This window comes from Castor canadensis, chromosome 12, assembly GCF_047511655.1.
Source record: "Castor canadensis chromosome 12, mCasCan1.hap1v2, whole genome shotgun sequence".
Taxonomy (NCBI): domain Eukaryota; kingdom Metazoa; phylum Chordata; class Mammalia; order Rodentia; family Castoridae; genus Castor; species Castor canadensis.
In genome coordinates, this window is record NC_133397.1 from 79,593,282 (window position 1) to 79,737,460 (window position 144,179).

Here is a 144,179-nt window from a genome sequence, read left to right on the forward strand (position 1 = left end):
GGGAAAGACAACCATAACAAATACTATAGGACAGTAACAAGGATAAGGACTAAGAAGAAGTCATTGAATTTGGCACTGATGACCTTCAGGGGAATCATGGGAATAGTAAGATGTGAAAAGACACCAATTACAAAAAGTTGATGAATGAGTAGACAGTAAGGACATTTAGGAAACCTTATGGAGTGAATTGTGTTCCCCCAAAAGATATATTGAAGTTCTAATCCCAGTACCTGAGAATTATTTAGTGACCTTATTTAGAAATAGGGTCTTTGCAAATATAATCAAGTTACATGAGTTCATTAGGATAGGTCCTTGATCCCATATGGTATGTGCCCTTGTAAAAGAGGGGAAACTACTATGTGAAGACACACAGAGAGGGCAGTCGTGTAAATACCAAGGCAGAATCTCCAAGAAGGCTGCCAGAGTCAAGGAGCTCCTAAAGCCACCAGAATCTGGAAGAGACAGAAAAGATTCATCTTCTAAAGCCTTCAGAGGAAACAAGTCCCTGTCAACACATTTATTTTGTACTTCAGGTCTCCAGAACTGTGAGAGAACAAATTTCTGTTGTTTCAAGCTACCTAACTTGTCATACATTGTAATGGCAGCCCTAGAAAACTAATAGAAGCAGTCAGTGTAACTCTATAAGAAATTTGTTCATGAGAAGATGCAATTAAGTGTTTTTACTAAAAGGGATATATGGTATTTGTTGAATAACTTGAGCATGTTCATAAATTGAAAGAATCCATAGAGAGAAGTTGAAAATTCAAAAACAGTACAAGAATGGTTAATGAAGCATGAAGAAGGCAGAAAGGGAATGGAATGAGAACCCAAGTGACACAATAGGCATTAAAACAGGTGGAAACTTTGTCATCTGAAGTCATGTGTCTTAGTCTAGATCCTATAGAAATCAAAGACTGAAGCAAGGATTTTCAATGCTGGTACTTTATATGGAGGGAGGATACAAGCCCAAAACAGTGAGGGTGAAAAACACATGGACGGGAAGATGAAAAGTCCCATGTGGCAATGCACTTTTGTGCTAATAGCAACATCACAACAGGCATGAAGATGTTGTTTTAAGAGTTCACTGTAGAAACAGAGCCAATACTACATAGATAGGTAGATGGTTGGAAAGGTAGAAGATAGACAGATAGATAGATAGATAGATAGATAGATAGATAGATAGATAGATACAAAGACACAGAGAGAAATAAGAGTGTTTGCTCATAAGGAATTGGTTTATGTGATTATAAAAACTGAAAAGTCCCACCTTCTGCTATTTGAAACTGAAGTACCAGGAAATCTGGTACAAGTCTAAGAGCCTGAGAACCAGGAACATCAAAGGTGTAAGCTGCAGTTCAAGGGCAGGAGAAGGATAATGTCCCAGCTCAGACAGTAAGGCAGAGAAAAAAATTCTCCCTTCTTCCACCTTTTTTCTTCTACTCAAGCCTTCAGTGGTTTGGAATTCCCAAATTGGGAGGGCTAGCTGTCTTATTCATCCACCAATTCAAATGTGAATCTCATCCAGAAAAAAAAAAATCACAGACATGGGGATAAATGTTTAGCTAGGTATCTGGGCATCCCATGGTCTAGTCAAGTTGACATATAATAACCATCACAGACACTGAACAGATCATGCATAAAACATGACTGTTTGCCATTCTGGGATTCTCTGTGAGATTTTTGAGGAGAAATAAAACCTGGAAGTACCCACCAGAAGGAGGGGAATTTATGTGATAGTTCCCCTCCAGTCTCCCATTTCTCAACAACCAAGATTTACCCAACAGTGAACAAATACCTTGGAAGCTCTGAGTTGTACTATCCAGTCTTCCTTCAGTCACCAAAAACCTCATGGTATCATGGAATCTGCAAGTGGCAGAATAACCCAGCACAGTCTGGGCACCAGATGAGAGAGAGAATAGATGTAGTTAAGAAAATCCAAGAAAGCACACAAAGTTTGTGTCCAAAATACCAGGCAAAAAGGGAAAATGAATGAGGGAAGATATAGAGACATTTTTAAAAGAGAGGAAATAAGTTTAAGAGATGGCTTTCAATGATTTTTGATGTTGAAGGAGAAAGATCTCAAGTAAATTGTGGTAAAGGAAGGGATGGGGAGTGTGGTGGTGAGCTCAAAGCCGTTAGGAGATGTAGTAAACAAAAACTAAGTAAAATCAGCCTGTGACAAATGTTATTCTATGAAGTCCTAAAAATTCAGAGATGGACATTAGAAATAACTTTCCTCAATCCTTTCACTTTAAAGATGAAGCTACAAAGGCCTAGAGAGGATTAGTGATAAGTCTTATATAAATTCACAATACTTACTTGTAAATCAGCCCTTTCTCAGTAATTAACAGTGTGTGTGTGTGTGTGTGTGTTTAGGATGGTTGAACTTGAACGGTTGAACTCTATCTATGCCAGGTGAGTCTTGAGGTTGTAATCCAGACATTTCTCCACCTGGTGGCACCTGCCTGAATTACAGGCAGAGTCCAGCCAGTACAAAGAAACATCCCAGGGACACTGTCTTGGAATCCCAAAAGGAAATTTGAAGTGTGGAGACCCTCTTCACAGACCAGGCCAGCTTCTCAAGGACTTGTCTTAGCCTTCAGAGACTCAGCACATTTTTTGCATCCTCTCCCCACACTGTGTTCCTCTCTTTGCAGTTCCCTTTTCTGGAAATAAAATAGAAACTAGGGAAAAGAAAGAAAATTGTGAAGTTTAACCAGTATTGGAAGTGGCTTCTAATTCTTTGAAGAATTCCAAGATGGTGCATGGGAAGAACACCCCCACTCGCTTACACACCTAAGGACTAAGAAAGACTCAATTGGCCTTTTCTCTCTCCTTTCCTTTTACTCCTAAAGGTAAGTCTCACTAAACTCAACTGCTATCTCCGCACTGCCACTTCTTCTGACTTATCTCTAGGAAAGACTATGTGACCTCTCCTTCAGGATGACCATTGTCTTAGTCAAACTGTTTGACCAAAGAAGGAAAAAGGTATCTATTGGACCCAAAGGAGCACCTCTGATGTCTCCCTAATGGCTTCTGGAAGGATCCCTTCTGGGAATTTGATCACCATTTTGATGTGTACAGTCATCAAATCTGTTACTAGGCATAGGTTTAAGGCTCAAAAGAAGACATTTTTGTACAAAAACAACACAAAGAAAAAATTCTATTTTCTTCTCTAACCATGGAAATATTTTCCAAGCAGTCCACTGACAGAATACTCCTATGCCAAGAATATAATGTCTCAGTAAAGATAGGAAAATATGAATTTAGTATTAGTTACCTGTTGCTGTGTAACAAATTACCCCAAATTTAACAGCTTAGAACAAAAAACATTTATCAGCTCAAACATTTATTCCTGAGTGTCAAGAATCAGAGAACTGCATAGCTGTGTGAATCTGGCTAAAGATTTTTCATGAGGTTGCAGTCAAGCTATCAAACAGACCTATAGTCATTTGAAAGCTTGACTGGCACTGAGTGAAGATCTACATCCAGGATATCTTCCTCACACAGTTTTAGATTGGGAACACTGAGTTCTTGATGGCTATCATCAGGAGGCCTCGGTTCGTCACCACATGGTCTTCTCCATAAAAATGGCAGCAAGCTTCCCCCAGGATAAGGGGGAAGTCTTGTCTTTCATGATACAGACTCAGAAGTGATACACCAACACATATGCCATCTTCTAGTGATCATATAGGTGGATCCTGATAACATGAGAGAGTCTACAGCCATACCACCCTGAATGTGCCCTATCTTGTCTGATAACACGAGAGAAAGAGCTGCATGAATAGCAAGAGGCAAAGATCTTATGCATTTGGATCCTTTGGGGGCCATCTTTGAATCTGGCTACAACTTATTAAGAAATAAACTCAGTGGAACTCATCACTCCAACATAAACTAAAATAAAAATAAAAATTGGCTTTAGTATAAAACTAATACATACTGAAGATCAATGATTCTCGGGTTTGAGCAGGCATCAGAATCACCTGTGTTTTAATACACAGATTGCTTAAATCTACATCTATAATTTCTGATTCATATCCCCTTGGGTGGGCCCAAGAATTTGCATTTCAAATAAGTTTCCTGATGAGAGTGGTTTGGGGACCACACTTGGTATAGACAGATATTATAAAATTTAGAATTCAAGTTTCCTTACTTTTTCTTTTAAGAGACAGGGTCTCACTTTGTTGCCCAGACTGGTCTTGAACTCCTGGGTTCAAAGCAATCCTCCTGCCTCAGCCTCCCAAGTATCTGAACTATAGATACACACACTGTATCCAGCTTGAAGGTTTCTTAAAGGTCTTCTGATCCAGTGATTCCCAAATCCACTTGATCATCAGAAACACCAAGGGGTTATAGAAACTAGGGACCTACTCTCTCACCCCAACTGAAGATTCTGCTTCAGGAGATCGTAGATGGGGTCTGTGATTTCTTAACTCCCCCAAGTGAACACAGATCAATCAGGTTTGGGAATCCCTAATCCCAAAGGTCTTTCTTCTTCTTAGTTTCCCCAGCATCTAGTCTTCGCTAAGAAAGACTCTCAGCTGAAAGACATTAACTCCTTCCCACTCCAGTGCCAGGAAGATCAACTGTCCTACACTTGATGCTCAGTCTCCTTTTTAGGTAGTACTGAACTCACAACCTAGATGTGCTCATAAGGAGCAAAAAGAAAAAAATATCACCATCTTTTCTTGGAGCTGCTGTCACTATTAATACCACCTAAGATGATAACAAGCTCTCAGTCAGCCTCAGCACACTGCATAGATGGATTATGACAAATGGGTATTTAGGAAAATCCCAAAGCTTCTGAATAAGCATCTGTGATGAGTATTTTTGAAGTATCTAAGCAGTCCAAATTTTTTTACCTCTTTTTCTCTGAGAACTGTAATCTCCATTTACAAAAATGAATCCTCCATAGCCTTAATGAGAGCTGAGTGAACGAGGATGGCAAGCAACACAGGCTGGGTAAGCAGGTTCTCTCTGATGAAGAGAATGGTTCCCCATTCACAAGACTCTAATGAGTAATCTCAGGAGGCAGCTATAAGTGCCCCCACCTTGTGCAAGTTGAAAAAGAGAACTTTCCTGCAGAGATACAGGAAGAGAAGACAACACTCATAGAAAAATGAAAGCAGAGATAGCAGGCAGCCCAATGGCCTTCCAGGTCCTGGTTCTGGTCATTTTTGAAGCTCAGTTGCATCTTGACTTTGGGCTCCATGTCCCATCCCCATTTCTCTATAACCCATTCTCTATTGTTTGGCCCAATTGATTGCCTTTTTTGCAACTGAAGAATTTCAATGAAAGTGTATCTAGAAGACCTTTGGTCCCCTCATGCTACTGCCTACACTGGGTAAGGACAAGCTTCCTTCCTACAAGGCAGATGTTTCTTGGGCCTGAGACCTGTCCAGACCTTACCTTTCACCTCAACAAGCAAGAACTTGTCTACATTCTATGAAGCTGGGATCTTCACCCACCTCCAACATAAGTTACCCCAGGGGAAGCCCAATTGGAACTTCATTATTAAAATCAATTAAACCTTTTAGGCCAGGAAAGCCTACAATCTTAGAAAGTTATTAGGAGATGGAGACAAGGAGAATCATGGTTTGAGGCCAGACTGGCGGAGGGGGAGGAGTTCTTGAGAACCAATCTCAACCAAAGGCCAGAACTGATGCACACCTGTTGTTCAGTTAGCCAAAAAAGCACAAATAGGAGAACTGAAGTTCAGGCTGGCAAAACCTTATCTCAAAAATAAAGCAAAAATAGCTGGTAGAGTAGCTCAAGTGGTAGAGCTTCTGCCTAACCAAACTCAAGGCCCTGAGTTCAATCTCCCAGTACCACCAATATCTACCTATCTTATCTATCTGTCTGTCTGTCTGTCTTTTAGACCCTTTTAGAAGAAGTCCTTTTTTTTCTTTTCAGGCCAAGAAGGCACTATGACTAAATTAGGGCTGTAGGTCATCTTGACATATATACACTACACTCCTTTTCTCACAGTGATCCAATACTAAAAAGGACTTTACCTTCACAAATCTGCCTTCCAGGCCTTTTCTTGATCCTATACCCTTTACCTCAATTATTTCTTCTTTGAACATTCAAGTAACACCACTTCTCAATAGTTATTGAGAACTTATATGGGCCAAAAACAGTACCAGACAGTCCCAGGCTCTGGCCTTGAAGAGACTGCAAGGATACTTGACCTGTAGCCCTCAAAGCCCCTCCACTCATACAGCTACCTGCTCAGACTCTGGTTCCTTCCCATCCTGGTTCTCCTGTACCTTCATCAAATTATACCTGTCCTAAAGGTCCTTCCTAAGGGTTATGATCTCTGCTTTCTGAGTAACAAAACGTTCATTCAGCAATTCACTGTCTGCTAATAATCTATTGAGAGTTTAGATTGGTATTGTCACACTATTCTCAATAAAAAGTGTAGGCAAATGTAGGCCCCAAAGTGACTATGCAGAGAGGAGTGATCTGCTGGCCAAGAGATTCTTTATTGCTGGGTGGGAGAAGGAGAGAGCAGAGAGAGAAAGAGAGGAGAGAGGGGGGGGCGGGGCGGGGGGGGGGCAAGGGCTTAAATACTCCTCAGTGAGACTTGGCATGATCTGATTGCTTAGGATCTTATAGTTCATGCTGATTGGAGGTTGGGGCAGAAGGAGAATTCAAGCTAGACTTGAGGCAGGACCTTGACCCTGGGAAACAGAAGCTTAAGGGTGCAGTAAGAACTGAAACCTATCAGTGCCATTGTTGCCAACAAAAAGTACTTGTGTTTTGATATATCTCTGAAGTCACTGTGCCTGAATTAGAGAAGAAGCCTTATTGGGTATCATTCCAAAGGTGATTGCCTTGATCTTATAAGTATCCTGTTTGGAACATTCAATTTTCCTGGTCAAGGTCAGGGAATTTAATGATCTTGTTTAGAATCCAGTTCCCTTCCAGAAGTTTTTCTCCATTCCCAGCCCCCTAGCCTCTGGGGGGTATGGTCCCTGGATCTAAGTCCTGATTCTAACACTCAGTAGTTCAGTGACCTCAGGTACATACATTATTTAGCCCCATCAGAGTCCCACTTTGCTCATCTGTAAAGCACTAACCTTATCAATTGCGCAGTTGCTTGTGAGGATGATCTGAAACCATGTTCTGAGGATATTGCCACTATTATTCGAAGCAATCTCCCTACTTTCCCCAACTCAGCAGACCACCAATGGTAAAGGAGCTGTGACAGAAGAAAGCTCATCCTACTCTAGGATGCATGGCTGAGAAAGGACTAACAAAAGGCTTTTGTTTTTCATATGCTTCACCAGCTAGCAGGGAAGGAGAACAAGCTGCTGAAAACACACATCTAAAACAAATCCTGAGCTCATCCTGCTCAATCTTGTCCCCAAGACCATGCTTTCTGTCTTTCTTAATGGTATATGATGGGACTGGAGACAAGCTGGCCTAGGTTTAAACCTCATGCCTGCTGGAGGCCATGACCTTGGTGAACTTCCCTGAGTTTTCTAAGCATCAGAATCTTAACCACAAATAAATAAATAAATAAATGGACTGTAGCTGTAGCTCAGTGGTAGAAAACTTGCCTAGCATGCCCAAGGTCCTGGGTTAAATCCCCAGCAAAAAGGAGAGAGAGAGAGGAGAGGAGGAACTGTGGGACAGAGAGATAGAGGAAGGAGGGAAGGAGGGAAGGAGGGATGGAGGAAGGAAGGAAGGAAGGAAGGAAGGAAGGAAGGAAGGAAGGAAGGAAGGAAGGAAGGAAGGAAGGAAGGAAGGAAAAATTTGGTACTGACAGTACAAGCCCTGTTTTCCTATGAATTCCAGTTTTACTCTGTATCATAGTTTTTGTGTAATCACAAAGGAAAATTTCTCCGGACTCCCTGTTAGTTCCTTCCTGACTGGAGTTGTGCCTTGTCCTTCCCTGAAATGCCCACCAGAACGCAGTGCAGTCCATTGTTTGGCGCACACAGATGATTGGAAAATACCTGCCTTCATTCATTCGGACACCTGTGGAGGAGCAGCCAGGCTTTCAAGTACTCTGTAAACACTCTTCGCTGCGAGAGGCTGGAGGCCACGCCCCCGCGCCGGGCAGAGGAGCCAGGCTGAGAAGGACTGGAAACCCACAATTCCCGGTGGTGACAGCCTTGCTCTCTGAGTTCTAGGGGACTCAACACAGGAGAACCTGTATGCGCTTTGATAGCCCAGTATCCCTGGATGCAGCCAGAGGACCCAGCGCGTTAACCTCATAGCTCCTTCTGATACTGAGGCTACATGAGGATACTGAGCCCATGCAAATGAAGGCCAGTGTAGGGGAAGGCTAAATACTTTTAACTAAAGGAAGACGCCTAGAAACCCAGCCTGTGGGAGGAGAAAACTGGAGCAAGTGCGCTGTTCTTCTAGACCAGGAGGAGAGAGGCTCTAGTTCTCTGGAGGCTTGCTGTTTCCTCATGGGTCTGTCTTCCATACCCCCTCTTCCTTCCCATTCAGCCCACCTTCAGCAGGTGGAGGGGGGTGGGAGGTGGCTGACCCAGAGGAGTTAGGAACCAGATTTGGGGATCTGGAGGAAAGGGGCCCTTGGTCCTTTGGAACAGGATAGAAAGGAAGAGGTCTCCCACCACAGCCAGCATCCAGGCCTTTCTGCTCCAGGTCTGAAAATTTTAAGCAGTAAAACCAAGGATATCAATGGTTATCACCATTGGGAGAATGGGTGAGAGGGGGTTGACGTCTCGCTATTTCTTCATCATCGTCACTATTCTTTCTAAAATTTTCAGAGCCTGTACACGCAAGCCCTGTGCCATGTAACTTATCATTTCATTTAATCCTCACAGCCCTGGAAATGTGGATATCCTAATCTCTATCTCACAGGTGAGGCAACTGGCCTCCAAGAAGGCCAGACCACTTGTTGAGGTCCTACAGTGAGTGGCATAGAGTCTCCAAGACTCTCTCTTTGAAGATGATTCTAGAGAGACAAAACATGGAACACAGGTATTATCTGCTGGATCTCAAGAGCCAGGACCACGAGCATGGCCAGCTTAGGTGTTTGAGTCCTGGCGTCTTGACCAATGTCTTCACATCAAGGGAAGATGCAAAAGGAGGATGCTGTTACTGTCTTTCCTTTCTTTATGTGGAAATGTGTGCTGAGGATTGGGGGCAAAGAATAACTGAGATCTCTGAACCCGTAATGAGTATCTGGGACCCAAAGTGGCCCTGATTGACCTTAAACTCCTCAATTCAGATTCACCCCTTTTAGGACTCACTGTATATTAGGCACTCAAGAACCTTGTGATGTACCAAGAAAAGAAATATTCCTTATTCACATGTCTGGTAGAATGAAGGTTGCTGTGGCCATGCTGAATGCTAGCTCATCATGCCATCTCTCTTAGGGTCACCTACAGTAGAAAAAAAATGACTACCAGAGTGGGACTTTCTTACAGTTACTGAACGGTCCTGTGGAGAGAAACCTACCGGTGAGCTTTGCCTATGTGTCAACAGGGTGCAAAACTCTATAGGACTCCTCACTTCTAGGAGGACAGGAACAGATGCACTTCTCTTGTGAAAGCCAGTATTTTATGCATATCCATTTAAGATCATCTACATCACGATCCCCATTTTATGGAATGACAAACCTAAGGCTAGAAGAGGTTAGGTGGCTTGCCCAAGGCCACTCAGCTTTAAAATAGAAAAGTAAGATAGGCTCTCTCCCCCCTCAATCTTCCTTTCCCAGAAACTTACCCCACCATGCTCTTCTCCAAGTTTGGTCATAGTTACCCAGAGTTTAATAGCTCCAAATCTGTGTCTAGTGGCCCACTGAGGAAGCTACCCTCCCAGAATAGATAGTGACCTGATGGGACTGTCTGGACCTAGCCACAACAGTAGGAAAACGTTTGGACTTCTAAAAACATGTTAGCGCTCAGTAGTCTTTGCCACCCAAAGCAAATGTTAGAGGACAATAGTCAATGCCAAAGAGCCACCAGGACTCAAACAGAAATGGTCCTATCAGTGTCTGCCACAACTCATAGGGCCTGAAGCCAGGCTGGGCTTATGCCTTCCTTTTCTTGTCTACTTCTCCCTAGATCTCATAACAAGGCAGAATAAATGAGTGTCTTAGAAGAGACCCATCCTCCCCTAGGGTCATTTGGACAACATCCCCCCTCCCTGTAAATCAGGGTCCCAAAAGGCCTGGTAGTACTGGAATGGGGTGTGGCTTGGCACAGAGACCTGTATGTTTAGCACAATGACCTGATTGTGCAGGTTGTTCCAACCCAGCAGAGCTCCAGTGGTCACATGTTCCCTGGGCAGCAGGTGCTATAACCCTTGCCCAAAGGTTTGGAGTCCTTTGTGGCAGGACTAAGTGCCAAAGAGGAGGAGGTAGGTCTGGCTATCTCCCACTGGTGGCCCTGGAATCTGGGGAAGGTCACTAACTGACCCTGCCCATGGCCTATGCCCAATCCTATCCAGTGTCTACCCAGAGGACCCTCAACTTCTTAGAGAAAGATTAAGAGACAAGCAGATAGCATCCCCAGGAGAAAAATTAAGGACTATAGTAAGCCCACCTTTTTTTGTGAATTTATTACATGTGGTTTTGACCAAGTGCAATAAAAAATAAGTAAATAAAAATTTTTAAAAAGAAAATTCAAAAACACAAATTTTAAATTCTTGCATGTGTATTATACAGATCAACTGATGTGGAAAAACTGTTAGTCAAACGTTATCATCAGATGTGTTTAAATCATTGTGTGGTCTGCTGGGAGTTTCTGTGCTCCTTATTTTGTGAAAATCTGCTCCCAGAAAGCAGACGGTATCCAAGAAAAGCAAAGTAAAAATTAGCATGCTTGATTTAAGTGATAAGTGAAAATTTTAGATTTCTTGAAAGATGATCTGTCTTTAAGCAAAAGTTGGGTGGTGTTACAAGAAAAATGAATCAAGCATCCACAGTATAACTGAACATTCACAGTTTTTCCTCAACAGTGGTCTCCTTGGAACCATAGACCTGGAAATATCAAGGTTCTACTGTACTTAGTTTCTGCCACTAGCTGCCAAGAACCAGTGTGGGCCATGCACAGCTGAGACTTCAATACAGTGATTGCCTCTTAACTGCTGGGTACCCAGCACCTAGCATCACAACATCACAATGAGGTCACTGTGTTACCTTTGGCATTCACATTCATTCCATGAAACATTCACACAAGCACCTATGTTATTGAGCATGACCTGTATTCCAGACACTGTTCCAGGCACTGGAGATTCAGAAGTAGACAAAACTGACATGAAACCCTTGCCATCATGAAACTCACCAACTGGGGGAGTCAGAAGGTAAAGAAATAAATACATGAAATATGTCAGATGCGAAAAGGAGAAAAAGTAGAGTGACAGAAAGTGAGGAAAAGGTTTGCAATGGGGTGGAGGGGTGCTGGAGAAGAGTTCACTAAAGTGAAATTTGACTCCAGACTTGGAGATGACTGAGTTTATATCCATCCAGGTGGGGAGGGGTCAGCAACAAACAGGTCCAGAGAGAGAGCAAGCCTGGCTTGTTGGAAGAAAGCAAAGAGATCAGCATACTGGAGCAGAATAAAAGAAGCACAGTACAGAAGGAAATGTAGGAAGGAGGAGGAAGGGTGGGAGGCTCTGAACATGCGCTGACAGAATAAGACTTCAGAGGCCATTGAAAGAATTTTATCATTTTCCTAAGTGAGCTAGGGAGCCAATGAATTGGATATGGAATATATTTTAGAATTTCATGCCTGCTGTTCTATATGTTATATGTATGCATACATACATGTCATATATGTCATATGTGGTATGATACATTATACTATACAGCAATACATAGTAATATACATATGTCTGATTAATGTGTTAAATATGATCATGGACACACAATGGTACTTATTTCCCTTATAGTGTTCTATCACTCAACAGCAATATTACAACTATCAGTTTCAAAGTGCTTTCACACACACACTGGTTCACAAAAACCAACCCAATTAAATAATAAAGGAAGATGTCCTTAAGCACTTTTCACTAAAACTGAGAAAACATGGTATAGAGATGCTGAGGAATTTTCTCAAGATGGATCTAGTAAATATTTTTCATACTCCTTCTTTATAGAGATGAGGAAACTGAGGCTCAGCCACCATTCAAGCCTGGAAACCTACCTTCCTGATCTTTACCAATGCTTTTTATCATCATCATCATTATTATTATTGCCCTATACCTATACCAAAAGCAAAAAACCCTTTGTATACAACATTCTACCTCCCCCACCCAGTGTAGGTTGTCTCTGTTGCTCAGTCACACTTGTAGGATTAGGATGCAGATTAGGGTAGAACTTGAAATCCAAGACCCTGAGCAAGTTCAGGCTAATGGCTCCTCCCCATCCTATCAGCCTATCTGTGGCCATCTGGGTTCTACCCCAGTGTCTTCCTCCTTGCTTGTCTGATCCGACCATGAGACAGAAACTTCACCTTGGCCACTGGAAGGTTTTGAAGTGGGAAGTGGTGACCCAAAGCTCTGCATCTTCTAGTCACATTTCCATGACACAGAGAACAATGTATTTCGCTGTCTAATTGCAGTCAGGAAATATTTCCTATAGAAAACATGCTTACAGATCTCAGTTTGCATGGACATTTTGAGCACCCCCTGACAGACTGAGCAGTAAAGATTCTCTTCTTTACTGTAAGATGTGGCTACCAAGAGCTCCTGGACCACTGGAGAGTGGTAGAGAGAAAGTGATGGTGGCCACAGCAGCCAAGGTGGCTGTGGTGCAAGGGGCAACTCAAGTCTGTTTCTTCTCTTTCCCCTTCTAAAACCTCTTTGCTTCTCAGTATAAAGTCCAAAGTCCAGTATAAAGTTTAACATGCTACAGGGACTTTGTAATCTAACCCTGTACTCTTTTCCAGACCCATCTCTCTGTCCTCCCCACAGTGCACACTCACACACACAAACACACAACACACACACACAACACCATGTCACACATATCACACAACCCCCTACACCACAGAACCCCACACACCACAAACACACCCCATACCATACAACATATATCATACCACAGCACACACACCACATACCACACACATCATACCACACAACCCCTACACACACCAGACACACCACACACTATGCACACCAACCACACACACCACAAACCTCATTACACACAGTACACCACAGCACATAGGCCACACCACACTATACAACCCCACATATACCACATATACAACACATACCATACCACACAACCCCACACACACTCACACTACAGCACACCACACTCACACACACACACACACACACACACACACACACACACATACACCCTACTTTATCCCCCACCATACTGAACTCAGCTACCTAAATGTGTCTGGCTTCCTGCTCAGACTGGGAACCTTCCCGTGTGGTATTTTTCTGCCCACACCAGAACATTCCACCTGAACCCCTCCATTCTTATATTTTCCCAGTTAATTCCTTCTTGTCTGTGCCAAGGGCCCCTCCTTCAAAACAGCAAGGACTCTAGGGGCACCCTCTCCTTATTCCCCAAGTCTCCCTTCCCCACTTGCCCCCACATGGCAGGCAGACCCCTCCCTACAGAAGCCTATCAATTGGATCACCTGGTTGCATAAAGACATCCTTCTTGTTTTGGCTGGCACTGTGTTTGTTTGCAGGTTCCAGCAGAATGCCCAGCACTTAGTAAATGCTAAGCTATGATTTGCACAACTGAACACATGAAGATGGAGGGAAGGAAAAGAGAAGGCTGTGCTAAAGCAATAATCCCAGCCACCTATTCATCATAATGGCTTCAAATTCAATATACCTCACTTTTCTCCACAATGTAGTACTTTACAATTCCCTTTATCACTGCCCTGCTAATAAAATGTGAATATTATATGCATTCATTTTTTACCAAGTATGGGGAATCTGAGAATCAGAGTAGGTGAGTTACTTTATCAAGGTCACACAGCTCAGGTAGGGCTAAATCACAAACCCAGGTCTCTCTGACTTTTAAGTTCAGGGTGCTTTCCATAATTCACAATTCCTCAGGCTCTGGAATGGAGAGTCTGAGTCCCATGCCCAGCTGGGGGTCTAGCTATCTCTCGAATCCTAGACTAAACTCCGTTTGGCCTGTAAAGGCAATTAGCCCAGTTTGGCCTGTGAAGGCAGCTCTGAGGTTCTCAGGGAACAGAGGTGTGCCCTCTCTTTTTTTCTGTTTACCTATAGAATATAAATAGCATTTTCCATGCATGATGCCCACCCTGACCTTCTATACCCTTTAATCACTGCCTGGAAGCTTGCTACAGACCCAGAATAGGAAACCTCTCCAAGGATCCTTTCATACAATGCCTTATTGCTTACCTCCACTCTTTAAAGAAATCAAGAGTGATGAAAAGAGAAAACCCATCAGGCTTGTGGAAAGTCCATTCACCCACACCCATTCCACCATTTCATTTCTTATTTCCTTTTTCTCCTGATAATATTCATAAAGAGTTCACTACAGAACAATGTAGATTAAAAAAATGGAGACATAAATATCTATTGGAACTGGGAAGTTTCTTAGACTATTTTATATCCATATTTTGAACTAGAATGGAATAGTTCAAAACAAACTAGGTAAAGCTCTATTTCCTGACCTGGAAAGATGGCCAAGCTATTGCCAAGCAAGAACCACACACAGTATGCTTTTATTTGTGATAAAACACACACCACTAAATCAACAATCATCATTTCAATGGTAAACAGAAAAGGTCTAGAAGAGTAAATATCAAATAGATAACAAGATTACCTCAGGCTAAGGGTTGGAAGAAGGGGAACATTAATCATGATTGTTTGAGTTATTTATGACATATTATGTGTGTATGTTAAATTAAAATGAAAACAGAAAGAAAACTGGAGAAGACTCTGGCTTCTCAATGAATGTTGAATTCAGCTAGGTCAGACATTGCCCATTACAAAACTGAGTTTAGACAGTCTCAGGCTTGGGAGCCACATGTCTGCCCTCCCTGGAGTGGTATCTTATATTCTGGACTCCACTCTCTGGTGCTATGTGTCCCTGGCAGCACAAAGCACTCTCCAAGAGGAGAGTTCTCAGGTAGAACTTGGCAGGTGAGGTGATGGAGCAGATTCTATCCATGAGTGTGGCCTTGGGCGCTTGAAGGACATAGGTCTCAAAGTAAGGAAGCCCGGACTAAGTACCTACTCTGAGGTCCTGGTGGAGGGAATGATGCAGCTCAGAAACACCTGGACATCTTTGTTCACAAGTTGTCCACTGTTCTCCTTCTAGCCAGCCTTTTCACCTCATTGCCACTTGTGGGACCTCTCAGTGTCTCCTGGTGTCCTCAGTATAGTAACAGTGACATCACACTAATGTCTATGAGCAATGCTTCTCTATCACCTTTATCATGGCTAGCTTTACTCAGACATTAACATTTACTGAGCACTCACTGTGCTCTAAGACTTTGTCTGACTAAATGATTGCAGTATTATGCCAGAGAAGTGCATTATTAGTCTCACTCTTCAGACTCAAAAACTTCAGCTCAGAAATGTCACACAAGGTCATACAGCCAGTATGGAACGGGCCAGGATTCCAGCTTCAGCCATAGTTTTCTGCCTCACAGTCCTGACCCCCTACCTCATCTCTGCATTATGCAAAGGCAAGTGGCATGATGCAATGGGAAAAGACCCTTTCCCAGAACTCTGAGCTCTTTCCGCTGGAATGCACCTGAGGAAAGTGATTTTACATGGAAAAATGAAATCTCAGAGCCAACATGATCAAAATCTATAAAGTGATGGGGATGGTGGGCAAAACAAAGAGAAATACTCAAAGCCACAGCACACTGTAAGGTTCAAAGGAGGTGAGGAATTTGAGAACAAGAGAAATGTTACCTTTCACAAAGATGCCTAAAAATGGGAAGAGTTTTAAAACAGTTTAGAAGAAAGCACAGGCAGATGACTCACTTACTCTCACACAGTGTATTCTGGGTCTATGCTTCACAAGGGTTGCCAGAGATAAGGTGGAAAGAGGTAGAAAAGACCCTGTGCCATAACCCTCAATTTGCTTTAAATTCTTTCATTTACCCTTCTCTGAGGGCCTAAGAAGAACATTTCTTTATTTTTTACTTTATTTTTTTTGCTGTAAGCCATGCTTCTTCACAACACCACTAGGGGCCCTGAAGCTAAAAGAGACTCTTTTACTAGTTTATTTTCTAATTCATTCCAATAGCTTTCTTGGAGTTACCATGGTTGTCCATGTCCTGAAACATGCCATGGGGTAGTGGAAACAAGGCTGATTCGGGTACTAGATGGGTCTGAAATGATGTCCTGATTCTACCACTCAGCAACTTGGTGACCCAGAGCAGCCTCCATGCCTCAAGTGCTTCAAAACCCTGGCTTTATTGGGTACTATGAAAAATAAATGAGGCTCTTCAAAAGGCACTCAGTAGCTCCTGGCATGTAGTAGTAGCTATTGCTATTAGAAGGAAATGCCCTGGTTAGCATTTCCCCAGGACAGTGGTATGTCCACCCTAGTATAGGAGCCCTAGAAGAGCAAGATGGCCACTGTAACAGAGAAGAAAATGGTATCAAGCTCTAAGCCCAGGGTTGCTCTTCCAGACACAGGGAGGGCAGGGGCAGTACACTTTGCAACCTAACGCAATGTGTGTCTGCAAAGAGACAGTCTCAAAGCAAGTATAGGCCCAGAGGGATATGGAAAAAACATCTAAGACTGCTCTGTTCCGAATGTTCCAGAAGCCTTCCAGTGGAGCAAGCAGAAAAGGATGGGGGCAAAAGGCAAGTTAGATCTCCTGAATCTTCTCTATCCTTCAAGCTCTTCCCCATCCCCTCTGCTCATCCCCTCTCCCCCCACACACAGCTACCAAGGTCTCTAGTTCTTTAGTCAGGCCAGGACCTGGGGGGAGCAGATCCTACTCTGCAGTCTATGCCAACAGCAGGAAACTTTTGCATTCCAGGCCCACAGAGAACAGAGTCAGCCCTGAGCCTGGGTTTTTTCCTTGGCACTTCTCCAAGAATTGCTGTCAGGAAGGCAGCCCACTCGGTGCCTTGGCATGGCTGTCAAGATTCCTGTATCCTGACTCCTGCCACTCTGGGCTGGACCACAGGGACCTGGCTGAGAGGAGGGCATTCCTGTTTGGTGAGCTGCTCTCCTCTTCTGTGGCAGGGAAGTTTTCTGGCAGTGGGGGGTCTGACCTCACCCTGGCCACTCCCTGGGTTCCAGAACCTTCCTTCTTGATGGAGAAGGGGGTTAGGAGCTGTGGACTGGGAGCAACTAGGCTGGGGTGAGCAGAATTTCCAGCACTTAAGGCAAGACCTGAGTCACTAGTGCTTATTTGGCCTCTAAGTGGGCCACCTACCAGCTAGGTGACCCTGGATATGAAAATCAATTTCCTCATCTACAAAACAAATTGCAAAAAGAGTCTACTCATTATTTGTAACTTTAAAAACTATTGTTACTAGAGAAACAAATTGATATTCCCTGAACATATTGGTCTAGTCCTTCTGTCCTGCCTTCCCTTTTGCTTCCCCAAATAAGGCTTTTTCCTACTTAACCCAGAAACACCAAGCTTTCCTCTAACAGCCTAGATGGACCCTGCCAAGGGCCTTGGGTATAGGCAAAAAGCTCTAGAGACACATGTCCTGGTCACATCCCTAACCCTATCCCACTGGACAAATGCCACAGGTGGCTTTTTCCAAACTGCCTTCCCCAGCCAGTGACCCCTTTTCTTTTCACCTGCCAGGACCTGTATTTCTATTTCTGTATTTTGAAAGCTGGTTGGTGGGGCACACAGAGTAATTAATGATTGATTCTCAGGCACAGCCACCAGGAGGTTTCAGAGCAGACTGCTGGCCATTTCCTGAGCGTCAGGACTAGTAGAAATCCCATGTGGCTGTGGCAAGATTGGGCAAGTCCAGGAGGAGACAGAATAGTGTGAAGGCTCTAAGTGTCCTGAGCACTTCTGCCATCTGAAAACGTAAAGCACACTGGGGAAGTATGGGCTGGACTCATCCACATCACCAGTCCTCCCCTTCCGCCCCTAACTCTGCTCCCCTCTTTTCAGGCCAAAGGACATTCACTACTCCCCTTAACAGTCACTCCTGTCCCCCTACAGCCACAAGCATGCTCTCCCTGGTTTCCTCTCCAAGAATTTCACCCAATGGCTCAAGGCTGCTTTTCAAAAACTCACTGTGCTTTGGGGGAAAGATTAAAGGAACTGACTTCTACAGCAAAATGTTAGAGGAGATTTAACTGTGGCTTTCTTGGGCGTATTGCTACTGCCTTTGTTGTCTAATAATAATTAACTTTTGTACAGAGCTGTAGTTTTCAAAGGGCTTTCACATACATAATTCTATTCAACCTCACAACAAAGCTACAAGGTAGGTCTTACCCTCCTCATCTCCACCTGCACCCACATCCTGCTGAAGAGGAAACTGAGGTTCAGAGAAAAGAAAATGGTCCTACTTCATGCAGTCAGGGCAGGAGCACCTACCTCTGACTCAAAGTAGAGAACTGCTATTTTCTTCCTAAAGGCTGCACTTTAGGCTGAAAATGGTTCAACAAGTATGGGAAGGGTGGGCTCAGTAAGTAAGAAGGAGGATTGTTGGGGTGGGGGCAGGGGTCTTCTGCCATGGCTGGCCTCCAGGAAGCCTGAACAGGGTATCTTCTGAAACTTCAGAAGGTGAAGAGGTGGTCCCAGGTTTTCTCTGCTGTGGTACCTGGGGCTGAGGTGCAGAGTCCCATAGAGACAAGGGGCAGGTCACCTGAGCCAGAAATTGGTAGGATTCCACCTGTGCAATCACTCACTCACCCAGTAGTCAGTTGAAACTCTGGATCACTTACAAAATACCCCAAATCATGCCCCTCTAATTAGCTAGTAAAACTAAGTCAATTCATTTACCCAAGACAGTCTCATATGGAAATCTCACACCTAAGGAAGGTCTTTGGTCTCATCTGGGGCAAACCAGACAATTCATCTCACTACCACCAGCACAAGAGATTTCAGCTGAAACTCAGAAAGACTGTCTTTTTGAAAGCTTAACAGATCTATATAGAATTAAAAAGTCACAGAACATTATAAAACCTCAAAAATTTAGAGGAGATAGACAGTTACCTAGAATGGCTGGAAAGCTAAACGTAAAAGAAAATTATTTCCCCAAAGAAACACTCAGATCTATGACCTAATTTCTCAACTTTTTAAAGGCAAGCTAGAGTTACTCATTTCTCTTTATTTTTGCATTTTAATATTGGCAACAAACTATATAATTTGGAAAAACATTGAGTTAAAAAATGTTAAGGGGATTTACACCACAAATTGCCAATCGATAGTCTTGGCAAGAAAACATTTTGAGAAGAGTCTGAGGAGAGGTGGAAAAAGAGGTGTTGGTTTTAAAAAGTGAGTTCTCAATTTCCCCTTGAACTGACAGTCAAGGTGCAAATGTATTTTGAAATTTCAAGTAAAGTCTAAGGAAGGATTTAAATCTTAAAACTTGAAGAAAAACTTCTATTAAAGATATTTTAAAATATTCATATTTCAAGCCCTTCATTTTCCAAAGAAGGAGACTGACACCAGCTAGGCAGAGACGGGGAACAGGTTAAAGACATTTCTTTGGCCTTGGTCTCAGGGAATCAGGAAGTATCAAGGAACCCAGACCTGATTTCCAATTGTAATTAGAAAGCAGAGCCAGTTTTGTTTATCTCTGCAGCAAGAGCTCACCGTGTTCTTACTGCTTGTTGGTTCTAGATTTTCTGTGCTGAATGTCCTCCTGGTCATTTGCTATATCACCTGCAGCCTGCAGGAGGGGTGTTCTAAAGGGTTGTGGGTGTTGTTTCTTTGAGAAGTAGCTTGCACAATTGCATATTAAGTTTTCATATTCAAGTTTTTTTTTTTTAATGAGTTCACAAGCAGGCCAGGAATGCTTTAATAACTTGCTGGTTTTGCCCTTTGAGAACTTTTGCCCCAAAAGGGGAGGGAAGATTGGCCAGAAAGAACACATTAGTTTTAATGATTATTGACATCTATCAGACCCTTGGATTCAGTAGAACTTCTGAAGTTCTCCGAACCAGGATGAGGACTTGTCAGACAGCCTGGACCATTGCCTCCTGGAAAGAAGAAACAGAGTCTTGGTCAGGCCTCCTCACTCCCTCACTCCACCCTCTCTACTACAGTGTCAGGGCAGGGGCCAGAGCTCCAAAACACCTGTGGGTCCTTTGGACCTATGATAAAAATCCGCTTCCATCCTGATACCCTTCTATGTTCTCTCCCCAGAGTGTGACCAGAAAAGTTAAGGATCTGGACCTTTTAAAAACCACAGAGCAATTTTAAATAACAATTTTGGAGCAACATTAAAAACAATAAAGCACCATGTGCTTTTATTTAGAGCCCTTTACAAATGTGTAGGATGCATTTAGAGACACACACATTCTTTTCTCTTTTCACAAAACAACCAATTGTCTCCTAAATCAAGAGATGAGGAAGGCTAGGTGGAAGGAGGTAGTGAATTCACTTTTTTAAAATTATTAAGAAAAGCCATTTGTGAATTTTCACATATGTGTACACGCACACTCCCCCGGACAATCTTTCCTCCACCCTTTCACTTGCTTCTTTCTATGTCTAGCACCTTAGCCCCCCATCAGTGAGCAGCCACTCGGGGCAACAATAGCTCTTCCAAGCCAGTAGGACTGTCCTCTCAATTGTAATCCTGAGTCCAGAGACCTGGCCTGAGGTTAGGGGAGTGTCCAGGCCTTGCCCCCCTGACCTACAGAACATTGCTTCCACATGCTCCCAATCTTCCCTATATCCTGATTTCCCAGCAGAGAGGACAGTGAAGAAGGAAGGGGCAACTGTTACCACCACTAAGGGCCTCTCACCCCTACCCAAAGGACACCTCCTTACCCACACCTAGGCCCCACACTGCAGAGGGTTTTGATTTCAGCAGCCAAGGCCATCGGTCATTGCAGTCCTGTCAATTCCAATGCTCTTTCAGGATGGGGTGAAATCTAAGCTCTTCCCTGCTCTTTCCTCAAACTCTTCTCCCAAATTCAAAATTCTCAAGGAACAATAAAGAGGGCCTGGTTGGGAAAAGAGAGGAGTCCCTGTGGCATAGGTAATGTGAGCACTATTTTCCTTAACCTAATAGTGGGTGAGTATGCATCCTGTCTAGGCGGCCCAGAGGAAATGGTTTCAGGACTATTCGGGAGTCTGCCCCAGAAGCGGTCTCCTCCGTGGTGAGAAGGTGGGATCATCTTGCCTGTAGCCTTGTGAACAAGCTTCTAGACATCAAAACAAAAGTTCCTTCCTGGAAAATAAAGAGCTGCTTCCCAGTGAACAGACCAGAATGGAGACAAGGGCTGCTGGGTGTCACACAGGGACTGTGCCTCCCACTCTGGTGGTCAGCGACCCCAAGAAGTTCCTGCGAATCTCATCCGCAGGCCCTGAGGCCTCCATCTCCCACTCCTCCAATACTCCCAGGCCTGCTGAGTTAGGGCTCAGCTGCCTTCCTCTCTTTCCTCCGCTGGAAACAGAAGCTCCAGCGAATGTTTCTAACTCCTGAGTCCACTCAGCCATGTCCCCCTTGCAAAATCCTCCCCTTCCCTCACCCTCCCTGCACCCAGCCAGCCAATCGGCGGCCTGTGAGCCGCGCCAGACCCATCTCCCATGGCCTCGGCGGGATAAAACCGGTCGGAGATGCCGGGTGGATGGGAACAAACTTCAGAAGGAGAAGAAACACAGGGCCCAGGGCACCCTCTCCGGCGGACCCAGGCAGTGAGGGCCTGTGGCCAGCCGGCCAGGTATGCGGCCCAAGGGTTAGCAGGGAGCTGGCTGGGAAAGAGTGGGATTCGAGAAAGGAGAGGGTCCCAGGAAGACTGGCAGCCTTTTCACTCCCAAGCTAAATCAGGGCAGTGGAGAGAAAAGATACCAGGTCCAGAGTTTGGGGCTTTCTCCTTGTACCCGCAATCCCGGATCCTCCGGACCAACACGTGAGCTAGGCCCAGCTAAGGTTGACCTCCTGTCCGCTCCAACTCCCCGACTCTTGGCACGCAATAAAAGTAAGGGACAGAGCTCGGGGAGACCGTCTAAGGCTGAGGGCTTCAAATCTCACGTCCCTTCCCCTGGATCTGTGTAGGGTAGCGGCTTGGCGCCCGGCGCGGCAGGGACCTACATAAGGAAGCCCCGAGTATTCCGCAGGCTGCAAGCGACTCCCCAGCGATGCCTCACAACTCCATCAGATCGGGTAAGGACGCGGCGTGGCCAGGACCCCCGAGTCCCCGCACTGCGTGCGTCCGTGCGTGCGCTCGGGTGGGTGAGACTCCGGAGCTTACGCTGGGGCTTGCGGGACCCACCTGCGTGAGGACGCAGGTGGGGGCGCCTCGGGCCTGGCTCTCCGCTAGGGCCGCCTCGCCATTCTCCGGTGCCCCACTCCGCCCGCTAAGGCTCCCTCTCCAGGTCTTGGTTTCTGCGGACCACACTGAGCGGTGAGGGGTTCTCTGTGGGGTCACAAGGATTGTCCTTTGCGCCCTACAACCATTTTACATGGCTCATTAGAGTGGACATCCTGCGCCTTCTCAGGCCATGGGCCGCATGGGTGCTGGTCTTGCAGCTCCCTTGCCCCGACCTCTAAACCCTGGTCTCCAGATGCGCGCAGTCCTTCCTGTGACTTCCCAGGCAGGACCATGAGTCCCCCGCATTTCTCAAGCCCTAGGAGAAGGAGCCTGTGGTCTGGGGGTTTGGCAACCGGTGGCACACTTTAGTGCTCTCGGGTTCCCTTGCCTGGCCAGTGGCAGACTGGCAGCAGCGCACAGAGTCCACGGGCGAGGACTAAGCTACCAACGGATCCAAATCCGTCTCCCACCTGCGCCCGGGCCTTGGGCCTTCAAAAGCGCTTGTGCTTCCTGACTGCGGTGCCTGCTTTTCCTACTCCCGGCCGGGGCCGGGCGGGCTCTGTACCGGGAAGGAACCCCGGGGTCGGGTCTGGTGGACGCGGTGGGTACGGCCATCCGGACGCTCAGCCAGTGCGGACAGCGGGAGGAGGTGCGACTCGGACAGCGGGAGGAGGTGCGACTCGGCCCGCAGTGATGGATGGAGCCCGGCCCGACGCGAGGAAGGCGATTTATGGGGCCAGGGCGCATCGCTATCGATTTGGGCCGGCGAAGTGAGAGGAAATCAATATTTCAGATGAATTCTTGGCGAATATGAAGTCCCGCTCGACAAACGGGACATTTGTTATAATAAGGAGGGTCAGATCCCGCGCGGCGCGCGGCTGAGGTCTCTATTTAGCTAACCGCCGTGGGATCCGGCTGCGCCGCGCAATGTGGGTCCCTGGGCCGAGGCTCCACTAGGAGGGGCACCGGGAACCCCCTAGGGCGCAGAAAGGTTTCTCGCCCTAGATTGTCAGAGCGAGTCAGCAGGATGTTCTCTCCTCGCCCCCCAGCTCCCTTCTGGGAATGTGCCAACTACCCGCTGCGGTCCCGGGCGGCTTCTGGGACCGCGGACTAGACAGACCTTGAAGCCCTTCCCGGAGCTGCGGGGTTGGTGAAGCCGGGGACCAGGCGAAGATACCTGGCACTCTTTATCCGACTGTTTTCGGGAGCCAGGAGCGCCCCCAGGCCACTTTTTAAGGCCAGAAGGAGGTTTGGGTCCTTTAACCTTTAGCCAAACCGGGTATGATACCAAGTGTCGCCCCTGCTTCGGGATCCGGACCCCAGCACGCGGTGCCGGGTGCCCCATTCCTCGCCAGGTTTCTCTTGGCCACTTCCGCTAGGCCTCCTGGAGTTTCAGTCTTTCTTCCACGACTTTCCCTTGACCTTTCAGGGCGATGGTTAGGAAGAGTGGGTGCTGTAAGACCTCGGTTTTTCCGGACTGATGCGGGACCTTTCCCTTCTGATCCGGGTCCCTCAGTTTGGCTTGTTCTTTTCGCTACTTATTTTCATTCTAAAAACATTTATTAGAGTAAATGGAATAAAAGAAGTAAAGACAAACGGCACAATTACTTTATTCTTAACCAGCGACAATTCCAAAAGATGAGACTCCGCTTTCCCTTTAGCTCAGATGCAAATCACTCTTGGGCTTGAGGAGGGAGCCATGTACCCTAGGTATTTTTCTGTTTGGGGAAGCCAAAGGGACATCTACTTGCTCCCCAAAACAAAGAAATAAAGCCGCGAGGGAGGGAGAAAGGGATTCCTCTACTAGTTTAATGTAGTGCTTTAAAAAGAGTAAGAAAATTGCCAAAAATATCTCCAACGGTTTAAGGCTATTCCTCATTTCTTTCCCGAATCCTCCCTCTCAGAAATGCCAAGCAGGAGACCCTCTGTATTTCTAATCAGTTGACTTGACACTGTTACCTACATTTAGAGCTTAAATTCATAAGATGACCCCTCCTGTTATTAAAAACCCACTCTCTCAGGTTTTAGCGGCTTCCCACTTTTCCCCAGTTCTGAGTTCGGCTGTACGTGGATATGTCCGATTTAAGTTTTCTCTGGAGCGGACTCCAGGGCGCTAGCTTCCGCTCGGTTTTTCGCGGGAGCGAGGCCGAACGCACCATTTCCAATAATCGGAGACCAGGCGCCCCTGGAAAAGTTTTCAACGCGCTTCCGCCACTCAGGTTGCCGCGGTTCACCCTTGGTTCCTTCTCTGATAATCTTGCTTTGCAGAAAGAATTTTCTTTTCTACACCTTTATTATTCAGGAATGGTACGAGTGAATTATTCTGATGCTCTGAAGCCAGCGATGGGTTGAACGTTGCGTCAAATCCTCAGCAATTTTGGTTGCATCAGAAAAAACAAAATCTGCAGCTGAGTTTTTGTAAAAATATTCAAAAATGCATGTGAAATGATAAATGCCACATAAATATTAAAATGAAAATAATATTGCGCCCGTGAGGAAAGAAGTTTAGTAAAATCAAGCAGATTGTCACTAAAAGTTATGTGAAATAACTTGCAAACCTCTCCCTCTGGTCCTGAAAATAGATCACTCAACCGGTAAAATGAGATGTAAGATCCAGGAGAAAGAATGTCTCTAAGTTCCTGATCAGAAATCTAAAGCCCTGTCTCTCCCCCTTGGTTTTAGACTTGGAAGGAAGGAGAATGAATACATCAGGAAAGGATGTATTTTCTTTCCAGGTTTCTTGCCCGGGTTAAAAATAAGGTCTTGGGAGGAGAAGCAGTGTTGAGGAACATAAAGAGGTATTGGGGTTCCTCAATTCATCTTTGTTTCAAGATGTTCTATCCTCCTACCCTCCTCAATGCAAGTTAATTAGGAGATAATTTAGCTACCTTGTGAGTTAGTTTAAAGATAAGTATCTTTTCAAGCTTTGTCACTTTAATTGCCCCACTGATTGATAAGAAGTAATTATTTCTAATTGACACTTTTTTGATGTCTATTGGAAGCATTTATTTAGGACCTTTTTGGGGTGGAAGGAAAGTTAATTAATTTTATCAGCCTACATTCAAAAGGACTCTAATTTTGCTGAAGAAGACAAAGGAAGTGAAACAAAACAAAAATCGACGCTATGGAATTTTAATTATTAAGAAACATTTTAATTCAAAGAAGACTTCTCCTAATATAATATGTCAAAACTTTCTATGGCCTTACCTTTCCAATTTTAATGAGGTGCACGTTTTATGCGTGTACATTTTCTCATGCAAATATTCACAAGCTCTTTATATGCGGACTGCCTGTGGAAGTGGGTCCCTCTGCTTTGTAATTATTCTTTGTGAAAAGTAAAGGCAAAAGAACTTAGCATGCTCATAATAAATGAAATTATTTTTGTAAAAGCTAACTGTAGGAAAGATTTGCTAGTAGTCATCCTCATTTTGTAATTATTGACGGAGTTGGGTATAAAGGTGAAACTTTACTTATGGTGACATGCGATCTCACAACTAAACCTTGGAGTAAACAGTTTAATAATTTACATCCTCCAGAACATTTTTTTTCTGTGTGAGAGAAAGACAGAAAGAATAAAGAGAAAACAAAAGACAATTAAAGGAGGCATGGGGAAGTGAGAAGACAAAGAGGGAGGTGGCTGCAAAGAATGAAAGGAAGGCACTTATTTCAAAACTGAAGGTATCCAGGTACATGAAATCTTTGCTGTTCAATGTAAGAAATTGAAGCCTGCTTTCAAAGTACATTCTTTTGAACACAAAATCTCTACCACAGCCCCTATGCCATCCCTAACCACCATCCCAAACCAACCCCCACTTTTCTATTTGTTAAAAAAGGCAGAATCTTTGGGAGTCAGCTGATCAGGATATTGGGTATCTGGGTATCACAGTTTTGATCTGGAGTCCATGGAAAGAAAGCAAGAAAATACACATTTTGCTCTGGGAACTTATAAAAAGACTACAGTGCTATTTTTTTATTATGAAAAGCCCCTGTGATCCTCATCTCTAGCTGTCTATGCAATCTTTTCATAGCTAGACTCGTGACTTACTAGTATAAGAAAATATTCCTAAACTAACCCAAAGTGGACACACACACACACTGCTGCACGCCTGGCATGAGAGGAACATAATCACACAAGATTTGTTCCTGTTACGTTACTTTCAGCCTGTGCCTTTTCAATAATTTTTGTATAAAATCTTGTCTGCCGTTAATGATGTTTCTCCCAGATTACGCGGGGCTGCAAGAATGAGGAAACGTTTTCAATGAAAAATAAATTTAAGACGTACAAACAGCAGATAATATCACATACCAACCTCACTATTAGTGAAAATGAAAAAAATATATAAATAATGCAAAAAATCAGCAAGGGAGAGTCTAGTAATGGAAAATTCCCCTGCAATTAAATGAAACAGTAATTTAGTAGAGATATGCCTGAATGAATTAGCATGTATTAATTGGTGCTCATAAAAACAATGTGTGTGTGTGTGTGTGAGAGAGAGAGAGAGAGAGAGAGAGATGGAGAGGGTAGTATGGAAATTATGTATTTTCCATAGGAAAGGTCCCTCAAATGTTCATATCAAATTATGTCATTGTCACATTCTGTCTTGTGAAAAGTTCCAATTCTTTCGTTGGCAAATTTCACCCACACACCCACAGTTTGGAGGCAAGAAGAAGAGCCTATCCCGCCCCGCACCCCCCCCCAGCAGAGAGAATGGACCCCTCCCCCCCCCTTCTTTTGGTACATTTCCAAAGGTGAAACCAATGGGGGACACACAGGCAAAATCACTGTGCTTAGGAATATCCAAGCGGTCCCATAAAGGCTCCCAGGTGACCTAACTCCTCCTGCGGTGGGGTGCACAACTAACTGTCACAGAGAAGGTTGCTTTGTGGTTCTGGTCACCACCATCCTGCTGGAGCATCCTCCTCAGTGCAGCAGGAACTACAGTTTGTAATCTCAGCGAGGAGCTTGCTAGGGTTGACTGGTGCATGGATGTGTTTACTTTCTCTCGCCACAGTTGGTCTGTCTTCAGTACTAAGCATTTTAAAACTGCTCTATTTATCAATCCAAGAGGTGCTGAGTTCTCAGTTGAGCTGAGAAGCTTTGAGTTCTGTGAATCTGAGTACAGAAGGAGCCGAAAGATAAAAGCAGCAGCTTTGTTGAGACAGAGACAGAGAGAGAGAGAGAGGTGATTTTAAAAGGAGAGAGAAAAGAATAAGCTCTTCCCCACTTCAAGACTGCAGATTGTTTCTGCTTTTTGGTTTAGGTATAGGCAGAGACACAGACTCCCAATGGCCCCCACTTCCTTCAGAAGTAGAAATTGAGGGTGAAAAACCCACCCTAAAAGGAGAATGTGCCCCACACTTGGTGTTCTTTGAAAGGATGATTTGTTCTAAGTTTGGACTGGAGCACCTTAGCCCAGGTTCCTTTGGAGAGGGAACCTAAAGACATTCTGCCTAGGAAACATGTGTGATCCCTGTGTCTAACAGGGGAGCTAGATAGCTCCTTCTGAGGAAGAGGCCCAGAGAACAGCAATCCAGAGGTCTCCTGGTTCCTGAAAGCTGTACTCTCCCAGGCCAATCTCAGTTCACCCATCCACAATGAGTGGCCCTGGAATGATGTCTTTGGATCAGGGCCAGTAGGCAGAGATTGTCACCCTACTTTATTTACCTGCAGTAATGACACTTTTAAGTAGATCTTGAGGGTTGATGATTATTCTTTTATGTCTAGAATTAGACTGATGGGCTCATTTAGGTTGCCAAATCCTCTCCAGATCTCTCCCACTCCCCAGTGGGGACATGATGAGCAAACCTCTCATTCAAGCCACTGGCCAGAAAAATTGCCATGGGAAAGTTTCTGTTTTAAACTGTAATTTGTGTCACTGAGTTTGTGCTTTACCTTGACTGAATTGGTCTAGGTAGAAATCTGTATCTCTTTACTGAGACATGTCCAAGGTTAATGGTAGGGATGTTCAGTGGTCTTCTAGGTCTTTTTTTCTGTATTTATTCCTGAGGATCCCCACCCCCCCCCATAGTCTCAAATGTCATATAAGATGCCAAGTATTTATTGGGCTCCCCACAGTCAGCCTTGCAGCCCTTCCTGCTCTGCCAATGCCACTTTTATATCCAAAGATAGAGAACACATCCACAAAAAACAACCTTACCCTGTCACTTAGTGACCTTTCAGTAAATGGAAGCTGTGATGATCCTCTCTGAGGACTGTTACAGATGTGGCATTTTGCTTAAAGCAGTCACCTCAACCATCTCATTTAATTCTTACAACTCTGCCCCCAAAGTATTGCTCTTGGTGCTTTAATAGAAAAGGAAACTAATGCTCAGAGAGGTCGGCCTGACTCTACTTCCCTGTCCACTGATCCAGCCACCTGGAATCCAAGTCATTATAACTAACTCCCTGCAGCGGGAGATGCACAATTCACACTTGCACACTTGATGGAAACTCAGCCAGAACCCTTGGTAAGAAGGTTTGAGTACTTGTACTGGCAGCAACCATCAGGGCCTTCTGTCTATTGGCTTGTGTTCCTCATCCATGTTCTCAATTCCTTAGCAATTAATTAAAATGCATCATGTTTCAATATGGTTCTTAGTCTTCCCATCTGTGAAATGGAAGAAATGGCCACTGTCTCAATGCCCCTCCTGGAAGTTGCTGTGAGGAGACAGAAAGGAGATCATCAGCCACTCAGAAAGGCAGAGGGAGGGGCCCTTTCTCCCCCAAGGCTGCCATGTCTCCACCTGCACCAGGAAGCAGTCACCTTTGGGCACTCTAACAAGTTGAAAGTCCTTGGGAACTTAGTTCTCTCCCTTGGCATCTCAAAATCACAGTCAGCCTACCTTCCCAGGGCCATTTCAGGGACTGATGACTGACTGCAGTGAAAACAGATTCATGGTTACCAGGAAGATCTGCCCATAATGCCAGGGACCAGTGCTGGGTGATGTGTCCCCAAGCAGCACAGCCAGCAATGGTGGAGGAGCCGCATGGCCTTTCCTAAAGTTTAGCCTCATTCCCTTTACAGCTTCCTGAGGGTCCCTCTAATGCAGTGATCCAAAATCAAGGCCTCTGCCCCTTTGGAGCCTTTTCAGAGGTTCAGTTTGTAACATCAACTTGAAAGGGTGTCCACTTTAATATGTTCACTTTTTCCTGCAGAGAGTAGCTACCTGTGGGGGTTGGGGGTGGAAGAGAGAAAGAGGGAGGGTGGAAGAAAAAAATTTTCTTTCCTTTTTTCTTTTAAGTCTTTTTCTTTCTTTTCCTTGTCTTCAGCCACAGTGGTCATCGGTTTTGTCTTTTTCACTTGTTTTCCTAAGTGGCCTTGGAGTGACCTAGCCAGTTAGTGCTAATTAGTGCACTGGGACATATTGTCTCTGTCAGGCTAGCACAGCAGAAAGGTCCAGGAACTAGCTGGGTGACATGTCTAAGAGGAAAATGGCTTAATTTACCATCATGTGAGCTGTGTGTTTGCACATACCCGGGTTCCTCTGTGTGTGTGTGTGTTGTGTTTTTTGATTCTTCAGTATTTCCAGAAGGACAGAAGAACTATTATTCCTGGGATACACTCAGGGGCTATGAAGTGTCAAGAGGATGAGGGACTTTTGAAATGACCATGAAGCCAGGGCATGTTGAAGCCTCCCACCTCCAAAGTGCCTTTTTTGGAGGCAGCAGGAGAGGGCTAAGCCCTGGAGGCTTTGTTCTTGACCTAGACCTTGCTATTTTCTCCCTGCATGACCTTAGGTAACTCAGTTGCCTCTGGGTTTGATTTCTTTATCTGTATAAAATATGGGGATGTTGCAGGACTTCTAGGAAGCAATGTAAACAAAATCAGTGTCTTCACCTGGCACATGGTGGCTGGTCAAGAAATTTTTTCCTGTTCCATACACTGGTAACCAGGGAGGGGAGTATCCAGGGCATATTTCCAAATGTTCCACTGTCTTAATATTTCTGTGAAACTTCAAAGGGATAACTTGAAGCCCAGCACTGAAACTTTGTTCCTTTAAAAATTTGGGAGAGACCTTTTAATATTTCACATAGACAAAATAACGAACCCATCATAGAGGGATGCTGAGGTTAAATGAAGGGATACACAGGAAGTGCTGACAAGTCCCCCATAGACATCGTTAGCTATTATGTAGCCCCATCTAGAAAAGGAATTACTATTTCATTTTTCCAGAAAACCCAGTCATAGGGGGAACACTAGGCATTAGATAGAAATGTCTATGGACTTTATGTTGGAATTTTAGGAGTTCAGTAGAATTGGTCTGGGAGCAAATAAGAGTTCACGGGTCTGCAGTTATTCTGTGTATGCAGCTAAGACAGGACAACAGGAATACTTGCCTTAAGAACTTGTTTTTAAATGACACAGTACCATACATTTACTTAAAACATTAAAATCCACCAGTCTTCTACTTTAATCTCTTTTTCTCCTCCCTTCTTTTCCACCCACCTCTATCTTATGTTTTCCTATTTGTGTAATAATAATCCAACTTTGGCATGAGAGCAACCCTATTAACGTTTAAAAGTCTTGGTGAGAAGCTGAGCATCAGCCCTTGACTTGAGCTCTGCTGTGCTTGTCCATTATAACACTGAGACTAGTTCTTGTTCTTGAGCAGCATCAAATGGAGGTGGTAGCAGTGGGCTGACCTCCCAACACTTATGGCGTCCCATCCTGTGAGGCATCAGGCTGTGACTCTGAAGTGGGAGCAAGGAGGAGGAATGATGTTGGGAGTCAGGCACTGAGGCAGGAAATGGTACTTGGGTCAAGCAAGGAAGCAGCTGGAATCTGAGGGTCAGTGGCTTAATTCAACTTAACAAGCCCACATGGAGTGCCATCCACTGCATACAGGGCACAAATGCCAGCAATGGTGGCATTTGTGGCCAGGGTAGAGGAGGTAAATGACTGGGCTACTGTCAAGGAAAGCGGAAAAGCACCTCCTCAGGGCAGAGAGAAAGAATCTTGCAATTCCCTTAAAAGAGGACAGACTCATGGGCTGCGAAGGAGAATAAGCAGACTAAACAATTCAGGGGCAGGACAAGGAGGAATACTGACAACCCAGCCTGTGGGTAGGGGCACCAGGGAGTGTTGGAGGCTATTTATCTTGAACAGCCACTCAGCACAACTACATCGTCACCACTGACAGGTACCCCTCATCTGGCCTTCTGGAGTCCTCTCAGTCCATGGAGCACTGTTCCAGAAAGGCAGTCTTTGAAGCTATATAGGATCAGTAAGCTCCATAGTGGCCCATGCTGAGGCTCCATCCCCATGCCACCGGCCAGATCAAAGCAAAAGGTAAAAGAGCTGTAGGTGCCATTGCCATGGAGATATATTTACTCCTGCCAAACCAAAATGCTTGCCAGATACTTCCAATGCTTAACTCCTCTGCCTGCATAGTTGGCAAACTTTGTAGGACTTCTGCTCTCGAGGCCTCCCACCTCCTTGACAGTGGTGTGGCTGTTGTTCTGAGACTGCCTTCCTCAAGGAAGGCATTAGCTGGAACGTATCCATTGCCTAAGGAAATATGAGGCCCAGGAGTACACCGTGCCCCTGCCTACACCACTCTTCATCCCCACCTCCCTGGAAGCCTCTCCTTGTACCACAGTGTAGACACAACCATGCACAGCCTCCTATCATTTGCAGATTATTTTGCCTGTGTTCCTCAATCTGCCCAAAAAGATGGTACCCATCCTGAAGGCAGGGAATCTATTTTCCCCCTTTGGTGGAGGATAAAAGGGAGTGCTTAAAAGACTGGTCATTAAGATCATACACACCTGCCTTTGAATCCCATTCAACCACTTACACCTGTGTGACCTCAGGACCCTTTACTTTGTCAATGAAATGGGACTTATCAGTTCTGCTTCAAAGTACTGCTGCAAGTTGGGCATATTTGTGAAGTACTTGCTCCCCACATCTGATCCAGTTCCTATACCACCTCCTTGTAAGACTTTCAGGATTCCTTTTCATCCTCCTAATTCCCCAAGGCCTCCTAGCCCTTTGTATAACTGTTTTGCTGTCTACTTTGCATAGGGGCATTTATCTCTGTGGCTCTCACCTTCTAGACTTGAGCTACTTCAGTGCCTGGTAGGATGTATACTGCACACATTCCAAGAGTTTCATAGGTTTTTGCTACACCAAATAGTCCACCTAGACCCAGAATTGTTCAAGGCTGGGGGACTCACAGATGAGGCCCTGTCATCACATTGTACTGAAGAAACTGAGGGCCAGAGAGGTATGCTTCAATTCAGATCCCATAGCCATTTCAGAAGAGCATGACCTTCTCAAAACCAGGCTGTCTCCATGACCCTGTGATGCCTCCCAGGGTGTAGCAAGAGTAGAGTAAGGACTCAGCTGAGGGAGTGAACACTGGCTGTGGCCTGTTCTGAATGAGCAGTACTCTGGTGAAATTAGAAGTAGCCTCCCTCACCTGCTGATGGGACTGGGCATCCCAGTGAGAACTACTGAGACACACAAAAATATAAATAGATGCATATGTACACATACCCAATACGCATACCCAAATATACAGACACACAGTTACACATCACCAGGCCTGGGACTAGAGAAAAGTGCAAAGGTACCCAAGGCACAAAATTTAAGGAGGTTCTCTTTCTCATGCAAGATCAGAGTGAGCCCCAAGAATGAGTACCTCCTTAGATTTTGTAGCTAGGATGCCTGTCTTCACTCCAGTCCCCCATATATGATACACTCATCTTCCATACTACATGTACTCACAGACATACACAGATATACAATACTTACCCTCTCACAACATAAACATACTAGGAGCAAGCCTTTACAATGTACATGTGTACATGTTGAACACTGTCCTAGGTCTACAGGTGATTTTAGAAAAAGGAATGCCAGAGAAGCCCCTGTTCTCAGAGATCCGGGCAAACGCAGTTACGAGGTTGCAGGTGCAATTGATGAATCCTGGTTGAATCATACGAAGGAAGTGATGATAGATGTGGTAGGGATAGTAGAGTTCAAATTGTCCAGGGAATTTGCTCTGTTTTGCGGGTTCATTTAGGCATGGGGCCCCTGATCCATGACCTCCCTGTTCTTGCAGCTTATGGTTTGAGATCTGAATAGTGTCTAGCCATGTTCTCCCTCTCCGCTTCCCCCCAACCATTCCCTCACTGAAGTTATGGGACATGAGTAGTTATGGAAGTCCAGTGGAGACTTTTGGGGTTCAGCATGCTTATTTGCAAATGAGACCTAGGGATGGTCAATCACTTGCCAGTGGCAGCCCCTAGCACAGTTTGGTTTCTGGGGTTCATGGTGGTTTTTCCTAGTTAGGAACAAAGCTTACAAGTGAGCAGCAACAGTAGAACAGTATTCATTCTATCCAGAATCTACCCTCTCGTTCCCGAGGGTGAAGCAGTGAGGAGCAGGTAACTGAGGAATGTCACTAGCGAGATTTTCTGCTCAGATCATGAGAATGGCTTCTTTAACATTCTACCTTCACTCAGAAATCTTGAGCAACTCTGCCCCACAATATAACAAATAGTTGTGTCTCAGCTTACATATACCTCTCCTCACTATGTCCTGAAAAGGAACTGTGAAAGGAACAGCAGTGGTCTCATGGACACACAACACCAAGCTTGTCACAGCACCCACATGGGCTTCATTTATGATTATTTCAAACAGTATGGTCTCATGATAAGTATTTTGTACATTTGATCTACCAAGATTTGTATAACATTCATAAATCAGTAATTCCTAAATAATGTTTTCATGCAGGTGAGCAGAGGTGCTTATTGAAATAATAAATCAATAAGACTAGTAAGAGAAAGTACATTTATGGGTAAAATATATTCAAGTTTAAGGTTTAAATTTTTCTATTTAAGAGCCATTTCCTCATCTTTTCCTTAGGATCTGATTTAGTAACACATCATGATTTTTGATGTATCAAGCTCACTATTTTGTGGTGATTTTTGCAGAATACTGTGACCTTTCAGATGCCTCATGTCCTCACAAGTGTTATAATAGCTGGTGTTGGTATGAAGCTGGAATTCCCTGATGTTCACATAGTAGCCATAGCTCCTCAGTAACATAAAATGATAAGATCAATATGCCTCTGTCAGAAAGCATCTCTGGGACTCCCTCACTCATCTTTATTTTTCCTAGCAAACCCCTCTTCTTTCCAGGCATACTGTATGGCTCATGTGTGTTAGTCATTTAAGAAACCCAAGTGCTTTGCAGCAGAATATAGTAGGCTACCCACATCCCATTACTCAACTCCCCATGCATGTTCCCTCTCATCCATCACACCTTTGGAGCTGCTCTTCTGTCTCATTCTCAGCTTACCTGGTGCTCACCTTCAATGGAAGATGAGGAAATCATGACTTTTTTTTTTGTCTCCTTCTGGGGTGCACAGACTTTTTGTTCTACTCTGTGGGAAGGCTCCTATTCCCATCCCTCCACTCTTCTATGGAGAACCTCTCTCCTCCTGGCAAATTTCTCTGCTAGGTAAGTGCTTAGTCTGCACCCTATGCCCAGATCTCTTCAGGTTTTTCCCGTTTTGCTCTCTGACCCTGACTCCCCAGTCCTCCTGCCTTGGTCCCTCTGACACTCAGAGGGACCCTGTGCAAATCCATTACCATGACTTGATGGCAAGTGATTCAGTTGTCCCCAGGTTTTATGATGAGCCCCCAGCCAATCATGCCTCTTCTGGCCATGCAGCCCTCAAGTTTTACCTCCAAATTATTTCAAGTAGTGTTATTACTCAACTATTTAGTTCAATAAGTAAATGTCTACAGAACCCTTCAGTGTGGCATCGTGGAGTTAGGCTTTGGGGGTTCAGGACTCAAGATTTAGTACCTCTGCCTTCATGGTGACATTAAAGAGAGAGAAAAGAAAACTGAACTTTCACCCGCAACCAAAGAGGAAAAAAGGAAGGCTTCAGACTACACTGACACAGAATGCTTTTGTGTCAGTCAGAAATGGAAGAGAAAGGCAGGCTCACTGTGACCCAGTGGACATGGCCCAAGGCAGGGTCCAGATCCTACAAGGTGGTTCAGAGAGGGACCAATCCCAGCAGAGACATGGAGTCCAAGGAGTGTGTGTCCTATGAGGGAGACAGCAATGGAAAGATAAGTGGGATTCAGACCAGCTCAGGGGCATGGCAAGAGAAGCCAGGCTGGAGCATTACTTATGTTCTGCTTTCAGCAAGTCAGTTTAGGACATTTGACTGACCAGTGCAAGAAACTTCCATCCTTGCCTGGCTTGATCTTGCACTTCTGTGGTTGGCAGCTTTCGTGTCCTTTTTGGTCTCTTGCCAGAGCCACCTACCTCCTGACTCTGTCCACTTTGGCCTTTGTGTTTTTTTATTAAGAGGAACAGCTGTGACAATAATCTGTGATAGCTAGATTATTCACCTTATCAAAATGTTTTGATTTCTCTCCTTCCCTGGCCCTATTCCAGAGAAGCTTAGGCTGGTGATTTTCCAAAATAATCTTAGATTCCTGTTTGTACTTCCTTTTAATCCAATCATTAACAAGCCTATTGGGGCTAACCACTGGTGTTCAATCTGAGAAGACTGTATCCCGCCTCACTGACTCTATTTCCCACTATTTCTGTGTGCAAACCAGTGTTCCAGCCAACTAATCATTGTTTCCCAAACATACCATGTACATACCCAAACTTCTGGGCTTTTGCCTATCCAATTTCAGGTGCTTGGGACACTATCCCCACTCCCACCCCTTTGACAAGGCACTGCTCAAATTCCACTTCTTTTGACAAGACCTTCTTAGACAACCTCAAACTTCAGTGAGTGCTCTGTCTGACTTCCCACTGTCCCTACTTTGCTCTCTTCTGCTGGCTCTCACTACCTGTTTTCAACACAGTACCTGTCGCTTGGCTTTTCCATTGACACCCTGCTTTTGAGCTACACAAAAGTAAGACCTCTTTCAGAGGTAGAAAGCTACAGCCCCAGTACCTCACACAAACTCCTGTGTGGAGTGAGGACTCCACAAATGTCTTGATTGGTAATTTTTACCTAATTTTCCATTAACATGTTGTTTTACTAGTTGAATTAATTTGCACATTAAGTTTTGTATGTAAAATTTTCCCAAAGTAAAGTGCACCTGATTCTTTCCCAGGATATTTCTATAATTACTTTTCCATTTTCTTTATAAGTAGCACCTAGTAGGCTGAAGAAATAAGAATGCAGCCCTTCAGAGAACCCAATGCAGTCATCAAGGCTGGAGCTTCCCTACTAGGACACCTGCCTAGTCCTGGGAACATCTTTCTGGCACACTAGCTCAAATGCAGGGTAGTCAGGTTGGACAGCAGAGGCCACTGAGAGTTGCGAACACAGACAGATGTAGGCAGTTCTGACCCAACAAGGGTCCTGCCTGGTGGACACGGGTATTGGTTTGGCAGGGTGGTTGGTTAGATTTAAAGTCAGAGCACCTGTGAGGACTAAGCATTTCAAGATTCATGTAGGATGGGACTAAAACTTCCAACAATATCTAACACATAGTAGACAGATATTTGTTAAGTGAAAGAATCTCTCCCTTCCTCCCTCTTCCCCCCCCTTCCTCCCTCCCTTTCTCCCTCCCCTGCTCCTCTCTGTCTCTTTCCCTCCCTCTCCCTCTCCTCTCCCACACCTTTTTCTTTCTTTTTTCTTGCCTTTAGAGATGCCTTTCTCAAATGAGTCTTTAGTCTAGCATCAGGAGTCTCTGGTATTCTGTTAACAAATATAGAACCCTGGAATCTGTATCCTTCACAAGCTCCAAGGCATTATTTTTTAGATCATTGCTAGGGTCTAGATATGATTTGTCTCCCTAAAGGCTTACATATTGGAGGCTTGTCCCTAATGTAATGGTATTGAGAGGAGGTGGGGCCTAATGAGAGGTAATTAGCTCATGAGAGCCCATCATACCTGTCTCATGGGAGTGGTTAACTCTCATATGACTGGATTAGTTCCCATGAGAGTGGGTTTTGTGCTATAAAGTGAGGCCACCCCACGTGTTTGGTATCTTCCATACTCCTGCCATGTGATGTCATGTTATGAGGCAACAGGGTCCTCACCAGATGTAGCTACCTGAACTTGGATTTTTCAGTCTTCAAAACCATGAGCAAAAATAAATTTCCTTTCCTTATAAAGTACTAAAGTACCCAGTTTCACGTATTTTGTTAGAGCACACAAAATGGATTAAGGCAATCAGCATTTGAGAAACACTGGCCTACAGTCAGACCACCAGAGGCCTGTCATGTATGGAGTCACTCATGCCAGCCTTCTGGGGATACTGCCCTTCTTGTAATGTCCCTTCTTCCCAGAGATTTTCCCCCTGCCTGTGGGCAGGGAAAGATCAGACTCAGACACAGTCTCACATCTGCTTATAACTGGCTATGCACAATCCACTTACTGATCCAATATAGGGCCTTGATCTATAAAATGAAGATCAAGGCATCAACCTACCTCCTTTGTAGAGCCATTGTGAAAACCCATCTCTGATGCAAACAGTGACCCATGGATGTTTGTAGAAATGAATTAAATTTAGGAATCATTTATGTGACAACACTTTGAAAGGCTCCTGGAAAGAGCATAACCAACCTGTAGACTGGACCCTTGCTCACAAAGTTCTTGAAAGGAGGAAAAGCCTGAAATCCTGGTAGATTGGGGAAAGCCCATCAGGGCAAGACTAATAGATACCCACATGGAGGCTTTGCTGTGCTGGTTCATTGACACCCTTCTGTTAAAGAAAAACTTTGCCAAGTGATTAGAAGGATCAAGAATGGATAGCAGGAATGGTGGCTTTGCAGGGAGGACAGCGACATCAAGAAACACAGGTACACTTGAGAGGGTAAGATATTAGGAAATGTTGTTCCCCTGCTGCCTGACTGAATCTGTCTTGTACTGGAGAGCCTTTGGAGGGAGACTAAAGAGGTAGCTAAATATCTTAGGACAGGAGCTTCTCCATGCTTGCTGTGTCCAGAGCAGTTAAAGTCCTGTTGAGCTGGGTATGATGGTACACATCGATAATCTCAGTGCTTAAGAGACTGAGGCAGGAGGATCACAAGTTCAATGCCAGCCTTGGCTACATAATAAAACTCTGTCTCTCTCCATTATCCCCCCACCAAAAAAAAAATTGATCTTATTCATTGGTTTTCTAGGGCTGCTGTGATAAAGTACCACAAACTAGGTAGCTTAAACAATAGAAATTTGTTGTCTCACATTTTTGGAGGCCAAAGTGTCAAATCAAGGTGTCAGCAGGGCTAGATTCTTCTAGGTAGTGGGACAGGGGTGGTGCAATCTGTTCCATGCCTCTCCTAGTTTCCGGTATTGTGCTTACAGCCCATCCTAATGATCTCATTTTAACTTAATCACTTGAAAAGACCCTGTTTCCAAGTAAGGTTGCATTCTGAAGTATGGGTGGGTGAGGGGGCTAGGACTTCAACATATGAATTTAGAGGAAGCATAATTCATCTCCTAACAATCTGAGTGTTGCATGTCCTTAGTCTAGCTCAGATACTAATGACCCTAACCACAGAAATCCTGGTTTGAGACTGACAGAGAGGGAAGGGAAACTAACCTCTAGAACCTTCAGTATTGCTCCACCAGAGGAGGAAACTCTACCTTCCAAACCCAGAATCCCTAAAGGAGAATCTCAAGTTTAGGTTCAATATTTAAGAAGATAAAAATGACAAGCAAATAAGCTGATAAGAGAACCCACAATCTTTCAGGATGTTCCTTGATCAAGAACACATCCCTCCCAATCTGTGCATCTCTTCCTCTACTCTACCCAGATGGCCAGAGCCAAAACAGTGCCAAGATCCCAAAGGGCCTCTAAGGATGGAGGAAGGAACACATACCTAGGTCAGAAAATTTAAGTTCTGTCCTGGTTCTACAGGAAGGAAGTCTAAACATAAGAAAGTCATCTCCACTTCCTGGCCAGTGACTCTCTAAGAAATGTCCTGCAAAGATCCTGCACATATCCCCCTCAATAGTCTGTTGGCTATAGGTGCCCTCTCATCCATGATACAGGTCATGCCACAGCCCATAGCACCCTCTGTGAGCAGCTACCTCTCATCTTCTACAGCAGCCTAGGGGCCATCCTGCTAGTTTGCAACATGGGGAGTCAGCACAACATTCTCCACAGAGCTCTCTCTGCACCTCCTTCTGGGGTCTTCTGGCCTTTGGCCCTGAGCCTGGATTGTCAGGCTCAAGATTATCTGCTCCACAGAAACTGAGGTGCAGATCTGTGTGGTCACAAACCACAGGGCAGGTGGACCCCAGGCCTAATTCTCAGCACTGTGGTTTCCTCCTCCCCTGAAACCACAGCCTGCAGCTTGTGTCTGTCCCCCTGTCAGCCCCCTCCCTTACCCCTGTCATTTCCGCTTCTTTCTGCAGCAGTGAGTTTAGCTTTAGAGCAGATAATCCCCTTGCTATGGTACCAGGTTCTAGGGAAGCCGCTGTCTACAGTTATGGAAACCACAGATGTGCAGTTTTGTGTGTTGTGCTTGAAAAAGCAGCTCTTCTTCATTCGTTTCTACAAGTTTTGCTCCTCAGGATGGCCAGTCCCTCTGGTCCTGATGAGGGATCCAAATGTCACATACATAGTTCCACAGAGACACACAGATCTCTCTCTCTCTCTCTCTCTCTCTCTCTCTCTCTCTCTCTCTCTCTCTCTCTCTCTCTCATGCAATCTTGCTGACCATACTTCTAATTCTTGCCAAAGCCCACCCTTTCCCTGAGTTGTCCATCACATCTTAGTCATCTTAACTAAGATCTCAAAAGTAAAGAACTCCCAGAGTTAGAACCTTGGAGGTCATTTAGTTCAACCCTCTTGGTAAGGAAGAGTCCCCTTTCCTCTATTTTATGTGACTTTATTATATTTAAGACCCCCTAATTCCTCTGGCCACTCAGTCATTGTAGCTACCCTAACTCCAATTGTGTTTCCTTCTATTCCTCTTCTTCCATTCTTTCTTCCTCCTTTCCCTCTTCTCACTCTCTAATGTTTTCATGTCCCCATTAGAGGCTCTTCTAACCACCTCTCTACTTCCCTCCTTAACCATCTCTGAGTTATTTATAACACTGTAACTCTGAGCTATAGAAACTAGCATTACATTGTTACATACGTCATGGAGACCCAGTTTATTTATTCTGCACCTGCATCTCCATCACACATCTCCATCACACGTATAGAAACTCTCTCTCTCTCTCTCTCTCTCTCTCTCTCTCTCTCTCTCTCTCTCCTCTCTCTGTCTCTCTCTCTCTCTCTCTCTCTCTCTCTCACACACACACACACACACACACACACTTCCCCTCCCTCCACAGGGCTGCTTATAGAAAGGAGATAGTATATGTTCATGGATAGAAAAACTTTAAGGTTTTATATCATGTTAAAGATTATTAACTTGTAAGTTTCTCAAGAGCAAGAACTGCCTTCTACTCAGAAACCATTTCACCATATTCATGCTTCCTGGAATACTATTAGACAGAGAGTGAGCACTCATTGAACTGAAATCTAGTAAGCTGAAAATTATTTTAACCTATTTTTAAAAAGCAGTATTAACAGCCATAGGCCTGTAACCCCAGGACGAGTCGAGAGTACAGCATAGTGATTTGTGCACTAGGTGTCCAAGTGTGTGTTCAGCAGATGTCCCCACCAGCTCCCAGATGCACAGCTTTGGCCCTAGCTATACAGTGTAGTGGGCCCTCCCACGGTTGGAGTGTGCAATGCTGGAAGTCTGCAGGTCTCTGAAAGCTCTGGAGAAGGAGTCAGACCTCTCCTAAACCTTCAAGGAGCATTGGGAAGCTCCATATGCATTCTCTGACTGGATTTTCATGTTCAGTCAATTAATTAATGTTTTCCATGCATAGTTACTGCCATCTATTGAATGGATATAAACTCTGGGAGTCTTTTTAAAATTCAGGCTTGAGGACACCATGCCAAAAGCTTGTGGATGATCTAACCAATGTAGAAAGTTTCTGAACTCTCTAAGTGATTCTAGTGTTGTGTGCATCTGGGAAGGAAGCAGTGCTCTGCTCCCAGCTAGGCTGGCCAGTATAAGTCAGATGAGGTGCTGCACAGCCCTACGGAGACTGGCATCCAGGATGAAGGTCTGAATAATAAGGGTCAGATAAAGGACTCAGGTGAGGGGGTGTAGGAAGAAGAAGATTCTTGAGCTTTGCTCCTGGGAGACTTCCCTCCTTGGGTGCATAGAGGCCAGAGTGCTGGGTGTGAATTAGTCATGCCCAAGGCCACATCCACAGAGGCCTTCAGGAAGGGGAGGTCCTATATCTCCTATTTGGGAAATAGTACCCAAACTTAGCCATAGGGAGAAGGTATCCCATTCACCTCTTTGGCCCACTGATACAATTTATAGGATCTAAGAAAGCCAGCAGAGGCCTCCAGAAATCTTTGAGAGAGCTCCAAAGGCCACTCTACACAGGCTAGTCTACACAAAACTTGGACTTTGTGACCTTCAGACTCAAAGCAACACTTTTATATTCCATGTACCTCCAGCCTTCTGGTCCCTGTGTGCCTGAGACCTCCAGACTGGCTGCATGAAAAGGCAGGTCCTCAGGTGAAGTTGTACTTTTCCTAGAAAGCTTAGAAGGTTATTGACATGCAGCAGTTCCATCCCAGGAAATCCACACACTGGGTCCTTTCTTGGAAGGGAGGTGACAGGGTTAATGTACTGGCTGGGGGAGGCAGAGAGAAAGGCCTTGAAACCACACAGTGAAGCCAACCAGATTAATAGAGGAAGAGAGAGGGGGGTAGACCATTAAGAAGACAAAGAGAAAATCATGCTGGAGCAATAGAAAAGGAAATCTAATATCAACTAGGGAAAAATAAATGGAGATTAGGGCAAACAAATTAGCTTTAATGGGTTCAATGCTAATACAAGAATAACAGCAGAGCTGCAATGCCTTTGAGGAGAAGATGGGATAAAGAACCTGAGCAGTCATGCAGGCAATAAAGATTATGCAGGGAAGGGGGATTGGTCAGGGGAGGGAGAGAGAGGGAAGACTGGGGTGAATGGGTAGGGGAGAAGGAGCATGGGAGGGGCCAGCTATCTTTGACAGAAAAGGAACTAGAGCAGAGAAGGGGCTGAGAGCTGGTAACAGTGGGGAAGGAGGCACTCAGCATGGGGAAAAAATAAAACAAAGTAACTGGAAGAGACTGAGGACAGGGACATAAAAAAACAGAGCATGAAAGACTAGGAAGAGAGGAGGTGGAGATGGGTGTAAACATAGAGAGCAGAAGAGAATAAACCAACATGGAAGTGCAGAGAAAAACATAAAGGTTGTTCTCTGATTAAAGAAATTCAAACAGGGAGAAATTAGACCCCAACAAAATGAAAACCTGGAGAGGGTTTTTCAAGTGTGTTTTGGAAAATACCCAGGCTTGGTGGGTGGTATTGAAGGCATATTTGCTCTTGGGGAAAGTTCTGGCTGTACCCCTGCTGCCAGGGGTAGTGCAGGAAGTGGGTGAGCATTAACCATGCAGAGCAGAGGCTTCACTTTGCCACTGAAAACCCTCAGCTTTGAGGCTAAGCTCTGGTCCTTTGTAGGGCCAAAACTTGCAGTTTTGGGCAAATAACATGCCCTGTAAAATAAGGATGACATGCTTCCTAACTCAAAGAAAACTAAATGGAAAGATAAATCTACAGTGCTTAGCTTAGTGCTGGGCAGGTAGCTAAGTCATAGAACACTTGCCTAGCATGCACCAGGCTCTGGTTTCAATCTCCAGTAATGCAAAAAAAATGTTCTTTAATATAGAAGTTCTTATGTTACCATATGCTGAGCCAGGAGAATTGTCAAGTTAATGCCAACCTGGATTATATAGCAAGGCCCTGTATCAAACATACAAGGTATAGTGTTCAACTTAGCTCAAGAATAAGCAAGCACATCCTATAATGCTGCCTATAATTATTAGTCCTAAGCACTGACTATCTGGAGAAGGAGAGCAGCTAAATACTGAAGAAAGCCCTTCCTTCTCTTTCCCCTCCTTCCTTTTTTTGAGACAGTGTTTTTCTGTGTAGCCCAGGTTGGCTTTGAATTTACAATCTTCTTGCTTCAGCCTCCCAAGTACTGGGATTATAGGCAAAAGCCACCACACCCCTGACTCCTCCCTTTTCTTTTAAGTTCAACATAGGTGAAGTCCCAGCCGAATTTGGTTCTTTTTTAGCTATGGTCTAACTCAAAGGGAAATTCTTTACCCATCCTTTGCCTCCCTCCATTTGCTCAACTCTCTCTCATAGTTGCAGATGAAAGAGTAGTGCTATGCCCTCCAGTCACAGTCACCCTCTGGCTGATCCAAGGTAAGGGCACCCCAAGAAGCCAAACTTCTTATCCTATTGGGAGACTCTCTTAGATTTGCCTGAGCTTCAGACTGAATGAGACTGGGAACTGGAGTTGCTCCTCCCATCTGCATTAAAGAGTATGGAAGTTCTGCTATATGAACAGAGTCCAACAGACAAAGAGAAAGCATCCACAAAATGCCCAGGAGTCAATGAATAACCACCCAGTCATGCGCTCCAGAAGGGGAAAAGAGAAGCTAGCATTATTTCCTGTCCCTCAAGGCATTCAGAACCATTCTTTTCTCATTGCTAAGGATATTGGAAGAGTGAGAAAAGAAAACATTCCAGGCAGGAAGAGGGGCAAGCAGGTGGGGTGAGGGAGTTATGTCACTTGCTAAGATATGAAAATTAAATTGAAACCATTGCAAAAAGAACCTTCTATAAAACTATAGCCTCCAAGAGATTGGACACCCATCTGTCTTGGTCTCCCTGTGTTTCTGGAAGTGGTTATGGTAATGGTGAATATTTGTAGAATGTCTACTGAGGCCCCACCCTGTGCTAAAGGGTGTACATGAATTGTGTTCACACAACACACCTAGGAGGAAAAGCAGAGGAAGGTGAAGTTCATGCCAAGGTCATAAATTAAAGGTGAAGGAGAAATTTCCTAATCTCTACCCTATATAACTTCCAAAAATGAAAAAAATAAAGATATAAACCATGCAATATCATCTACACACAGTACATGAGGAGAGGTTTGAAGCTGCCTGTAACTTTGGACTTCTATGAAGGACTGATCAAATGACCACCTGGCAGGTAGTAGAAGGCTAGAGACTGATAAAGGGGACTTCTTTCTTTTTCCAAGTGGTCCTGGTCAGCATTGCCTCAGCAAGAGCTGTGATTCATCTGATTCCAGCTTTCCTAGAGCCAGCCTCACATGTCTCCCAGCTGAATCATCACCTTACAGGTCCAAGACCTGGCTCATGAACTCTTCCTCCAACCATTTAGATTCTGAGAACAACACTGAGGCAGTGGTTGCTTCCTACACATTGTGCATCCCTTATTCAAGATGCCTAGTATCAGAAGTGCTTCAGATTTCAGACTTTTTGCATTTTGGAATATTTACATATACATCATGAGCTCTCTTGGGCAGGTGACCCAAGTCTAAACATGATATTTATTTATGTTTCATATATACCTTACATTTCAACCTAAAGGTAATTTTATATGATATTTCTATGCACCCGTGTTTTTACTGCCACCCACCACAGTGGTCAGGTATAGAAACTTTCATTTGTGGTCTTATGTTGATACTCAGAAAGTTTCAGATTTTTTAACATTTCACATTTTGGAATTTTGGATTAGGGTTAATTCAACCTCTGTCTCACAATTTCTTCAGTTTTTCCATCATGTCCTTAAAGTCCCCCAACATTCAGGTAAGCAATTTCTTGTGTTAAAGCTCCCTGATGAAATACCTAGGAATAGGTTTCTGTCTTCTAACTGCACCATGACTGATACTTCTGGTTTTATACCAGAAGTCTAAAGAAACAGGATTTCAGCACTGGATCAATCTTGTCTTTGGCAAAGAACTCATAAGCTGAGTTCTTTGGCAATGAGAAATAGGAACCACTTTCTTTTTTATTTACTGGGTCATGACAGACATAGAGGAGCAGGATTGCCCACAGGTTACCTATTTCTCCTCAAGTGGGGTGTCTGATTTCTCACTAACCCATTGTCCTCCATATCCTGGGCTGTCTTTCATAGTTCTTTCCTTGACTGCATGTCAAAATCTCCAACAGAGCTGTAAACCCCATGTGGGCAGTCTGTGTAGGTCACCCCCATCATTTCTCATAAAGCCTCCTCAGCAAGAGTTAGAAGGAAAAGGCTTCTCAGCTCAGAATTTAAAGATCCACATTAGTGACAGCTTCCTCACTAATACAAAATTGTGACAATAGTACTTATTCTACAGAGCGCTCCTGAAGAACATGCTGTCACATTCAGCCTTAAAGCTCCTCATGAAAGTGTGAGCCCACAGGTGCTCACACACTGAACATTACAGTACAAGCTTGATGTAAAAGCCAGCAGGAAGGCCTCTGCATTCATTCTCTGTCTCCTGAGGAGCACAGCTTTGATATACAGACCTCCTCCTTTAAAAACTATGTGTGAGAATACAGGTATGTGAAAAACAGAATTCTGTTTAAGGCAAAGGATGTTTGGCCTTCACTAAACTGTGGACCTATCTACCTTCTTCCCTTCCTGTTTCCATTCTTCCTTTTTTTCTTCCTTTCATCCTTCCTTTTTCTTCCCTTTTAATAATTAACTCAATCAGCATTTATTAGGAACCTACTGCAAACCAAGCATTACTCTAGCTATTAGTATGTCCGAGATAAGTAATCTACGTCATCCCTCAAGGAGCAAAACCCAAAATCTGCACAGCAGTAGACACACAGCCCAATGCAGAGAAGCTTATATTCTGCTAAAGGTAGTAACAGAAATTAGGCCTCAGCTTGTTTAAAAGAAAGAATCAGAGAGAGCAGATTAGAAAAGCTGGAAATGACTTCCTTTAGGAGGTAGACTTCTAAACTGACTCTTAAGGTATGAGTAGAAGTTGACCAAAGGGCACTCCAGGCATGGGGGACAGCACAAACAAGGCCCCAGGGCAGGACTAGGGTGCTGTGAAAGAATAGTAAGCAATTCTGTGTTACAAGAGCACAAGGTTCAAGGAACAGCCAGGTGAGAAGTGAGGCTAGAGAGCAAAGCCAAGGTAGGGTCAAGGTGGGCCTTACCTGCCAGATTTAGGAGCTTGGATTTATCATGAAGGAAATGGTGCCATGCCTTGTAAGGATCCTTAAACATGGGAGTGGCATGGCCAGACTTGGGTTTGAATGTGTTGCTGTCCAGTTGCATAGCAAAGGATCACATGGGCAAGGTTGGAAGGAGATCAATGAGTCAGGTGACGAGTTAAGTCTGCTCACTTTCCACTCAGATTATATCACTTAGATTTACCTTGATCACCTTGAGCTAATTCCATCCCTTGCTACTAATTCATTATTCTTTACACTACATTGTTGTGTTCTCAATACTTATCCCAAGTAGTAATTAAACATTTATTTGTACATTTATTTGTCAAATGTATACCTGTTCCTAAGCTACCTATCACTACTAGAAGCTCCATGAAGGTAAGAAGCAATTCTACAAAATCAGTTCAGCTAAAGTGCTTAGTACATCATAGATACATGAGGTACATGTTGAATGGATATAGAAATGCATAAATGTTTGAATGCTGAGGACAGCTAGAAAGGTCCTGGCATAAATGTCTAGAGGTAAAAATGACATGATCTGGTGAGTATTCCACATAGAGCGATTGGAAGACTTTTTAGTTAGTTCATATGACATATATTTATTGAACACCTTTGTAATAAACAAAACAGAAGCAATCTTGCCATCTGCAGTTTTCAATATAGTGGGAGAAGACAGTCATTATTCATGTATATAACCACACAGAGAAATTTGGACTTACAAATGCAATTAAACTCACTGGTGATGCCTTTCCAGCCACCATTCTTCCTACCCAATTTTCCCTTGATTAAGAAACTCTTCCTCTCATTTTCAACCAAATTTCTTAAAATTCAGTCATAAATTATGCTGCATTTTGATGAATGCTGTGCAAGAAAGGTAAAGGATGTATGAAAACATCTAAACAGAGGCCCAACTTACTCTGTAGGATAAAACAAAGCCACCCAAGAGAGTGACTTAGTGCTGAGCTATACAGGATAAGTAGAAGTTAACTAGACCAGAGGGGAAGAAAAAAGTTCTAGAAGGAGGGAACAGCATGGGCAAATATCCCAAGGGGACCCATAGTCCCATCTGATAGTTTCAAGAACATGCTGAAGGCCAGTGATGGAGCGTGTAGTGGAAGGTGGCACAAGATGAGGTTGAAGGGGCAGCTCTATGCTTGCATGGTGCTGGGGTTGCACTAGCCAAGCCAACACTGGAGGAAGAGCCTCTTTATCACCTAAGATTTCTGGTAGGAAGTTAAATATATAAGTGGAGAGAAGACTCATCTAGAGATTCCTGGGGTACTCAGGTTTCCATAAGAAGGTGAATAGTTGGTAAAGCAATGAGAATGGGGTTGCCAAGGACAATGATGTAGCATGAGCGCAGCACTGAGATTTGAAAGAAACAGATATAATGGAGCAGATGATGGAGAAGAACCTCATTAAAGAGAAACAAAAAGCCTAGACTGAACATACAAAGAACTAGGAAATTACATCATCATGGAACCCTCTTTGAGAGGGAGAACATGGGGCTGGGCACAGAGGCTCATACCTGTATCTACTTGAGATACAGGTATCCCTTGGGAGGTAAATATCAGTGGGACCAAGTTCAAGGTTAGCCCAGCAACAAGCTGGGCATGGTGGTGCACATCTGTCATCCCAGCTACACAGGAGGCCTAGGTAGGAGTGTGGTCCTGAGGCTGGCTCCAGACAAAACAATGAGACTCTATCAAAAAAATAACTTAAGTAAAAAGGGCTAGGGACATGGCTTAAAGTGGTAGAGCACTGCCTAGCTAGGGGGAGGCCCTGAGTACAAACCCCAGTACCTCTCTCTCCCGACAAAAGAGGGAACCCTCCACCCATTCATCATCCATCCATCACCACCCATCACCAAGTGTTCAAGCATATACCAAGCATGGGAATTAAGAGTGAGCTGACCACTGAATGGGAAGGCAGGAAATGAAAGAGACAGGAGCACCAAGTATGACCATGTCTTAAGACGTTTCATTTAAAACAATAGGAAGAAAGAGTTTCACAGTCAAGAAAAGGATTTTTGTTTCCAGGCAAGGGCAACACAGGTTAATTGCATTTGTAGATCCAGAAGAAAGACCTCATAAAAGGAAGTGGTAAACAAAACAAAAGAAAAGTGAGGATAATTTATAGAATAGGCTTCCAGAGCAGATAGAAGGATAAGGGAACCAATGGGAAGTGAATAAGAACATAAGTGGCAGCCTGACCAAGCAACTGTCTCTTCTCTCCAGTCTCCCTGAACAGGACAATTGGAAGCACAGAGGTACCAAGGGTCACATAGCAAGCTGGGGTAGAGCATAGGCATGATGTTGCTTTTAGCATAGCAGCCCCACTTTGTTCTGGTCTGAGGGTCTGAAGTGCCTAAGCAACCCATGACCTCATGGAAGTGGAGTAATTGGGTGTGCAGAGTTGGGACACTAGGATTCCATGGTTCTGCGACATTTTATTCAGGAGCAGTTTAAGCAGAAAAACATCAAGCCAAGGGAGCAGCTGTGAGGTTGCAAAGAGGATTACAGATTTGCAAGCAAGCAACAGAATAACAATGTAGGGCTGCAAACATCAGAGAATGACCAGCATTGGCAAAGGGGACCCCAAAGCAGCCACTGCACCTCTCACCACAGCACTGCCAAGGCTCAAGCTCCTACACACCCTGACTCTTTTCAGAGCTAAAGCAAAAGACCCCAGAGTGTTAAATAGATTTTTTTTTTCAGAACAACACACTGAACCACTATCACTTTAGGGCTGCAAGGGACCAAGCAGATTAAAAAAAAGAGGAAAGTCCTGTAGTGTGAAATTTGAGGGTCAACAGTGGGGAATTCTGGGAACCCCTGCAACAGCCATCACATATAAAACATTTTTCTGACACATGTATACACTAAAACACTAATTAAACTTTGTGTCCCATGTTGCATAGACAACGACAGGGCCCTTGCCCTTGAGGAATTCATAAAGGAATCTAAACAGGTAAAGTCACTCTCAGTCAGTGCATGATAGGGCTTTGTGCAAAGGACTTTGGGGAACAGGAAAAGTAACCTCACATCTTCAAGGTTTGATATCAGTGCACATAATGAAATTTTAGGCAATGAGCCTCCTTTTCTTTCTATAATCCCTACTTTGCAGAGCCTTCTAAGAGGTAATGAAATTACCAAAGGAAGTCTTTGAATCTCAATTAAATGATCACTTTTCCAAAGGATACGTTGCTGTACAGCAAGCTTCACCTAGAGATGTACACAACCCCAGATACCTTTACTTTAAGTCCTCTCTCACCCAGGAAAGCTTGCATTTCTTTGACTGAGGACTTATATACTTGGGAACCTGCTTGCATTCTGCAAGGCAGTCTTTTGTCTTCTTCCTACACATCCACCTTTCCCTACCCAATATCCTCCAGAAATGCAAAGGACCTTTGCTTATGAACCTTCAAACCTCTTCCTGATTCATACCTTCCTCCCACCCCATCTCTTGCCCAACCAGGGGGCTCCTACTCATTGTTGGCTTCCAGACTCAAGGCCCTCCCCTCATCCTCTCAGGAGCATGGAAAGGGGGTCAGTACAGTGGATCCCAGGCCCTCCACCCCCTCCCCAGGGCAGGAAGGAAGCCTGCACCCACATCTGGGCAGTTGGTGGTGACTCACCTAGAAGAGTCCACTCCCCCACACCGGACACAGGAAAGACAAAAGTCCTTCCATTACAGGACTCAGTTCGAAACCTCAGACCATAAGGGCCACCTTCATATGCAGTCAGATGGCCCTTTCCAAACTCTCCTTCCTGCCTGTCCTACAGCCACAATAAATGTAGTTCAACTTCTTCAAAGCACTAACATCTTATGCATGGATTTTTTTTTCTTCTTTTCTATGGAAACTTCTTCACTTGGTTACCTCCTAGACATTCCACCCTGGACCTTCCTTCTGGCCATTTGTGGGCTCCCCAAGCACCTAGACTTACCAAAGGAAAACAGAGCGATTCTTGATTTATCTGAACACATTCCCTAAAAGGGGTTAAGTACCTTTAAGGCCAGAATTTTTGCCTTGTTCATGGCTATCTACCCAGCATTTTATATCTGAGTCATTGTTGGCATTTGGTTAATGTGTTAAGTTGAAAAGAAATGAAACCATAATATACAAATATTAATTCTTAGAAGATTAGAGGAGTGGAGAATATGAGAAATGGTTATCTTAAATTTTCTTTATCAGCCATTGCCCTTTGCCTAGCCTAAACCAGTGATCCTCAATGTGTGGTTCCCAGACTAGCAGAATTCATACCCTCTAGAAACTTCTTAGAAACACAAATTCCTAGTTCCATCCCAGACCTACTGATTCAGCAACTCAGGGCATTGTGTTCAGCAGTTTGAGTTTTAACAAACTCTCCAAGTGACTGCTGCACTCTCAAGTTTGAGAACTACTACCCAAGTCCTAGGGTCAAGCTTGGGTCATAGTACTCAACAATGTGAATATTAAAAATTAGAAAACTTTACATTGATATCAAGATTTTCAGCCAACCAAACACTTCTCCATTCTCAATTTCCTGTCTTCCTATAATAGTTATTGTAGGACCACAGCAAGGGTAACACGAGGTTTTGTTAAGCTCCATTTAATACTACAGTCAAGAACAAACAAACAAAATAACCTTATTTTCTCAAATGATAAGACTAAAACAGGTAAAGTAGGCCAGTTGTGATGGTACATGTCTATAATTCCAATACTAGGGGCACTGAAACAGAAAGTGAATTCTAGGCCAGCCTGAGCTACACAGGAAGACCCTGTCTCAATGAATGAACGAATGATGAATAAACAGACAAACAAATAAATAAATAACAAGCACAGTCAACTCAGGAATCTAGCCCTAGGCTCTTTCCACAGCAATACAAAATCATTCAGAAACCAGGAAAATAGAACAAAGCCCCAGAGAATTCACAGTTCCGAGGACAGAGATGTGACTACAGCTCTCCCTGCACGATGCTGGTTGATATGGTGAATAACCTTCAGTAAGGTTCCTGAGGATTTAGATTTCTAAGGGTGCTGAGTCAGCTGTTCAGGATAATTTAGGATTTTAACCTGCACAGTTTACATTGGAGAATTACATTGGTCAATTTTTTTTTAAAGACAAAATGCCCGATCATGCCATCCAAAATGGCTTTCTATTTTCTTTTTGGAATACTTGCTGTTTGCTAGGGGTGAAGAACTCCCACTTGTAAGAAATCTCTCTTCCAGATAGAGGTTCTAGCAATAACACAAGCCTCAATGGACAAGCAGTGAAAGTTCTGGAAAATGGGGACAAAACAACAGGTGCAAGGTCTTGTTTGGGTGGCTGTCTGGCGCCCCCTTGTGTTCAGTGTCTAGATCCAAAATAGCCCAATGGCAATAATGATGGCAGGAGAGGCCAAATTCTCTATAAATGGCAGTATGACCAGTGAGCGGGCAGTGGAATGGGCTAAGGAGTGAGTAAGGGCCACTTTGCCCACCATCTATGCTCTGATAAAAGCCCTTCATACTTTGTCCCAGCTCTGGTGGAAAAGCACTCACTGGGACAAGTGGCCTAGAACAGGACAGGTAGAAGCTATTCCCAGGTTCACCTAGTTGCTTCCACCAGGAAAATGGATCATCATGTCCCTCATACTGGGTGTTTGACCAGAGGGCTTGTCCTCCTGACTTACTGCCCAGGGCAGAGGCTTATAGCATTTTTGTTTGTTTGTTTTAAGGGAAATTGACTATTCTGCTTAAGACAGCTTGGGCCCCTGAGGAGACATTGAAAGGCAGTTCTGAATGTGCTAAGTCAGTGGGTGATAATGGGCACTGTGTGCCCAGCAAAGGTACTTCCCACCAATGGTCATAAATAGTCTTAACTGGCTCACACAGAACACCTGGTGTTGGTTCTTACCTGCCGTCTTCCTCTGACTTCCACCTCTCAGGATTCTGATCACCTCAGGCCAGATCACCAAATCATACCCCGGTGTGAAAAAATGCACTGTCAGCAGAAGACTTCAGGGCTGACCCCTGCAGGGAGGTACCAGGGTCAACTGTGGCCATAGAAGAAGGGCTTATACAGGAAGCCCTAAAGTTTGGTTGGATTCTGGCTCTTCCTCATATAAGCTGAGTCATTCAAGTCATATAAATCAAGTCACTGAAACTCCCCAGTTTCCTGGTTAATAAAATGGAGGGACTTTTGGATCTTGCCCCTGAAATTATACCAGCATGGATGTAGTGATTTTACAGTTGATTATGTTGGTAAATCTAACAGACACAAGCCCACTTAACCTTGAAACCTGAAGCCTTCACTCATGCTTTTCCCACTGCCTGGAATTTTTCTCTCTCTCTCTCTCTCTCTCATCTCTCCCTTAGCTAGCACCTCTTGACTTTCAGTTTCAGCTTAACTTGTCCAGGAATCCTTCTGTAGTCCCCTCCACTGATTCCCATATCCCTATTTAGGTCCCTGGTTGCAGGGATTGTCACAAGGGAAGTTAATTAGCTATTTACTGGTCTAGGCTCCTGTTGGGCAAGAGCAGGTATTGAGTGTGCCTTATTCACTTTTGCACCTGCACTACCTGGCACAGAGTAAGCACTCAGGAGATACAGTTTTGACTAGATGAATGGGATCAGAATGAAATATAGGCTCAGGTCAGGGGGCAGAGATCAAGTCAAGCTAAGGCTTGGCTTAAGCTGTGTAATGTACAAGCCACCTGCAGGCCAGTACAGCAGTCCTAGACCCATGGGATGTGGCCTGGTGAGGTCTCAGCCCTGGTTTTTAGTGCTTTGCTCTTTTAGAGAGAAAAGAAACCTCAGGGGTCATTCAGGCAGGACACCCACAGACAAGACCGTCTCATTTCAACAAGAAAAGCTCTGATTTTTTGTCTTTTGTATTTGTGCTTAAAAATCAGGTTCTGTGGCTTAATGGGGAAAAAAATGATTTCATCTGTGCCCAGATTTTACAGAAAAGGAAAGGAAACCCAGGGAGGAAAGGGAACTTTTCCTCAAGGTCACTCACCTTAGTGTCATCATCAGAAAAACCCTGAATCATCTACTCCTTACATGCTTTTCAGATGGAGGGAAGCAAATAGGGATATTTGGAGTGAAGGACCGAGGGTCTGAAGAAGAGTCCCCAGGTGTTGTGATGGGCCCCTCTTGAGCTATCACATAGGTGGTATAAGCATCACATACCACCCTTGCCAGCCTCCCTGGAAGCAAAGCCAGAGGGGATAAAGGTGGGGGAGTGCTGGATGACCTGACCATGGAGTTCACAGTCTCAGTCACCCACACTTACAACTCAGACTCTTGGCTTATTCTTACCCAGCCTCACTGCCTAGCCCTGACACCTGTTCCTGGGAATATTGTCTTTTTAGGCCATGGAGGGCTAAACCAGCTGGGAGGGGCCTTTGTGAATGGCAGACCCCTGCCAGAAGTGGTTCGCCAACGAATAGTAGACCTGGCCCACCAGGGTGTGAGGCCTTGTGACATCTCTCGCCAGCTCCGAGTCAGCCATGGCTGTGTCAGCAAGATCCTTGGCAGGTAAGCACGAAATTCACCACACACTGCCTTCCCTGTAGGGCTTGCCTCTGTAGCCAACCTCATGGCTACAAGCCTGCCTACCCAATGTCTGTTCTCAATGTCCAGGTTTAGTCCTGGCTCTGAACAAGGTATGGCAGTGTTTCCCGGCCTATGCCATCATTACTCTTTTATTGTTTTCCTATCCTTCCTTCCTTCTTTGTCCATTTCTGCCTTTCTTTTTCTCCCTCAGCCTAAGCCTCATTTTCTATAGCTATCTCTGCTCCTGAAGCAGGACAAACATCCCCAAAGGTCCTTCCCCTGATGAGACCTAGGGAAATAGAGACATTAGGGAGGGGACACACTGTCAGAGGTGACTTCTAATCTGCAAAGGGACATCTGAGTTTGTGCTTCTCAAACCATAACTCCCAGAGCACCTGAAACAGGAGCAGTGGGGGGATGGTGGTGGAATACAGAATCCTAGGCCCCAACCCAGCCTTACTGAATCAACCTCTCTGGAAGTTGGACCTAGATACTGTGACTCTTGTGATATAAGCATGTGACACTCAAGAACATAAAAGATTGAGAACCACTGATCTGTAAGACCTGTGTTGTGGTTCATAGCCTTGACTGCACCTGAAAATCTTAATTTAATAAAAATCAGTGTCGGGGCTCCAGCCCCAACAAATTCAGAGGAGTGGACTCAAGTTTAGGTATATTGTTAGCCCCCTAACTCCCAAGTAAAGCTAATTTTCTTCAGCCAGGGTTGAGAACCACTGGCCCACAGGTTCAGGAGAGCCGGGAACAGCAAAGGCTTCCATGAATAATTCTAGTTGGAAGAGCCTCTTCCACCAGAAACATCCTGTGTCAGAGCATTCAGGGCATTGAGTCAGAGCTGAGTACCCATCCCCCTTCTCCAACCCATATGTGAACTCAAGGGGACTTGTGGTCAGAGGAGGCAAAGAGTCCTTGACTGTAATGAACCCTGGAAAGCTTTGGCTCCCAACCTGAAATCATCATTGAAAAAGTAGCCTTTTGCTAGCATCAAGGATTGGGGATCCCTGACATGGCTGTGGACTCCTAGAGAGAAAATAGGCTCTGGATGGAGGTGACAAATTAATGGAATTTTAAAGAGCCAAATATGTTTTTATTCATGGCAAAAGAGATCAGAGGATTTCTACAAGGAGAAGAGGGTAGACTAACCAAAGAAGCTAGTTGGGAGGTAGAGACAGGACAGAAGCCAAGGCCCTGGAGGAAGAGGCTTAGCTGGAGGAGCCAGACCTAGCCAGGAATCCAAGTAAGGTTGGGACTCCAGAGGCCAAAAGGAGTAGCTTCAACTTGAGCAGGAAACCTGACAGAAAACCAGCAAGCAGGGGGGTAAGGGATATGGCTCAGACATGAACAGAAGGAGCAAAGGTGAACCATCAAGGCAGGGCAAAGGACCCAGTGAACTCAGCTGGCTCCCTGAGGAGGGGTAAAGAGAGAAGCCAGGGTAAGGCTTTGGTGGAGGGTTCTGGCTCGGCAGCAGCATAAACTACCCAAGCAAGGGAAACAGGCCGTTCTGAGAACACTAAGTGTTTAAGGTCAGCCTGGGGGGCAGGACTTACTCCCACACCCCTCCCCAGAAGTCTCACAGTGGGGAGAGGTTCTGGCTAAGTCCCTGCCTAAAGGCCCTACCAGCCTATTGGGTAATTCTTTGGGGTTCTCTATTGGAGTAGGTACTACGAGACTGGCAGCATCCGGCCTGGAGTGATAGGGGGCTCCAAGCCCAAGGTGGCCACCCCTAAGGTGGTGGAGAAGATTGGTGACTACAAAAGGCAAAACCCCACGATGTTTGCCTGGGAGATCCGAGACCGTCTCCTTGCTGAAGGAGTCTGCGACAATGACACAGTGCCCAGTGTCAGCTCCATCAACAGGTGAGAGATAGCAAGTTGTGGCATAGGCTGGGCCAGGGCTTTGTAGAAAGCATGAAAGAAGGGCCTCAGCTGAGTAGAGCAGAGACTGGGAAGGGGCCTGGCCTCATGCTAAAGAATCACTGATCCTTCAGGTATCACCCTTACCCTTCCTTACTTGGTCATGCTGCGGGGCCTCCTTTGCTCCCACACCATGGTGTGCTATCTATTGTTCCCCTCCTCAAGCACCACATCCTCTTTCATTCAATAAAAGAAATCCTCTTGGATTGATCCTTTCCTGATGTCTAATCTGGCCCTCACCCAAGTTCTCAGTCATTTGTTTAGTCCTTCAATTATTCACTCACTACCTCAGTCATTTATTTACCTACTCAATCAGTCATTCATTAATTCATTCACACATAAGTCATTCACTTATTATCTACAAGCCCTGGGGACACACAAGCCCTCTCCATATGGAGCTTCCAGTTTAATGGGACACAGACACAAACCAAGAACTCACACAGACATTATAAAAATGCAGCTCCAAGTTCTGCTGAGGAAATGAACCTCAGCAGGGTGACTTGGTTTCATAACTCAGAAGTTATGAAAGACTTCCCGTAAGTAAAAAATAATGAGTAAGAGTTAAGTGGGCAAAAAGTATTCTGAGACCGTGAATGCAAAGGCACTGTGGCTAACAAAATCTTACATAAAAAATTGAAAGAAAGCCAGTAGAGGGAGAGAGAGGGAGCATGAGTTTTCCACTAGGGACTGACGGCCATTTATATATATTTGCCTTTGACCTATGAACAACGGGGATCCCTTGACATATTTTAAGCAGAAGGCTGGATCATATTTCAACAGCTCACACTGTCTGCAATAGGAAGAATCAATTAAAGAGAGTGAGGAGTGGATGGGACAGGCCAGAGAGAGACCTTGGAGGGAGAGAGTTAGTGATGGCATGAACAAAGGTGTTATCAGTGAGAGGCAAAGATGGGGGACACTGAAGAGGTTAACAAGGTCAGACCTACAGAATTTGGTGATGAGTTTGACAGAGAGGGAGGCAGGCAGATATTAATTCCTATCTGTACTTCTGCCTTGAGTGACCCAGGGTTCCAATCATGAAATGGGGCATGGAACTGACTAGGGGGTGAGGTTGTGGGTTTGGCTATGGACTGGTTGAGTAGAAGATGCCTTTATTGAAGATACCTAAGTGGAATGTCATAATGATGACTTGATCCAGGACAGCCATGGGTTCTGTTTCTTCCCCTTTTCTCTAATGGCCTTTCTGCTCTTCCTCACAGAATCATTCGGACCAAAGTGCAGCAACCATTCAACCTCCCCATGGACAGCTGTGTGGCCACCAAGTCTCTGAGCCCAGGACACACACTGAGTGAGTATTGAAGGACCTGGGTGCTTAAACACCCTTGTATACCTACTCGCTTCTACTTATTCACACAGATGTAGAGACACACAGACACACCCACAGAAACACACCCCATATACTACTAAGCCCATGTGCAGACTGAGCTAGTGCACTGACACCAAGCCTAACAGTTCCCATGGAAAATACACTGCTATGTGGACAGGTAGAAAACACTTCAGACAACATGACTCTAAGACAGATTCTGCTTGGAAGCAAGAGGGGGTGAGGGGAGAGAGTAGGGGGGTTGGGGGGAGAAATAGCCCAAATATCGTGTGCACATATGAATAAATGAATAAAATAAAATTTTGCAACACAAAATTTTGTGTGCTCCCAACAGCAGTCTCCCATGGTAACAGCAGGGACTATTACCACCAGGTCCTGATCCTTTCCCTCTCAATCTTCTGCAGTCCCAAGCTCAGCTGTAACACCCCCTGAGTCACCGCAGTCGGATTCTCTTGGCTCCACCTATTCCATCAATGGACTCCTGGGAATTGCTCAGCCTGGCAGTGACAGCAAGAGGAAGATGGATGACAGTAAGTGTTGAGGGGTACAAGAGAGTGGAAAGGACTGTAGTTTCAGACTTTGATGGTGACAAAAGCCCTTTTATGTTTATGTCCCAGGCTTGGTAGGGCTCTGCAGTGACTTGCAGAGTCACATGCCCTGTCTCTTAACTGGCTTTGCCAGTCAGGGAGCCTGGCCCTTTCCCTCCCTCTTCATCTTATCTGCTCCTCTGCTCTGGCCTAGGGGGTGGGTAGATGGGTCCCCTGAAAGTTTTCTTCCTGCCCGGGGCACCAGGTGACCAGGACAGCTGCCGGCTGAGCATCGACTCTCAGAGCAGCAGCAGTGGGCCCCGAAAGCATCTTCGCACGGACGCCTTCAGCCAGCATCACCTCGAGCCACTTGAGTGCCCTTTTGAGCGACAGCACTACCCAGAGGCCTATGCCTCCCCCAGCCACACCAAAGGCGAGCAGGTGAGGAGTCAGGCTGCTGCAGGAGGTGAGCAGGAGTGGGCAAGAGCTGGAGCAAGGTGTGCTCTCCTGCCACCAAAGCAACACAAAGTTGCTTCGTGGGCTGGAGGCATGTGCTTCATGCAGCTTCCAGCCAGACACTGGTTTTCTTTTGCCAGAAGTCTGGCATCTTTTTCATCTCCCAACACTCTTACCTTCTCTCATCTGAACTTTGAGCTTGGTCCTTTCAGTAAGAGCCACCTTTTGCCATCAGTGGCTTTCCCAGACGGGTCAGACCCTACAACTTTAGAGTGGCAGCTTGAAGCCTTTCCACGATGACCTCAACAGTACTCCTAGCCCCACCTCTGGCAACTCTCCTTGTATGCCTCAGGATCCTGTATTACTCATGTCCTCAAGCATGGCATGTTCTCACCTCTCTGCCCTTGTACACTATGTGCCATCCTGGTAGAATGCCTTTCCTTCCACTTTGTCGCCTGGAAAAATACCACTTAGCCATTATGACTCAGCTCAATCATCCGCACTGTGAATCCATCCAAGTCCTTCCGCTGTGATTTATCCTTCCAGCCTCTATAATGCTGCATGTCCCATGTGTGACTCCTAGTGACTTCTCACCATGCATCGTAATAATCGATGGACAGAGGAGTAAAGACACAGCAGATTTCTAAAGGACAGGGAAGCCTGCTAGGACACTGTTTTTATGTCTAGTACCAAACATTGTGCTTTTATTTGTTTGTTTGTTTGTTTGTTTATCCATTCGTTCATTCATTCATTAGTTCATTTATTTAGTGGTGCTGGGGATCAAGCCTATAGCTTTATGTACACTTAGGCAAGCCCAGTACTGCTTAGCTACAGTAGTGCCTAATGCTCCTTTTTTAATAGCAACTCAATAAAAGTATATCAAGTGAATGAACAAATGAATGAATGGAAGAATCCAGAACAATAAATCACAAGCTGCAGGAAGTGTTTCGTTCCAGCATTCAAGACAGGTGAAATGGATTATAATAGCTTGGCTTCTGGGAAAAGCTGACAGAGATGTGAGAGGTCCTACCCCAGGGCCAACAACTCTAAAAGCTGACAACCACAGAGCTCAGTTCATTATTATCTGTCAGCGTTTTTTGGTGTTGGCCTCTTCTCAGTGCACCAAGTCAACACACTGAGGAGTATCTTCAGGGTGGGGTCTGTTGTCCCTCTCTGCTCACACTATCATTTGATCCAGAAGTGATACAAGCCTGTATGTATGCCTTTAAGATCTGAATATGACAATGGTGATGATGCCAATAATCAGTTGAACCACTGCCAGTGACTGGCTGGGCTGCTGGCCCTGTGCCAGCCCCCACAGCTGGGCAGGCAATCTGCGTCAGCGATCTTATCAGCCTTGGCTGTGACAACTAGGAAGGGAACAGAGAAAGCCAGCCATCACCAGAGCTGGGGAGCAGGCCTGAGCTAGCATCCAGGAGGGAGGTGGCACCTCAGTGGTAGGCCTGTGAGAGCAAGCCTGCAAGACCCAGTGTGCACACACCAGCTACCTGGGAGTAAAGAAACCCTGCTGAGGAGACCTTGGCACTTGTTGGGTTACAGAGCCATTTCCCGGCTCCATCCATAAGTACCCCCAACAGACCCTGCTTACAGATAGTTCCTGTATCATGCTGGGGCACACATGGAAATCCTGGAATGAGAGACTCAGAGCACCTAGTCTCTCAGAGCATCACCTAGGTGTTAAGCACCTATTCCAGCTTTTCTATTTGCATGGAGACAACCCAGGGCCAGGAAGCACAGAGGGACACAGAGGAACAGATGGTTGCAGAGGTCAGACCTGCCAGCCCTGGTTTCATCAGACAAATCTACTGTGACCTGTTTTTGATCTAGCGCCTCCATGTACATTCTAATTTGAAAACCAAACAAATCAAAAGCATTTGAAGACCACTGAATTGCTCCCACACCTCAGCCTATAGAGAAGGAAACTGAGGCCCACAGCAGTGCCTTATCAATTTTTCCTTCCCTCATTCATTCACGAGGCTTGATTGTAAGGGGCAGAGAGAGTCCAGACTGAGTCTGAACTCTTGCCTTCCATGCCTTTGGTGACTGACTGTTCTCTCCCCTGGGCATGGGAAGGCCCTCTGGCTTGGGGAGCTAAGAGAGAAACACAGGTGAACACACCTAACCTTAGCATGGGTCAAAAACATACATTTCTTGTCTGGAAAATCAATAAGGGAGAAAGTGTTCAACAATGCATCACTCCTGCTATTTTCCTACCAGACATAGTTGGGAGTCCATATAGCTCTTCTTCATCTATCGTACAAGCCCACCAAGAAGTGGATTGGTAGAATGTGAATTTTACAATGACAAAGATTAAGAACTTGGCAGCCTGTGACTCTGTCCATAATCCTAGAATAATAATAATAATAATACCTATCATCACTACTTATTGAGCACCTATTGTCACCAAGCACACTGTGCTAAATGCTTAATAAAAATATTGTGCATAAAATCTCACTTAATCCTTACATCAGTCTTATTAAGTAGACCTTATGATCCCTTTAGTACAGATGAGAAAAATCAAGGCTCAGGGAGGAAAAGTAGACTATAGTTACCTGCCAGATCATTGCAGATCCAGAGCTCTAACTCATCCAAGTTCTGAAGCATTGTACTCTCTGCCCCACAATTCAAGTTCAATCCCAGAAAACAATCCAGTTATCATTTGGGATGTTTAAGCCATTCAATGCAGCGTCTAAAATGTTTGATTCTATACAGGTTTCTTTGGGGAGGTGCTGGAATTTGGAACAGAAACTGGATTTTGAGTAAATATTTTTAAAATATAGTAAAAATCAACATATCCACAAAACACTTTAAACTTTTCTTATAGTTTCTAGAAATTTGGTATTTTGTTTAATTTTATGAAGCCAGGCTCTAAGCATCTCCACCCTGCCTCTAAGTGGGCCCCCTCAGAAGGAATGGAACCAGAGCACCATTTAGTCAGTAATTGCTGCTACATGCCGATAGCGCCCTGGTGGCCTCTAGAATTGACTGCAGCTTCCAAAAGTGCCCAGCATGCAACCAGAAACTGCTGTGACTCCTTGGAGAATCCAGCTCGATGGCAATCACCCAAAGCAATTGTCTTTAGTAGAGATGTTATGTAACCATGGAGCATTCTTTGATTTCAGTTTTGCACAATGTTTCATACAGTACATTGTGATGTGGGAAACAGGTGTGTGCTGACCCTCCCTAGTGGAAGAGAGTCATGGAGAGGGTGGGTTATCCTCTTGCCTTTAGTTGAACAAGTTCCTTTTTGAAGGAATACTTTAGACCATAGCCTGGCTCATGCCAGGAGAACCAAGTAGGAGTCTAAAATGAGAAGAAAACCTCCAAGCACTTGATGAAGAGTTTTTGAAACAAAATTAACCCCAAGTATCTTTCAAGCTGAACTTCAGGCTTCTATTTGCTTGGATATGGAGAGAAAAATCCACTGTTCTGTGGGGCAGGGGATCTGAGTCAGCATCTGAAGTCCTGAGTTTAGTCCTTGTTTCGATATACAGAACTGGAGCATTTACTCTTTGGAATTCAGACTCTGTGTACAAAACATATAATCTTACTGATCCATGTCATAGGGCTGCTGGGCAGTGGGAAGTGGGGAACTCCATAAGAACGACAGAGGCAAAGCCCTAATGACAGCTCTTTGCAAATATAAGAAGTGGTCATTGCCATTAGCTCAGGACAACAGTTGACAGCAGGGGCACTGGAGACTGAATCCTGGCTCCACCCTAGAAGGGAGGGCCATGAGTTTCTTCAGCTCTCTACAGGTGAAGAGGAATACATTAATAATAGGGTGACCAAGTCTGAAAAGTCCTATGAGCAGCTTGCTTCAGCCTATGGCAGTGTCCCGCACTCTGAGCTCAAATTATGTGAAGAGATGAGACAAACCTCCAGCCAGGACACAGTCCTCTAAAGGACCCTCTCTATTCCATACCTGCCCTCCTAGCCTTGGATTCTGGGACCTGGGAGGGGAAACCTTAAACCAGGGACTAGGGATTCATGGGGCTTTGAGTCAGAGAATAGAATCCCACAAAACATGCCCAGTATAGCTCAGGAGATATAGGAAGAAAGAGACAATAAGGAAGGGAACTTTTCCTGGGCAGATTAATGTTGCTAAATCCAAAAATGGGCAGCAGGATTTGTAGGAAGGCTGACTCGCCCAGGGGCCTCTTTGTGCCCTGTTGACTTCTGTTTGTTCTCCAGGGCCTCTACCCGCTGCCCTTGCTCAACAACACCCTGGACGATGGGAAGGCCTCCCTGACCCCTTCCAATACACCCTTGGGGCGCAACCTCTCGGCTCACCAGACCTACCCTGTGGTGGCAGGTAGGATGCCCAGAGGGTCCTGGGCCATCTGGACCCAGCTGTGAGGGTGGGCCGAAGGGCAAGGGAAGACAGAGGCTGCTGGCTGGCAGGAGGAAGGCGATTGGGGTGTTGGCCTGGAGAAGAGAGATGGGCTGTGCTGGCTGGACCTTAGTTGACCAATGGGGTCATGCCTTCACCCTTGGCCCCTTGGGTTTTTCTCACTTCCTCCTGCTAGAGACGCCGGGCACACACCCTGCCCAATTCTTCATCTACACAGGCACAGGGCACAGCAAGGAGGTAGAGCTTCCCACTCCGGCCTCACTCAACTGGAGGAACACCGTGTAGCCCTACCTCCCCACCCCAGACTTTGAGAGCAGCTGAGCCTGCCTGCCCCTGCGCGCCGCCACATCTCTCCCCACATCTCATGGCTTGGTTTGTGCATGTACCCGCTCCATCATCTCACACCCCTCTCTCCTTGTTGTCTCCCTCCCTCCGGCAGATCCTCATTCACCCTTCGCCATAAAGCAGGAAACCCCAGAGCTGTCCAGTTCTAGCTCCACCCCTTCCTCTTTATCTAGCTCCGCCTTTTTGGATCTGCAGCAAGTCGGCTCCGGGGGCCCAGCCGGTGCCTCGGTCCCGCCCTTCAATGCCTTTCCCCATGCTGCCTCCGTGTACGGGCAGTTCACGGGCCAGGCCCTCCTCTCAGGTACGACAGGGAGGTCCCAGCCGTGCAGGTGTTGAGGGGGGAAGGGAGGGAGGTCCTCAGGGCCAGCCCTGATACCCCTGACTGGGTCCATCCCCTCTCTGTGGCCCCAATCTTGCCCAGCACCACCCTATTCCCTAACTACTCCAGCAACTTTTGGAGGTAACAGTGCCAAGGTGTAGTCCTCCATGTTGGGGAAGTCAGGCCTCCGAAGGGGCAGGAACTTCGGGGTACCAGGAAATGGAGGGCATCATCTTAAAACCCCATGGAAGAACAGGGACCCCAAGACAAGGAGCCAGGTGCTGTAGAGTGGCAACACTTTGTCTTGATTTAAAACATTTAAAAGTCAGGAAACTTTGGGAGGAAAAAGGTATTGGCCTTTGAGTCAATTTCTGTATCAAATTCTTTAAAAGAAATGAGGGTCAGTCCCATTTGGGCCTCCATAATCAGCTGAACAGTAGTACAAGTGAAGGACACCCCATATAATTCAGCATGATAATCTCAGAGTGACTGAAAATCTAGAGAGATAAGGGAATAGGGCTTCCTGTCAGGGGCCTCATCTCCTTCAAACATTTAAAGCTAGAGGAAGCCTGTAGGGCATCTGGAGTAAACCTCTTCTTATTCTGAGGAGGAAGCAGGCTCATGGAGGAGGGAGGGCCTAGCCTTAGTCTCTAGGCAGGAGTAGGATATCCTACAGAGTGATGGCTGCTATACCCCAGACTTCATGTACAGCCAAGCAGAGCTGCGTCTCACTAACAGGATACTGCTCTGGCAAGCCAGGGTCTGAGCAGTGGCTGAAAAAGTCAAGGTTTGCTGGGCACAAGCAGAGATCCCTAACTGTCTACAGATATGTGAAGATATTCCATAGGAATGAAATGACTTCAGAAGGCCAAGGGAGGAAGCCAACTACCTTTCAGTTAAGCATCAGAAGAGTCTCTTTCATCCAAGGGTATTTAGTGACAGAGAGGATGCCTCCCTGCTGTTCTCCCCATCCTGACCACCTTGCGATGCCAAGGCAGAGATCAATAGGAAGTGTGGTAGAGAGACCTGGTAACAAAGACAACCCAGCGTCAGGCCATCTGGACCAGTGGTTTTCAAACATGGGTTTCTCAAGGCATCTTGCAATGAAAGCATTTATAGGTATTCTGACCAGACCAGTACTGCTTTGCCTGAAGTAGAGGCCCTGCCTCTAGAAAGCTTTCAGACTTGAAAATCACTAGGGGAACATGACCTCTACCAGCCCAGAGTGACCACAGGTCCTTTGATACCAGTGTATTTCCTTTGATTCCAGTATATGGATCCTTTCTTGAAACTGGCTATATTTTCTATCTGTCTGACACCTGGGATTTTTTTTTCTTTTTTGTGTATCCCTGCATCTAGTGAGGAAGATGGAGATGGACACCCCATGTGTGGGCAGAAAGGCAGTGTTTAAGGGTATAAATCAAGGGAAAAAATGTTGACTTTTTTGGAATTTTAGAATTGAAATTTCAAGAGGATGAAGTCAGCAAAGACGGGTCATTTGTTTTGACCAAAGTTATTAAAAGAGAAAAATCCTATAAGTGGAGAGAAATTATGTCAGCCAGAGCACATGGAATGGAGAGGGGGAGAAGGGTTTGTGTCTGTTGGGGCAGGCAGGCTAGATCAAAGAGCACACTTGTAGGTCTCATGAGAATGGGGACTGGGGTGAAGCAGGTAAGGGATGAGGGTATGAATGAAGCACATGATGATGGGGAGAAGTTCTTTGGCTACTTTGTGCACTGCAGAGTCTGGGCAGGATCAGCTAAGAGAGAGGGAAGGACAGATGGCAGCTAGAAGCTGGGAAATATATCAGAGTTCAGACAAAGGCGTTATGATGTATAGTTAGAACAGCCCAGTTAGGCCCCCTGACCCTGAAGCCCCACATTTTCTCCCCTCTGTCACCCTTTTAAGGCTGCAAGTGTCCCTGTCAGCATGGAATAATCAATTGGGTGTGATGCTTCTAATTTCTATCAGCTGTTAATTTAGTGAACATGCCTACTCTCCAGGCCAGCTGCAGGAACGGGAGGTCATTCAACCCACAGGACAAAGCAGCTAGTAGTAGACACCAGGTGCTCACCTAGACAGCAGGCAGGCAAATATGCAACATCAGCTTGTCCTCAGCCAGGTAACCTCCAAAGCCAGGCCCAGATGGTGCTGAAATGCAGGTGTGAACATCTGTGAAGACCAATGGCTGGCCACAGCCCTGGAGATCCAGCAAGAGGCCAGAATATTAAGGGTTGGAGGGAGTAGGGTTCAGATAGGTGGCCAAGAACAGGAAGCAAGTCAGGACTATAGTTCACTGCTAAACCAAGTCCTGCAGCTCAAGGACAAGACTGATGAGAGCTGGTGTCCATGATGAACTCAGGGTGTCAGCCTGGAGCTCCTTCTGAGACCACTGGTCAAGAGTGGCCCTAAATACCTAACAGACGGGAGGGCTGGGAGGACATGGTAGAATGGAGAACAGTTGGGAAGGGAATGAGTTCAAGAGTCTGGGGACTACAAATCCATCCAAGAGGGAAAGAAGTGGATTGGGAAGAAAAGAAAGGAAGCAGAGACTAAATTATTCCTAAAAAAAAAAAAAAATGATGCAGACAAGGGGAGAGGAGGCAGTGTCTGGTGAATTTTCATTTCATAATTAGCTCAGCTCTAACTTACATGAACTTTCCCAGGTCCTGTCCTTTGTATGCCCTCCTAAGGACCTTCCTGCCATCTCCTACAACTCCTTTCTTGCTCCCTGGAATTTCTCCGAGCCACTTTTCTTAGCCTGATGACTCTGCTAATGTGATTTCCAAGGTGACTGACCTTTTGAGTCTTAGCTTCTCCCCAGTCAGCCAAGAAAAAGAATAGTGAGATTCACCTGAGATTCTTGCCAATCTTTTTTGGACACTGCAGGGTAGATTCCAATACACTGGCCACAACAGTGATATCACAGGCAGCCTTGACCTGGTTGCTCCAAGGCTGACTCCATCTCTGCTGATCAGAAAGTTTGGAGTTAGGTTTTATCATCAAAGACTCCAGTATCCTCCTCCATCCTTTTGTACAAATTATATTTAGTCCTGCCAAAGAGAATTCTGGGTTGCCATAAATTTTTCTTGCTATCAGAACAAGATAAGGGATTGAAAAGGGGTTATATAGAGGGCAGACATCAAAGAGGAAAAATGAAATACTCTGAAATCACCTCTACCCTCTGAATTCCTCCAGCTAATGGCTTTCTGATCCTGTTCTCTACCACTTTTTAGAATATTTACCAATAGTTTTGGATGCTAGAGTTTTCTTAGAGAACCCCACCTCACAACCAGTCAACATGGTCCCAGGCTTGAAGTCTTAAAAAATAAGGCCATATTGGAAGAATATTTGAGTGCATAGGAGGTAGAATTACACAGCAAGGATAAATATATGATGAAGAGCCTTAAAAACAAAGTAGATAAGAGGACACGTTAGGCCATAGAGTGTCTCCAGCTCACAGCTTCTGTTGTTTTGCTTCTAAAATGGGAGAACAGTTCTTGGCTTTCTGGAAGGAGTTTTTATTTTCTTTTGTTTTTTGTTTTTCCAATCCATGCTGAGGATAGAACTAACTCAGGACCTCATGCATGCTAGGCAAGTGCTCTACCACTTGAGGTGTACCAGGCTACACCCCAGCCTAAGAAATAAGTTTTTTAAGGAATTAGAACAGAGTTTTGTGGGGATAGGACAGTTTATGACAGTACAGTTTGAGTGAGAGCCATCCTAGAGAAAGTTTCTCTCCATCTTTCCAGGAGAAGTTCTAAGAGAGGAAATCGGCATGGGTCTGCTGCGGGTGGGTGTTTTGTTCAGAAATCTACCTCGCTGAGAGAAAACTCGGTTGCTGAGGGGAAATGAAGATTAAAATCTCAGATTAAAGGGAAGGGAGACCAATGAATTCCATTTGCAAGAGCAATGTCTGGGGCTTATGTTCATAGGGTGGGCCTGCAAAGGGAAACTGTGAATTAAATTGTGATCTGAGGAGAGTGTGTGCCCTGGAACTCTGCCCACTAAGCAGCATAGCTCAATAAGCCACAAGGCCAGGTAATAGAAAGTGACAGCATGAGGACGGGGAGGGGGACAACATGCTTCCAGGACCAGAAGGAGCCCAGAGGAGCACCAGGCCAGCACTAGCAAATAGGTGACCTGACAACCAAAACTTATGTCCCACTACCCCACCCCCAATCCCAGAAGTCACAGATGCTGCCTCAGAGTACTTCACAATACCAGGAAGCCTCTACCAGTCAATCAGGAAGAAGGTGAACCCAAGTTAGAAGCTGTCATCTAAGTTAGCTACTCCTGTGGCAGAAAGGCAAACATGGTTTACAGAAATCAAGGGATTTATCTTTGGTCTGGCCTTTATCTCTATATAGATAGATAAGATAAAATAGATATGATGAGACGATCTTTCAGAAGGAAGTAGAGAGGGAAAATGAAAGGAGAAAGTAGCAGACAACAAGCCTGAGACAGCCACTACTGTCTTCCATCTCTCCTTGCCATGTCACTCATCCATCCCCTATATCCTGTACTCATGCTCTCACAGACTTTACATAACTCCTTCCCTCTCTTGGTTCATTGCCTGGCCAGGTGCTTCACCCAAGCCAAGAAGGCTGTCTGAGGGCTGATCACATTGTAGTCTTCATATGAAACTCAGGGTTTACCATGTTCTGTCTTCTGACTGTTTTTTCTTCTATTAAATATATCAAAATTCCCTTTTCCTTACCTGTTTTTCCAACTTTTCCTTCCTTTGTTCCCCTGATGACCCTGTGTCAGATGAACAGAGCCTACCTCTAGAATTCCAATGGGTTCCACCCTGTGGTTCAGTACCAACCATAGCTGAATACTTCAGTAGAACTCAGACAAATTAAAGGGTGGTGTTCAGGTATTTCAAAATCTCCATACCATTTTAAATAACGAACACTGGCAGCTGATTTCAAAAAGGATTTATTATATAAGAGTTCCACTGACGTGACCATGTGTAGAATCAATGTCCATCTGGAGAATGAAACCCTGGGTTTGAATTATGATAATAACCCAAGAGTACCAAGGTGTGTAAGGCTATTTTCATTTTTCCCATTTTGCTTGTAAAGAAATAGGCTGAGGGCACATAAGTGGCTAGTCTAAGAGCACACAGAAAATTAACCACAGGTCTATGGCCATACCACTCGGTATTCACCCAGTCTCATCTGACCTCAGAAGCTAAACAGAATCATGCCTAGTACTTAGATGGGAGAAAATTAGTTATACAAGCAGGATAAGGAACCCAATGTCTCTGATTCCAAGCCTCTTCCCTCCAGTGAAAGGGCAGAAGTTGGATATGCAGGTCTTTTATAATTGATCCCTTAGGCTTGGATCCAAATGCCCTTCCCAGCCTATGCCCTATCTTGACTTAGTGCTTATTCTTACCAATTAGCACTCTTATTTGATAAGTACTTGTTGAATGAAATAATTGTTCTGGAGAATCTCCAGAAAGAGAAATAAGAAGTAGCCACTGTGGTATTGACAACTTACAGAGTTTCATGGAATGTATCTTCCCATCCATCAGTACCAGGCATCCTTTCAAGGGGGCTGAGGTATGAAGAACTGGAGATTGGGGGATGGGGGGGCAGATGGAAGGAAAATGAAACAAGCAGTACCATAGAGGAGATAGCCCTGGACAGAAGGTCACAGGTAACCCATGTAAGTCCTGGGAGCAAAAAATTTAGTCCCCTTGAAGGAAGCAGAAGGCATTTGGATCAAGCAGTCATAATCTAACAGAAGGTCTCAACTGGAGGTGATTTTACCCTCACTCCCTCCCCACTGGGGATATATGTCAGTGTCTAGAGACAGTTTGAGTTGTCACACTGGGTGACAACTTCCACTGGACTATTGTAGGTAGATGCCAGGGATACTGCTAAACATCCTGAAATTCATAGGGCAGGCCCACAACAAAGAATTAAGCAGCCTAAAATGTTTATATTGTGGAGACTGAGAAACTCTGTGGACATTACCAAAAATTAGGAAGACCAAATAATTCATCATTCAAACTGGAACATTTTGAGAGTAAAATGACTATTATTAGTAAATATGCTTTGACAGTGGTTATCACTTGGACTGAGAAGGATTCTGGTTTGGACTTCCAGAACATTGGGTCAGTAGAAAAGGGAAATAGGTGAGAAGTCCTGGTTTTTGGGCAGGAGGTAGATAGGAGAGGGTCACTAGGTCAGTTGGGGTCTCCAAAATGGGAAGCTTTTACTTCCTGATGTGGAGGACAGACAGGGCCAGGGATATGGGGTCTCATTTACAGAGCTGCCTTAGTGTCTCCAGATGTGGGTATGACCCACAAATTATAGACAAAGGGAGAATGGTTTTGCTGCAAATGTTTTCTTTTTTTTTTTCATAAATGGAGATGACAGTACAGTAGTACAGTTCATGGTTATCTGTAAAAGCTTAATATCTCCCAGCTACATCTCCCTTTAGATCAGGGATAACTAATAGGTTTCATGTCCCTTGTAACACTGACAGATTATATCTGCCTAGAAGGCCACCAAGGAGTAAGAACCCACTCTCTGGCTCAGTGGAAAAGGGTATGGTGGTTGATTAGCAATGTCTGCCACAGGCCCATAAAAAGGGAGTGATGGGCCAGGGGGCTACACACCTGTTATCCCTTCACAGGGACTTGTTCTTAGCTCTCTGAAAGTGAGGACTCAAAGGGATGCTCTGAGTCAAGTAGCTTCTAGTATATTTATTTAGGCCATCTGTGCCTACTACTATCCTGGGTGAAGACTCAGAAGACATAGCCCCTGGCCTCCAATACCATGACAGTTTTGTGGATTAAGAAATAATACTTATGTATCATTTCTTATTATTTACTCATGTAAGTAAAACCACTGGAGAACAGGGAACAAAAAAGGTATCTGCAATTGCAGGTACTCCTTTGCATAGTGCACTCAGAACCGAGAGAGATGAGACAAGACCTTGATCCCAGAGGAAGAGGACAGAAGTGAGTTTGGAGAATGACTTTGAAGGAAGTGGGAATGGCTAAGGAAAGACTTGGTACCCTCAGGAAAATGAGACAATATGCACAGGAGCCCCCAATACACCAACAAATGATTTTTTGCTGTATTTTTCCAGGGCGAGAGATGGTGGGGCCCACGCTGCCTGGATATCCACCCCACATCCCCACCAGTGGACAGGGCAGCTATGCCTCTTCTGCCATCGCAGGCATGGTGGCAGGTAAGGAGAAAATTCATGGGCAGGAGTGGGGGAGCACTGCAAAGAGGAAATGTTAGAGGAATTGGGGGACAAGAGAGGGTTAGAGATAGATGGTGTCCCATTCATAGGCTACTCTAAGGTCACTGAAAAATGGACCAAGGAGACACCTTCTTACAAACACCTTGAGAAAATGCCCCAGTGCCATCCTGGCTTCTTCACTCAAATCAGCTCAGCCTCCCTTTTCCCAGATCTCCCATATTTATTATCCATGATGAAAAGGGAGAGGCTGAGATAGATCTGTGTTCAAATCCAAGCTCCCCTACTTCTTCCACTGAATCAGTGAATACTAATGGAGCAGCTCTAGGAGCTGGTCAAACACTATGAACCACACATAAGCCTGGCCCTTCTGTAAGCTCTGAGTGTGAATAGCAATAATGATGATGACGATGATAAAGAAGAAATGATTAAAATACATTCTCCTTCACATCCTACACTCACTCAACCCTGAATTAGTAGGGTCCAGGTTCTAGGTATTCTGAGGGTACCGTAGAGTATGAGATGAACTGAGAATATTTCTCCATCTTCATTTGGACCATCCTGGAATCCTGCCTGTCAATCATTTGGGTTTCTTTGTCTGCAGTCATCATCCAGTTGTGACCCTGGATGTCAAGGTCTGGACAAATGGGATTTTCTTTGGGAAAGTCTTAATCTTTTAGAAGCCATATGGGAAAGACCCTGGGATGAATGGGATAGAACTGACTCAATTCCACTGCCCAGAGAGGTTTAGGAGCCTGGAGCTCGAACTCAGGTCATATGTAACCTCCATACCAACCCTGGGCCAGTCTCCCATGCTCTGACCCTAGAGATTTGGTGCATTCACCCAGGCCTGCTTCCCCCTACAGGGGTTAATCTTTGCTGGCCACCTACTCTGGGCACCCTGTGCAGAGAGAAGCAGGTGGGCTGGGCTCTCCTGGGCAGAGGGAGGGGAGGGAAAGAGGGAGAGAAGGAGGCTCTGCTCCCTGGGAACCTGCTGAGCTGGCACTTGTTGCTGCCCTGTTACCGTGGCGATGTGCTTAATGCAGCGTTGAAAATACAGAATACTGACTCCTCTCTCCCTCCTGGCCCTGGACTCCCTCCCTCCCTCCCTTCCACTTCTGGAGCGTGAAATGAGATTGGTCAAGATAAAAAAGGAAAAGATTCAGTTATTTTTTTAAGAGTGTGGATAATGGGGCCTCTCAATCAAAATTCCAGGCTCCAGTTGCCCCCCCACCCCGCAACCTTTCTACCTTCCCCTGCTGCCTGCTTAGAGGAGGAGGAAGAAACATAAAGGCAACGTTTTTCTCTTAATTATGAATCATTCTCTGAGGGCAGGCCTAGGTCAAGTGGTTCCTGGGGCCAAGAGTCTGACCTGTGAGGTAACTGCAAGGTGTAGGCCTCTCATCAAAGTCCCCCAGGTTGTTTCCAGAAAGACCTCACCCAGAGTGGCTTGCAGTGAACAAACACACACTCACACACAACTACCACATGGATTGCAAGTGAATTGCAGAAGGGAGAGACCTTGCCTTACACACTGGATGGGCTTCCAATAAGTTGCATGCAAATTAGTCTTCAGAAAATGCTATACCATTTAAATGAATCGCCTGGTTCCTAGGAGCACCTTTTTGCAAATGAAGTGTAGGAAAATTATGTGTCTGTCTCTTACCATTGCCTACGATCTCCCAATTGACTGAATGGGACTCCTTCAACTAAAGTCCGTAAACTCAGTGAGCACCTACTGCATGCGTGTAGGTACATAATAATGCTTTAAGTTAGGCATACCAGTGACATTCTTCAATCAGTTGTGGAAAGGAGGAAGTGACCATTTATTATGCCCTTTACATACCTGGCCATTCACACATATAACTTTATTTCTTATTTAATCCTCCTCACCATAAGATTGGGAAGCTGATGTTATCCTAGTTTTATAGATAAGGAAACTGAGGCTCAGAAAAGCAAAACAATACTAATTGGCTGAGTGGTTCAAACACAGATCTTTGATTTCACATCTAGAGCTTGTTCTACTTCAACACAGCCTCCCACCATATCAGAAGTAAAAACACAAACTATGGGAAAGCCACAGATTCTCAGATCAGGTTATAGATTTCTCTTCACTCTCTCTGATTCTGGCTCCTCTAACAGTTAATGACCCTCACACTAGTTCTAAAGTAGAACCAACATACCCAGATAAATGGATCCATCCAGCCATCTATTTGTCTTTCCATCCACCCTTTCATTTTCTATCCATCTTTCATCTATCCATCTATCCACCCATTATCCATCTGTCCATTTTTAGATATATGTATAAATATGTATCTTTCTATCCATTTATTTTTCATCCATCTATTCTTTCATCCAGCTATCTGTCCATATTTCCATATACCTTTCTTTCACCTATTCATCTTTCCATCTACCCTTCCATCATCAATACTTTCATCATCCCCATTCTATCCATCCTTTCACCCTTATATCCATTCTCCATTTTGTTGATTAACAAATAAGTAAGAATCCATTGTGTGGGATTTTGGGAGTATAAATTGCACAAGACATATCTCTCTCTTCATGGAGCTTACAACCTAATGGTAGAGAGAAATAGCAATCACGTCAATGAATGAATAATCATAATATCAGATGATGATAAGTATGTGAAGACAATAAAATGTGATGATGTAATAAAGAGCCACAGGGAGAGGAGATAACTACTTTAGATTGGATGATCAGGGGAGGCCTCTCTAAGAAGTTGTTCAAAGTGGTTAGCCAAGTGGTTAACTGTGGCTGACCATCCCTGGCCCAAAAGAACAGCAAGTGCAAAGGCCCTAAGGCAAGAAGGATCTAATTTAGCATGATAGCACACAGAAAGAAGATGAGTATATCAAAGAATAGTGAGCAGTTAGGGAAGGCACTATAAGATGAGATTTTTGGTAGCAGCAAGGCCATCTTTTAAAAAACTATTCAGGACTTCTGGGAAAAGATTGTAGACTGTCAAGAGAAAAATCACAGATACCAGTTGCAGTAGTTCTTACAAGAGATGACAGTGACTTGGACTAAGGAAGTAGTGGTGAAGGAGACACTGATGATATATTTTTATGATAAATCCAACAAAACCTTCTAGTGAACTGGCTATATTAGGGATGAGAAAATAGATGAAATGTGGATCATTCCTAGACTTGGAGCTTGGGAAACTCCATGGATGATGGTGGCAAGTATACATGTGGGAGACTAGGAGAAAAGAGATGTTGTAAGTGGCAGGTGGAAATCAAGAGTTTTGTTAGCCCATATTAAGATTGAAACACCCACTAAATATCCAGTTTAATAATGTTAGTAGGTACGTGATATGTCGGAAGTCAGAAAATAATCCTGACTAGAGTATAAATTTCTACCATTGTACAAAGCTGTTATTCAATGCCAAGGAATTAGGCAAAAGAGAATATGGATGGAAGTTCACAGAAGACTCTTAAACAAAGTTCTTCAATAAAATTTAGAATTCTAACAGAAGGAACCAGCAGAGAATGAATAGGAAAGATAAGCAATTAAGAAGCAGGCCAGATGGCACCCAGAGGCAAAGAGGGAGTGATAAGCCAAGAAGTTGAGGACATAGAAGTGACCCTTTGAATGGACAGGTTAACGATTGTGGCGTTTTGCATAGATCAGCATTGGCCTGATTGGAAGATTATGAGAAGGTGAAGGCAGAGACCATACAGCAGAGATGGATGGGGGCAGGAAGAGGATTTTTTAAGGATATTAGATAGGAAATAATTTTCGTAGCCTGAAGGAATTGATGAATTAAAAAGGAAGAGACAATCGAAGCAGGAAAGAGGGAATAATTACAGAGGCCAACTGGAAAGGTGAGTGGGGTAGGAAGCAGAGCAAAGAAGATAGATTGGTCTTTCATAGGCACCGGGACATTTCATCCTCCATGACTGCACACAAGCTGGTAGGTCTGGTGGTGGAAAGAAGTCACACCCAAGGGTGTACTACTTCCCCAGCCCCATTCCCCACCCTGACTTCCTGTGACTGAGGCAGTGTGTGTTAAATAAATGAATATTTATTTATGGGTGAAATGCATGAATGAGTGACAAAATGAGAGTGCAAACACATTGTATTTTCCCTCTCTCTTCCTTGTCCTTTAAAGCTTGCAGTGTTTGGCATTGGGTAGAGTGGAGTAAAGGCATAGGGAAGGACCCTTGCTGAATAGCCAGTATAGAACTGGCTACTTCTGAGGAATTGCTTAAACCAGGGAAACTAGAGTACACCAGCAATAAACAGGGACAGTTCCCACCATAAACTATAAGAGCGAGCAGTGACGTTGGACCAAGGGAGCCAGGCTCCTAGTTCAGGCTCTAATTGAACACATGGCCTGGGATGAATGTATTTCCCCTCTATATAGTAGTTTCTTCATTTGTTAAGTGGATGGTTGAATTAAATCATTCCTTAGTTTTCTTTATTTCTTTTCCCTCCTTGTTTTTCCTTCTTCCTCCACTTCTTTTTGTACTTGTATTTTTTGCCCAATCTGTGTTTGGCTCAGTCCTGACCCCAAAGAACTTACTGTGTTCCTACTGTGAGTTTGATGCCTGTCATGGACTCCCTAGACTGGAAGAGGATCCAGTAGTCTTCCTCTGCCTCAAAATCTCCTATTATTTTCATTCCTTCTGCACAAATGCCTAGTTCTCTGCAAGGAAGCAGCTCCCACTGACTCTAGCCTCACCTTAAGACTGGTTGCATGACTGATTTGAGCCTCCATTGAACTCTATTTTACCCCATGTTTCATGAGGTAATAATAAAATGTCAACATTCATTGAATGCTACTTATATTCTAAGCATATTCTAAGTATGGTACTAGGAGTTTAATATGTATGATCTCTTTAATCCTCACTAAACCCAATGAGATAGGAATAATAATTTGCCAGTGTTTGACAAATGAGGAAACTAAGGCTCAGAGAGGCTATATGACTTATCCAGCCTGGAAGTAGGAGATGGGGATTTGATTTCAGACAGACTGGCACCAGAGTCAGGGAGTTTCAAACTTCCCAAAAGTCTGGGAAGAAGAAAGCACTTAGCTCATAATCACAGATAAGTTTCTGAAAGACTGTGTGGACACTCACTGGATCTCAAGGTTGGTGGGAACCTGGCTTTGTAAATGAAATTGCCTCATAAGTGCATATAGGGATTATCTGGAATTTAAGGTCAAGAGTTCTAAGGTCAAGTTCTGTCCCACCATTTATCAGCACTGTAACTTGAGGAAAACTACTTAATCCTGTGTTGTATTCCAATTTCCTAGTCTATTAATTGGCTATATGGATGAATAGTTCATAGAAGTGTTCTATTTATAGGATGAATGGCATGATGTGTGGGAAACTCTTTGCAAACTTTAAGCTCCATACAAAGAGTTGTGGTGGTCAGTTTGATTTTGTTGCTATCATGTAAGGGTATTAAGCAATTTTTTTTGTAAATCACTCTTTTGAGAAAGCCAAGGTTCCACTCACATAAGGAGGTAATCTTGTTTACTTTGTGTATAAATTCATGCATTCATTGAGTTTGCTTAAAGTGGGGACACATTCTCAGAGTAAGCTGCAGAACAGTCTCTCCAAGAGATTAGTGCCTTCTAGGGCCCTTCTTCCTCTCCTATCTTTAATCTTCAGCTAGTTCTCTCTCTGTCTCTCTCAAAAACAAAACAAAACACTTATATCTAGGGAAGCTAAAAAGTGCTTATATACTGATTCCCTCTTTGGCTACTCTCCCCTCCCTCCCCCTGTTCAGCTCCCTCTCCCAGCCATAGGCTCCTCTGGAAAGTCCTTTTTGCAGAATGTCCAAGCAGCAAGAGAAGAAGAATTAGAATCAGGGCTTTAGAGTCACAGCATAGTTTCCACACAGCACTGGACCCTCCAAGCTGTATGAGTTTCTGCAGATCCCAAAGCCTCAGTTTCTTTAACTAGAAAATGGAGATAATAATAACATCTGCCTCCTGGGGTTCTTTTGAAGGCTACAGTTTGTCAGGGGAGCACCTCCAGTGCCTGACACTGCCCAAAGAAACTCAGATTCTGGAGTTCCCAAAGGGGTGATGGAGAAGTCATCTGAGATCCACCATCCCTGCCCTGATTTCACCTGTGACCTCCTTGTGCATTCTTCCCCGGGCTTATCCACTGCCAGTTCTGCAAACAATTCTCCCTACCCCCCCATCCCCACATTGGTGCCATCAGTCTCACAGGCCTGTCACTGTGTGCCTCCAACAGGAAGTGAATACTCTGGCAACGCCTATGGCCACACCCCCTACTCCTCCTACAGCGAAGCCTGGCGCTTCCCCAACTCCAGCTTGCTGAGTAAGTCCCTGGGGCTGCTCAGGCCCTCTGCTGGGCAGGGAAAGGTGGGTGGAGGACAAGGCCAGGGCAAAAGTTATCTGAAAGCTGGGAAGTCCTAGGTTGGAGAGCCTGTGGAGATGGGTGTCCTTTGTGATAAAAGAAAGTAGAAGAGCAGTGTACCTGGTTATTTGGGGAAAGAGGACAGAAGAACAGAGACTTCCTGGCTTCTATCTCCCTCTGGCTCCCCAAGGCAATGTCTGGTAAACTTTGTTTTCTTTAAGATTCAGGGTTTTGGCCTGAAGTGCAAGGGCAGGGGAGGGCAAGGGTAGATTCAAGAATAGCCTAAGAGAGGCCTTCCTATCTGCAGGGAGTTAAGGTCCCACAACAACATACATTGTCTCAGAGTCACCCTGCACTCATCCTAGCTGCTCTTCTTCCTGGGAGCTGGTTTCAAGATGCCATCCTGTTGCCCCCATTAACCAAATAATTGGGTTGGTCACACATAATCATGATTCAGCACCAGAACTCTTATACAGAAAACGTTATTCCACCAAATTCTCCATATTTGGCTTTAGAAATAGCATTCAGAATCAAGGTCCAGAAAGTGAGTTTCAGTGAGCTTTGAAGCTGCACTTCCCTTCTCTTGCCCTGGAGTTCCAGGATGAGTAGAGAAGCTTGTCAGGAAAGGAAGACCATAAATGGGAAACTTGAGAGCTGTCACTAGGACCTCCCAGAGTTGTTGCTGTGAGGGAGTCAAAGCAAACCTGAGCCAAAGAGAACCAGTAGCCCCAAGGTGGCCAGCCTTTCAGACATCATTGCAGGCTGGCTGGACTGCATATTCCCTAAGACCCACCCCCCTCCTATTGTTATGTCCTAGCATTCCAGAAATAACTAGGAAGGAGCCTGATGTGGGCTCTGTTTGCCAGATGTTTTCAACTCCAATCCACCTATTCACTTTAGCCAGAAAGGAAAAGGGTATTTGGGGCACTTTCTTGCTGAGACTTCCCAGGATGCTCACCCAGTAGGTATACAAACCTGTTGTGAGGTCCTAGATCTGCTTCCACCAGTGGGGAGTCTAATCTCTCTGGGTATTCAGAGGAAAATTCTCTGATCTGCCACTGTTTAAGCAAATCTGAGGAGGATCCTGATGACCCCTAGTGTGCTTGATTCTTGGGATTCCATATGCAGCTGCTCTCTATTGCCCTTTTTATGGACCCAGGGTGTTGAAGGTCAAAGCAGACATGGGGGAACAGGGGCAAGAAGCCATCATTCTCTTTCTGTCCAGAAACTCAAAGGCAAGGCCAAAGAAGGGTGAAACAGGCAGGGCTGGAGAGGAGTTAATCTTTGATGATCAGATAGGCAGGGGATAAATGATTAACACAAGCTGTCTTACAGGTCAGCATTTGCAGGGAAGGCTGTGGTGCAATTTCCTCCTCTGACCAGCAGTGTTGTTATTTTTTTAATGTGTCCAGGTTCCCCATATTATTACAGTTCCACATCAAGGCCAAGCGCGCCACCCACCACTGCCACAGCCTTTGACCATCTGTAGTTGCCATGGGGACAGTGGGAGCCACTGGGCAACAGGAGGACTCGGGCTGGGACAGGCCCTGGAGAGTCATACAAAGGAATCTTTATTTATTACATGAAAAATAACCACAATTCCAGCATTGCGGCTCACTCACTCTGTGGTTAACTTAATGAACCATGAAAGACAGAATGACCTTGGAGAAGGCCAGACTGTCCTCTAAGACTCCTTAATGAGGGGCAGGAGTCTCAGGGAAAGAGAACCAGCCCATTCCAAAAGAGACCCAATTGAAGGAGTAACGTGCCCAGGCTGGTGCCCACCTAAGGAGAGAAGATGGAGTACAAGGAGCTTGAGGGGGATGTGTATGTTGTCCTCCCTGGGCCAAGGGGTGTACAGGAGCCCTTGTGTGACTCTTTCATCAACACAACTCCAACAATTGTGGACAGTAAACAAGTCCTTCCAGCCTTCAAGTCACAGCCCGAGGCCAAGCCTTTCCCAATCAGTCACACTGAGAGTCACCTCTTTCAACCTCCTGCCACCTTCTGCTCAGCTTGCTTGGCCTTTCCTGTACCTCCCTCCTAGGCATGAGGGAGGGCTGGCCCAGTCAATCAGAAACTCCACCAGGCTGTCAGCTGACCTTCCCTTTGCCTGCTGCTATGGGCCTACAAGCACCACCCTAGTCTCTGCTCCACTGGGTCATCCCTTTGGCAGCTGCTGTCAGCCAAACCAGTTCAAAGCAGCTGGAAATGGAATTTCCAAAGGGCCCAGGCCCCTGAGAGGTGCGGTGCAGCTCTGCCCATGGCAGAACAAGGCAGAATGGTGGGGACCACTTCCCCTTTCCAACAGCTCCTGCCAAGTCAAGTGTGCTTCCTACAACTCCAGCCCACAAAGCCACTGAAGAGACCTTGAGGCCGCCTTCTGAAGCCAGAAACAAGGTTCCTTCTCTGGCCCCTGCAATTCCTGCCCCTGAAACCTGACTGTAAATACTGTAAATGAAGCTCTGTTTGGGTCAAGCTTCCTACTTTCCATCCCCCATATTTTGGCCTCCAAGTGAATTGTCTCTCCACTGTGTTGGGCTTTTCTCCTTGATGCTTCTTCCTTTTTTAAAGACAACCCACCATTGCCATATGACTCAATAAACCATTGCTCTTCATTTTAGGCTTTGGGGTTGGCTGGAGAAGGAGGCACAGAGGGCTGGGCTTCCTCCTGAACTCAAAGCCCAGTGGCTGGCAAACTCACTTTGGGGCTGTGGGTGAGAAAGGACCATCTAATCCTCAGAGCCCTGAGTTAGCATTCTCCCTCTGCACTTGATAGATGTCTGACACTGGGTATTGATTATTCCAACCTTTGACATCTTCCAATCTACATAAATGTGAACATAAAAAAAAAGCATGTGGGGCTAGAGGCATGGCTCAGGTGGAAGAGTGCCTGCCATGCAAGCTCAAGACCCCAAATTCAAATCCCAGTACCACTCCCCCGCCAAAAAAAGAAAAAAATGAAGCACATGACACTGTACCAAGACAATGGGAAGCCAGAGAACCAGCAAGGTGGGTTGGAGAATGATCCAGGAGTAGCTACAAACTGGTGCCCACATGACCAAGTTTTGTAGGCACCATGGTGCTTCCGTCTAGGAAGGGAGAAGATGAGGCTCTCCTGTGCGCCAGGAATGGTGTGGAGGGTATTGTGTAAATTAATTTGGGATCAGCATCATTTTACATATGAGGAAATTGAAACTTTGAAAGAAATGGATGGTGTACCCAAGGTGAGAAGTAGGGGCAATTCTTCTTACCCTAACTCCTGCACTCTCATCCAACAATGCAGGGCCCTCATCAGGGATACTAGAGGGTTCTACACCTAAGGGAGATTGTGGGGTGCCACCAACCGTTTACTATCTTTTGGTTCAATTCTCAAGATTTGACTTGACTGAGCAATAGAGAAGCATAGGGTATTGCGGTTCCCAAGGGGGAGGGAGGCTTCAGGGAGTTAGGAAAAGCTCCTCCAGGAAATTTAGGAGAAAAGAAGGATACCGTGTGACAGCAAGGGTTTTGCTCACCACAGGAGTTTGGCCCACTGGGGGCTATCTGCATGGACCTCCTCTCCACATGCAACCCAGCTGGAACGAGAGAAAAGACCCTGAAGTCAAGGTGTCCAGGTTAATGTGGATACCTGGGCAGGCACTGGGGTTGAGTCAGATGGAAAGGAGATTCCTTATCCCTCCCAGGAATCCAAGATGGGGAGAGCAGAGGTGGAATGACAGTGCTGCTACCTCCAGAGAGGCCAGGGATGCTCACAGGGCAGGGGTGGCAATGATAATAGCTTTACCACAAGGGGTACAAATTCCTGTGAAGAAAACCTGTCCCCTTACTGTTCAGGGGGGATAGGAAATAAAGCTCATTTTTCAATGACAGGACTTCCCTCTGGCTATGAACTTGGCAGGTCATTGTGTCCAAAGCGCCTCAAGACCTTGAACATCTGGGTTTCTGAGTGCCCTACGACATCCTCCCACCCAAAAATCACTCCTGGAGGCTGGGGGCCTCCAGGAGTCTGCACATTGACCTTTGCATTCACAGCCAAAATTCCTCTGGGGACACTGTATACCCCTGGCAAAAATCTCCCCAAATCCCAAATGATGAAAGGACCTGGGCTATACTTTTAGTAAGTTGACCTTGGTACAAATTCACCTTCCTTTCTCTGAGCTGACCTGGTTACCATAAGACAATCAGCTCAGAGCAGATGAAGACTGCTCTTAGGCACTGTACGGTATGACCTAAGAGCAGCAGGTCCGGACCAGGACCTGTCTAGATAGTCCATCCAAGGTCAAACCATGAAAATATAGTCATTTATGTGTTGGGTATTAGAAACAATTTGAAGTACCTCAGCACTGTGCGTGGTGTTGGGAAGTTGGCTGGCATATGAAAGAGGCACAAGAAAAAAAGGATGTGAGTCCAAGGACATGAGGACACATAGGAGGCTGCTGGGGCTAAGCTGGAAAGCCATGTTCACCTGGGGCAATGAAGGAAGCATCTGTGGGTAGCTGAATGTAAAGGAAGGCTTTTTCACTGTTCAGGGTAATCAGAACTCCTTGTTCCTGTGGGGAGTGTGGGAGTGGTGTACATTGATGAGAGAACTGGAGATGAGGCATAGACCTGAGACATTCCCAAGATACCAAGAGCCCCACTGCACCTGCCCCTGGAACAATCCTTTTCACTACTTGCGTGGCTAGACCTGGCTTTCCAGGTAGCTGTTCCAGGTCCCATCACATGCTCCTCTCCCAGTCCTCCTTGCTTCCTAGGACTAGCCATGCCCAGCCAGGATGCTAGGAGCTTGCAGGAAGCCCATGAGAATAAGGCAGCCACTGAAGGGCAGACAGTGGGTTTCTAGCTGGAGGACAGAACAGCTGGAACCCTGACTGGGCCCACCAGGTGGGCAGAGCTGCCCCAAAGCTGAGTGAGGAAGGAGTGAAGCTGGGACTTCCTCCTCCTTTCTTCTCATGTTCCCTCACTTCAAAATTCTTGCCACAAGTTGATACTAAGAAACATGTATTTTCTGCCCGCCTGGTACCAGGCATGTACTCAGACCCTTGAGATAAACTCAAACAAGAGCAGTTAGTGACCACAGTCTATAATTCCTGAAATAGGAGCCAGAAGAGGTGAACAACTTGCTAAGCTTTCCCCTCTCTCACCTGCTCCCATCTTCCTCCTGCACATTATCCCAGATACACACACCTTTCCCCATTTATGTCAGCCTAAGTCTCTGTAATTACATTCAGACTGAGTGGACCATGGCCATAGTTCTGGTGAAAGAGACCGCTCCATCCCACAAAGTCCATTCCCTCGCTCCTGTTTCTCTTTCCTTTTTTTCACCTTTTTTACTTTCTTATTCCATTCTCTCTTTTGCTGAGTGAGTTTGAAAAAATTACTCCTTTTCCTGCCTGTGACAGATCTTTGTGTCTCCAGGTCTGTCTGTGGATTGGTAAAAGTGAATGTGAATGTTTAGGAAGAGCTCGGAGGTGCTACTTGTGTTCAGAAAATGCTGGGAAGCCTTCTTCTCCCTCTCCCTCCTCTCCCTTTTCGGCTTCCTGCTCTTCTCATTTCTTTGTTCGCTCTTTCTTTGGCTCTTTGGGGACCTCTAGGACACAGACTCTGCAGATGGGCACCTCCTGGTTGGTAGGCCCAATCCCAGGGCTCTCTACTCACACCTCACATGTACCAACATCATCAGCCCCACTTCCACATCTCTACACCCTCAAACAGAACCAGGGTGCCTGGTCTTCCTGGAAGAAGCAGTCAGGACAGGTATTTCCTCTCCTCCTGGGCAGCATTTTCCTTGAACACCACTTTTCTCCTACTCTTGAGAAGCAGTACAAGCTAAGATTTGGAGCAAATAGACTGAGCCTGGTGGGAGGCAGCCAGGTGGGGGAGGGGAGGTGGCCCAGCTCCTCTGCATCTGTGCCCTGTGGCAGCTTGCCAGGCTGGGGAGCGAAGCGCTGCCTGCAGCTCTCCCAGGGAAATGTGATTTCCCTTGAGTGAAGCGGACTGTGCAGTGTGGAAATTGACTCTTTTCTGAGCGAGCAGCCGCCGTTGCTGAGGAGTCGGGGCGGGCTAGGGCCCGCGGGAGGCCTAGCTGGCCCCTGGAGCGAGCCGGGAGCAGCCATGAGCTGAGAACCCATTAGGGATAAATCAAACTAGTAACAGCATGAAGCCAACACCCTCCTCATCATTCCTCCCTTCCCACCGCCTCTGTGGCCCCCACTCTTTGCCCCCCCACAACGGTCTTCTCCCGTTCCATTCCCTCCTACCTTCTCCTCAGCCAGGGTGCCCTCCTCCAGCCAAGACACCTTAGCCCTTGATTCCAGGAGCCCAAGCCCACACATGTGAACACATCCATACACGTGTGCGTACGTGTGAACACATCCATAAACACACACACACACACACACACGTGCACACACCTGCTGTCTAAACTCCAGGAGCCAACCTTGAATGAGAAACACACAGCATTTTTGTTTATCAGGCCACCTCATCTTTCTATCACCCATGTCCCATATCACCCTAACCCCATTTTTTTCATCCCTGCACTGTCTTCCTGGAGGCCCCCAAAGTGGAGGCTTCCAGATGTGGGCAACATCAGTTCCCCTACATATGTCGCTCTGGCACGGTAAGAGTACCCAGAGGACTTCCTGCAGCAGGAAAGAAATTGTTCATAAAATCGGTGAGTTTGGTTAGAATGGAAACTCATTTTCCCCCAAAGGAGAAAGGAAGAGGAAGAGAAAAGAGGAAGAGCCAAGGCAAGGGCAAGGACTACTGCACTAGCCTTGGGTGGGTGTGAGGGGTAAGATGGGTGTTTTCTTTAACAGTGGGCCATTTCTTCCCCAGAACCACCCTCCTTGTTTTATGATGGCACAGGGTCTGACCTGTCTGTTTTTGTAGGGGCTGGATTGTGGGTGTCCTTAGAACCTGTTGATTACTGCCACACTGATGAGGCCCCTGGTTCATCACCTTTGTTGTGTGTGACATACACACACACACACACACACACACACGTGTGAGAGAGGTGAGGGATTGTGTTAGAGGAGCTCGGGCCTGGAATACAGAGTTTGAACCCCAATTCAGCTTCTGATCCCTCCCACTGGCAACCATAGGGTCCTTCTCGGTTTCCTCAGTGTGAACCACATGGCTTGCCCCAGAATACATTCTGCTCTGACTTCAGATGCCATGGTTACAGGGTCAGTGAAAACCTGGAGGTTTTCATCTGACTGAGTTAGGTATGAAGACTCTTTCTTTCAAATTCCCAGGTAATTTTCCATCAGGCAAATACTGTATTTTCACATTTGAAATCTGGTCTCTGGTGTGCAGGTGGATGGTTTCTGGTGCCCCACCTACTCGGTTTCTAGCAGAACTATAGTTCTTGTGGAACTACAGCCAGGATTCTGAGGGCTTCCAAGATGGGGGAGAAGCCAGAGGGTGATTCAGGCAGGGACCTGAGGGTTCTGTTTCATCCTCACAGTAACTGGCTGGTCTATTCATTCAGAAGTCTTCCATGAACCACCTACTTTGGGCCATTCCTTTTGGTAGGCACCTAGGAGAAAACAAGAGGAACCTAACAGAAACCACCTTAATGACCCACAGAAAAGGACAAAAATCTAAGCATTTAGAAATGAGACTTGTACAAAACAACAAAGCATAGTGGGAAAGTGATGAAAATCATAAGAGAAATGCATTTGCAAACTCCCTTATGCCATTCTTAAGCGTTCTTCTGGCACTATTGCCCTCTCCCTGCTGTTCATAGCAGCCACTATGAACATCATTGGCAAGCTCTAAGTCTCAGGCCCAACTGCCTGGCCTCTCACCCTGGAAAAGGGCTATTCCCTGGTCCTCCAGTCTGTGTCCCAAGGAAGCGTCAGGAGGGCACAAGGCAAGGAAGACTAAAAATGACACTGTCGTTCCTAAATACCCTTCTTCCCATTCTGACCACCTTTCCAGCTTTGCCCTAACCTCAGTTCACTTGACAGAAAGCCTGGTACCTGAGGGCTTGTGCCTTTCAGACCTGCTTCTTTGTTCCTATGCCTGGGTGGGGAAAACAGGAGGTGGTCTAGCAGAACCTATAAATGAGCCACAGGCTGCCCCTCCCTGAACATCTAGCTGGTTTCCTCTTTCTTACCTTGATACCCACTGCACCCAGGGTGAGGCCAGCCCAGTCCCTAACCACAGGTCTGTGAAGGGGGTGGACTCAGCAGAGTGGGAAGCACTCTAGTGGGGATCTAGAGCTGGGGACATCACCTGGCTATAAGTTTAAGGACCCTTGGCGATGGTGACAGTAATATAGGTCTTGGGAATAGGCCTCACTTTCATGCTCCTCCTCCCCCATGTGCATTTCTCAGGGCTCTACTGTAAGGTGGAGGGAAGGGTATTTAGGAGCTAGAACACAAAGATGGGGGGAGTTGGCCCAAGGGAGGGAGTAAGGGAGTCAGAGCAGGGGGAGCAGGTGCCTTCTCCCAGCAGCCAGTTGAGGAGGGGATGTTGAGGGGGGTGGTGCTCAGACCCAGGCCAAGGCTTAGGGCCCACTTGAGCATGTCGCCTGCTAAGGAGGAGTGGAGGCGGGGGAGGGGAGGGTGGGGAGGTGAATAAATAATAGGAAATAAAACTTCATGAAGCAGAAAATAAAAGGCAGATTATACAGATGTGGCAATTTGAAGGATCATTGCCTCTGTCCTCTTTTTAACTGCTGCATCTGGAGTTTTGAAGCAGCTTATCCTCTCCCTCCCTCTGCCAGGTCCCTGCCTGGCTGGAGGCCCCCATGGGGCCAAGGCATGAGTGGAGACAGCACCTCAAACACCTCTGCTGGTGGCCTTTCCTAGCACCATGTGTGGCTGCCCAACCTGGGCCAAGTTCACAGGACTAGGGCAGTGAGTGAGAGGGCAGGAGGGGTGTCTGGAAGTGAAGCTCCTAGCCATATGTGGGTGTGGCTGTGTCTGCAAGAGAAAGGACAGCATTTTTAATTCAGGGTGGGTTATAGTGAATGTGCAGACAGGCAGGGACAATGGAATCATTGGTGGTCAGCAGAGGGGTGAAGATTTGTGCCAGCATGAGGAAGGGAGGCCCTGGCAAGAGGGAGTTTGGAGGTTTGTCAGCGGGGGTGTAGTGGGGTATCTGCTGCTTCTTTCCCCTCTTCATCAAAATTCATTTGTTAAGCCTCAATTTGACACAGTGCCAGGTGCTATATAAACAGACATGGTCCCTGCCCTTAAGGAATTTCCAACCTAAGACACACACACTGGCATTTTGTTTATTTTACTTTAAATATTAATGTATTCCACACCTTGTTCCAGGGAGGATTTGAGATAGCTCATAGGAAATGCATGCAATAAATTAATGATATAAATGAAAAAGAAAGCATTAGGACCCCAGATAATACACCATGTGTGGTAGAGTAGGTCCTAAGTGGCAGCAAAGTTGATCTGGAAATTAGCCTTGAATCTCTTAGTGATCGAGTGAAAAGGCAACCATGGTCACCTACTTGGCCCTTGTTCACAAGAAAACAATGTTCTGATTCGTAAAAGAAGCAGCACTTTTGCTAGAATTTGGTATAAAAGAAATTATTTGCCGTGACCCTGATAAAGGAGACTGACTAACTGTAAATGATCTCCTCAAAGACACCCACAGCCAATTTAGGCCTGGCTTTCCCAGGGTTGTCTTGTGCAGTGTCCAGCAGGGAGAGTCAAGGTGGTCACTCCCAAGCTCTGTCCAGTGAAAGCATTGAAGTCCAGAATATGTTGAGCAAAGAAGGATTCTGTACTCTTCCATACTTCACCACTGGGTCTTATTTCCAGTGAGTACCAAGCATGATCTAACATGTTTTGAAGGGAGTGAATGCATATGGGCCAGGAGAAGCCCAGAGACATGGGCAAGACTGTTCTGCAGATCCTAAATGAAAGGGAAATCTCTTCTTTACTCTTATACCTCCTCCCAACCCTGGGTTACACTACAGATAGGGACAAAGAGATCAGAAAGTCAGAAGTTTCTACTCTGATACCAAAGGTGAGGCAAAGATAGGTCAGATCAAATCTCCTTAGGTGTCTTTCAAAGCAATGGGAAAAATGTCATAGAATCATTCATAGAAACAGGGAGTCAGGTGAGGATGAGTCTGGGGAAGACAACACTAAGTTTAGTCTTACAGGTAATAAGTAACACCTGTACAGTACTTTTCACTTCCAGAAAGATTTACTTAGGAGCCATGTCTTGCAGACAGAACTCCAGGTCTGAAATTCAGAACAGAGATTGGGAATGGAGGTTTCCACTTGCAGACTCCCCCCAGAAACTATCCTGAAAGCCCTTTAGTCAGCCAAGTAAGACCTCCATGACTACACCTGTGCAGAGTTCAGGGGGTGGGAGGAGCAACAAGGATGCAGGAAAGACAGAAAAGAACATACAAGAAAGAAGAAGAGGGCTGGTGGAGTGGCTCAAGTGGTAGAGTGCCTGCCTAGCAAGCACGAGGTCCTGAATTCAAACTCTGATACCACCAAAAAAAAGAAGAAGAAGAAGAAGAAGAAAAAGAGAAGCTGGAAGCTTAGGAAGGATAAAGTTTTGAGATGTCATTCTTTGGACCATTGATATCAGGCCCTGGAGCAAGGTTGTAAGGATGCAAAGGAAGCCAACATCCCCAAGTCCTGACCTTGTAAAGTTTTGTTCTTCTCTCAACAGAGACAAAAAAGAAAGAGAGGAAAGGAAGAGAGGAGAGAGGATATTTTTTGGGGGGTACTGAAGGAAAAGACTCAAAGCAAGCTTCATGGAGGAAGTGGCATCTGGGTATTAGTTGGGTTTCTCTCATCATCCATTCCTCCTAACTGGTCCTTCCAATATGTGGAATTTCTCAGCAGCTAGTACCAGTCCCTTGTTTTTTGGGTGGTATTAGTACCACTCTTACCACCTCCCAAGGTGGAATTTGATGATTCTAAGCTCCTGGCCATAATTTAAGTGATTTTTCTCAGATATGAGCACATGGCCAAAGGAAACTTTTCTTGTATTTAAGATGGGAATTTCCAGAAAGCAGATAGTTGCTATCTAGGAGATTTACACCAAGAAGAGCTCTCTTGGGAGCTACTGGGGCCATCTTGGTAACATGAAGGTTACTCCCAAGTCTAGGCCTCTGGTATGGAGTCACAGAAGAACAGAAGAGAAATGGGGTTCTGGATCAGCATGTAACCCTAAACTTTACTCCTGTCCCTTTCCTGGATGCCAATTATCTAGTTATTGGAGCCAAAGTCCTTTTCTGCTAAAGCCCATTTGAGCTAATATTCATAACTTGTAACCTCCAAGCTGGGGGAGAGCCAGTGCAAAGGCTCAACTCAAAATAGGATGACTTGTTTAGGGCAGGACCTAAGTCAGAGCCAAGAAAAGGAGGGGAGGGTGCCTGGCATGATTCAGTGAGGCTCTGTGCTAATAACTAACCTATAAGGCTCTCCTTCTGTGCCAGGCATTGTTCTGAGGTGTTTACGTGCATAATTTCACTCAATCCTCACGGGCCTCTGTGAGGTAAGTAGTGTTATTATCACTATTTTATAGAGAAGCAAACAGAAGCACAAGAGGCCAGGTAATTGGCCCCTGGTTAGATAGCTAGAGAACATTCAGCTGGGACTCAACCTGAGGCAGTCTGACTCCAGGGCCTGGTCATGGATGCCAGGCCAGGCTGGGTCTCAGTGCAGGGCCGGGCAGGTCATGTGGCTGGCAGGGCCAGTGGTCACTGAGAGGTGAGGGGAGACAAAGTCTGAGAAGACAATGGATTCGATGACTGAAGGTCATCAGTGGCCCTTGTGAGTGGTGTTTCAGGGAGGGGAAGGATGGGGTGGAAGCCCATTTGTAAGATGTCAATGAGAACCAGATAGGAATGGGACCCAGGTTAGGAATAAACAGCTGGCAAGGCCCAGCCATCCTGTGAGTTTATTATAGAGATGAGGACAGCAGGCCTTAACCATAAGAAACAGCAGAATCTAATGCAGGTTTGTATCTTCCTTTTCCTCAGATTGCTAATACTGGAAGATATTTGGCAGGCAAGGTAATGGGGGGTATAGAGTAAGCCCAGAGTTTCCTGATGGGCCCCCTGAGGGAGAGAGGTGCACAGCAGACAGGAGGAGGGAGACCATGCATGTTCAGCAGGACCATGAGTCACAAGTGTGTACCTCTTCCCCTGGGAATAGGGAAGAAGAGGAGAACAGGTAAAAGTGTAAGCCAGTTAGACGGTAATCATCCAGAAAAGCTAGAGGCAAAGGTGTTGGGATAGGTAACCATTAAAGAGAGAGTGGCCATTCAGAAAACCCTTAAATATCCATGAGCACACAGGTGGGGTGGGTGGGAGGGCCAAGGAGGAAAGGCCAGGTGTGGTCAGGTTATCCCAAAGTTCCAGGTCATTGTCTTTATATTTTTCATTTTCTTTTAATTTTTTTTTTAAATTTCAAAATAATATTACATTTAGATGAAAGTTGTACAAATAGTACAGTTCATTTCCTGGCCATAGTCTAACCTTATCCAATGCCCTTACTTACTCATCTCATTATCAGAACTCCAGGCTATGTCCCAAACCACAGCCTGTCACTCTGCTACTTAAAAACTGCACTGCACAAAAAGCCATACTCTTGGCTTTGAGGCTGTTAATCAGGCCTCAGTACCACTTGACAGCCCTGTTTCCCTCAGTCCCCTCACCCTGATCCTCAATAACAGCTCCTTTCAACCCCCACACAGCCCCATTTTTGTGTCCAGCTGCAGAAGACTCAGAGCACCCAAAGAAGAGAGAATCCAGGCTTCTGACCACAGCGATCTTTTAATTTTCTGTGGTGTCAGGCAAACAACAAATGAATGTGCTCTACAGAAAGCCAGCTGAGCATACCCCAGGAAGATGTTACATCAGGTGTCACCCTGAGTCACAGTGGGCCCAGGCACCCAGATGCTTAGTTCCCCTAGATGGGACAGGGAAGGACTACAGCCACACTTGATCCCCCTTCTGGAACCTGGGCTCATCACCGATAATCTCTCCCAGCCCTGTGAAGGTAAGAACCAACCCAGTGCACAGGTGGGAAAGGATGGTAGGAGACAAGGTCAGATATAGGCCTTCAGTGACCTGGTCTGTTCCATACCTGGGATTGGGACTAGAGACTCACTCAGCCCTCAACTTCCTGGTCACCAGGAGCAAACCAGAGATTTCTTTCTCTCCATTTGCACAAAGACATCAGCATCTCAACCTTTTTCTTGGGACAGGCTTCCCCAGATGGTAGAGCACTGGCCTGCACCACTGTGGGTTTGGAGAAGTATAAGGTTCCAGTTAAGGTGAAGGCCCGGTACAGACTAACTTTCTGCCTCTCAGTAAGCACATAACTGTGGCTGCACGCCTGAGCAGCCCAGAGTTAGGGAGATGCACGCCCGCCCCCCAGTGGTCACCTGTTACAACTGCAACCCAACAGACCAGTCTCCCTCCATCTCCCCACCCTTCTGGCAAACAGGCAGCATGGACCTGGTGAAGCCAGGCAGCCACAATCACCTGGCTCCAAAGGCTTCACGTGCCTGAGTGAAAGGGAAATGCTGGTTCTACATAAGCAAAGGAGTGTTGAAGTATCACACACACATGCAACCAAACCTCCACCTTTTATTCTGGTATTAGAAATAAGGGTGCATTTTCAGTACAGTCAAAGAACCCATTCAAGGCCACCTAACTTATAAGTATCAGTCCTGGGCCAAGTCATGTCCACCTGATACCAAATTTCCACCTCAATAAAATGAGACAAGTGGACTCTTATGTAGCTGTTAACTATACCACACCTCAGTTACCCAGGAGGGTTTAAATATATACCCATTCCCCTGACAAACTTACTGAGTCAGAATCCCTGAGTATAAGGAAGTAAGGTATCTTTTTCAGTGTGCTTCCCCTGAAAGAAAAAGTACCTCTCTTTACTGACAAGTGGGAACCAGTGGGCAAGACTCCTAACTTATGGAGTCAGAGATAGTTTAAATCATTTTGAATCCCCTTGTACTGGCCCGTATAAAATATCCCATAATATATGTAAACTGAATGAATGAATGGAGTGCATAAAATGATTCTGAGGTCCCCTACAGCTGGCAACCTGTAACTGTGAGACTGTACCATACACATGAACACGGAGACACAAAGCACACTACGCACATGCACAGACACGTGACCACACAGGGGCAAAGGGGGATGTGGCCTGCCATACTGCAGGTGGTCCCAGCTGCATGATCTTCCCTTCCGCACATACACACATGCACACTTCCATCTTTGGTGGCCTGAATTTATTGTACACCCATTGGGTGCATGACCCAGTCCCGGGCCCTAGCCAGAAACCCCCATGTGGCCCAAGAGCCAGTCCTACTTTGTGAAGCTCTGGGCCTCAAGGCTGGTTACAAGAATCATCAGAAGGCAGGAGGGTGACCCAACAAAAAGGCAGGAGAGGCAGTGCGTCAGTCAGGAGGCAGTGCGTCAGTCAGGAGGCAGTGGGCAGACAGTAAAGGGCCCCACTTGGCAGGCAGCCTACTCACACACTTGGCTGAACAGAGACAATGGTGGCTGCTCCCTCCAACCCAGCCTCCTTCCTACAGGCAAAGCCCTAGTCCCTGAGATTCCAGAACCTCCCCTAGAGAGCAGGCTGGACTGGGAGGCAGCCAGAGGGTAGGGCAAGGGGATTTCCCAGGGGAAGGTAGCAAAGCACCAGGAGCTACCCCAGAGATAGCAAAGAGGCCCTGGTCCTCAGGAATGCAGCTTTGTGGAGCTGTGGAGGAAGGGATATGTGGAGGAGTCTCCCAAGCCTGGCCAAGGACCCTGGTCTCCTGCCTCCATCCCATCCCTCAACACTTTTACCCAGCTGGTTGCCAGGCAGCCTCCAAAGGGAACTGTTACCACTCATTACCTGTCCACTTTTGCCAGAGGTCTGCACCAGGAAAACTACCTTCTCTGCCTCAGGGAAACAAAGGCTCCTTGTTCCTAGGGCTCCATGGTTCTCCTCAGAGCTCTGGAGGCCCTCACCCCTATCCCCTTGCTCATGCCATCGGCTCTGCTCTGTTGATTAGCAACTGGGCAACAAGCTCTCTCATTTGCCCCAGTACATAGATGACTTGAGGCAGAAAGAAGCCAGAGGAAACAAAGACCTAGAGCCCCACAGCCTCTCGACACTCTTGAAGCCTGCCAAGGTTCCTGCTAGAAGGCTGTTCCCTCAGCAGGCAGGGCCTAAGCAACTCTGCTCTCTATGTTGGTGTCTCTGTTCTCCTAGGGCATCCCCTGGCAGGTCCTCCAATTCCCAGGACAAAGCAGTCCTCAGTGCTGTGGCTCTCTTGGCTACACTGCCTCCAAGCTCTCTCCCAAAAGCCCAGGCCCACAGTTGTTCAGGAAATGATGCCACTCTGGATTCTAGGGGATGGAAGTGACATTGGATGAACTCTGGGAGTAGAGCAGAATCCTTGCTCGACTTCCCTCTTCCTTTAGGATTGGCCCGGAATAGAGGCAGTGGAGAGACTTCTAAGGGGGGAGAGCATGGGAGGAGGTGAGCAGGCACAGCAGTCTTAGAAAAGCTTCATAGAGCCAGGGAATGGGGGGCCACAGGGAAACAAACATTACCCTTCAGCAGAGAAGGGGAGGCGCCTCATCCCTCATCATGGGCCGGGTGAAAAAAATGTTCCTTTGCAGGGTTTCATCTCAGGTCCACTCCAGAGCAAAGGCCAATGTCTGAGATGTGGCACCCACCAGCTTCATAGCTGATTGCGGTTCCGCTTGGGGATGATCTTCCGGTAGGTTCTGCGCTCTGAGATGTTCCGCTTCACCTTGGCTGTGGTGGGAGCCTCATCATGATGCAGAGTTGGGCTTGAGTGGGACTTTTTGAGGCTGGGCTTGGGCTCCCAAGTGCCTCCAGCTTCCTTCCCCAGCTGCTCCTCCCACAGGGCCAGGTCCCCAGAGGGGCAATGCAGTCGGGCCACCAGCAGCTGCACATATGTCTCGTAGCGGGTTTTCTGCAACACAGGCAGGTCCCACCACCTTAGCACCATCATGGCTCCAGGTCAGGAGGAGGCTGAAGTGGTGTGGGACAGCTCACAGATGTACAAAGCTATGACATTAGAAATCTCTGCAGAAAGAAGGGTGAACCAACAGTGTCTGCACAATGCTTGAGTAACCAGACTGTTGAGCGTGCCTCTGGATCATACTATGATCACACATATCAGCCCAGACCTGTTCTAATAATAACCAACACCTTGTAGTGTTACATCTCTTGTACTAGATCATGTTACAACTCTAAGACACTCAAAACATGTGTAACCCACCATGCAGCACCATACCTAAGGAGCTCACATCTGGAATCTAAATAGCACTTTAACAAATGGTATCTGTAGAACATGGCACCACCTACCCTTGTTTGCTTAATACCCTAGGACCTCTGTAACTACAATCCCTGTGATACCAAACTCAGTATACAAAGTACGTTCCTACCCTCCATCCCACCAGATCCTCATTCCAGCCCTGGGAGTTTGGTTTGGTGCAAATAAGTGTATCTGATTTATAAAGAAGGAAATGTGGCCAAGGGAGGACTGGAGGCTGAAGGTCCCAGCTGGGCAGTGGTAAGGAGAGATTGGGTCCTTTCAACAGAAGCCTCTGCACAGTAGGGCACTCACCACCATGGAGACAAAGGATATTAAAAACAGGCCAGGGAGGGAGTGGACTGCATGAGAGCCAGGTGGGCACAGGCAAGAGGTGATGCTGCCATCCCCTCCCTGGCCTCTGCCTCTGGGTGGTCTCGGACTCCCTCTGTTCTCACACTGCATCTGGCCTACCCTGCTTGCCCAGCAGCCCCCACCCTAACCAGGACACCCAGGACCCCTGAAGCAGACACAAAGCGTTAGGGTCCCAGGATCTGCATTGATGTGAGGAAAAGCAGAACTGGGGTGTAAGAGTAGATGGAAGTAGGGGCAGACTAAAGGAAAAAGCACTTTGGAATCAATCATAGAGCTAACAAAGGTCACACCTTAGTTGAGACCATATGTGATTGGACCATATGTGATTGGACCAGCATGTAAATTTATCAAGTTTGGACAAACTGTTTCATCCCTGTGCCTCGGTTTCCTCATCCATAAAATGAGGAAAGAGTATCTACCCCAGAGATGTTAGATAATTAAACGGGATAATCCATGCAGGTAATAAAAACCCCATAGATAGTGCTTATGTTATTATTGGGTAGGTATGTATTAGGGGGATAGTTCGGCTGTGATATAGTTTTTCATTCAATTTAGAAAAAGACAAATATATACTAGGAGGAAAAAACCTATAAAATAATGTTCCTACGTGAGTGTTTCCAGACAAGCAACTACCACGTGCACCGGAGACAAGAGGCGCAGGTGCCCGCCTGTGCATACACAAATCAGTCTCTGGTGGAGAGGTAACGGCTGCAAGAACAGAGGCAGCCAGGAGAGGGCGGCAGTCGTGGGCCGGGAGGCCCGAGAGGCGGTCAGACCGCCCGGCCTCACCTCATACTCCAGATGCTCTTTCCGCAAGCGGTACTCCTCCAGCTCGCGGCTGCGGCCCCGCCTCTCAGGTAAATTCCTCTGCAAATCCAGCAGGTCGTCGGAGGCAGCGTCCAGGCAGTTCTCGTGGGATCGATGCTGCTCCTCCTGGGGGTGGGAGGCATGGGGACATGTTCCTAGGTCCCTCTCCCGACTCCATAGCTTCCCTAGCATTCGGTATTCAGCCTGTCCCCGCTTCTGGGCGCAGGTGCGGTGCACAGCTCCGCCCTCCACCTCCTCCCGCGAGTCCTCCCGAGCACAAGTCCCCATCTGCTGCGGCACCCGACCATACCAGCGAGCTCTGGGCCAGGCTCACGGGCAGGATGGGCCGCACGAATCGGCGCTGAGAGCCCACCGCCGCAGGGAAGGGCGGCGCCGAGTGTGTGGCCGCAGCCAGGTTGATGCGCGCGATCCAGGAAGTCATCTCCTTGGCAGTGCTGCAGGCAGAGGATACCAAGAGAATCCTATTATCTGCCCCCGACCCCCACCTCCTGTGTTTTGCACAACCGTCCGGCAGCTCAGGACTCAGCTCCAAAACCCAGAAGCCCTGCCACTAACTCCGGGAGTTGCCTGGTTTTTGTATGTCAATGAGGAAAACCCAGGAAAGTACATATTTTATATCAGATGTCAAAAATGATCATTGTTGGTAACTTCCTGGAATTCCTGTCAGACCTGGGAAGTTAGACCCAGACTTACAAAGAAAAGGAGCAAGGAGGAGTAGGCCACAACCACACCCATGCTTCTCTTCTGCACCCTTAGCACCTCTTTGCCACAGTATTCTAAAGTTTCCTGGTCAACCTGGCAGCTTTCATCAGGGCCAGGGCCAGCAGACATCAAGGTTTCAGAGTAGTCAGGGGAGAGGAAAACCAGGGGCATGAAGACCCTACTGCTTTCTCCCACCCTAAGGACTTACGGTGCCTGGAAGAGGTAGAGGCGCCAGTCAGCAGTTCGCAGCTGGAAGACATGTGGCTTCTTGGTATAGTGAGTGGCTGGACTAGCCAGAGAGTGGTGCACCCCCACGGGCTCATCTACCATCTGTCCAACCAAACTCTCCCCCTTGAGACAGTGGTCTTCTCCCTGTCAGAGGACACAAGGGCTCAGAGAAGAGGTTATCATCAGCTTCCCACCCTCCCAACAGTTCCAGGCCTTTTCTTGTCCCCCCAGGCAGCCCCAGGCTGCCTGCCACAGCTCTTGATTCCCTTCATACCTTTAGGAAGTAGAGAACCATCCCTCGCAGTAAGGTGTGGAACATCTTCCAACCACGCTTGCCCCATGGTGCTGTTCCAGGAGCAGACACAAAGGTGGGTGGTGGTACCAACATTTAGACACACTGACACAAGTGTGCCCAGAGTTCCCTGGCCTCACACCACCTCCAGTCTCTCACCAGGATAAATGTAAACACATAGAGCATACCAACCCAAGAAAACATGTACAATCACAAACAAACATCTAGAGTGTCCACACAGGGAGAATCCCACTCAGAAACAACACCAGAGAACTGTTTATACACAGTGTGGATCTTCATACTGACTATTTCTCCCCAAACACATGCCCATAGTCCCAGGTGAACACACACCCATGCACAAACATAATTCCATCTGGGCACGTTTCTGTAAGGTGATGAAGATAATGTGTCCATCCAGAGGGGCATCAGGGCTTAGGTCCAAGACTTGGGGTGTCCTGCCCTATGTACCCCCAATGTAAGCACCAATCTTCCTCTTTGCCCTCCTTCCCAACTTCCCCACCCTGGTCTTGTATGGCAAGACCTGTTCCTAACTTCTTGGGCAGAAGGCCCCATTCCCTATAGTCATCTCCCTGGGGTCCATCTTAGGCTCCTGTGGTTTCTTACAGCCAATGTTGGGTTCCTTCCTGCTCAATGCACCCCATACAATCTGTGATTCCAGATTAGTCTATGGAGACCACTGTTCTAATCAGGTTGTAGCCTGGCTCAAAAACCTTCAACTGCCAGCAATGGCACCAGTGGTGCCTGTAAATCCTAGCTACTCAGGAGGCAGAGCTCAGAGGATCAAACTTCAGAGTCAGTCCCAGGAAAATAGTTTTCGAGAGACCCTACCTTGAAAAAAAACCATCACAGAAAAAAAGGGCTGGTAGAGTGGCTCACACAGTAAGAGTACCTGCCTGGCTAGCTAGCATGAGGCCCTGAGTTCAAACTCCAGTGCCACCAAAAAAAAAAAAAAAAAGTCTTCAACTGCCTTGGGGAATGAGACCCAAATGCAGGACCTGACAATGTTGTCCCAATGCATCCCCCGCTGTTCTCGTTCAACACTCCATGTTCTGAGTAGATTTCACTTGCTCTTTGCTCTGCAGGAGACACCCCCTACCTTACTGCAAAACTCCAGACCCTCTTATCCTCCAAAGTTCATTCAGATGTTACTATTCACCAGAAGGCTTCACTATCCCTGTACCCACTCCTAGTCCCCAGAACAAAAACAAAAACCTCTCCTTCCTGCAGGCTCCTGTACTCAATCCAGCCCTCCTTCCACCTTTCATCCAAGACATTGATATGTCTGCCAATCTCTGCCTTACCACAGGGGCGCTGGAGCCCAGTAATAACTAGATTTGTTTTGTCCCAGCACCCCACTCCCTAACCCCTTAACCAACACCTACCCTCCAGTCATTATTCAGGACGTGCTGAGAAAAGAACAGGGGCTGCCTGTCCTTGACTCGGGCCATCCCTCTATACACCATACACTGCACTGCACAGTCCCCTGAGCAGAGCCACTCCCCCATACCACCCTGTTCCCGACACTCACTCTTCTTGCCATCAGCATCGTGATGCATCTTCCGAGCCAGGATGCCTTGTTTATAGGTGGGCACCGTGGGGTCTTGAGCCAGCTGAAGGAAGGGGTTGCTCATCTTGCCAGCTGAGGGAGATGGCTGGGCCTTCTCAGGTCTAGCTGTATCCTCTTCATCCCTGGATGTCAAAGAATTAGGCTGGTAGTCTTGACTGGGCACAGACTATCAGGAAGTACCCACTGCCTCAGCACTGTTTCTTGCTGGGAAAACACATAATAAAATCTCCAGAAAAAAAGAGTCCTTATCCAAAGTCAACCCATAAATTCCAGGAAAAACTGCCATAGCCATCTTTCACTACCTCTGGCTTCTCCAGTCTTACCTGGGCTCCCCTGCCCTCCCTGAGACCAGCCCAAACCCTCATCTCTGGATCAACCCACTTAGAGGGACCGTTGTGCAGGGCCCTGACCTTCTCCAACTCTCAGGTGAGTGACAAAGGAAAGATAGGCCCAGGGGCAAGGGCAAAGAAGGAGAGGGGAAAAGGCTTTCACTTACACAGCCCACTCGAGCTTCTCACTTCGGATAGACCAGTACAGGGCCTGGGACAGAAGCACACAGGTGTCAGAGGGGCCTTAGGGTTACAGTGCCTAAATTCATTCTGTCTGGTAGACAGCTAGGGGCATGTGAACTGCCTCTTCCCTCCACCCTCATTACAGCTGCCTTCCCTTGAGCAGGCAAGCATCCATCCATCCATCCATCCATTCATCCAAACATTCATCCATGCAACAAATTATTTACAGAGCATTTCCCATGTTTCAGGCCCTGTATTGGGTGTTGAAAACAAAGATGATCCAGGTAGCCAAGTTCCTGCTCTACTCAAGCTTAGTGAAGGCTGAACTTGTCCTTTTAAAGGGGACATAAATCACGCACAGCCATACTGTCCTGAGGGATCTGACAGAGAAGGAACCCTGCTGAACAACTCTGGCAAGAAATGTTTGGTAAATGAATGAATGAATGATGGGTTAGAATTCTGAAATAATGTAGCATAATATTAATATAGATGTATTCTTCTTGCTTTTGTAGCCCTTGAAGAACATAGCAAGGTGCACGGCACATAGTAAGCAAATAAATGATCACTAAATAGATGAAAGAGCCAGTGATCTAGTTGCTTATGGAACTATGCTGCCAGGCACTGTGCTAAGCACTTGACTAATTTTATTTCATCTTTTTTTTGTCTTTTTGGCAGCACTGGGGTTTGAACTCAGGGCCTTGCTAGGCAAGTGCTTCACCACTTGAGTCACACTCCAGCCCTTTTTGCTTTTAGTTATTTTTCAGATCGGGTTTCTTGCTTTTGCCACAATCCTCTTACCTCCTCCTCCTGCATAGGCGCAATTACAGGTGTGCACCACCACACCTGGCAATTTCATCTTGATAATGACACTATAAGATGGTTATTGCTCCCAGGAAGAACTTGACTTGCCCAAGACTAGAAATCAAATCAGAAACACCCAGCTCCCAAAGCTGAGCTCTAGACTTTCACTATATGAAAGCCTGGCTTTCATCTACTCAGATAACCAATAAGCCAGCACTTCTCAGACTTTGTGGGGAGCAAAAATTATCTGGAAACTTAATAAAACATTTGAAGAGCCCCATCCTCACAGAGTGTAGCTCAGGAGGTCCAGAACTGTCAATCTGTACAGCTAACAGATTCCAAGATACCACTGATGCTGCTAGCCAGGAATGCACAGGCAAATCCTGTCCTCTCAAGCATATTTCACCAGAGCAAGGCCTGAACTCCACATTCCCCTTTGACACAGGGCTCCAGACAGAGAGCCTAGGCCCTAGCTCAGCCATACCTTCAGCAGCTCCTTGGGGAAGTTCCCACCATCCTGAAGGCCATTCAGGTTGGTAATGAATTCCTGGCAGCTCATGCTCTTTCCAATGTTCTGTGGCCATGGAGAAAGTGAGACAACTCAAGCACCCCACCTCAACAGAACACACCCCCCAGACAGTTACTCAAGAACCTTCTCTAGTTCCTGAGGCTCCTATGCCCCATGACCATGCCCTATCCCATCGAAGGCCTCTGGTCTTCTCTTCTCCTCCTTCACTCACAACAGTCTCCATCCTGACCCCTGCTCTAGATTCATAGGCACTCACCCCACCTTCTTACCTGTCCATGCAGGTCTGTGTTAAGAAGCATGATGGCACAGGTCAAGGTGTGTATGGAATCTGTCCCAGAGAGAGGCAAGTAGAAAGCTCATTGGAATTCAGACTTCTGTGTCCTCTGCCCACACTAAGCAGGGTACCCCCCTCTATTTCTCCAGAACCCCAAATGCTCTCAGCAGCTCCTGCCCAGTGAATTCCCAGCAGGCACAGCAATACCCATGTGCCATCCCCAAATTCCCCTTGCCCTGCCCTCAGGTCATCCCCTCTTACCTACTGAGGGGAAGGCCCCAGGATTACAGTAATGGAAGCGTTTGGAGAACTGATAGAGGATTCGCTCCCTCTCCTGGGTCTCCCCACTGAGCACCAGGGCCTGGAGGAAGCCCCTGCCGAAGGAGGACCAGGGTCAAGGAGAGAGCCAGACTGGCAGACTGGGATGCCCTACAGACCCCAGAAACTCAGGGCCAACCAGGGTTGGCCTTGGCTGGGGCCACTGCCCTGCAGCCATCCCTCCTAAACAGAACCTCCCCTCCCAGTCTCCCTTACCCCCCAGGCCCAAATAGGTTACCGGAGTGCTCGGTCCAGGTTCTGGCCTCCAAACTGGAAGAAAGACAAGTACTCCTCTGCTACAGCCCTGCTGAAGTCATTGCTACAGAGGAAACATGGGGGTGAAGACTGGATGAAAGCAGTTCTGCCTTTTCTGCCACCCCTCAAGTCTTGCTCAGATGCAGAGGGGCCTCCAGGACCTGCACACATGGGGCCTAATGTGGCAGGGACTGAACAAGGGAAGACACAGCTAGAACTGGACTCCAGGTCCTGAGAGGGCAAGAGGGCAGCCAGGGTATGGCCTGACCCTGGCACAACAAACAGTGTTGCATGGGAGGGGCATGGAAACTAGGGTGGACAAGGGGTACAGGTCCAGGGGCTATAAGAAGGATCAAGGCATGTAGAAGAGAAGATTCAAGTACAACTAAGAGGAAGCAGCAGGGATGGCCAGGAATGGGAAAGGCTGTGTTTGGGGTGTGGGGAGGAACCAGGTCAGGGGTGATGAGATGAGAGGTAGTGATGGGGGACTGAGGGAGGACAAAGGCAAGGAAGGAGATGGGTAGCTAATGGAGGCAGCCAGTGTGCAGCTATCCTTATCCTACCTCACCCTCCTGGACACTTGCTCTGACTTTAAGCTCCTTACTTCTTTTGCAGGTAGGCAGCCACTTCAGACTTCCGGAAACCCTCCAGGTGATAGAGGCGTGAGGCTAGGTTCCAGGCCCCTTTGTCATTCCTGATACCATTAGCCAACTTGTCTCCAGCCACTGACTTCTGCCCTTCCTCTAGAGACTGTGCTTGGGGCATGGAGCTCTCTGGAAGCCTGAAAGAGTCCATTGTTGCCTTCAGACTCCCACCTGGGATGGGCAAGTAGAGATTATACATCAAATATTCTTGCAGACTAATCATGGAAAGGGTGTCCAGAGCTCTGGATCAGTGCTGCAGCTCCTGGGCCTTCAATGGTAGGGACTGGAGGAGCTGGACCCAGGCCCTCACCCAGGGAGAGAGAATCACCAGCCTGGGCTGGACCAGCAGAACTCAAGAGAGGAGGTACTCATATAAGACAGCCAAGATTGACAACTTAGAGAGTCAAAGAGGAGTTTCCAATGTCCCCCTATCCCTGTCTAGCAGCTTATACTGCAAGGAGACTGGCTGAAGACTTATGGTGGGCAAGCAAGCTCAGGAAAGCCCCACTGGAGTCAGAGAAGATTCAGAAGCTAACACCAAGACTCTCAAGTTGCTCAATCCCATCTCTACCTGTTTCCCCTGCAAAGTTACAACCAGATAACACAGGTAACCAGGATAAATATTCATTACCCAAGTTACAACTATTAGGGAGTCAGTCATACAGGTAGGCAAACGTCATCACAATATGAAAATAGTCACTGACAAACTAACTACTTATTAGACATCCCTTGACAGCCCTCTTCACTTAATACAAACAGGTCAGTTCTTTGCTGATAACTTCTCTGCTTCTTGAAATTCTTAAACATCCTGCAACACAGGATTAACACAACAGAAATGAACTGAAAAGTGAAATTGCACAAAATGAAGGATTTCCTGAAGTCCAGGAAAGTGATGCTAGAAGATTCCAAGAATCACCTGGAAAGCCACTGATAAATGAGGAGCTGCAGGATTAGTCCTCTGAATAACTAAAGAGGAACTAAAAGCAATGACTGAACTGCTACATCTAAAAAGAATTATTTGAATAATAAGCTGATGAAGGAAGCCCTAAAAGACATTTTAAAAGATGACTTCATCAATAGCATTGTTACTACTAGATAGGGAAGCACTTTGGAAAAAAAAACAATATGCAAATAACAAAGTGTCATGGAATTGTACTGTACACTTTAAATGGGTGAACTGTATGGTATATGAATTATATCTCAAAAAAACCTGGGTGGTTTGGTTTGGTTTGGTTTGGTTTTTTTTTTGAGACAAGGTTATGCTGTGCAGCTCAGCCTGGCCTGGAACTGGCTGTGTAGCCAAGGCTGGACTTAAACTTAAGACCCTTCTGCCTCAGCCTCCCAAGTGCTGTAATGACAGATGTGTGGCACCACACTTGGTTTGGAGTCACTTTAATATTCGGTATTGTCAGCCTCCCTTTTTAGATACTGAGACCTCTCTGATTACCCAGCCTCTGAACAGCTCCAGTGTGGTTTCCAGATACATAAAGAAGATAGTTCTTTGGCTTGTAGCACTGACTGTTCTGAAACCATCACCCAACAATAGTAAGACGGGAGTACAGTTCACCCTTTAGTTATAGCACCATTTCATAACCTGAACCATTGCTCCTCCTAGTCAGTCTCAGCCCCTTCTCTTCTCTCTCTCTCTCTCTCTCACTCTCTCTCCCTCCCTCCTTCTCTCACTCTCTCTCCCTCTCTCCCTCTCTTTCTCCCTCTCCCTCTCTATTTCCCTCTCCTTCTCCCTCTCCCTTTCTCCTTCTCCTTCTTTCTCTTTGATGGCAGTAGGACTGAACTCAGGGCCTCATGCTTGCTAGGCAAGTGCTTTACCACTTAAGCCATGCCCACAGTCCTTCTACTTTTAGTAGTTTTTTCAGAATAGGGTCTCACACTTTTGCTCTGGTTAACCTCTGGCCATGACTCCCCAAAGGTTCTGGGATTATAGGCACAGGCCACCATGCCTAGCCTCCTCCTGATGTCTTCAATATGACCCCACTCAGCCAACCACAAAACAAAATCCCCTTTCCCATGTAGAGCTCTCAGGAGCTGAAAGTCTAGAAGCAGCATCCTGGGGAAGGTAGACATCTAGATTGGTTTCCCAGTTGGTCTATTCCTACCTCTGGCCATAGTTCTGAGGTTACAAAATCCTGCTATAAGCCCTAAAACCCAGTCTCTCAGTTCCAACCAAACCTCCCTTGTGGTTGAGATTCCAGCCAACACCCTGGGCCTGGGCTCTTTAGTGAGTTTCTCCCAGACAACTCCTCAAGTTCAAAGCAGTTTGTAATCCCCACTCACAAGCTCCAGCCTTCTCTCCCCACAAGCATGCACATTGTTCTGGTTTAGTTACCTGAACATCTCCTCCCCTTCCTCCTGTGGTGTCTAACTCGGACACTTCTCATGTCTCTTCCTCTACACACTGACATTCTGCCTCCACATGTGAGACTATCTGCCCTTTAGTTTCTTGTGCTTTTAAACCCTTCAGTCTTTATCAAAACTCTACTGGTGCCCAGTCATATAAATCCCACATAATACAGACAGGAAGGCTGTAGTAAGTATTAGTATGTTGAGTTCCTATGGGCATTTCTCACACTTCACCCAAAACACGGTACTCTTTGTTTTGTTTTGTTTTTAATTTAAATTGCTCTAGGGCTGAGAATGTGACTCAATGATAGACTGGTTGCCTAGAATGCATAAGGCCCTAGCACCTCAAGAAATTTAAATTGCCTTAATTTCAATTCCATTTTAACTCAATTTCCAGTTAATTTTAACATTATGGCCTTAGAAGAACTGGAGAAAATGCTTCTTCAGATCAGAGTATTCTTAAATGCAGCCATAATTAGGATCCTGGAAGATAGTTAACGTGAGACTCACCCTTCTGAAGAAGACAAGTGAACGTCGGACTGGGTGCCTACAGCCTCTGCAGTCTTGGCTGTGCTTTCCCTCTTTACTTCCTGCCCTGAGTTTGGGGCCTCCTCTGCCTCCTTTTTCTTCTGGGAACTTGACTCTGTGACATCGGTCTCCACAAGCAAATGATGCGAGGAATCTAGTGGCCACTTGGGAGAAATGTTGTGGTGCTGGAGCTGTGGGCTGCCCTCCTGGGAGGATGCAGGGCTAAGTGTGGGGCTGTGGCCTCTGGTCTCAGACTCCGGACTGCTAGGCTCTGATGAAGAGGCTGGGCTCCCCCAGGGGCCAGGGGCCAACGTGAAGGGTGTTGGTTCCTGGGGATGCCTAGTAGCCCTCTCACCTGAGGAAGAACAAGAGTAAGCAGGCCCAGGGCAGGAGGCAGGAGAACAGCTGGCTGCTGCCTCTTGGCTTCCAGACCTCCCTCACTGGGCACCTCCCTGGAGCTGGGCAGCATGCCCTGACCTCCGGCAGGCAGTGACCTCTCCCACATGAGCCATCCAGCTGGCAGCAGGCTCCCAGGACTCCAATTCTGAGGCAACTAAGGGCTCAGGACTTGTGCTGAACCATTAAGACCCAGGCTTCAGCAATGCTGGGTCTTTTATACATTCCTTCACTTACTCGGTAGGTATTTGGAAGCTCATTTTATTCATGAAGTCACAGGGTTAATTCCAAGTCTGTCTGGCTCCAACACAATACAACACAACAAACCCCAAAACCACCTTTGTCTCTACTCTGTGCATTATTATTATTATTATTATTATTATTATTATTTGGTGGGACTAGGGTTTGAGCTTAGGGCTTCATGCTTGCAAAGAAGGTGCTCCACTGTTAAGACACACCTCCAAGTCCACTTTGCTCTGGTTATTTTGGAGATGGGATCTGGAGAACTCTTTGCCCAGGCTGACCTTGAACTGAAATCCTCCTGATCTCAGCCTCCCAAGTAGGTAGGATTACAAGCATCAGCCACTGACACTTGGCTTTTGTCTTTACTCTGAATCCTGAAGACTCCCCACCCAATTTCCCAGACTCCCATATTGGGTCTTACCTCTGTCCTGGGAGATAAGCGGCTCCTGGGGCCAGGAAGGACCCTCTCCTGCCTGCCAGCCCTCAGGGTTGGGTAGGACCTGTAAAGGCACATACCTGTCTATAAGCCCTGGAGACAGAGAGGTAAGTAGGAAAGAGGGGAAGGAAAGGAGAGGAAGAATGCTGGGAGTATATGAAAGCTCCACACTCTTTGCTGTCCTCCCACTCAGAATATATGGGCATCGCTCTGAAGAGGCATCCTGGATGTGGAGAAGACCCACATGCTGGAAGTGTTAGTACTGGGCCCTGGAAATCAGTGAGTTTATGTTCCTCCTTCACAAACAGAGATGGTGAGGCCCACAGAAGGAAAGAGACTTGCCCAAGGCTGTATAGGATGTGTGTCAGGACTAAGGTCAGATCCAAGGTCTCCCGTCTCCTGGTTCAATGTTTGGTCCACACAGGGAACTACCGGTGAGGCAGATCCAAGCTTGTCTTCCACAGACGCCTGAGAGAGAAGACAAGGGTGAATAAGAGGTTTAACCAGAAGGAAATTTCTCCCAGGCCCTTTCCCACATCCTATGAGGCCTCCCATCCTATTCAGATGGCCCTTCCTGGGGCAGCTCCCACCCTAAGATGGGTGCTGTGTTATTGGGAGGGTGATGGCCCCTAGCACTGGGCTTGATGGTTTCTACCAAAACAAGAAACAACTTCCAGATTCAACAATGTAGCTCCCAGGCTTCCATCTGAGGATTTAGGGCCTTAGAGCAAGGTCCTGTGAGAATGCACCTCTAGAGGACTGGGAGCTCCTCTGATCTCCATTGTCCTCTGTGAATGGAAAGATTAGAAAGTTACAGCCTGGCTCTGCCATCTTGAGTTCTCTTATCTCTAAAGCACAGGACTCCCTGGGAAAACTGTGCTCCCTATTGTCTCACATATCTTGTCACCATCCATGGTTGATATCAAATATCTCTTGCCATTGTCCTGAAGACCTGATCTAACAATGGACAGGAGGAAAATGAAAGATGTTGAGTTAAAAGTAACAAAATACTGAAATCTCTCAAGAAAACAGAGAACAGGACTCCTAAAGTAGATATTGGTTAGGAGCAGAGGTCAGCCTAGGCTGCCCCTGCCCTGTTACAGTTGGGAATGTCTTGGAGGTGGGAAGGGAAGAATCTGAGAATGAACTGCAACGTCCTGATATTGGAGGAGCTGTTTGTTCTCCAAACCTATCTAGCCATGTCCCCTGGGTTGGTGAGAGGGAGATGTTTGTGGACTTCATTGATAAACATATTCAGTTGGTATCATGGCACCAATAAAATTTCCCATAATTGTGAAGGCCACCCTGACCCAGATTTTCTGTTGTAATACCCCAGCTCTCAAAAGCATCATAAAATAGAGTTCTGGGCCTGGTGGCTCCTGAGGAAGGCCCTCCCTGCAGTGTTCTGAGCACATCCCTGGGCTGATTTCTTATAATAAACTTACCTCGCTTTCCTCCTGACCAGGAGGAGATACTGAGGAAGTCCCCTCAGTGGGAGCCCCTGAAGCCCAGCAGAAAGGGTGTGGTTTGTAGGAAGGCACAGGAGGGGTGGTATAACCACTGGAATCAGTCATGCCACACCCTGTATCTGGCTCACTTCCTGGTTCCCAGGACCCTGTGCTTCCAGGGAGTACAGGCTCCAGGGTCTGCAGGTTGTCAGATCCAGTCCTTTCATTGGTGGGGGAGTCTGGAAACCCCCAGGAAAAGCACTCCCCAGCAGCACTGGTATCTGAGCAAGGGCTCTCCAAGAAGAGAGGGTTATCAAAGAACAGGCTCTCCTCCTCTGCACCCCATTCTGGGGAGGAGTCTGGAGTTTCCCTCCTCGGCCAGACCTGGTTCTCCCCTTCAGCTCCACTGCTGTCATCCCCAGAATCCTCCTCTACAGGTAAGCTAGGGCTCAGGCACCCATCGCCAGAGAAATCCGGAGCAGGTGTGGGAATACAGCACCTCAGCTCAGCCCTGAGCCCTTCAGTCTTCTCTAGCTCCTCCTCCAGATCCAAGACACACATCTGGGCCTGCAGGATGCCAGCCCAGAATACCACCTGTGTGGATGAGTTCTGGTTCTGCCGTGGGCTCCTCACAGGGTGGCTGTCCCCTAGAGACCCTGATGATGCTGGTGTCTGCCTGGGCTCCCTCTGGGAAGAGCAGCTCCCCAGGCATGCAGGCTCCATACCAGGGCTACTATGAGGATCATCAGGCTTCTCGGTGGATTCAGGAGGGTCAAAGGTCCAGGTGTGTTCCCCACAAGGTTCAGGAGGGTCTGGATGGCCATGTGTTTCCCTTGAGCATGCATCTGCATAGGGCTGCAGATTGTCTCCCAAATAGATATTGAGAAGTTCCACTGGTTGGGAGTGGTCCAAGAGTCTGTTGTCACCCATCATCCACAGAACAAAAGCTGCACAGGAAACGGTGTCCGTTTTCACAATTCCATTTCATAGATTAAGGAGAGTACTGAGCAGGGACACAACTTGGCAACTACCCTGGAAATGCCCCAAGTGAATACAGGTTAGAAAAGGCCTGTCAGCCCCTTGAAGAACATGTCCAAGTTCTATACATGTTTGGAGTGCTGCCACAGCTATGATGGTTGCTAGGAGACTCTGCCCTCACAGTCCCACCAAGAAGAGTGTACAGATATGCCAACTGACCCCACACGCTCAAACTGACACCCAGCCAGTCCCTGCCCCAAAGACCACCATCCGTCAGCTGAAGGAATCACATGTGACTTAGCCAGTGAAAATAACTGGTCAAATCAAATCCCTCCCTTGGAAATCTGGATTGGAGAATGCAGACATCGAGGTGGTTGGTAGCAGGAACAGAAGGTGGAAATGTCTCAGGGCATTGTGAAGGCAGTGGAAAGCCAAAATGGCATGCAAACCAGAGTATATGGAGGGCCAAACAGAGACAGACTAGAGACAAGGAGAAGGGAGAAGTCTTGCAGGACAGAAAGGCCATAGCCTCCCTATTTCCACTGTGTAAGTTTCCTACTTTTTGGCCTGCACCATTCACAAGGCTAGCTCACAAGGCTTGCAAGCTGCACACAGATGTGCAACTTGACCAGGCAGAAGTAGTTAGGGGCTCTCCACTAGCTCAGTCTTTGCATCATGAAGGACAAAGCTCCAGCTTTTCTGTCCCGTGGCTAAGTAGACCACTTGCTGCACGGGGAGGAAACTGGTCTTGTCCATCACTGTTCTCCAGCTATTTTAACTCGGTCTCCATTCATCATTCTTGGTTCCACCTCACTACCACACACCTACAGCCCCAGATTGAGGACTTACAGGACTTGCTCCCTTAAATCAGAGGAGCAATAGCTACTACTTTGCTCCCTCTATGCAGCTGCCCATTTCTATCCTCTCAGCAATCTGGATAAGTGGCCTGTGACAGTCTTACTTCTAACAGAAAGGGATGAGTGAGTCCCAGGACCTGCTATAGTTCGGGATCTGGAATGTCCCCCCAAAGACCCACATATAGGCAGGGTCTCCAACGTGATACTAGAGAGTGCTGGAGGTGGAGACTTTAAGAGATGGGGCCTAGTGAGAGGTCTTTAGGACACTTGAGGCACCCACTGAAAGGGATTGTGAGACCCTACTCTTCTCTCTCTTGCTTCCTGGCCATGAGAGTAGTGGTTTTGCTCTGCCATATGCTACCACCATAATATGATGTCTTGCCACAGGCTCAAGGTAACAGGGCCAGTCATGGACCAGAAGCTCCAAAACTGTGAGCCAAAATAAAATTTTTCTCTTCGTTAAGTTAATTATCTCAAATATTTGTTATAGTGATGGGAAGCTAATGTAGGAAGCACTGTCACAAACCATACTATCCTACCCCAACCACAAGCCTGAGAGCAAGGTGAAACACTCTACTACTGCACCCCCCTCAGAAACCAGTCCACAGGGCACAGGGTGACTTGCAAGAGCACTCCACCTAGGGGCTAGAGAAAAAAGGAGGAGAGAAGCAACTGGGTCGTAGGTGTTCAAACACGGGCAACCCCACCTCTACCTTACTGCCTCCCTCCCTTGCCACCTGCCTCCCTGTTAATCTCTACTCTGTCTATGCCCACCTGGCTCCTTTCCTGTGTATGTCCCTTCTCCTGTCCTCATCCCTGACCCCCACACATTGCATTTGAATGTGTGCCTCATGTTCACAGGCATCAGGGCATTTTTCCAAGATGACATCAACTCACCCACTCTTACTAGAGAACTCACTCATTAGACAGAATAAGTCCACATGCAGATAATGGAAATGAAAACAGAGACAGCCAGTGAGAAGGGTGTCCTGGAATTTTTTTTTTTTGTAAGACCAGAGAAATCTCACATGCCTCTCTTTGTAAATACATGCCTATAAATACCAACCTACATATATGTACATAAAGCTGTCATGTAGCAACATATTAATGGCTACAATGGACATCTCTGAGTATTGAATTTACCTTCCCAGAATAAACCAGTGTTCCTTGCTGGATTTTTTTTCATAGGGGAAAAGCTGCAGCAGCATTCCAGAGACCAGAGAGAAGACAGCAGATCTCTGGGGCCTGCAAAGTCTGAAGGACATGGAGAGGAAAGGGGCTAAGAAATGGTGGGGGGGCTCTTGGTGATGGGAGGAGAAGCTCATACGAGGAAGATTACAGTGTGATGGGTGAGAGCAAGGTATATGGTATGACTGGGCCTAGACACATTAAACTCAACCTTGACCACATTCCATCCTTCTCTGACCCCAGTGTGTGATTCCTAGTGTTTACTCACATAGTTCTCCTTGCCTGAAAATAAGCATCAAATAGGCAGGTTCTCAGTGTTTCCTGTTCACTGCTGTGTCTCAGTACTTCATGTAAGTGAATTATCCCCACTCCCACCCACAAAGTTCAGGGGAAGAGGAGGGCATATCCAGTTAGACTGGATCAAAACATTAAAGGTTTGAGTGTTGACTTGGGAAGTTCAAGACAACTTGTGAGCTACCTAGGGTTCCAGAGCCTGGTGGGAGGTAGGCCCAGTTCCACAAAGACCATGCCATATGGATGGAGCACACCTTTATGGTAGGGTTATCAAATATTGCAAATACACGTATTAGGGGCCGGGGAACGTAGCTCAGTAGCAGAGCGCTTGCCTACCATGAGAAAGACCCTGGTTGATCCCCAGCACCTGAAAAAAAAAAGGAACTCCCAATATCTGAGACATGCTTACACTAACAACTTATTCCCTGGTTATAAAAAAAAATCAAATTTAACTGGCCATTCTGGCCTTTATCCAGAAACCCATAGCCATGGGGAAGGTATAAACAATGTTATCAATCCCCTACAAGCATGCCAGTTATCCATCTTTAAAGGTATGAGCTCATCCGTCTTGCCAGCCATTCCACAAATGAGAAAAGCAACAACCCCTTCTTACTAAGAAGGAAGCTAAGGTTCAGAGAGTTTCAGAAATTTGCACAGGTACCTCAGCTAGTAAGTGAGGTAATAGGAATCTGAATCCATTGTGGGTTTCTTCCCATCCACAAATCCATTTCCTTCAGACTCTCATAAAGTCCATAAAGAGACGTATGTTCCTTCCATTCTATATTTTAAAATTGCTCCTCTCTGAATGCAAAAGTGGGATGACCCAAAGAATGTGACCACTTCTGATGGTCATCACAGCTGTCCTATCAGTCACTTGGGTGTCCAGACTTTGTTTCCTGGAGAAAGGATGGAATCTCTCCAACAGAGACAGGTCAGGAATGGGAGAAGCAGAGCCCATGTCTTAGGTAATACATTCAGAATTTTCCTGGGTAATGTATCTCATAAGGAATAATTCAGGGACTAAATTGTGCATCCAGCTGGTGGGAGCAAAGGACACAGGATGGGGATGGGGAAGACCAAGCTCCTCCTAACCCAGTCCACCTCCAAGCTTCAAGGCAGTGATTACAGGGGACAACCTGATTCTACTTTCTCACAATGGATTTGCTTTTTACCTTGGCTTGGGGATACAGCTTTGTACTATAGCTGAAGAATGGTAGGCCAAGCACAGGAGAGGGTATGTCAAGCCTGTCCGGAGAAGGAAGGGTGATAACCCTGGGTGCCCACTTCAGGGTAATGGTGAAGAATGCTGATGCTAAGGCTCACAGACTAGACTCACATCCTAACTCTACAACTGACCAGCCTTATGACTGATCAGAAAACTTCACCTGGTTCCATCTCTGTAAAATAGGGGAAGCTACCATGCAGGTTTGCTATAAAATGGAAATGGGTCTAAGTGCTGATGTTGGGCCTGCCCCTTGGGAAGTACTTAAGAAGTACCATGTCTTGCTCAGTTTAACTTTGTTACTCTGCCATTCAGTCAGAGAAGCCAACATAAACAAAAATGAACACACCAACAACCTTCCTGGTCAGGCTCAGCAGGGTCCCCACATCCTCAGCTCTCAGCCCCCTGAAGGAGTCAGCCTTGAGCCTTCTGTCTGGAGTTTTGTGTCTCTCCATCTCTCTCCCCCTTTAAGTTTTCAGACTCAGCTTCCTTTTACCCTGGCAGTATTTTCCTTCCTGTGGAAAAAGCTTGAAGGCTCCTGACTGTCAAGGGATGTAGGTTAGTTGTCCTGTCTGTGCAGCTCAATCTAGCTGCTGGATTAGACACTCATCCGTGGGTGAAGGAGCTATGAGTAGAATTCGCTGGTCTTAGTTGCATGACAGATCCCCCTGCCCAAGCCTGGGCCCAAAGCACTGTGTAAACTGACTAGGGGAGGCCCCACATCCTGTTCCGGAAGGAGTCTTCATGCAAATGTGGAGAGAGAGAGAGAGAGAGAGAGAGAGAGAGAGAGAGAGAGAGAGAGAGAGAGAGAGAGAGAGAGAGAGAGAAGAGAGAAGAGAGAACCTGGGATTTAGGAAGGGAGCAGAGAGGGTAGGGATGAAGATGAAGTATAGTGACATGCACCAAAGAGCCCCAGAACAGCAGCTGCGGCCTGAGAAGGTCAAGGACCCCTAGGGAGGCTCAGACTGGTCCTCTCCTCTCTCTGTTCTCTTACCCCAGCAGCTAGGTTCTAGTACCCATTCTAGGTGGTTGCTTATCCATGGAAGGAGGAAGTAATGTGAGGCTGGAGCCAGTAATTTCAAGTCTGGATAAGGTCCAATGGTCATGAGGGGTATTTATAAGTAGCTGATGACAGCTCCCAGCCTTTGAACAGAGGAGTGACACAAACAGTGGGATCTCAGCCCTAGAATAAGGAAGCAAGTAGCTAGGGCCTTCCTCCATAAGACTCCCTTTACCATTGGGGTAACAACTATCATTAATGGGTCTTATAAGATTTCAAACAAAGACACTTTGAGAAGGACTTGGTTCTTCTTGCACATCAGGATACCAGTCCCAAACCAGAGCTAAATATGCAGGGAGGATCCCCCTACTTCTAACCCCAGCCTCTCTGGGTGGGGCCGGGAGTACAAGATGCAGCTGGGATCCCCCTAATGGCAGAGGCTGAGTCTCCACTCCTGTAGAGCTTCCCCAGTCCCAAATCTGCTGAGACTCCCTCCCTCCATGGTCTAGGGTCAAGACATTCTGAGGGCCTCAGCCACAGCTGTCACCAGGACTTTACGAAGAGCTTCCTTGGCCCTTCACCCTTCACTACAGCAGACCTCTAGGAGATCTGGCATAGGATCGGGAGATAAGTAAAGCATCAGAGAAAGGTCAGATGGAGAGGGGATAGGCTGAGGGAGAAGCAGCATACATAGACAGAAGAGAAAGGAAAGCAGGGATGTAAGGAGGCCAAGCTCATACTAGGTACACAGGCATTAGGTGCACAAGGTCCAAGGCCCACAACTCCTTCCTGTCCACCTGTCCTGATTCCCTGCCACAAGGGCCCATACGTGGCTCCCCCAGGTTCCCACCAGCCCCACTCGAGGCAGAACCACCTGACTCACCTCCAAAGGACCCAGGATTGGGGAGCTGTCGTGGGCTCCCCAGCTCCAGGGGCACTTCCTGCTGCTCGGTCGTCTGCCCTGCAAATGTGGTAGCTAGAGCTTCCGACTTCCGCTCCCCTTACCACAGTGACACACACCCCTCCTGCTCCCCAGGGCTCCCCAGGCCTCAGAGTCGCTCAGCACCTCACACTTCCTGCCCACAAGACAAAACCTCCACTCTCAGCTCCAACACTGCCCAGCCTCCTTCCCTACTCCCCAACTCCCTGGAGGCCCATAACCTACAGCACTGGGCCCACAAAGAACCTTCCCTGGAATGAACTGGTCTTCTCCCACTATGGAGGAACCTGGGAGAGAAAAAGGGGAAGGTGCCAAAGCCAGGACTGTGACAGGCCCCTCCTCCTTCCTCCCTTGGTTCTGCCCTAGCTCAGTTCCCTGCCAGACACCCAGTGGGAGACAGGAGGGACAGGACAGTTCCAAGTCAGAAAACTTTTTATTCCTGTTTTCAGTGTATGTCATTTCAATTTTTGTATGGCTACATCTCATGTCACCAATAATAATGACACCTGATAATAACTGCCTTCTCATTACAAAGTATCCTCCAATAGCTCCCAAACTAGTTCTCACACCTACGTTCTGAAGCATTACTTTGCCCATTATATAGATCCAGACCTGGAGACAGGTTCAGAGAGGCTAAACTGCTGCTCAGGGTCCCACAACTGGAAAGTCACAAAGTAAGATTCAAACTCAGAGCCTCTGAGCGCATGAAGTGACTCTCATCCATTCCCCATGGCTGAGTCTACAACCTAAGTTCTCAGGATACAGGCTGTGGGTGTCCACGAGTGGACTATACCACTCTCTGCTCTTTCTATACATCCTACTTTCCCAGCCTCAACTACCACCAATTTCTCTGCTGAGTGTCCAAAGACCCAACCCCAGCCTGAGCTCTAGTCTTTATAAACTCACCAATCTGCCCAGGATCCTCCTTCACTGGCGTGTCCATAAAGTAGTGCCATCAAACCCAGGCTACCTGGCCCACACTTGAGAGGGCCTGGCTGTAGCTCAGACCATCCTCACCCCTCTACAGCACAAGAGTCCATAGGGACAGGCCTACCTGGAGTCCACATAACCCTTTTCTCCACCATACTCTGGGTGCTCAGGACATGAAATTCTCTGCTTCCAGCCTATATAGCCTCCTCTTCTTCCCGTGAGCACAAGGCAAGGAGTCAGGCACTCTGTGGAAGTACAGGTGAGGGAGAACATGGGCCCAGATAAGGGCGGTAATGACAGAGAAGGGCAGGTCTAGGTCTCGGAACTATATATTGGGGACAACTGCGAAGACTTGCTGTTTAGTCAGATGGCAGAGAAGTCACGGGCAACTTCAGGCTTGAGCAACTAGACAGTAACAATGGCATTTGCTGAAGTAGAAAAGAGTTGGAGAGAGAAAGCTTAGGAGAGGAAATCAAGGGTTTGGGGTTTTAAATGTTAGGTTTATCTATATGTGAGGTATGCAAGTAGGCAACTAAAAAGCTCACCTGGAGCTCACAAGCACCAGCAGAGAGGTGGTCTGAGGCAGGGATGGTGGGAGGAGAGAAGTCAGCCGAGGAAACTGATAAGGGTCTGTCAAGAAGGTGAGAGAAACAGGACAGAGTGTTATCACCCAAGATGAGAGGAGGTTACTTCTAAAGGAGGAAGTAGTCGGCTTTGTTGAAGGCTACTGGAAAGTCAAAGAAAATAAAAAGTGAAAGTGATCCATCATTGAACATGCAGAGGCTACAGACAAGCAAGGTTGGGAGGGCAGGATAGAAGCAGAAGCCAGGTGGCCAGGAAGTGAGGAGAGTCCTCTCCTTGACTCCAGGCTCTGCCCCCTCCGGTTCAACCTCCCAGTGACCCACAGCATGCTCAACTCCCTGAAGCTGGAATGGCACTGGTCAGGCAGTCTGCCTCTTTCCCTAATCCCAGGCTCTGGCTCCTCCACTTGTTTATGAGTCTACAGCCTCCCTTGGACCATGAACTTATCAACAGCAAGAACTGGCTTATTTACTTCACAGCAAAGTGCCTACCTTAAAATTGTCCCATAGCTACTTAATGAGTGACTAAAGTTGCTCATCTTCTCTTCTTCAATCACTGCAAGACAATAATATGGGAAATAAACTTGCTTTTCCCTCTCCTTTCAGGCAACAGGCCGTGTGTGTGTGTGTGTGTGTGTGTGTGTGTGTGTGTGTGTGTGTGAGTGCAGTGCATGTGTGTTGGAGGTATGGGGCATGAGTAGTTCTTACATCAAATTTCAAGAACCTCCCAGACTCCTGTCACCCTCACCTCAGTTCTACTTCCCTCAACTTTCATCCCCTTCCTCAGACTACAACAAACAAAACTCTTGGTAGAGGATCCCTTGGTAGAAGCCAGGAGGGCCTCTAGCTCTTGGGGGTGCAGGGGCTCACCAGCTCTTCAGAGCCCACCAGCAGTGACCTTTGATCTGTGTCCTTTTCCCCCACTCCTAGGGTCCCCCCCAGCCCACCACCCTTCCCCACAGCCCCGAGGATACACAGCTTCCTGGCCTCACCATCAGAAGGCAGCCCATGGCCCACACAGCCCAGGGCAAGCAGCGAGGCCAGAAGGCCCCTCCTGCTTCCTCAAGGTAAGCTTCTTCCTGTTTTCAGGCAGAGGAAGTGGCACAGTATAGGTGGTGGTGAGATGGCATCTCACACTTGAGCAACAGAGTCGGAGAAGGGGCTAGTACCTGGGAAAGGAGCCTCCTAAGAGGCAGAGGGAGAGAGGACAGAAGTGGCAACACCCATTCCTGAGGCCTCCTGCAAGCTGACATTTACTGAGGCAGTCTCCTAGGGACCAGGTGGTGGGGTAGGGAATATTATTATCCCCATGCTTCAGACAGATGAGGAAAGAGAGGGTCAGAGCAGTCACTCGAGCTCACTCAGGCCGTAAGTAAATGGCAAAGTTGGGACTTGAACCTAGGACTGCTGACCCCAACAAATACACTCCAGCTCTAGTGCAGTACCACCCACATACTGCAGATAAAAGAACTGCCTGAAGACTTGGAGCTAACGCAGTCTAAGCCTGAAGACTCTTCTCCCAACCTAACCTCATTAGAACACAAGAGTTGATGGAGCTTACTTACTGAACTTCCAGGGGCACTAGCAACCCAGTGAAGTGACAGGAGAGGTCTGAGGCCTCCCATGCCCTTGAATTTGTCCCCATAAAAGTTATCTCCTTTAGGGGGAAGCCTGGAAGTACGGCAACCATGTACTTTTTCTCCAGAAAAGGTCCTATTCTCTGCCTGCTCTGTGACCTCCGAAAGCCAGGGCCCTTAGGAAGGACAGACAGGAGGACACCTGCTTCCCCAGACATCCGTCTGCCAAGTTAGTTGTTTACCATCTCACCATCCAGCCTGACAATGGCTTCCCAGGGTCAGAGCAGAGAGTTGGAAGTAGAGCAGGGCAAGGGCTTCCAATGACTGGACACATAGCAGGGGCCAAAGGCCCCCTCCCCAATGTCTATGTGTTAGGATGGAAGGGAGCTGCCTCTCCCAGGCAGGACAAAGAGGAATGGTAAAGAGTCCATAGTAACTCCACTGCCACCTCTCAACACATATGTGGGTATCAATGCTTCCCTCAGTTTCCTGGACAAGACAGGAAGTGATTACAAAAGAAAATGACAGGGCTGGGGAGGTAGCTCAGTGGTAGAGCATTTACTTTCCTAGCATGCACAAAGCCCTGGGTCCCATCCCTAGTACTGCAAAACAAACAAACAAAAAAGTAAACAGCAAATGTCTATCTCTGCACTTGTTACCAATCCCAAGGTAGGTATGGCAGTTAGCCTGGCAGCTTGGAAGCTGTTTCTATCCTGCCTGTGCCCAAATGAAAGACCTTCTGTGTCTATAGACAGATGCCTGGGCTCTCCTCTGCCTCTGCCTTTCTCTCCCAGGCCTCCTGTCCTAGACTCTCTCCCAAAGCTGGGAGTTTTTAAGATGAGCACTTTTCCCTGCAGCCACTTGCCATAGATCCCTCCCTCATGTGGTAGTGAGTCAGGATCCAGAGTTACTCACTATCTATCTCCCATCCCATTGGCACCAGAAGGCATCCACAAAACATCTGCTAAAGCACATGTACCCGCCATTACTTACACTAGCGAAAATGCTCACTATCCACAAGAAGGAATTGGATAAATAAATGATGGTATAGACATGTAGCCATATGGTGAACCCAGGCAATCTGTAATGATCTTGTTTTGAAAAGTATTTAAGGAAGTTGAAAGATGCTCATAGCATATTATTAAGAAAACTTTATATATTCAGTATAATATAAGGCTTTTGAAAACTTGTTTGTATATTATATAATAAAACAATGATAAGTATTACACAGCAATTGCATACATGATTTTAATTTCTTTTATGCATGTTTGGTATATACCTAATTTTTTAAAATAAATATATATTATGTTTATCATCAACAGAAATAATAAAGGATTTATAAAGTGAGTTTTTTTGACTCAATCATGATGAAATATCTCAGCTCAGTTTAAATACGGAGAGATTCTTTTACAAATTTTGTCTCTCATTGCTGGTGGAGGCTGAGAATTATAGTGGAATAGTGGTGAGGGCTTGAGAATGTCTCACAGGTTTGTTTGGGGTTTTTTGTTTGTTTGTTTGCTTTGCTTTGTTTTATTTTGGTGGGGGTGGGGTAGGTGGGGGGTGTGCTGGGGATGGAACCCAGAGTCTGGCACACACTAGGCAAGTGCTTTACCTTTGAGATACATCCCCCACCCCCATGTTTATCATTCTTGACCTTTAATTGTCATCATCTCTCAAGAGGCTGCCAGTGTGACCTCTCTGATGCAGATGTGGGGACCATCATGGAACCTGAGATGGTATAAAATCATTTTAAGGTAAAGACATTTGAGATTGAGCAGATATAGAATGAAGTCTTCTTGGAAATTCTTTTATGTGACTAAAGGCAGCAACTTCTGAGGAAAAAAGGCTACCATAATCTCTTCTTCAGGGAGCATCCTTCCCAAAGGGAGAACAGAAATGAACCCCACCCCCTGGTGGATGAGAGCAAAATCACCCACACCTATGCACACAGACATTATCACAAAGTTTCTCATTTGTTCTCCAAAAATCCACCTGCCTCTCCCACAGAAGCCTTCTTCTGACCCTACTCTCTCTCCTACTAAGTATATGTCTTTAACTTTAACCACTTAACAAGACAGCTATTCCTGTTAATCTGTCATTTGTCAGTTTAATTTTCAGGTTCATCACTAAATAAATCTAAAAGGGTAGAGTAAAAGGGGTTTCTCCTCCTTGTAGGGTAGGGAAAGAAGCACCTGCCCCAAGTTTACCTCCTCCCTGAATCCACAGAGCTAAGGCTATGTTTGTCTAAGTGGGTATGGAACACACATAATGAACATTTTTAACAGTTAAGTATTGATCTGAGTATATATTACAAAAAATAGAGCTGGCACAGCAAACCTTTGTTCTCACAGATGTTATTACTTAGGATAACATGTAAAATAGATAACTGCTTTATGCTATATTTTAAGTATAAGTATTCAAAGAAAAACATTAAATAAATAATATTACAGGTGAAAAATTCTTGTACCAAAAATCATGACAGGGATAGGGAAATGAGCAGACATCTCTGTCATTTCCGGCACTTGTCTCTTTGGAGAAAGAACAGAATGTCTTCCTCATTCATTGGCCTTGATCAGCCATTAATCACTGAATAGATATCTAGGTGTGTATGACTATCTGGAAAGCAAGGCATGGTGTTATAAAACAGAACAGGTATATTTGACAAGGTAAAGAAGGAAGACAACTCAGAGCAAGGCATTTCTTGGGCCACCCAAAAGATCACATATTGTTGCTAACTCTGCCCTTAGCAACAAATTCCTGAGCTTTCCAGAGCCCTCTGCAAAGGCAGAGGCAGATCCATGCTTATTCATGGAAACCTTCAGGGGAAAAGGGGATAGCCTACCCTGGGAGCACCCAGCAAAAACAGTGCTTGGGCCTCCTGAGCTCCTGTCCAGGTGGTTGAGCCTGCACACCTGCAGGTATCCTAAGGACATTTATTTTTATCTGCCTTGGTAGGTCTATGCATCCTCCAAGGCCACACACAGAGCCTTCTGGAAGGCAGGGCTCACTCTTTGGGCCTTGCCATACACAATCCACTTCCCACCCTTGTCCAAGTTCCAGAGCAGTGAAGTTCATGCTGAGAGGATGCTGAATTCATTAGCTAGGAGACAGTGTTCAAAAGTGCACCAGGCCTCCTCACTGGCCCAGCCTGTCCTTCCACTTCTCCTTGCGCACCTGCCTCGGGGCTGTGTTCTTCCTGAGCCTCTTTTGGCCCTTCACCCTCTTTCAGGGTGATTCCACTCCCACACATTCACTTTCCAACAGCTCCCTCAAGATTCACAAACCCCTCCCCAGCCCAGAATCCTTATTACCAACGAGAGCCCTCTAGAGGGATTTCAGACCTAGCAGTCTGCCCATGTGCCCATGGGCACCCTCTCTACCCCAAACCCAGGCCTGCCCTTCCCAGGTCCTGTCTAGTGACTGCTTCACATCTGCCAGCCTTCGCCCTCTCCCTCATACAGAGGGAGGGAGGGGGCAGTCCTGCAGCTTCCACCTTTTCAGGTCCCACTGCTCCACCCTCACGCAAAGCCCCCTCCTGTCTCCTCCGGAGAACTACAAGCACAAGCTCCCTGCCTCTCAGAGTTCACGTCCTCAGTTCACCGAACTTCTCTAGAACCCAGAAATCACTCCTGCCTGGAAAATCTTCACTGACTAGACACCCTACACCCCCACTCCCATCTCCTCACATTTCCTCTGTCCTGCTGATTTAGAGAAATCTAATCCTGGCCCTGGAGATCTCTCCCTCCTCCTCCCATATGACCACCTCCCCCTCCCCATTATGAGCTGTGGCCCCAGCAGTCCACTGATCCCTCCCTAAAGATCCTGGTACATGCCGCATTCTGTTCTCTTGGTCAGCTCAGTTCCCTTCCCATTCTTCTTTCCATCCATCCAATCCTCAGGATCCCCACATAATGCCACTTCTCCATTTGGCATTCAAGACCAATCTAATAAGAATAACTACACTCAGGAGGTTGAGGCAAGAGGATTTCGTGTTTGAAGCCAACCTGGGCTACATAGTGAGCTTGGGATATATAGCAAGATCCCATCTCAAAAAATATCAACTGTCACAGAAGTAGAAGCCAAGTATGTACCTAGTAATCAGACAGATCTTTAAGGAAAACTAGCAATAGCTTTAACAATCAAGAAAAAGGTCATAACCTATGACCTGGTGTGGTAGATCACACCTGGAATCTCAGCAACTCAGGAGGCCCTGATCTCTATCAGGATCTCTATTTGAGGCCAATCTAGGCAAAAAGTTATCAAGATCCATCTCAACAAACAAGCAAGACAAGGTAGCACACATCTGTAATCCCAGCTACACAGGTGGAAGATCACTGTCCAAGGCCAGCCCTTGGCAAAAAGCTTGAGAAAAAAGCTATCTGAAAAATAACTAAAGCAAAAAGGGCTGGGGAGTGGCTCAAGTGGTAGAGAGTTTGCCTAGCAAGCACACGACCCTGAGTGTAAACCCCGGTAACCCTGCCAAAAAAAAAAAAAAAAAGGGTCATGATTTATAACACAATGCAATACATATATAAATCAATATCCTGTGTTGATCTAAAATACATCCAGCTCTAAGGATAAACCTATCACTCACAAACTGGCCAGTGCACACAAGGGTATGGGGGTAACAGACATGGGAAGCAGTCACTGGGGCTAGGGATGCAAGAGGATACCTTGAATTCAAAAATGGAGCCAAAATCCAACTTAAAACATAGGCCAAGTGCTATAGCCTTGATCTGGAATGTCCCCAAAGTCTCAGGTGTTAAAGGCTTAGCCCCAGTTTAAGAGGTGAGGCCTATTGGGTGGTCTTAGGTCATTGGCATGTGCACTCAAACAGAATAATGGGACCCAAGCCCTTTCCCCTCCCCTACCCCATCTCTCATTCTCTCTCTCTCTCTCTCTTTCTCTCTCTCTCTCTCTCTCTCTCAATCTCTCTCTCCTTTTCTCTCTCTCTTTCTCTCATCCCAGCCATGAGGTGATTAGCTTTGCTCTACCACATATTCTATGCTGCCTTGCCACAAGCCAACCGACTATCTCAACTGCAACCTCCAAAACTGTGAGCCCAAATAATCTTTCTTCTTTAAGTTCATTCATTTCAGGTACTTTTGACAGTAACCCCAAGGGTATGAATAGCACACAGAAAGGAAAACAGCTTAAAACATGTATAGAAATCCTAATACCACTAACCAGAAAGAAATACTATTAAGTGTGATGACACTTTTTAAAATCTGTTAAATTGGCAAGAACAAAAGTTGATGCTACATCAAGTTAATAGAGCCATGGGGCTCTATTCAAGTACATGTAACTTTAAAGCCACATTCATGAGTTTCTCTTGCTTAAATAGTCACAGAAGTGAAAGACTAGCTGCAAGTAGGTTTAATACATTCCTGCCCATCCTTGCAAACAAATCCAAATAGGGGAAATGACCTACAAACCCATAACAGACTGGCTTAATAAATATGGCACATCCATTCAGTGAAATATTCTGCATTTACTTTTAAAAAGATGACGTCCATCTATATATCTTGAAGATGGATTGTTAAGAATGATTTTTAAGTTAAAAAAGAAGGCATATACTTACTATGTCCTGATATTTGTGGTTTTATAAAAAAGGAAAGGTATATATACATGCTCGTTTACAAATAGAATATATATTCTTAAGAAATTGCCTCAGATACAGCTGTGCTTGTAGTTCAAAGAAAACTTAGCCCACAGCCTAGGTGTTGCATTTAACCTCACTTCTAGCTTTTGCTATAAAAAAACCACCTATGTCTCTCTAAGCACGCAGCCCTGGTTAATCATTTAAATTAGCAGCATAAGGCTGATTTACCCAAAGCCTCCCCAATCTCCCTCCTCTCCCTTTAAGACTGATGCAAACCCACAGATGACCAACCACCAGACTTCATCAACCATTTCCTCCTAAAGATAAAGGAGCTTAAAACCTGTGTTGACTTAAGATCTTTCAGAATGCCAGTCCTCATCTTCTGGGTCTTGTTAGCTTACTGAATAATTATTTTTTTTCTTGCTGCAAAATGTGTCCTCAATTCATTGAGCAGTGAGTAAACAGACTTGGGTTCAGTAACAACGAAGAGAACCAGAGATCAGATGATAGGAAAGGGAGGAAAATTTTCACTATGTATCTTAAGGGTTGTATGAATTAATATTAAAATTTTTGATACAAGTATTTCTTTTAAAAATATTTTTAAGAGAATGTTTAACCTGTGTAAATACTATCTAAAAGGTATTTTTAAGGGAGAGAAGCAGAATGTGCTCATAGCCCCTGGTGTCTTCTCTAACCACCTGTGTGGTCATGTTCTGTGGATGAATATCCTTTCAGCAAAACCCACCCCCTTGCCAGGCTTCCTGTGGCACTACTTCAACCCTGCTGACACCTATTGGCCACACTGAGCATATGCCTACATGTCCTCTCCATCACCCCAATCTTTTGTGTGAAAATCACAGGAGCCAAATGGGATATCAATTACTATGATTTAAATGTGTCCCCAAATTTTGGGGGTTGGAAACTTAGCCTCCAGTCATATGCTAATGATATTTGAGAGGTGGGACCTTTGGGAAGTGATCATGAGTAGATTAGTCCACTCATAAATTCAGGGAGGGTCTCAAGAGTGACTTTGCTATAAAGGCAACTCTGGCTAGCTTGGTCTGTCCCACGACAGGTGATGCTCTCCCTATGTAACAATGCAGCAAGAAGTGTCCTCATCAGATATCAGTACCATGATCTTGGACTTCCCAGATTCCAAGCTATGAGCTAAAAAACAACTTTTTTTCTTTTTGGTGATCTGGGGATTGAACCCAGGGCTTTGCACTTGCTAGACAGGCGTGCTACCACTTGAGCCACTCCACCAGCTCTTTCTGTGTTGGTTACTTTTGAGATATGCTCTTGCTTTATGCCAGGACTGGCCTAGTCCTTGACCCTGTTATTTGTGCTTCCCACCACAGCAAGGATGACAGGCATGCGATACAGTGCCCAGCCACTGGTTGAACTTTTTGCACATGCTGGCCTCGAACTGCAATCCCGGTAAGCTCTACACAGTGTTCACCCTGCACCCCGTGTCCTCTCCATGGGTTGGGACCAGCACTTGTAGGAATAAGACACAGGGCAGGGCTATTTTATCAAGAGACCAATTTCATGTGTAGACTCGGTACTTCTATAAAAATTGGGGCAGCAGAGAGAACTCTATCTTAACAGAGTGTCTTAGCAGTGGGGGCTCAGTGATTAACAGCATTGTTCCAAACAGCATTGGTATCAAATTCTAATTCTTTACTTCCTTGCCATGCAACCTTGGACAACTTCTTCCTCTCACTGGGCCTCAGTTTTCTCACCTGTGAAAAAGAATAGCAATAGCATATACCCTACAGACTTGCTATGAGGATTATTTGTTATTATTTCACGTAAGCCTCTCAATGGTAGCCTAGAATATATACAGCACATGTTCAGTAAATGACTTTTACTACATACATGCTCTCCAGCTACTTTTATTTTTTTAAGCCTGCTAAGGATGAAAGAACAGATTATTGGAATTTTTCAGAAGGCAACAGCTTTTCTTCCATCCCTAGTTCCCAAGGGTTTTACTGATTTGAAAACTTTGGGATCTGCCTCCTACTGTAGATCTCTTTATGTGGGCCCATCATGTGTTGATGGACACTGGGTATAAGAGCAAGCGATCTCTCTCCAGCCAGGAGACATGCTCTCCTTCTCAGGTGACCACTTCCTGCCCTGCTAGATATAAACCACCAGGCCTGACCCTGAGCTCCTCTGGAGCTTGTGAATCTCTGCCACAAAGGCAGGGGTCAGTGAGGGGTTTGGGGGAAGGACACACACCATCTGCTTTCTTGGCTGCTCTCTGGTCCACAGGTTGAGCCCTACCACTGCCTCCTTTAGGAAAGCCTCTGAGATGCCTGCTCACCTGTCAGAGCCACCCTGGCCTCTCTCTTCTTCCTCCAGCATGTTTAGTGTGCTTATGTCTTGCTCACAGCTCAGGGTCTCTGCACTCACTGTTTCCTCTGGCTGAAATCTTCTTTCCCCAAATAGGTACATGGCCGTGTTCTATCTTCCTTCAGGTCTCCACTCAAACTTCATCTCCTACACACAGCCTGTACTCTCCATTCTATCGATCATAGCAGCCCTTGTCACCTTCAAATCCCTTAAGCTGATATGTCTTTCTTCATGCCATTTATCTGGCATAACATTAAGATTGTTACGGTTTATTGTCCAATTCTTTTCACCAGAAAATAAGATCTATGAAGGGAAGGACTATCTTGTTCACTAATGTTCCTTTTAAACCTGCAGGAGGGGCTGGCTGAATGGCTCAAGTGGTAGAGTGCCTACCTAACAAGCACAAAGCCCTAAGCTCAACCCCAGCACTGCCAAAAAATAAATAAATAAAGTCTGGAATAGTCCCTGGAACACACAGGCCATCAAAAAAAAATATTTGCTGGATGAATGAAGAAATGAGTGAGCAAGTGAGACAACACAGCATCTATTCTGGAAAGGCATAGTCTCTGCCTTAGCTTTAAGTTTCCAAACAAGAAAAATACTCTCAGGACTTCAGAGAGGGGCTCCTCACCACTTGTCCACTGTCCACTGACCCCTTACAAGAAGCTTATAACTCTCCACTCACAGGAACAGAGGACCCCTATCCTGTGCCTCAGATTTCTGGACCCTGAAAATAGTACCATTTTCCTACCTCATTTAGGAAGTGGACTTGCTATCCTTTGTCACTAGGAGCCAGTTTTTCTTTTTTGTTCCACTGTCACACCTATCCTGTTTTGGGTTTTTCCATTTTTGTTCTGATAGCACTTATTGCTATCTGAAATAATCTCAATCTCTCTTTCTCTCTCGCTCAACCTGCATGTAAGTAAGAACAGTGCCTATAATGCAGGATTGTAGTTGCCATTCAGTATCTGTTTAATAAATGAATTAAGAAATGACTCTTCTTCACTCCTTCCATAAAGAGGAAATGCCATGTCCAGAAGAAAAGAATGAACTATGGCACTACATGCTGTCTAAACATGACCTTGGCGAGTTTCTCACGTAGAGGGGGTCATAGACATCCAATTAGTTGCTAATTACATTCAATCAGCTTTGGTACCAGAGCGGGTCTGAGCTAATGAGGTTTAAGGGCAAGTGGAGCCCAGAATTCCCCAGAACTTCACTTTGATGGCTGGCCTCCTGACCCAGACATGCATGCCATAGACACAGAGGTCTGGTAAGCATGTTGACCAGGGCAGCAAAACCCATCCTGACGGCTGGAAAAATTCCAGCAGAGACCTCATTTCCCTGCCTTCATCATCATACCGAAATTACAACGTAGACTTAATTTCAGCACCAGAAAGGAACTCTACAGTGAATGTGACTTTATAAACTGAATGGACACTGTCCCTTCCCAGGAATGTCTTTTATGCACTCTGGCCAGACACACCAAGAAGGGCCACGAAGAGGGACCTGCACCAAGCAGGTAGGGAACAGCTAGGCTATGCTTCATCCTGGGGGTAACCTCCCAGCTCCCGCAACACAGGGGCCTGCAGGGAGGAGGGCAGAGTCTGGTCATGGGACCAGTCACCACTGGGGAAGTTAGGAGCAAACCCCTCAATGTGAATGGTTCTGACACTGATAGTTTTAAGAGCTTCCTGCTCTACAGAGAACTGCGAACCCAGATCCACCACCCTAGGTGAAGACACGCAGAGCCACCGCACCCCAGGCCCTGGTGACTCCCAGTGAGCCACAGCCGAGCCGCAGCCAAGCTACCCTAGCTCCAAACACGGCTTAGGCTGGATTCTTGGGGTCCCCTGCTGGCTCTAAACCTTCCTGCAGCCTCTCCCCGGCTCAGGCCCCTTGTTCTTGATGTCCTGGTCCTGACAGTGGCTCCGCAGGTGCTCACTACACAGTCACTGTGGAGGACCGCGGCGTGGACTCCCAGGCTCGGCCCCCCGCTCACCCTCCCCACGTGCCCTTACCCATTTCCCGCCGGGCTCCTGCTCCGGCCGCCTGCCCGCCCGGGCGCCCCATGGCTCCGCGCCCGGGAGCCGGCCTGGGCTGCAAGGGCTGCGGGGCGGCGCTCTGCCGGGCTGGGCCGGTGCCGCCTGGCGCTCGCGGGAGGGACTCGGTTTCCGGGAGGCCGGGGCCGGGCTCCGCGCGAAGCCGTCTGACTGGTCGGACCGACGCGGCGCGGGGCTGGGCCGCCGGGCAGGGCCAAGCGCCTCCCGCGCACCCTGAGCTGCACTTAGACACCTCTGGTTTATTTTTCCAACACAGAGACCGGAAACTGAGGCCAGACTCACATGCCTGCACGTCTTGAGCAGGGCAATAATTGAGCATCCCATACTAACCCATTGTTTACTATTTATTTAGTGGGCACAAGTTTTTAAAAAATGCATATTTTAAGATCAGAATTTCAACTGTCTGCAACTGTTGGCCTGCAGTGAACTTTTGCTAACTTTTGCTTGAGGATTGGTGACATGCTGGCAAATAGTTGTGGCTTGAACATATTTTTACAAACCCTCAGACACAGGCTGGCGTTGGCAAGAAACTTATTTTCCAATTTCCCACTTTATATCACTCTCCAGCTTCTATTTCTGGAACTATGTAAGGCATCATAGATGAGAATTTGAGCCAAGTGATTCCGTATTTCCTGTATTTTCAGTGATATTTTAGCTGCCCTCGTAGAAACACTGCAACCTGGAAAGCCCATCTCTTTAATTGGATGCTACTTAAAACAGAGCTGGCCACCACATCGAGTATTTATTGAGTAATCTGTGCTAGGTCATAAGCTCTCTGTCTTAAAAAATGTATGCTCACAACAATCCTATGAGGTAGGAAGCTTTTCACATAATGGGGAAACTGAGGTACAGAGAGGTTAAGTAACATAACCTAGGTCACAGAATGAGACAAACAGGCCCTAGAGGTTATGCTCTAAATCAGTGTGGAAGATAGCTGCTTTGTCTTTCTTTAGATGGGCTTTGATGCTAGGTCAGTAATCCTATAATTTATCAACTCATGTGCTCGCTATTTGAATGTTCATTGCGCACCTACTGTATGTATACCAGACACTGGCTGGTCACCATGGGATGAACCAAACACCACAAGCTGCAGCCCAGGAGGGCAGATAAGCAGATAAACATGCTGGAGTGTAAGTGGGGGCTTGTTGAGGGGGGAAATCCTAAGAAAAGGAGGGAGCCACAAAGGGGGAAGTCCCACCATGTGCATCAAACTCCTTTCAAATCCTTGGAACTCCTGAACACACAAAGGGCAGGAATTCAAGTAGCCCAAAATAAAACAATAGCTAGCTGAAGTTTGATCAGTTAGTTGCCAGCCTCTAGGTAACATAGTTCAGGTGCTGCCATTTTAGAGAGACTTGGTAAATGCTTTGGGCTTTCCATTGAAACCCCAATATGGTCACACCTAAGGAAAAAAGAGTACATCCAGGATTAAGGGATATACTCTAGAATTAGAGACAAAACTAAAAGAAATTCATCCCAAGCATAAAACCTAGCCTCCACAAAACCAAGGTGAATTTCCAATAATTTAACTTCTTCTTAGGACAAAACTTGACACTTTTCAGAGGAAAACAACCGAGTTCAGAGCATCTACAAACAAATTATTCACAATTTTCACCATATAACACAAAACTTTTAGCTATTCAAACAAACAGAAAAATGTAGATCATAGCCAAAAGAAAAAAAAAGTCAATTGAAACAGACTCACAGACAACAAAGATGTTGAAATTAAGGTGTAAGAAATTAAAAACTCAAAACTATGATAAATAACCTACAGGAGAAAAGGATGTAATAGTCAGGAATTTCAGTAGAAATATTTTATTTTTAATAAAATGCCAAGTGGAATATAAGTAAATATAAATAAATCTGTTTCAGTGAAGATGATATCTCTATCTACATTATGTTGGAATGAAAAAAACCTCTCAATCTTCACTCTCTTGGGCAGGTTTTCCAGTAGCCCCTAATAAAAGATCAGAACCACCTACTACTGGGATTCCTGTCTTATAACCTGCTCCACTGTGTATTCAGGTAACATATGGACCCTCATCACACCACATATTAGCCATATTTCCATTGCTGAGACAAAGTTCCTGTAACAACTTATATGGAGAAAAAATATTTATTTTGACTAATGACTTCACAGGTATCAGTCCATGTTCATTTGGCTCTGTAGCCTTTGAGCCCATAACAAGGCAATGCATAATGAAAGGGAGCACATGCCAGAGGAGGCTGCTTACCTCATGGCAGCCAGGAAACAGATGAGACAGGAAGAGGCCAGGGTCCTAATGTCCCCTGTCAAGGGCCTGCCTCCAATGACCTAACTTCTTTCCACTAGGCCTCACTTCCTAAAGGTTCTACCATCTCCCCAAAGCGTCACAGGCTGGCTACCAAGACTTTAGCATATGAGCCTTTGGGAACTATGGGCTCAGGGAACTATGCACTAACATTACTCTGCTTTTGCTGTGAGTAATAAACTGTCTTCTATTTCCTTGTGTCAGAGCCTATGAGATTGTGATAGTTTAACGGTTAGCTTACTAGCAGAATAAAGACTCAGACTTAACAGAAATAAAGAATAAAACTCTTTAAAGCATAATATAATATACATTGCATTAAAGGAAAGATGGCTAATTTATCATTAGAATCATGCTAGCTAGAAAAAAATGAAAAGTGCTAGAAAGAACAAATAATGTCAATTTATTGTTCTGTGCCCATTAAACACAAAGATTAAATACCCCCAAATAAAAAGTAGAGATATCAGGGCTGGAGGTGTGACTCAAGTGGAAGAGTACTGGGCCCTGAGTTCAAATCCCAGTACAGACCAAAAAAATAGTAGAGCTATCAAATTTGTGTTTACAAAAGACACACTTTAAATATAAACATGAAGACTAGATGAAAATAAAAGGATAAGGAAAATATATTGCGTAATATTTAATTTTAGACAAAGTAGTCTTTAATAGAAATTAATATAAGGATATTTCTATAAATAAAATGGTCACATTAAAATGAAAAAAGGATCAATTTGTCCAAAAGACATAACAATCCTTAATACATATGAACTTAACAACAGAATTTCCAAATATGTCAAGTAAAAATTGACAGAACTAATGAGAGAAATAAAAAACTCACTATGATAATTAGATAATTTAAAACTCCTTTCTTAGGAATTAATACAATGAATATACAAAAAATTAGTAAGGATACAGAAAGTTTAAGCAATACTATCATCCAGTTTGACCAAATTGACATTATAGAATATTACACTGCTGAGGCAAGGGCAAAATGGCAGACTGTTGACATCCCTATTGCCCAGCAAAACTAATGACCCTGAAAAAGGAAGATCAGAGGACCCCAAAAGGCTTCACAGGGTCCCATAATTACCGAGAAGCAAAGTCCTCTCCAAATCCACAAATAGAGAAGCAACTAACCACAGTAATAATGGGAAGAAAATAACTTCCAGCTCAACACTCCAGATCCCCACCCCTGAAGTCACCCTGCAGCTCAAGGCTCCATTACTAGGCACTTGCTTGGTGGTAAGTCGTGCTTTGTGGCACACAGGAACTTGGAGCTCCACATTCGCCCTACTACACGACCTGCTACCTTCACCCTGAAATGCCATGAAAACCAGTACCCCTGTGTAAGCAGGACCCATGACTCCAGCTGCTTGAAGAGTAACAGAAGGCACAAGACAGCAGGCTCAGTTCCCCTGGAAGCAGCATCACAGAATTGTGCTCCCTGAAGCCCATGTAGGAAATCAGGCCCCAGAGCTCCTGCTGCTAGCAGGTTTGGTTCTCCCCAGCCAAGCCAGCAGCAATACCATTAAACTGTGCTCCCTGAAGCCCATGCAGGAAATCAGGCTCCAGGGCTTCCACTACCCGAAGGCGTGGTTCCCCCATGCTTGCAGCACTACTACACTACCCCTCTGGAACCCATGCCTGGAAAGCAGGCCCCAGAACTCCCACTGCCCAAAGGTTTTGTTCCCCCACACCTGCAACAGTTGCCATGGCTCCTGGTAGCCCAGCACCAGCAAGTAAGCCTCAGGGTTCCTGCTGCCGGCAGACTTGGGTCCCCCATGCTTGCAGCAACTACCACGGCTCCTGGAAGCCCATGCTCCAATGCAAGTAGACCCCAGGGCCTCCACTGCCATGTGAGCAACAGATGATTCAAGCCTACCAGTTTTGTTGCCCCACAGATACACTCAACTTGCTACTCAGTGTCAGGAGTCAGGCACCACACACCTAAGTGAACCCCAGGCTCCAGGCTTTTCTATTCTGCTGGTGCCAGGAAGCTTCTCTCCCCACATAGCATGGAGGCCCAGGCTTCCCACTGTCCCTGATAGCAAGATAGCCCTCAGCCCCCTGTCAAAGAGTGAGAATGCCAGATTCCCCACTAAGGAGAGGAAGGCTATAACATGCTACTCTTCAGGCGGCACCAGAAGCCCTGTTCCTCTGAAGTATACAGAAGCCCAGCCCTCCACACTGCAACTGCTGGAGCCCCTGCATCCTCATCAAAGAGCAGGACTCCAGCCCACTTGCTTAGGGGACAAAAGAGATAATTGGCACCACAACAAGAACCCTGCAAGGGGTAACATATCCAACATACCCTTCTCTGAGGAACACTGCTGAAGCTCCAGGAGAGAAAAACTCAAAAGCCCAACTACAGGGGCACAAGGGATTAGAACCCCAACCAAAAGCAGCCCCAGATGTGTAAAGCTCAACACAGAATGAAACATCAAGACAACCACTCTCCATCAAAAGCCAATTCCACCACTAAGGATCCAAACACCTGCATAGAGGAAGAGCTATCCATAATGAATCCCAAAAAACAACATAGTAAAAATGATAACAACCTCAAATAAGAAGCACAAAAGTTAGTATTTAACCTCAAAGAGAACAAGAATAAGCAATTAAATGACCTCAAAGAGAATACAAACAAACAGATGAATGAAATCAAGAAGACTAATCCAAGACATGAAAGAGGCCATCAATAAAGATATGGAAACCCTGAAAAATAAAAATAATCAATTTGAAATAAACAACTCAATATCCCAAATAAATATCACAATCAAAAGCCTGACGAACAGAGTGGAACAAGTTGAAAATAAAGTATCAGGAACAGAAGACAAAGTAGACCAAACAGTAAAAAATCATGAAAGTGTGCTAAGAAAATGCAAATGGAACTTGCAAGATATCTGAGACACCATGAAAAGACCAAACCTATGAATTATGAGTGTAGAAGAAGGAGAGGAGATACAAACTAAAGACATTGACAACCCATTCAATAGAATAATAGCAGAAAAATTCCCTAACCTTGAGAAAGAGAGAGTGACCCAGGAGTAGGAAGCTTACAGAACACAAAACCATCAGTATTAAAAAAGAAACGTCATAATCAAAACACTCAGCACACAGACTAAAGAAGGAATTCTGACAGATGCAAAAGAGAAAAGACAGGTCACATATAAAGACAAACCACTTAGAATAATGGCAGATTTTTTAATTCAAACTCTAAATGTAAGAAGGTCATGGGAAGATATAATTCAGGCCCTGAAAGAAAGCAACTGTCAACCTGGCAAAACAATCCTTCTTAATTGAAGGAGAAATTAAAACCTTCCACAACAAGGAAAAATTAAAGGAATTTGCAACCACAAAGCAACTACTACAGAAGACACTTAAAGGACTTTCACATGTAGAAGAAGAAACTAGAGTGAGACAGGAAGACTCAAGAAAGAATAAACCCTTTTGAGCAAGCAGAGCAGAAAACAAGGAATATGTAAAACTAAACAACAGGGGAACAAGAATAACTGGAAATAACAAGCATGTCTCAATATTAACAATGAAGGTAAATGGCCTCAATACTCCAATCAAAAGACATAGAACAGCAAATTGGGTTAAAAAACTAAACCCAACCATATGTTGCTTACAAGAGACTCATCTCACTGAATTAAAAAAAAAAAAAAAACCACACTGGCTTAGAGTCAAAGGGTGGAAAAAAGTTTTCCAAGATGGACCCCATAAACAGGCAAGTGTAGCTATACTCATATCTGACAAAGTAGACTTCAGACTTAAGTCAATAAAAAGAGACAATGAAGGTCACTTCATATTAATGAAAGGACAACTCATCAAGAGAAAACATCAATCCTTAACATACGTACACCAAACACAGGGGCACCCATCATAATAAAGAAAAAACTCTAATGGCCCTAAAAGCACAGATAGATGCTAAACAATGGGAGAACTGAAAACCCCACTGTCACCAATAGATAGGTCATCCAGACAAAAGATCAACAAAGAAACTTCAGACCTACTCCACATATTAGGCCAAATAGACATGGTTGATATCTACAGAGTGTCTCCCCCAACAACTAGGCAATACACATTCTTTTCTGCAGCTCATGGAACTTTCTCCAAAATAGATCATATTTTAAGACACAAAGCAAGTCTCAACAAATTCAACAAATTCAACAAATAACCCCCTGAATCATACCAGATCACAACAGAATAAAACTAGACCTCAAAAACAAAAGTAACCCCAGAAAATATTCAAACACTTGGAGACTGAACAACGTACTGTTGTAAAACCAATGAGTGATTAGGAAATCAAAAATTTCCTAGAATCCAATGAAAATAAAAATACAACCTACCAGAATCTGTGGTACAAAACAAAGGCTGTCCTAAGGGGAAAGTTTATAACTATAAGTGCCTACATTTAAAAAAAAAACAGAGACCTCTCAAATAAACAATCTAATTATGTACCTTAAGCTCCCAGAAAAATAAAAACAAACCAAACCCCAAACCAGCAGACAGAGAGAAATTATAAAGATCAGGGCCAAGATAAATGATATTGAAATCAAACAAACTATATAAAGAATCAATGAAACAAACAGTTTGTTCTTTGAAAAGATTAGCTAGATCATCACACTGTTAACCAACATGACAAAACGGAGGAGGGAGAAGACCCAAATTAATAAAATCAGAGATGAAAAGAGGGACATAACCAGAGATACCAACGAAATCCAGAGAATCATTACAGAAAACTTATACTCAAGCAAATTGGAAAATCTAGATGAAATGGATAAATTCCTAGATGAATATAACCAACCAAAATTGAACCAAGAAGATATTAACCACCTAAATAGTCCTATTTCATGCAATGAAATTGAAGCAGTGATAAAAATTCTCCCTACAAAACAGAGCCCAGATGGATTCACAACCAAATTTTACCAAACCTTTAAAGAAGAACTAACACCAATACACCTTATACTTTTCCAGGAAAGAGAACTAGGGAAGGAGCATCATCAAACTCATTTTATGCAGCCAGTATTACACTCATTCTAAACCAAACAAAGCTATAACCAGAAAAGAGAATTAGAGACCAATATCTTTAATGAATACATATGCAAAGATTCTCAACAAAATATGGGAAAACAGAATCCAACAACACATCAAGAAGATTGTACACCATGAACAAGTCAGTTTCAATCCAGGGATGCAAGGATGATTCAACATACATAAATCCATAAACATAATACATCAAATAAACAGAAGCAAGGACAAAACCACAATGATCCTCTTAATAAACACAGAAAAGCCTTTGACAAAATCCAACATACTTTCATGATAAAAGCTCTGAAGAAACTAGGAAGAGAAGGAATGTTCCTCAGCATAATAAAGACTACATATGACAAACCTGAGCCAACATCATACTTAATGGAGAAAAATTGAAACCATTCCCCTTAAAGTCAGGAATGATACAGGACTGTCTGCTTTCTCCACTCCTATTCAATATAGTTTTGGAATTCCTAAACACAGCAACAAGACAAGAGTAAGAAATAAAAGGGATTCAAATAAGGAAGGAAGAAGTCAAACTATCCCTATTTGCAGATGACATGATCATATACCTAAGAGACCCCCCAAAAAACTACAAGAAATCATAAACTCTTTTGGCAAAGTACCAGGATACAAAATTAACATACATAAATCAGTAGCTTTTCTATATACAAACAGCACACAGACTGAGAAAGAAATCAGGGAAACAATCCCATTTACAATAGCCTCAAAACCAATAAAGTACCTTGGAATAAATTTAGCAAAAGAAATCAAAGCACTTTTTAATGAAATCTATAAACCACTGAAGAGAGAAATTGAGGAAGACATCAGGAGACGGAAAGATCATCTGTGCTCGTGGATCAGTAGAATAAACATTGTGAAAATGGCCATACTACCAAAAGCAATCCTATGTTCAGTGCAATCCCTATCAAAATTACAATGACATTCTGCACAAAAAGAGAAAAAACAATCTTAAAAATACATATGAAAGCACAAAAGACCTGGAATAGCCAAAGCAATTCTGAGCAAAAAGTCCAATGCTGGAGGCATCACAGTACCCAACTTCAAACTATACAACAGAGCCATAGCAGTGAAAATGGCATAGTATTGGCAAAAAATTTATAATAAAAAAGAATATTACACTGACAATAGCAAGATACATATTTTTTATTTTTTTGCTGTACTGGGATTTGAACTTAGGGCCTACAGTTTGAGCCACTCCTCCAGCCCTTTTTAAAATCTTTTTTCGTGTCTTTTAAAAAAATTTTTATTATTCATTTATTCACATGTGCGTACAATGTTTGGATCATTTCTCCCCCCCTGCTCCCCTCCCCACCCTTTCTCTCCCTCCCCAACCTTGCTTCCAGGCAGAACCTATTCTGTCCTTAGCTCTAATTTTGTTGAAGAGAAGACAAAAGCATAATAAGGAAGACAAAGCATTTTTGCTAGTTGACTTAAGGATAGCTATACAGAAAGATCCCTAGCATTGCTTCCATGTACAAATGTGTTACAACCCAAGTTGATTCATCTCTAACTGATCTTTACACTGGTTCATAATCCCCTTGTCTTGTTGGCCTCTGTTGCTTTAAGGTTTCTGTATTAGTTCCTCTGGAGCGAGGACATCAAATGCTTTCATGTTTTAGGTTTTCTACCTATTCCTATTATCTCCCGTATGTGCTCTCCCCTTGTCATGTGATCCAAGTCCAACAACATTCCAGCCCTTTTTTAATAAAAATTTTTTATTAGGATATATTCATTATACTGGGAGTGATTCATAGTGATAATTCCAATTAGACTTATATTGTACATTAGTTGAATCACCCCAATTGTCTCTCCCCCTCATCCTCTTCCCTGCCCCATTTAAAGCAATAAGAAGAGGCTTCTTCATTCAATTTCATATAGGTATATGAAGTCCATCTACCACATAACCTCACCTTAACCTCCTTCATTCACGTCCCCCCTCACACTAGTACTCTCCCCCCACACACACTGTACCTATTTTACAGTCCTGTCTTTCATTATTAATATTTAAGTTGATGTTCAAAGAGGATTCTCAATGTATTCCCACTGTGGGTATACTTTACTTTGGTCTGTTCATCCCCTTCCATTACTCCCTCTTACCCCTTTACCTCCCCTCCCATTTTTCAATACATATCCTTATATACTCTACCTTCACATCTTATGGTATGCAATATTACTGATGCTCTATCATGTTCTTTTCCTTTCCTTCTTTCCCTGAGTTCCATAGAGTAGTTCCACTGTTACAAACATGTTCTGCAACTGAGTTTGTAAGTGATCATGCTTGTTTTTGTGCATATGTTTATCTTTTGGATCTATTTTCCATGTTATGAGGGAAAACATGTGGCCTTTGTCTATCTTAGCTTGGCTTACTTCACTTAACACAATGTCCTCCAATTGCATCCACTTACCTTCAAACCACAGGTCATTATTCCTTATGGCTGAGTAATACTCTATTGTGTATATATACCACATTTTCTTGATCCATTCATCGGTTATAGGGCAAAACTTGTTGCTACCAAAGTGTAGCTATTGTGAATAGTGCTGTGATGAACATCAGTATGCAGGTGTCTCTACTGTATCCTGTCTTACATTCCTTTGGGTAGATGCCCAGGAGTGCTATCACTGGATCATATGACAGTTCTATCTCTAGTTTTTAGAGGAATCTCCATACTGCTTTCCACAGTGGTTGTACTAATTTGCATTTCCACCAGCAGTGTGTAAGGGTTCCTGTTTCACTACATTCTCACTAGCATATGTTGTTGTTATTGCCCTTGAATTTGGCCAATCTAACTGGGGTGAGATGAAATTTAAGTGTTGTTTTGATTTGCATCTCTCTTATAACCAGGAAAGTTAAACACTTTGTGTATTTACTGGCCATTTGTACCTCTTCCTTTGAGAATTCCTTGTTTAATTAATGGGCGCATTTCATCATTGGGATGTTGACTCTTTGGGGGCTGAGTTTTTTTAATTCAATGTAGATTCTGTATATTAGTCCATTATTGAATGCATAGCTGGCAAAGATATTCACCCATTCTGTGGGCTGTCTCTTGAGTCTAGTGACTGCTTCTTTTGCTGTGCAGAAACTCTTTAGTTTGATGCAATCCCATTTGCTCATTCTTTCTCTTAGATGCTGAGATTTTTGAGTTATTAGGAAGTCATTTCCTATACCTATATGTTCCAGTGTATTTCCTACTACTTCCTAGAGTTATTTCAAAGTTTCAGGCTTATATTAATTTATATTATATAAATCCACTTTGAGTTGGTTTTGGTATAGACAGGGATCTAGCTTCAGTCTTCCACATGTGGATCCAGTTTTCTCAGCAATGTTTGTTGAAGTGGCTGTCTTTTCTCCATTGTGTGTTTTGGACTCCTTTGTTGAAGATCATTTGGCTGTAGATGCTCCAGTAGCCCTTTTTTAATGATGAGGTTTTTTTTTTCTGAGATAATATCTTGTGAACTATTTTCTGGGCTGGTTTGAATTGCAATCTTCCTGCTCTGCCTCCTGAGTATCAAGGACTACAGGTGTAAGCCACCAGAGCCCAGCTAAAATACATATTCTTTTCAAGTACACATGGAACATTTGCCAGGACTGCGCATCACTGGACATAAAGGAACCTCTAATTTCCAAAGGAATGAAATAATAATGTTATGTTTTCTGATCATAATAGAATTAAATTAGCAGTTGACAATAATATCTTATTAGAAAAAATATACAAATATTTGGAAATCAAGCAATACATTTCCAAATAACTTATGGGTCAAAGAATAATTAATAGGAAATATGAGAAAATGCTTTAAACCAAAGTGGCATAAATACAGAAAAATTACCAAAGTGACAGAATAAGAATGTCCAAATATAGGTCTGTATATCTTTTACCAGAGGCATCAAGGTAATCCATGGAGAAAGGAAAACCTTTCAACTAATGGTGCTGGAACAACTAGAAATACATGTGGTTTTAAAAAAATGAACACAGGGACTTATACTTAATGCATATAAATAATTCTTATAACCTAATATAAGAAGAAAGATCATCCAAATTTTAAAATAGATAAAGGACCCAAACAGACATTTCTACAAGGAAGATATACAAATGGCCAATAAACACATGAAAATATGGTCAACATCACTAGCCATCAGAAAAACCCAAATCAGAACCATAATGATATATTATTACACTGATAATAATTTGAAAACAAAGATAATAGATAATAAAAACAGATAATGATAATAGTATTGGCAAGGCTGTGGGAAACTGGTAGGGTTGTAAACTCAAGCAGCCACTTAGGAAAACGGTCTGACAGTTTCACAAAACATTAAAAATACATTCCCATATGGCTCAATAATTCCACTCTCAGGCATATCCCAAAAGGAAAGAAAATATTTGTCCTCAGAAAATCTGTACTCAAAGTTCATAGCAGTATTATGCATGACACTTAAAAGGTGGAAACAATCCAAATATCTATCAACTAATGAATGGATAAACAAAATATAGTGTATCCATAAAATGGAACATTTACTCAGCCATTAAAAAACAAAATACTGAGCTGAGTGTAGTGGTGCACACCTATAATCCCAACAATTTTAGGCTAAAGCAGAAGAATCGTGAATTCAAGGCCAGCCTGGGCTACACAGCAAGACTTTATCTGAAAAAAGAGAACATGAGTAAGCAAGGCACAAACTGAGAAAACTATTTATAAAAATATAAGTGAACTGACTGGGAGGTTGAGACAGGAGGATCACAAGTTCAAGACCAGCCTGGGTTACCTAGTAAGACCCTGTCTCCAAAGTGTGTGATGTATGTGTGTGGGGTGTGTGTGTGTGTGTGTGTGTGTGTATGTGTGTGTGTGGTGTGTAAGTGTGTGTATGTGTGTAAGGAAGTATATTGAAAGTATATGAAACTCTTATAAATCAAAATAAAAAAGGCAAACCACTTGGTCTAGAATAATGGTCCAAAAGTGAAACAGACAAGATATACATGGAAGGATGCTTAACAGTGCAAATGCAAACCACACTGAGATTCATCTTGTTAAATTGAATTGTTTGTACTAAGCTTCTTCCTGCATATTTTAAGTCAGGGTTAAAGGTTTGTCTGCACTCACCAAATTGCAGCTTAACTTAACATGCAAATAGACTAATCTACTCTCGGTAAGTAGCAATTCTTAGCCAATCACAAGTGACCAACTGTTCAAATCATGTTCAAATAACACAGATGCCAGCTCTAACCAATCAGTCTATCTCTGTACTTCAATTCCCGTGTTCTGTATGTCACTTCCTTTTCACTGGTAGAAAAATAGTTTGCTTATATGGAGGTGTGGGATATTCTGAACCATTTTTGGTCTGGACATCTGCCCTATGTCTACAAATAAAGTGACTTAAGAGATATAAAACTGTGTTTGTTAGAAATTTCTGTTTTACCAATCCCCAGAAGAATGCCAAAATTAAAACACTGGTAATATCAAATACTGACAAGGACATGGAGCTCTCCAATTTTGCTGATAGGAGTGAAACAGTGTAACTACTTTGGAAAAGTTTGGCAGTTTTTTTACAAAATTAAACATGCACCTACCATTTGACTCAGCTGTTCTACCCTGAGCATTTACTTGAGAGAACTGAAAACAAATGTAGACATAGACAGTAATATAAAAGGAGAACTCTTTTGTCTGTCACAGATAAAAACTGGAAATAACTCCAAAGTCCATGGACAATCATTATTAATAGGATGGGATAAAACTGAAAGAAACAGTCTGCTGATTTCCCACAACAACATGAATGAATCCCAAAAACATTATCTTGAAAGGGGAAAGTCAACTGAAAAAGAGTACATACTATATGATCCCATTTATATGAAGCTCAAAATATGGCACAACTAGCCTTTGGTGATAGAAATCAGAACAGTAGTTGTGTTACCTCTTGGGTGGGGAAAATTTGTTAGAGACATGAAAGAATTGTCAGGGGTTAAGAAATGCTCTGTTTTCAATGTAGTGGTGGTCAAGTAAATGCATACATTTGTCAAAACTCAGTGAGTAAACATTTAAAATCTACTATATACAAATTATGTTTTAATAAAATGTGCCAATCAAACCCTTTTACCTTTTAGCTTAAATCTGCCAATGACTCCTGGTCACCCAAAGCCTAAACTCCTAACTACATCTCTGCAGGTCTTGAGTGATCTATACTCTATATGGACTTAATTGTGATAACTACATGAGTTTATATTAAAAAGAAAAGAAAAACAATGTCACCTGATTTTAATGTCAAAGCCTCAATCTGAATCCATAGGAGGAAAACCATCGATATAATTTTATTCTATTGTTCCTGAGTTAGCTGGGGAAATAAGATTGAGAAGTATCATGGGAAGTGTTCCATAGATTTGTATTGCAAGGCTCCTGGGGAAACTTCCCTCTTTACAGAGACTACTGGGAAGAGCAGAAACACCCAGCTCTAAGGGAGCAAGAAGTCAAAATTTATACTAATCCTTGGTGCTAATCTTCTTAAAAATGTAATATAGAGGCAAGTGTGGTGGTACATACCTGTAATGCCAGTTGAGGTGGGAAGGTCACAAGTTGGAAGCCAGTGTAGGCTTTATAACAAGATTGTGTCTCAAAGCAAAACAACAAACACATATTGGTAAGTTTGTTTAGTTTGAATTGGAAAATCATTTCAAAACAGCAATTAATTTCATTTTAAGAAAGATGAACACTTAGGAACACATTTGTAGCAGATAGTCTTTGTTTGATTATGCATCTACTGTAGCAGGGAGGAGCGCCAGAAAAGGAGCAAACAAGTCTGTGTTCTGATAATGTAGCAGTGGGGAGGAGATGGCATAGCAGGGAGATAAAACTTGAAGAATCTAAATGTGAAGAAGGTCACATAGCACTGGGGGGTAAATAGCCAATAAAGTTGCACACAACCATACATGGGTTAAACCTTGCTTCTTGCTTCCGTAACCTGCTTGCAAGGGTATATAAGGTAAGGCTCCTTTGTTCTCAGGGCTCAGCCTTTGGACAAGAGTCCACTCAGTCTGTGCCAGCACAATAAAACGTTCCCTATTAAACTGCCTTGATATCCCATTTCCCTGTCCTTGAGTATCATGCGACATTTCTGGAGGTTTGTCTGAGATTCAGAGGCAGTGTTTTTTCACCTCCCCTGTCACCAGAATGCATCTCTCAGACCACCGGGAAAAGTGATCCTGCCAGGTGCCAACAGAGGGTTTGATCAGAGGAAGGACTCATCCTCCTGGCAAGTTGGGGCAAGGGCCTCAGATGCACAATGGAACCAGGGAAGTGCAGGAACCAGTGAGGGCAGTGCCACCCATCAGACCAGTAAGAACCTGGGTTCAAACATTAAGCCTGCCCCTAAGTGGCAGAAGGGGAATTTGATCATCTCCTGGAGTCACCCAAATATGTTTGAGCAAAACAAAACCATGACTCCTAGGCACTGGGAGTGGAGAGGAAACAGATGCCTACATGTGAACATGTGTGAATAAGATGTAGCTTGGCTATGAAGCAAGTGCGGAGTCCCAATTCACAGGTCCATGGCAAACACATATGATCTAGGGTGATCCCTAACAGGGCCTCCAGTCCAGGATTTATACAAACTCACTATGGCTAAGAGGCACTTAAAGTTCCCATGAGGGACACAGCTGGAAATGGATGACGTATTGCTTTCCCCTGTGTGTCAGAGAGGAGGACCCCTTACCTCTCCTCCAAAACCTCTACCCCTTTGTGTCTGTCTAGATGTCTGGTAACAGGAGGAAATGGGTGGAAATCAAAGTAAAAACACCCCCTTGGAGTGTATGGTTAAACATTTCAAAAAGGGATTTAATGGAGACTATGGAGATAACTTAACTCCTAACAGGCTTAAGGCACTTTGTGAAGTAAATTGGCCCACTTTCAGTGAACAGTGGTCCACAGAAAGCGGAAAGGTCACCAGACAAAACTGTGGTTAATGAAGTTTATAGGGTAATTGTAGGGAATCCTGGGCACCCAGATCATTTTCCCTATATTGACTGCTGGCAGGATGCTGTCCTCAGCTGGCCCACATGGCTAAGGTTCTGTCTGTAAGAGGACTATAGGATTATGGTAGCTAGGGTGGCCACAACTTCCAAGTGTAAAGACGATATAAAGGAGCCTATACTGGCCAAGGAGCCTAAGGAAATGCCACTGCCCTATGTGCCACTTTATCCAGTTCTGCTGCCTGCACCCAGTTTCACACCCTCACCTTTGACACTGGATGAGGAAGCCCGAGGGAAAGTCACACCTGTAAAATCTGACGTGGAAGCCCCTGAGGCCTCAACTCCCTTGACCTCCCCGAGTCCTATGAACCCCACACCCACTCCAACTCCACCAGTTCTCACTCCACATCCCCCACTCAATTGGGGGCATCCAACCAGTCTCCACAAGGACCCCACCTCTTCTCAGACTCCTACTACCCTGCAGATACCCCTCAGGGAAGGCCAAGGCCTAATGTATTATGACCAGGATGGTCAAATACAAGGAGGAGGGCAAACATTCGTCTACCAGCCCTTTACCATTACAAACCTCCTAAGTGGAAACATAACACCCCTCCTCCATGGAAAAACCTCAGCTCTGATTGATTTGATGCAATCTATCATCCAGACTCATAAACCCATCTGGACAAACTGTCAACAGCTTCTTCTGACTCTATTCAATGCTGAAGAGTAATGCTATATAATGTTGGCAGCTCTCAAATTGTTAGAAGATCATGCCCCTGAAGGCACTCTAAATGCCCAAACATATGCTCAAACTCAGTTCCCTGAGGAGGACCATCATTGGGACCCTAATTATGACCAAGACTACCAGCAGTTTGAATGGTATCAGGAGAAATTATTGGGAGGCATGAAAGAAAAAGGGATAAAAGCCATGAACATGAGCAAAAAATCAGAGGTCCTCCAAGGGCCAGATGAGAGTCCCAGTCAGTTATATGAGCATTTAGGTGAACTCTTCTGCTTGTACACCCCCTTTGCCCTGGAAGCCACTGAAAACCAGGAGATGATTAATGCCACTTTTGTTGGCCAGGCCCAGGGGGACATAAGACAAAAATTGCAGAAACTAGAGGGATTTGCTGGAATGAACTCCAGCCAGCTTCTGGAGGTGGCTACAAAGACCTTTGTTAATCAAGATCAGGAGGCAAGACAGGAAGCTGACAAAAAGATGAAAAAGAAAAGTGGACCTCCTTTCAGCAGCCCTTGCTGAACAGTCAGGTGGGCCCTGGCAAGCTAATCCAGGCAGAGGCTGAGGTAATCACTAAAAACAGCAATCAATGCCCCCAGATGCCCCCACCCTAGGGAGGAACTAGGATGAAATCAATGTGCCTACTGTCATCAGGAAGGTCATTGGAAGAATGAATGTTCCCAATATGCAAGAGACTCCCAGAAGTCCCCCCAGACCAGAGGCAGAGGCCAAATGGTCAAAGGAAAGTATCAGCCCACTCACATGGAGGTTGGTCCCTGGGAGGAAAACATTGTTGGACTGGCAGCCCTGGAAGGCTATGAGGAGGACTAGGACAGACTGGGCTCCATTTTACTAGGCCCCTGTAAGCCTATGGTCCGAATAAGAATAGGAGGCCATCCTGTTGACCTCATGGTGGACACAGGCACAGAACTTTCAGTTGTGACCCAACCCGTGGGCCCCTTTCACAAAAGCATACAACTATTATCAGGACTACGGGGGACTGAACCTGCTACCCCTTCTTAGTCCAGGCAATGCAATCTTAGGAGTCATGAAGTAAGGCATGAGTTCCTTTATCTCCCTGATTGCCCCCTGGTCCTGGTGGACAGGGACTTATTATGCAAACTGAGGGCACAGAAAACTTTTGATTCAGATGGTATGGCATCTATAAAGTCGAGAGGACCTGAGGCAAAGACTCTAATCCTCACAATTGCACAAGAAGAGGAATGGGAGCTCTATGCTCTTGAGGGAAGTCCTCCTGAGGTTCCTGAGGTTCCCTTCAAGATTCCAGGTGTATGGGCTGAAGATAACTGCCCAGGTCTGTCTCGGAATGTGCCCCCAGCAGTGGTGGAACTAAAGCCAGGAGCTACCCCTGTCAGCCAAAAACAGTACTTCATTCCCCGCAAGGCCCAGGTCAGAATTCAAAAAACACCTGACAGACTCCTAAAATATGGGATCCTCCAACCTTAACAGTCATCCTGGAACACCCCCTTATTATCTGTCCAGAAACCAGGGACCAAGAATCTCAGGCCAGTTCAGGACCTCTGGGCAGTAAATTCAGCAACTGTCACTTTGCACACCTTGTAGTCCCAAATCCTTACATGCTTTTAGGCCCTGTCCCAACTGAGACAAAGTTTTTTACCTGCCTAGATCTTAAGGATGCATTTTTCTGCATCCACCTACCTGCACAGAACCAGCCTATTTCTGCCTTCCAATGGAAAAATCCCAATACTGGAGAAAAGGGACAACTAACCTGGACTTGATTGCCACAAGTCTTCAAAAACTCCCCCACTATCTTTGGAACTGTCTTGGCATCTGACCTCAAAGCTTTCTCAGTCAACCAGCATAGCCATGCTCCTCCAGTATATAGATGACGTCTTGCTGGTTGGTCAAACTTGGGAGGACGTATGGAAGGGATTTGCCTCCTTCTTTCTCTTTTATGGGAGGCAGAATACACAGTCTCTAGGAAAAAGGCCCAGATTTGCCAAAGCATTGTCAAGTACAGTGGCTTTCACCTGTTCCATGGGCAATGCAGGCTCGGCCCTGAGAGGAAACAGGCTGTCTGTTCTATCCTAGCCCCCAAGACCCACTGGCAAATCAGAGAGTTTCTGGGAACTGCAGGGTTTTGCCAAATTTAGATCCCAAATGGCTCCATCTTACCCAAATGCCTCTATGAAACCACAAAGGGGGGAAAACAGGAACCCTTAGTGTGGGGGGAAGAACAAGAGAAAATCTTTAAAGAAATCAAGAGGGCACTTACAAATGCCCCTGCTCTAGGCCTGCTGGATGTGATGAAGGCCTTTTCCCTGTATGTCCATGAGTGAAAGCAGTCAGCTATTGGGGTCCTAACTCAGGTACTAGGCTCCTGGCACCATTTGGTGGCTTACTTGTCAAAACAGCTTGATGCCATTTCCTAAGGCTGACCACCTTGCCTGTGTGCCCTAGCAGCTACTGCTGCCCTGGTAGCAGAAGCAGATAATCTTACTCTAGGGCAAGAACTCACTGTCTGGGTTCCCCACTCCATCCTAACTCTCATGGAGTATAAGGGAAATTACTGGCTGACCAACTCTTGAATGGCCAAATACTAGAGTATGCTATATGAAAACCTACACATCTGGCTGGAGGTTGTGGCTGCATTACCATCCTTGAGTTGCTGGCTCCTACATTTGTCAAG

The 144,179-nt window shown here is 45.5% G+C and overlaps 2 protein-coding genes and 1 long non-coding RNA gene across 9 annotated transcripts; 2 read left to right on the forward strand and 1 right to left on the reverse strand.

Annotated features, from left to right (window-relative positions):
• The first annotated feature begins 21,649 nt into the window (after nt 1–21,649).
• Nucleotides 21,650–79,442, forward strand: Pax8 (paired box 8). 4 transcript variants are annotated; one of them, XM_074050165.1, is made up of 12 exons: nt 21,650–21,778; nt 22,114–22,221; nt 53,760–53,925; nt 55,617–55,817; nt 57,095–57,183; nt 57,624–57,749; nt 58,012–58,187; nt 62,418–62,538; nt 63,017–63,223; nt 70,352–70,453; nt 76,699–76,785; nt 78,237–79,442. In XM_074050165.1, the coding sequence occupies exons 2-12, from the start codon at nt 22,197–22,199 to the stop codon at nt 78,311–78,313; spliced, it is 1,377 nt and encodes a 458-aa protein (XP_073906266.1). In that variant the 5' UTR covers nt 21,650–21,778; nt 22,114–22,196; the 3' UTR covers nt 78,314–79,442. The 4 variants fall into 4 exon arrangements, with proteins under 4 accessions (XP_073906266.1, XP_020007121.1, XP_073906267.1 ...); XM_020151532.2 differs by having other exon boundaries at nt 55,620–55,817; XM_074050166.1 differs by lacking the exon at nt 63,017–63,223.
• Nucleotides 79,443–90,401: 10,959 nt separating this feature from the next.
• Psd4 (pleckstrin and Sec7 domain containing 4) lies at nt 90,402–125,566 on the reverse strand. Of its 4 annotated transcripts, XM_074050163.1 has the most exons (19): nt 125,433–125,547; nt 114,370–114,433; nt 113,421–113,541; nt 105,885–106,919; nt 104,782–104,907; nt 104,425–104,503; nt 103,347–103,719; nt 100,439–100,615; nt 99,818–99,898; nt 99,523–99,635; nt 99,257–99,315; nt 98,943–99,032; nt 97,642–97,685; nt 97,107–97,267; nt 95,540–95,610; nt 95,246–95,409; nt 94,625–94,769; nt 94,297–94,440; nt 90,402–92,790 (listed from the first exon to the last, which is right to left on the reverse strand). In XM_074050163.1, exons 4-19 carry the CDS (start codon nt 106,818–106,820, stop codon nt 92,533–92,535), a joined length of 3,021 nt encoding a protein of 1,006 aa, XP_073906264.1. In that variant the 5' UTR covers nt 106,821–106,919; nt 113,421–113,541; nt 114,370–114,433; nt 125,433–125,547; the 3' UTR covers nt 90,402–92,532. The 4 variants fall into 4 exon arrangements, with proteins under 4 accessions (XP_073906264.1, XP_073906265.1, XP_073906263.1 ...); XM_074050164.1 differs by lacking the exon at nt 113,421–113,541; XM_074050162.1 differs by lacking the exons at nt 113,421–113,541; nt 114,370–114,433 and having other exon boundaries at nt 125,433–125,566.
• LOC141414860 (uncharacterized) lies at nt 92,784–100,579 on the forward strand. Its single transcript, XR_012439799.1, has 3 exons — nt 92,784–94,364; nt 97,906–98,084; nt 100,450–100,579. It is a non-coding gene; the product is annotated as an uncharacterized lncRNA (long non-coding RNA).
• Nucleotides 125,567–144,179: the final 18,613 nt, after the last annotated feature.

Bases quoted from the DNA above. Each gene is read 5' to 3' on its own strand.
- Pax8 (XM_074050165.1), top strand. From the start codon at position 22,197: ATGCCTCACAACTCCATCAGATCGG. The intron at 53,926-55,616 runs GTAAGCACGAAA...TCTCTATTGGAG, and splicing joins GTCAGCAAGATCCTTGGCAG to TAGGTACTACGAGACTGGCA. The intron at 76,786-78,236 runs GTAAGTCCCTGG...TAATGTGTCCAG, and splicing joins CCCCAACTCCAGCTTGCTGA to GTTCCCCATATTATTACAGT.
- Psd4 (XM_074050162.1), bottom strand. From the start codon at position 106,820: ATGATGGGTGACAACAGACTCTTGGACCACTCCCAACCAGTGGAACTT. The intron at 103,720-104,424 runs GTAAGACCCAAT...GTTCTTCCTCAG, and splicing joins GCTTATCTCCCAGGACAGAG to GTGAGAGGGCTACTAGGCAT. The intron at 97,268-97,641 runs GTAAGTGAAAGC...TTTGACATCCAG, and splicing joins GAGAAGCTCGAGTGGGCTGT to GGATGAAGAGGATACAGCTA.